At 48.0% G+C, this 118,359-nt stretch overlaps 35 protein-coding genes across 35 annotated transcripts; 19 read left to right on the top strand and 16 right to left on the bottom strand.

The window, feature by feature from the left end:
• Positions 1-1,858: 1,858 nt before the first annotated feature.
• H6S33_009292 (uncharacterized protein) lies at positions 1,859-4,016 on the top strand (the record flags this gene model as incomplete). Its single annotated transcript, XM_044840671.1, has 3 exons — positions 1,859-2,332; positions 2,403-3,363; positions 3,625-4,016. 3 exons carry the CDS (start codon positions 1,859-1,861, stop codon positions 4,014-4,016), a joined length of 1,827 nt encoding a protein of 608 aa, XP_044698107.1.
• A 1,203-nt stretch (positions 4,017-5,219) lies between these two features.
• H6S33_009291 (uncharacterized protein) lies at positions 5,220-6,280 on the top strand (the record flags this gene model as incomplete). The annotated part of the gene is made up of 3 exons (XM_044840670.1): positions 5,220-5,579; positions 5,704-5,814; positions 5,897-6,280. 3 exons carry the CDS (start codon positions 5,220-5,222, stop codon positions 6,278-6,280), a joined length of 855 nt encoding a protein of 284 aa, XP_044698106.1.
• A 1,269-nt stretch (positions 6,281-7,549) lies between these two features.
• On the bottom strand, positions 7,550-9,133 carry H6S33_009290 (uncharacterized protein; the record flags this gene model as incomplete). The annotated part of the gene is made up of 2 exons (XM_044840669.1): positions 7,550-8,354; positions 8,478-9,133. The coding sequence occupies 2 exons, from the start codon at positions 9,131-9,133 to the stop codon at positions 7,550-7,552; spliced, it is 1,461 nt and encodes a 486-aa protein (XP_044698105.1).
• A 2,679-nt stretch (positions 9,134-11,812) lies between these two features.
• On the bottom strand, positions 11,813-13,586 carry H6S33_009289 (uncharacterized protein; the record flags this gene model as incomplete). Its single annotated transcript, XM_044840668.1, has 6 exons — positions 11,813-12,863; positions 12,918-13,058; positions 13,114-13,199; positions 13,275-13,330; positions 13,412-13,442; positions 13,530-13,586. The coding sequence occupies 6 exons, from the start codon at positions 13,584-13,586 to the stop codon at positions 11,813-11,815; spliced, it is 1,422 nt and encodes a 473-aa protein (XP_044698104.1).
• A 1,102-nt stretch (positions 13,587-14,688) lies between these two features.
• On the bottom strand, positions 14,689-15,517 carry H6S33_009288 (uncharacterized protein; the record flags this gene model as incomplete). The annotated part of the gene is made up of 3 exons (XM_044840667.1): positions 14,689-14,998; positions 15,058-15,179; positions 15,266-15,517. The coding sequence occupies 3 exons, from the start codon at positions 15,515-15,517 to the stop codon at positions 14,689-14,691; spliced, it is 684 nt and encodes a 227-aa protein (XP_044698103.1).
• Positions 15,518-16,621: 1,104 nt separating this feature from the next.
• Positions 16,622-17,715, bottom strand: H6S33_009287 (uncharacterized protein; the record flags this gene model as incomplete). The annotated part of the gene is made up of 4 exons (XM_044840666.1): positions 16,622-16,702; positions 16,781-17,080; positions 17,143-17,567; positions 17,649-17,715. 4 exons carry the CDS (start codon positions 17,713-17,715, stop codon positions 16,622-16,624), a joined length of 873 nt encoding a protein of 290 aa, XP_044698102.1.
• Positions 17,716-18,355: 640 nt separating this feature from the next.
• On the bottom strand, positions 18,356-19,149 carry H6S33_009286 (uncharacterized protein; the record flags this gene model as incomplete). Its single annotated transcript, XM_044840665.1, has 3 exons — positions 18,356-18,546; positions 18,612-18,810; positions 18,895-19,149. The coding sequence occupies 3 exons, from the start codon at positions 19,147-19,149 to the stop codon at positions 18,356-18,358; spliced, it is 645 nt and encodes a 214-aa protein (XP_044698101.1).
• Positions 19,150-19,394: 245 nt separating this feature from the next.
• On the top strand, positions 19,395-20,172 carry H6S33_009285 (uncharacterized protein; the record flags this gene model as incomplete). Its single annotated transcript, XM_044840663.1, has 3 exons — positions 19,395-19,421; positions 19,479-19,713; positions 19,799-20,172. 3 exons carry the CDS (start codon positions 19,395-19,397, stop codon positions 20,170-20,172), a joined length of 636 nt encoding a protein of 211 aa, XP_044698100.1.
• A 2,430-nt stretch (positions 20,173-22,602) lies between these two features.
• H6S33_009284 (uncharacterized protein) lies at positions 22,603-23,655 on the bottom strand (the record flags this gene model as incomplete). Its single annotated transcript, XM_044840662.1, has 1 exon — positions 22,603-23,655. One exon carries the CDS (start codon positions 23,653-23,655, stop codon positions 22,603-22,605), a length of 1,053 nt encoding a protein of 350 aa, XP_044698099.1.
• Positions 23,656-25,446: 1,791 nt separating this feature from the next.
• On the bottom strand, positions 25,447-27,309 carry H6S33_009283 (uncharacterized protein; the record flags this gene model as incomplete). The annotated part of the gene is made up of 1 exon (XM_044840661.1): positions 25,447-27,309. One exon carries the CDS (start codon positions 27,307-27,309, stop codon positions 25,447-25,449), a length of 1,863 nt encoding a protein of 620 aa, XP_044698098.1.
• A 3,003-nt stretch (positions 27,310-30,312) lies between these two features.
• H6S33_009282 (uncharacterized protein) lies at positions 30,313-31,754 on the top strand (the record flags this gene model as incomplete). The annotated part of the gene is made up of 5 exons (XM_044840660.1): positions 30,313-30,903; positions 30,976-31,231; positions 31,306-31,402; positions 31,456-31,565; positions 31,627-31,754. 5 exons carry the CDS (start codon positions 30,313-30,315, stop codon positions 31,752-31,754), a joined length of 1,182 nt encoding a protein of 393 aa, XP_044698097.1.
• A 1,763-nt stretch (positions 31,755-33,517) lies between these two features.
• On the top strand, positions 33,518-34,620 carry H6S33_009281 (uncharacterized protein; the record flags this gene model as incomplete). Its single annotated transcript, XM_044840659.1, has 4 exons — positions 33,518-33,625; positions 33,686-33,775; positions 33,850-34,169; positions 34,230-34,620. The coding sequence occupies 4 exons, from the start codon at positions 33,518-33,520 to the stop codon at positions 34,618-34,620; spliced, it is 909 nt and encodes a 302-aa protein (XP_044698096.1).
• Positions 34,621-36,365: 1,745 nt separating this feature from the next.
• Positions 36,366-37,959, bottom strand: H6S33_009280 (uncharacterized protein; the record flags this gene model as incomplete). Its single annotated transcript, XM_044840658.1, has 3 exons — positions 36,366-36,942; positions 37,017-37,440; positions 37,527-37,959. The coding sequence occupies 3 exons, from the start codon at positions 37,957-37,959 to the stop codon at positions 36,366-36,368; spliced, it is 1,434 nt and encodes a 477-aa protein (XP_044698095.1).
• A 1,119-nt stretch (positions 37,960-39,078) lies between these two features.
• Positions 39,079-40,222, bottom strand: H6S33_009279 (uncharacterized protein; the record flags this gene model as incomplete). Its single annotated transcript, XM_044840657.1, has 4 exons — positions 39,079-39,329; positions 39,390-39,471; positions 39,535-39,704; positions 39,841-40,222. 4 exons carry the CDS (start codon positions 40,220-40,222, stop codon positions 39,079-39,081), a joined length of 885 nt encoding a protein of 294 aa, XP_044698094.1.
• Positions 40,223-40,428: 206 nt separating this feature from the next.
• On the top strand, positions 40,429-40,902 carry H6S33_009278 (uncharacterized protein; the record flags this gene model as incomplete). The annotated part of the gene is made up of 4 exons (XM_044840656.1): positions 40,429-40,482; positions 40,552-40,690; positions 40,766-40,778; positions 40,845-40,902. 4 exons carry the CDS (start codon positions 40,429-40,431, stop codon positions 40,900-40,902), a joined length of 264 nt encoding a protein of 87 aa, XP_044698093.1.
• Positions 40,903-42,717: 1,815 nt separating this feature from the next.
• Positions 42,718-45,147, top strand: H6S33_009277 (uncharacterized protein; the record flags this gene model as incomplete). Its single annotated transcript, XM_044840655.1, has 4 exons — positions 42,718-43,753; positions 43,823-44,210; positions 44,280-44,972; positions 45,042-45,147. 4 exons carry the CDS (start codon positions 42,718-42,720, stop codon positions 45,145-45,147), a joined length of 2,223 nt encoding a protein of 740 aa, XP_044698092.1.
• Positions 45,148-49,211: 4,064 nt separating this feature from the next.
• H6S33_009276 (uncharacterized protein) lies at positions 49,212-50,398 on the top strand (the record flags this gene model as incomplete). Its single annotated transcript, XM_044840654.1, has 3 exons — positions 49,212-49,489; positions 49,553-50,055; positions 50,115-50,398. 3 exons carry the CDS (start codon positions 49,212-49,214, stop codon positions 50,396-50,398), a joined length of 1,065 nt encoding a protein of 354 aa, XP_044698091.1.
• A 689-nt stretch (positions 50,399-51,087) lies between these two features.
• On the bottom strand, positions 51,088-51,593 carry H6S33_009275 (uncharacterized protein; the record flags this gene model as incomplete). The annotated part of the gene is made up of 2 exons (XM_044840652.1): positions 51,088-51,441; positions 51,495-51,593. The coding sequence occupies 2 exons, from the start codon at positions 51,591-51,593 to the stop codon at positions 51,088-51,090; spliced, it is 453 nt and encodes a 150-aa protein (XP_044698090.1).
• Positions 51,594-52,866: 1,273 nt separating this feature from the next.
• On the top strand, positions 52,867-56,829 carry H6S33_009274 (uncharacterized protein; the record flags this gene model as incomplete). Its single annotated transcript, XM_044840651.1, has 6 exons — positions 52,867-53,235; positions 53,306-55,621; positions 55,680-55,940; positions 56,016-56,221; positions 56,280-56,741; positions 56,799-56,829. 6 exons carry the CDS (start codon positions 52,867-52,869, stop codon positions 56,827-56,829), a joined length of 3,645 nt encoding a protein of 1,214 aa, XP_044698089.1.
• Positions 56,830-57,868: 1,039 nt separating this feature from the next.
• Positions 57,869-59,320, bottom strand: H6S33_009273 (uncharacterized protein; the record flags this gene model as incomplete). The annotated part of the gene is made up of 3 exons (XM_044840650.1): positions 57,869-58,531; positions 58,591-59,226; positions 59,282-59,320. The coding sequence occupies 3 exons, from the start codon at positions 59,318-59,320 to the stop codon at positions 57,869-57,871; spliced, it is 1,338 nt and encodes a 445-aa protein (XP_044698088.1).
• Positions 59,321-61,689: 2,369 nt separating this feature from the next.
• Positions 61,690-71,346, top strand: H6S33_009272 (uncharacterized protein; the record flags this gene model as incomplete). Its single annotated transcript, XM_044840649.1, has 7 exons — positions 61,690-62,019; positions 62,254-64,093; positions 64,152-64,901; positions 64,956-65,560; positions 65,637-70,831; positions 70,890-71,193; positions 71,272-71,346. 7 exons carry the CDS (start codon positions 61,690-61,692, stop codon positions 71,344-71,346), a joined length of 9,099 nt encoding a protein of 3,032 aa, XP_044698087.1.
• A 1,039-nt stretch (positions 71,347-72,385) lies between these two features.
• Positions 72,386-73,384, top strand: H6S33_009271 (uncharacterized protein; the record flags this gene model as incomplete). The annotated part of the gene is made up of 2 exons (XM_044840648.1): positions 72,386-72,450; positions 72,511-73,384. 2 exons carry the CDS (start codon positions 72,386-72,388, stop codon positions 73,382-73,384), a joined length of 939 nt encoding a protein of 312 aa, XP_044698086.1.
• A 981-nt stretch (positions 73,385-74,365) lies between these two features.
• H6S33_009270 (uncharacterized protein) lies at positions 74,366-75,280 on the bottom strand (the record flags this gene model as incomplete). The annotated part of the gene is made up of 1 exon (XM_044840647.1): positions 74,366-75,280. The coding sequence occupies one exon, from the start codon at positions 75,278-75,280 to the stop codon at positions 74,366-74,368; it is 915 nt and encodes a 304-aa protein (XP_044698085.1).
• A 415-nt stretch (positions 75,281-75,695) lies between these two features.
• Positions 75,696-76,025, top strand: H6S33_009269 (uncharacterized protein; the record flags this gene model as incomplete). The annotated part of the gene is made up of 2 exons (XM_044840646.1): positions 75,696-75,833; positions 75,927-76,025. 2 exons carry the CDS (start codon positions 75,696-75,698, stop codon positions 76,023-76,025), a joined length of 237 nt encoding a protein of 78 aa, XP_044698084.1.
• A 3,620-nt stretch (positions 76,026-79,645) lies between these two features.
• H6S33_009268 (uncharacterized protein) lies at positions 79,646-81,944 on the bottom strand (the record flags this gene model as incomplete). Its single annotated transcript, XM_044840645.1, has 5 exons — positions 79,646-80,355; positions 80,412-80,991; positions 81,075-81,402; positions 81,484-81,584; positions 81,639-81,944. The coding sequence occupies 5 exons, from the start codon at positions 81,942-81,944 to the stop codon at positions 79,646-79,648; spliced, it is 2,025 nt and encodes a 674-aa protein (XP_044698083.1).
• Positions 81,945-85,008: 3,064 nt separating this feature from the next.
• H6S33_009267 (uncharacterized protein) lies at positions 85,009-86,200 on the top strand (the record flags this gene model as incomplete). Its single annotated transcript, XM_044840644.1, has 4 exons — positions 85,009-85,106; positions 85,162-85,227; positions 85,299-86,024; positions 86,095-86,200. The coding sequence occupies 4 exons, from the start codon at positions 85,009-85,011 to the stop codon at positions 86,198-86,200; spliced, it is 996 nt and encodes a 331-aa protein (XP_044698082.1).
• A 3,339-nt stretch (positions 86,201-89,539) lies between these two features.
• Positions 89,540-89,949, top strand: H6S33_009266 (uncharacterized protein; the record flags this gene model as incomplete). The annotated part of the gene is made up of 3 exons (XM_044840643.1): positions 89,540-89,558; positions 89,632-89,647; positions 89,751-89,949. 3 exons carry the CDS (start codon positions 89,540-89,542, stop codon positions 89,947-89,949), a joined length of 234 nt encoding a protein of 77 aa, XP_044698081.1.
• A 918-nt stretch (positions 89,950-90,867) lies between these two features.
• H6S33_009265 (uncharacterized protein) lies at positions 90,868-91,553 on the bottom strand (the record flags this gene model as incomplete). The annotated part of the gene is made up of 2 exons (XM_044840641.1): positions 90,868-91,296; positions 91,371-91,553. 2 exons carry the CDS (start codon positions 91,551-91,553, stop codon positions 90,868-90,870), a joined length of 612 nt encoding a protein of 203 aa, XP_044698080.1.
• Positions 91,554-92,514: 961 nt separating this feature from the next.
• Positions 92,515-93,938, top strand: H6S33_009264 (uncharacterized protein; the record flags this gene model as incomplete). Its single annotated transcript, XM_044840640.1, has 2 exons — positions 92,515-92,650; positions 92,716-93,938. The coding sequence occupies 2 exons, from the start codon at positions 92,515-92,517 to the stop codon at positions 93,936-93,938; spliced, it is 1,359 nt and encodes a 452-aa protein (XP_044698079.1).
• Positions 93,939-96,185: 2,247 nt separating this feature from the next.
• H6S33_009263 (uncharacterized protein) lies at positions 96,186-97,445 on the top strand (the record flags this gene model as incomplete). The annotated part of the gene is made up of 4 exons (XM_044840639.1): positions 96,186-96,225; positions 96,378-96,495; positions 96,561-96,976; positions 97,030-97,445. 4 exons carry the CDS (start codon positions 96,186-96,188, stop codon positions 97,443-97,445), a joined length of 990 nt encoding a protein of 329 aa, XP_044698078.1.
• A 2,349-nt stretch (positions 97,446-99,794) lies between these two features.
• H6S33_009262 (uncharacterized protein) lies at positions 99,795-100,645 on the top strand (the record flags this gene model as incomplete). Its single annotated transcript, XM_044840638.1, has 2 exons — positions 99,795-100,412; positions 100,472-100,645. The coding sequence occupies 2 exons, from the start codon at positions 99,795-99,797 to the stop codon at positions 100,643-100,645; spliced, it is 792 nt and encodes a 263-aa protein (XP_044698077.1).
• Positions 100,646-102,018: 1,373 nt separating this feature from the next.
• Positions 102,019-102,991, top strand: H6S33_009261 (uncharacterized protein; the record flags this gene model as incomplete). Its single annotated transcript, XM_044840637.1, has 3 exons — positions 102,019-102,400; positions 102,489-102,757; positions 102,818-102,991. 3 exons carry the CDS (start codon positions 102,019-102,021, stop codon positions 102,989-102,991), a joined length of 825 nt encoding a protein of 274 aa, XP_044698076.1.
• Positions 102,992-105,401: 2,410 nt separating this feature from the next.
• H6S33_009260 (uncharacterized protein) lies at positions 105,402-107,020 on the bottom strand (the record flags this gene model as incomplete). Its single annotated transcript, XM_044840636.1, has 5 exons — positions 105,402-105,484; positions 105,578-105,652; positions 105,836-105,883; positions 106,579-106,817; positions 106,995-107,020. The coding sequence occupies 5 exons, from the start codon at positions 107,018-107,020 to the stop codon at positions 105,402-105,404; spliced, it is 471 nt and encodes a 156-aa protein (XP_044698075.1).
• Positions 107,021-111,030: 4,010 nt separating this feature from the next.
• H6S33_009259 (uncharacterized protein) lies at positions 111,031-111,852 on the bottom strand (the record flags this gene model as incomplete). The annotated part of the gene is made up of 1 exon (XM_044840635.1): positions 111,031-111,852. One exon carries the CDS (start codon positions 111,850-111,852, stop codon positions 111,031-111,033), a length of 822 nt encoding a protein of 273 aa, XP_044698074.1.
• A 1,650-nt stretch (positions 111,853-113,502) lies between these two features.
• H6S33_009258 (uncharacterized protein) lies at positions 113,503-114,573 on the top strand (the record flags this gene model as incomplete). Its single annotated transcript, XM_044840634.1, has 8 exons — positions 113,503-113,627; positions 113,681-113,786; positions 113,841-113,949; positions 114,031-114,040; positions 114,180-114,211; positions 114,309-114,315; positions 114,374-114,418; positions 114,474-114,573. The coding sequence occupies 8 exons, from the start codon at positions 113,503-113,505 to the stop codon at positions 114,571-114,573; spliced, it is 534 nt and encodes a 177-aa protein (XP_044698073.1).
• Positions 114,574-118,359: the final 3,786 nt, after the last annotated feature.

Genomic DNA, 118,359 nt, shown 5'->3' with positions numbered 1-118,359 from the left:
GCTAAAGCTCGAAGGAACTTGTCAACCGTTTATCTGCAGGGTACTCTATGAATTATCTCCCCGTGACGTTCATAGGATAGGCTTTTGTAGGGCGCGGTACGGTACACGGCAGTAGAGCCCAGTCAATGATTCAAGAGTCAACGCCGGCGGAGGCGGAGTAACATTTTTTTTTTCTTGCTCTCTACGCAAAGAACGCACACGACTGGTGCTCCCCACGGTTGAATCCGCACTTTTATGATAGACGGCTTATCGTAGTTTTACCACTGTTTTATCCACACGAGCCACACAGCTGGTAAAGAAAAGGCTTCGGCAGGTATGCGCCATCAGATATTGCGTTATTCCAATGCTTGCCTGCCTTTTTCCTGCCGGCCGGAAACTTTTGCAACCATCCACGCAATGTTGCAACACCATCCAAGCGGCAACTTCCTATCAAAACCAGAAACGACAACTCCAAGATGTGTCGCGGAAGAAATAAAGAGGGGGCGAGCTTTGATCGTCGTCGTCGCTTCAGAATGTAGAGACTTGCAGTCTAGACTCCAATAGGTAGTTAGCTGGGTTGGGTCAAGCCCAAGTCCCCAGCCTTCCTGGTAATGCGGTGTGCGGTCCACAGTGCAGACTGAGTTCAGAATCAGAAGAGCTTTATTAAGAACGAGGCGTCATATGGAATAGCTTGTTCACGCGGTGAATTACAAAGGAAGAACTACCGAAATAGTTCCTGTAATGCGGTTTAACATCAGGTAAGTTGTTGCCTTGGGGTGAATTATCCAAGGCGATTCTCGGGGAGCCAGGATAGTACCTTGTCGTAGGTAACTCCCCGAAGAAGGGGAGCATAAGAACTATCTTCTTACTCTAGAAGCTGTGCGTTGTTGTACGAAGCGTATTTAGAGTATGTACTCTTCTAGGCTGGTAAAGTTCTACAGCAGTGGGTAGGTGCTCTGACTAAAAAGGCCAGCTGCTGTTCGAAACCAAGCTGGAAGGAATGTGATAACTTTTTTTTGCCTTTTTCCACTTCTTTTCTTTTGTTTCCATTTCCACTTTTTTCCATCATATCATCTGAAGTCCAGGAGGATTCACTCAGCTATTGTGCAAGCCACACTATCTATTGAAACCAAGACTGCCGAGAAACCCCACAAGTTGAAGCGAAAGTGAGTAGAGCATTGAGCGGATGGAGGTCTATCTATATGGTGGTGTGAATTGACGGATGGTGTGGCGGGTTAACTCGCGGCAAAGTTGAAGGCTACAAAAACGCCCCAAAACTACACCCCCGATCGCCTGCGTAAGCCTTGTGATTGGTCAGGTCCCCTGATATTTGATTTAGTCCCCCCCACCCCTCCTGGTTTGTCGTCCCGGTCTCCCTCACTCTCCAGGCTCCTCAGCTTAAACTCCCACTTCCTCCCGCTCACACAGGTTGACAGGTAGAAGAACCACCTTGGTCCTCCCATCTGATGCATCGACGCGATCGTGGCCGTCGCTTGTAGTTGCTGTCAACACTGATATTCCTTTTTTCCCTCTCTCTTTCTCTGGGGAATATCTACTGGATCCAAGACTTTGAACAGATTGAACTTTTTTTTTTCAAGGAAAAAAAAAAAATATTGCATTTCCTAAAAAAAAAAAGTGAGCACAGCTTTGCTTTTTTTACTCTTACGCCTGCGGCCCACACGCGGGCTCTGCCTCCAAATACATACTCAAATTCACCTTGTCCGCCTCCAACTGTTACGCCCGTCCTCCTGCTCGCTATCGTTATCGTTGACTTCCAGTCGTTACCACGGCTTCTCGCAACATTATCACCTTTAGGACCAACAAACCTCGGTTAAATTTGAATAACATTTAATCCACATTAATATCCACTTGGCTCAATATGAGTTCCGAAGTTACTTCTCCATGGGCTCTCCATGATCCTACAGCCGTTCCAGGGGAAGATTTTTCAAACTTTTTCAACTTCAATGAGATACAGCTAGACATGCCTCCATCGGCATTTGATCCGACAGGCCGAGATGATGTTGATTGTGATGGGGATGAAGATGAAGACTCACACAGCCAGCACACTGCCATGGATACTGATTTCCACGACACGGGAGACTTTAGTGGAAAGGATCATCAACTCGAGGATATGCTGGGGATGCAATTTCACGATATAAACCCAATGGGTCAATCACGATCACAGCAGCAGCAGCAGCAGCAGCAGCATGGGCATCATCAAATGCATCATCATAATATGATACCACCTACACCATCTAGTATCGATCTTCAGACAGGGCTTCCTCATTCATATACCCACAGTATGGAGGCCGATATATTGATGGATAGATTCAATAATATGCGGGACGAACAGGTGATTTTTCAATACAAAACTATCCACAATTCTCGGCGGTCACTAATATAGCTTTTCTCTATCGCAAAAGATGCTATTTACACCACTCGTTTCGCCTGCAGTTACGCCTCTAGACACAAATTTCATCCACAACATGCCTTCATTTACGATGCCGGAATATTTTAGCCCTCTAACTTCTCCTGCTCTCGATGCTCACCCCCACCGCAGCCACATGCCAAATCCTCACATAGTCCAGTCACATCACTCTCAGTCAACCTCCCCCATCGACCCGAAGGATTCACCCAATATCAACAGAAAAGTCAATGCTGGGCGCCGAAAGTCAACCACATCTCGGAATCCATCGCGCGTGGTGCGTGAATCACCAAGCATGAAGCCACAGAGGAAGAAGGCACCGCCACCATTAGCTGCAACCTTAGAACTGGCTGGCGCGCTTATGCATCCCCAGACGCCGTTGCATCAGGCTACAAATATAAACGGAACTGGAATCAATTTTCCCCAGTTCTCAAGCCGTGACACCTCTTCGAACGAATCGGTATCTCCCGAGCCGCTGCCCGATGTGCTCATGCCTCCACCTCCCCGCGCGCTAAGCTCCCCAATGATCCTCCCGTCAAATGAGGGGAACGGCAGGGCTGCGGGGGCGCCGGCAACCCCGGCTTCGTTGATGAAGCTGCAAAAAAAGCCTAGCTTGTCGACGGAGGGTATCCCGCCTATATCAATGGACTCAACCGAGTTTTTGAATCGGAATGTTGCGTGGGCTAGGAAGGAGTCTGTCGATAACAGTTCCGGGGCTTCGTCGAATAGCGATGGACAGCCCACCCCTGTTCTTGGCCCTGTTAATGGCTCTTCAAATATGAATAAAATTTCAGAACAATTACAAAGTCCGATGTTGAGCGCTCAGACACCGGGTAGTTCATCGAGTCGGAAAAGCATGTCTAAGCCTACTGGTCGTGGCGGGAAGCGCGGGAGCGTTTGCTCAAGTCCTGCATTACAACCGAAAATTTCACCAAGTATAAAGCCCTTGTTACCTCAAGGTAGGATTCCTTTGTCCAGACAAGGTAAAGCGACGGATTTCGTGGTCAAATTCAAGATGAGTGAGGGACTATGATTGTTAAGATTAAGTTTTTAAGAGTGGCCTTTACGGTCACTCTGAATTTTACGAACACTCAGTCCCTCAGATTTTCGAGTTTAACCGCGAATCCTGTTACTTTCCGGCTTTTTTGCGAACCCCCCCCCCCCCCCCCCCCCCCCCCCGCGGGCGGGAGAATGATGAGTTAACATTTCTGGCATTGTAGGAATGAATCCTGAAGCTTCTGCTCTTCTGTTGAAGTCAAATTACCAGAACATCGTCGAGGGCAACCACAAGCAACTCGGACTATCATACCCTGCAGAGCTTTCGACAAATTTGACGTCAAAACGGACGAGTCACAAGATTGCGGAGCAGGGAAGGCGAAATAGGATCAACAATGCCTTGGCAGAGATCGCCGCTTTATTGCCGCATAATGGCGGGAATGGGTCCGATAATAGCAGCAGTGCGACTGCCAGTGCTGCTGCAGCGGCACAAGCCAGCAAAGCGAGCACTGTGGAGAGCGCAATCGAATACATCAAGGAGTTGCAGAAGGAACTGTCGGAAACAAAAAAGAGACTGGCAGAGACGGAGAAACAACTTTCTGAGACGAGCATTTGATGGGCTGGATAGCGAAAAATAAGGGGAAGACTTGACACCGGAGGAGAAAAGTTTTGAGTCGATCTGACATAATATTGAAAATGGGTGGCTATCTTTTTTTCCTTTCTTTTTTTACATTTTCAATTTCCATCTAGGGTGGGGGCAGTTCTGTTTTATGGAGCATGTTTTTTTTTTATTTTCTCGTTTATTTTCCTTGTACGTAAAGTTCTCCTATGTTTCCTTTCGCTTTTCCACGTTTTCGTTTCATTTGGTTTTTTTTCCCCCTCTTCCTTTTTTCATTTCCCCTTTCCTGGATATAATTTGGCGATGGTTATGACGACTTTCCGGATTTCTAGCGGAAAAAAGCAGGGCGGGTGGAACATAGATAGGTATTCACTCACAGTTCATGTACAAAAGACTTTATGCAAAACAAAAAAGGATGTTCAATCACCTAATTTTCAATAGCGGGGTTATGACGTCGAATAAGAGTAGATCATATCAGCGCGTAGAAAGCCGGCCCCTATACGCCGTGCTGCCTTTCCGTAGGACTATCCCTGAATATATATATTCATCTTGACACATGGATACATTATGGAGGCAGAACACCAAAGATGACTCGGTGGAGGATGGAAATGATTGATAGTACTAAAAAATCACCAGTGCGGCAATAGATGCCGAAAAGGTCATTTCCCATGCACAATAATCAAGATGTCAAGCCGCAGAACTAAGCTTTCTCTTCCCCCCCCCCCCCAAGTGTGGCGCCGTAAATCCCAAGCATCGTCAAGTGATCGTATGTGCGCAGAGGACGGTACATATGTAATGCCGTATAGTAATCGATCCCTCGTAAGCTGCAATTTACGTGCTTCCAAGCTGGCTGTAACCGCCAAGAAAATCCCCGCGGAGCCTCACAACGTCGGGGCCAACCCTCCACTTCAAAGTGCACACCTATCACAGAACTGCCGGGACCTTGACACGCAAGTAATATCAACGTCAACGTCAACTCCGACGAACGGCTCCCCCCCCCAAACGCTAAGGACACATCACAACCCATTGTGCCCAACCCCACCAACTCCCCTCCCCCAACCGCTTAGACAGCTAGCTATATCACCGGTAGAGCATAAACATCTCACGTTCCATAATTCCCCTCGCATCGTCGCCCCTTAACCCAAGCAAACAGCAGAAGCAGAAGCAGCAGCAGCCCTCACATCCATAGCAAACCCAGATATGGCCAGCTTCTTCAACTCGCCTCCGCCGCAGCAGCAGCAGCAGCCACAATACGGCAATCCGGGCAATCTTCAATTCTACCAAAGCTCCTACGCAGATGTAGGACGAACTCCTGGCCAAGCATCACCACCGCAGCAGCAGCCCCCCGGATATGGATTTGGTGGGATGGGCGCCATGGGTCAGATGGGGTCTATGGGGTCCATGGTGAGTGGCGGGTACGGGGGCAGCAGTGGAGGCGGGGCGTCGAGAGAGGGAGGCTTAGCACCTGGCTGGTTGGCCGCGTTTGGTACCGGAGGCTACGAGGACGAGCAACCGCTACTGGAGGAGCTAGGTGTCAATTTTGGACACATCAAGATGAAGGTGTGTAGTAACAAATGCCCCCCCCCCCCCCCCCCAAAACCCCTCTCTCTTCCCCTCGGGTTTACTCCGGACAGATGGAGTGGTTGGGAATTTCGGGCTAATGGAATTTTTTTCTTTGCGACAGACCTTGGCTGTGCTGAACCCTATGTCAAATGTCGATCAGCATATGATGGACGACAGTGACGTCGCTGGGCCAATTCTGTTTTGTCTGCTCTTTGGAGCTTTCCTGTTGCTTGTGGGTGATGCCTTGATTGATATTATGGGAGCGATCGTTCCGCGTGCTTGCTTACTGACTTTTCTCTGCTGCTCCGATTTAGTCCGGCAAGGTGCATTTCGGCTATATTTACGGTGTCGCCCTGCTTGGATCCATTTCACTACACCTTATTCTTAACCTTATGTCACCGCCATCACACTCGCTAAACTACATCCGGTCTGCCTCCGTGTTGGGATATTGCCTACTGCCACTCGTATTCACCTCATTCATTGGGGTACTGTACCCGATGAACGGGCCGATTGGATATTTCCACACCGCACTCACAATCTCTTGGTGTACGTACTCGGCGAGTAACGTGTTTGTAAGTGTGTTGAGGGTCAAGGACATGAGGCTACTCGTGGCATACCCTCTGGGGCTTTTCTATAGCGTGTTTGGCATCATGGCCATTTTTGGAGGCAAGGCAGTGGCTATCGGTGATGGCTTATAAGCCATGAGCATATGTTTTTCTCTCTTGGGGGGCGGGGCCGTGATGTAGTTAGGAATGTGGGTGGGTGTGTGTGTGGTAAGGTGTTGGGTACATGAAAGTTATCATGCACAGAAAAATTACATTGTTTGTATTTTTGTAGACATATATCCCTTTTGCATTTACGTTGTCGAGCGCGTCCTTTTTTTTCCATACCAGTTTTAATTGAAATGATGTCTCCCCGCGGTATGTAAGCATTATTGTTTTTGTTTTTTACTAATCAGATGGTTGTCCGAGTGATTTTGTATGACACAAGTCATGGATAAGCACTCTGGCATGTCGATAAGTGCACATTTAGGTGGCGAGCGCCGCAGTCACCGGGCATCACCCGTCTGAGACATAGATTCTTTCTGTCCAGCAATTGACTGGTTGATTAATTGATTGATTGATTGATGGATATATAGTTCGCTCGTGCATACATACATACATACATTCCGCTCAACAAGCCCCGTGGAGGCGCGCAGGCTGAGTTAGATGCGAAATAATCAAGGCTTAGATGCGAAGGTACATAATATATCCAATCCAATCCACTCTAGGGGTACGTAGCCGGTATGTACAGCTCAACAGAGATTTTTATCGAATAATACTAATGAATAAAAAAAAAAAACAGAGGTCAGAAACAAAGGGAAAATAAAATAAATGAGCGTGCTCTCTCCCCCTCTTTCTCTATCTAGCAGCTAGCTGGCTAGCTGGCTAGTAATATAAGAACCAAAAAACATGCAGTAAACATCAGAAACCCCCTAGCCTGTATGTATGTATGTAGTCAATACTGATCAAACGTCCTACAATATGTATAAGAAAAAGATGATATAAAAAAAAAAAAAATAAACTCCGAGATTCCTCCTGTACAGTGTGGGGAAGCAAATAAAAGAAATGAATAGGAAAGGAGGTGGGTGTATATGGTGGGCTTGCACGCATAATAGACAATACCTAGCGCTGAAGTAAAAGTAAAAATAAATAAGAAAATAGAGATGTAATAAAAAAAAAAAAAAAAAAAAACTCCGAAAGTCCTAATGTCCGATCCTGTCCGCTCCGCTCGCGCCGCCCGCCGTTGTTTCGTCCCGTCAATGATTTTTGATACCCCGCCAACCAGCCAACCAACCACATCGCCGATGCAAAAAAAGTGAAAAAAGCTAAAGGGAAAAGAAAAAAGTTCCCCCCCCCCCAAAAAAAAAAACGCCAAAGATAATGCAAAAACACGCAAAAAGGACGAAGAAGAAGAACCCGCACGCACTACACCACAATAGCAGGCCTCAAATCCTCCTCCTCCCCGTCCTCCTCCTCATCACCATCCTCCTCCGCCTCCTCCTCCTCCTCCTCCTCCTCCTCCTCCTCCTCCTCCTCCTCCTCCGCACCCCTCCTCATGATCATCTTCCCCCCCACAACCACACCCTTCCCCTTCCCTACCATCCCCACAGCGGCCACAACAAGCCCCTCATAAGCCGGCGGCAGCACCACCTCCTCCTCCGCGCCCCCTCCCGCGCCCGCACCCGCCTCAACAGGCTCCAGCATCTTCTTCTCATACACCAGTCTGTACCGCTTCCCGTCCTTAATCACGTAGTCGCTCTGCCTTGGCGCGTCGCCCACCAGCACCGCCATGCACCGCCGCGCATAGCGCATGTTCGCCTCCGCCGTCACGGCCTGCGCAGGCGCCCACTTGCCGGACGCAGACACGTCGTCGTCCGTCTGCTGCTGCTGCGGGAGGCGCGTCTGGGCGCGGGGGCGGGAGCGTGGGGGTGGGAGAGGGGGTAGGGAGGGCGTGTCGTTGCGCTCGGGGGCGGCGGGGGTCGTGGTGGTGGTGGTGGTGGTGGTGTTGGGGGTGGGGGAGGAGGAGGAGGAGGAGGCGTCTTGTTGGTCCCGACGACGGCGGCGGCGGCGTGGGAGCGTTTGGTAACGGGGCAGAGAGCGCTCCTCGAGTGAGGGCGAGAGGTCGACGGCCGCGCTGAGCGCCTCGAGCCATTCGAGGAAGACCTCGAGCGTGCGGCAGCTCAGCAGGAACTGCTCGGTTTGGGCGCGGATGCGGATCACGAAGTGGCGTCTGTGGCGGGGGGGGGGTTGGGTTGGTTAGCTATAGCTCAATGATCGTTTGCACATGTTTTTTCCCTCTCCTTCACAACCACCCACACACAACCATATACAGTGCAGGGGAATAAAGACTCACTTGCGATAATCCGCCGCAATCCCCACCTCCGCCAGCTGCAGCGTATACGAGCGCACCATCTCGCCCGGCACATGCCCCACGGGCCGCCCCTCCCTGCCCCGCGCCTTCTTCACCGCCGACGCAAAGAACGGGACCTTCCGGGGCCTATGCAGCGTTAGTAGCGTGCCGTAGAGCACGGCGTACGTCTTGCCCCAGCGGCGCTTCGGCGCGCGCTCAAACGGCGAGCTCATCTCGGGCTTGTGCTCGAAGAGGGCCTCCTTGTGCAGCGTGCACGTGTATGCGGGCAGCTGCTCGTTTCCTTCTTCCTCGCGCGGCGTGATGCGGAAGCGGGAGGGCGGGAGCTGGACGGTCTCGTCGTAGGTGGGCGGTGTGGCGGTGGTGGGGTGCGAGGTGGTAGGGGCGGCGGGGAGGGGGAGGGGGAGGGGGAGGGGGAGGGAGAGGGCGGGGTCGTCGGTGCTGCTGCGGTTGGAGTAGCCGGCGGTGGAGTAGTAGGAGGGGATTGTGCGGCGGAGGGGGCTGGCGGCGGGGAGGAAGCCGGCGATGCGGAGCCCGGATTCGCCGTCGGTGGTGGGGAGGCCGGCGGGTGTGTGCGTGGGGAGAGCTAGGCTCCGGAGGGTGGGCGTGGGCGTGGGCGTGGGCGTGGGCGTGGGCGACATGGCGCGCGGGTGGGCCGGGTGCGTCGGGCTGCGAGGTAGCGGCGGTGGTGGTACCGGTGTGCGGTGTGGTGGATATCCTTTCCTTTTCGGTGTGAATCAACGCTCGCTCTCCTGTAGTGAGGCTGAGGAACGAACAGCACAGAAAGAACGAAAATAAATGGTCAACAAGCAGAGCACAATAAAGGCTGTAATAAAGCTGTAATGCTGCTTGTCAATAAAGCGCAGTAATGCAGTAATCGAGAAAAAAAAAACCCCTTTCCTTTCTCCGGCGGTGATGGATTCTCGAAAATAGCAGCTCACAGCTTCCCTCCAAAAAGACCACCAGGGTGTTCGAAAACGGGTTTGAAGAAAAACAACAAAAACTTTAAATCCTGCTACACCCCACCCCCCCCGTTCCAAACGCTCCTTCTTATTCACCTTCACCTTCCCCCTGCCCCCTATTTGCTTTTTGGGGTGCTGGTGCAGTCAGTGGGTGGTGCTTGTTCGGCGGTCGTTCTGTTCTCGGTGTGAAACCAGGTGCAGCGAATGGGGAGGATGACGTGGGATACCTCAAACAGAGACAGTCTTGGTTCTTTCTTGGTTGGGTGAGTGGGCGAGCGAGCGAGCGAGCGAGCGAATGTGAGTGTGAGTGTGAGTGATCGGTGGGGCGAAACGAAAAAACAGAGGCAGATCCAACGTTCCCTCAGTTTACACTTATACAATTAAAATCAATTCCCGAGAGCGCGCGCGCCCCCATCCATCCCATGCAAATGCAAATGCAATGGCAGTCTGTGTTTCTGCCAGTGCAATGTCTGTGGAGGCTAACCCTATGGGATAATTGGATCGTAGACAGCAGGCAAAGTCCCGCAGCAAGCAAGCAGGCACTGGCAAGCAGGCAGGAGGCACTGGCAAGCAGGCAGGAGGCACTGGCAAGCAAGCAAGCAGGCAGGCACTGGCAAGCAACGCGAGCAAAAAAAAAAGAACAGAACACAGAGAGACAAAGAAGCAAGCCGCACTTTCAGCCAGATGTGGTGGTGTGGGTGGCCGTGGTGGAGGCTCAGTTCGTTCCTTCCTTCAGGGACCCTGCCTATCCTGGGTTTTTCTTCTTCTCTACTTTGCAGCAGCTGGCTCTGCTGCGCTGCACACTGCAGAGGTTCCCTTTCCCGTGGCTGATCATGTCTTGGAAAAAAAAAACCTACATACACCTCTCTCTACTCTACAGGCACACATACATAGATTCCCCCCCCCCCCCCCTTTCCAGCCCGGCATCGCTGATCCGACGGCATGGTGAGTGGGGGGGGGGGGGGGGAGATTCGATTGTGTATTTGTCGAGCGAGTGCTTGGGTTGGGGGCCCTGCGTGACAGCTGGTGCCAGCAAAGAACATCTTAAACACTTGCCCTGTCTTGGTATTTACTTAAGCTTGGGGGGCCAATGATACCCGGGAGGCGATGATTCAGCTTCCTTCTGTCTGCTCTGCTCTGCTCTGTTCGGGCTGGGTGCTACTTCTGGTCTGGCCTTTCCACTCTTCTATCCATCCTACAAGCTGTCTTGTCCTTGTTCTGTCTGTCCGTCCTGTCTTTTGTCCGAGTTTTCCCAGAAAGAGAAGAGGAGGACGTTTACCCACCCCGGAGCCAGCCCCGCACCCAACCCCGGTTCCCTGGTGCATCCATCCATCATCCATCCTCATCGGGAATATGTCCTCTGTGGGGGAAAGACAAGGGAAGGGATCGAAGGGGGGGAGGGGGGAGGGAACCCCGGAGTCCGGGATTTGTGCCCTGATGGAGGAGGTACGTCGGGCTAATTACAGTATCTGCCGATAGCCCGATAGATGGAGTAGATGGATGGATAGCCTATTTGGATAGATATGTAGATAGATAGCACCACCCCCCTCCACCGCTTTTTCAGATGCAGCAGCAGATGGGGTGGGGGGAGGAGGGCAGGTACGGATCAGCGTGTTCCGTCTGGGGTTGGGGTTGGCTGGCAGGGTTTGTGGATTACTGGGTGGATGGGGGGGGGGGGGGGGGGGTAATTGGGAGGGTTGATTGGGTTGGCGGGTTGCGGTGTTCCGGGGTGTGCGGATTGGCTGGCTGGGAGTGGGAGTGGGAGTGGGAGGATGGGGAAAAGGGTGGAAATGTCATTGACGCTCAATGATTTCTTGGGCGGTTCTTGGGGTGTGCCAGTAATGGGGTTGGGAAGTGCGGGCCTTGGAAGTATGTAGACCGACCACTCGGACCAAGTCCCTAATTAGAGTGCATGTCGCCCCGGATATATGTATGCGAGTCTGGAGCTTTGGATCTTCGCTTTGCGGCCTTGGAAGTGGGGATGTCATTCAATGGCTGGAGATCCTCAAGTCTTTGTTCCTTGGAAGTAGGAATGAGGATGAATGCGTGTTGTATTTCTAGCTAGCTATGATCCAAAGGCTTTCGGGCCTTGGAAATAAACTTTGCATGTTATTTCAAATAGAGTATACGTAGCGGAATCTAGAGCGTTGGATCTTCACTCCGAGACTTTGGGGCCTTGGAGGTAGATGGATATGTCATTCCAAATGGGGAATCTAGAGCATTGAAGCTTCACCTTGGACAGATGAGAGTGCACGACATTATTGCTAGCTGCGGACATGATATCCCCTCTAGGCTTTCAAGACTTGCAAAACGGGGGGTGAGAGCATCTTATTTCTATCTACTCTAGCTATCCCCCCATCAAACCTCCCCCCCAACCCTCCCCCCCACCCTCTCCAGCCACTCCCCCCCCACCAACCCCTCCTCAACGGCCTCCACCACAACCCCCCACACCGCCTCCCCCCCCTCCACAATCCCCCTCGCCGCCTCCTCCACGCCCTCCCCGCCGCTCTCCAAAACAACCATCCGCTCCTTCACCGCCGCCTCCCCCTCCACCCCACCACCCAACCTCCGCGCACCCCGATAATACACCCCCGCATTCCTCACCAACACCCCCCGACTCCTCACCGCCACATCCACCCCCAACCTCGCCCTCAACAACTCCACATCCCCGCGCGCAACATGGATCTCCCCCCTCCCCGGCTCCGCCGCCGCCGCACCCGCCAAATACTGCGCGGCAAACGAGTAGTGGCGCCACGCCACGGCGTCATCAGACACGCTGCCGGCGAGCTGGATGTGTGCGTCCGCGCGGTCACACAGCGCCTGCACGCCGTCCACGCCGTCGAAGGCCGCGGCGACGCCCGCTTCATAGTCTGCCAGGGGGCCGCCGGCGCGGTAGGACGCTTCCGCGGCGGCGGCCAGGAGGTTAGCGCGCGATAGGGCGGCTTCGGACTCGCGGGAGGTGGCGTGGGCGAGCGGGGGGATGGTGGTTGTGAGGAGGTGTTGGGCGGTGTGTAGGGTTGTGGAGAGCGGGGGGCAGTGTGGGAGGTTTGTGAGTGGGAGGAGGGTGGCGAGGGTGCTGAGGAGGGCGAGGGTGGTGTCGAGGAGGGTGCTGGGGGTGGTGGGGGGTTGGATTATGGCCCATTGCTCGGTGGTGTTGGGTTCTGAGGGTGTGGATGAGGATGAGGCGGGTTCGTCGCCCATGTCCATGGAGGTGTCGTCGCCCGCCTCTTGCGCCTGTGTCTGTGTCTGCTGCAGAGCGGCGTACTGTGCTTCTTGTAGTGCCAGACAGCGCTGTAGTGTCCCGACCGCCTCGACGAGGAGCTGGGCGGCCTCTGTCTTTGCCTCTACAGGTGCAGTGCGGTACTCAATCAGCACCTCAGCAAAGCTGCACAGCACCTGGCCCGTATTGCTGTCCTCCCAGTTAGTTCTACTTGCCGGGTTTCTAGTTGAAGTGGAAGCTTACAAGAGCGCATCTTCATTCGCCGGGTCCAGCGCCAGGCAGCGCCGGTGGCTGTCGACCGCGGTCTTGAGCAGGAGGCGCGAGCTGCGGTGCGTGCTGCCTGTGAGCTCGGGGTGCTGGGCGAGCTGGTATTGCAGGCGGGCGCTGTAGCAGTTAGTTGACTAGTATGACCCCACAGAGAGGAAGGAGGGGGAGGTACAGGTTGTAGGCGGCGTCGAAAGAGGTGGGGTTTAGCTGCAGGGCGGTATTATAGCTATCAATTGCTTTTTCGTAGAACCGGCCGGCCTGTAGATATAACGCCCTGTATTATTATGTATTCTTTTAATTTGCTTCTTGGGAGGTTGGTAGAGTTATAGATACCTTTAACTTATCACCTGGCCGCCAGCGATCACCGGATTCTTCGTGCTCGATGCCGACTATTGGTGGTCCATATATCAGCCATTGTGGCCCTTCCTTCTTTCCTTCCTTTTTCTCTGCAGGAAGGGAAGGGTGCTCACCATCCAGGAACTCGTCCGCTGTCTCAGGGACCTACTGCACCCCCGCACGTGTGAGCACTCCTAGCAATGACTAACTAACTAACTGCAGGAAGGGGGGGGGGGGAAGGGAGAGGCGTGCCTTCTTGTTTTTGCGCTTGTTGCTTTGCGGCTTGGGCGGGAAGCGGTGTTTGGGCATTTTTTTTTAATTTGTGTGTATCTGTATCTGTATCTGTGTAGTGGGAGGGTGTGTGTGGAATTGAGATTGAGATTGGTGGTGGAATTAGATACCAGTAGGAGATAGTGCGGTAGAGATAGTGAGATAGGCACAATCGATCATTGACCAAGTGAGTGGGCGAGTGAGAGTGAATTGAATGGGTGTGAATAGTGTGAGGGCTCCGCGGAAAAGACCGAGCAGAAAGAAGAAGAAAAAAGTTGTTCAGGATCGATCGAGGGCGGGGCAGACGAGATGCGGCTCTGCGGTAACTAACTAGAGCAGAGGGCGGCAGTGGCGTCTGTCTGGGCCAGAGGTGCGGTGCGGCTAGTGAGTTGTGAGTTGTGCGTTGAGCGTTGAGCGGTTTGCATGTGTTTTGCGTGGTGGGCCAAATAACCGGACATGCAATCATTGGTTCTCGACCCTTCTGTGTCAGCCTGTGTGAGGTTGGCTGGTTGGCTGGCTGGCTGGTGGGTAACAGGGGAACCCTAACCCAGCATCTCCGTTCTCAGTACACGGGCCCTTCGGGTGCTGGAAATGTCTCGTTGCAATGGACGCACAAGCAGCACCGTGCATTGATCATTCTGGTTGACGTCTGGCTCGAGCTGTAGCAATTGAAGGGGCCATACTTGGTGGCTCTCTCTCTCAAGGACAAGACAGCTTTTGTACATACCATGGTTTGGCCCGCGCTTCTACCGCTTGACACCTCGCACCACGCCGCCGGTAATGAGCTCTTTGTTGGAATTAGTTTCATTCCGTGGTGCCGCCGGTGGGGTTAGTTGGTTATATAACTCGCCACCACCAACTAGGTGCATGCTACCAACTGTTTCTACCTACTACTAATCTTTGTAAACAAAAAAAACCGCGCATCAAAAAGCGATCTATGCACACCAGACTTGTGACATTTTGCGGGAACCATACCCGGGTTTAGGAAATAACCTCCCAAGAAAAGAAAGAATACTGAAGAAAGGGAAAAGAAAAACTTCCAAAAGAGAAAAAAGAAAAAGAGAAAGAAATACAGAAAGCATACACCCATCCATTACCCAAGCTTAAGCCCGCAGCATCTCCGCCGCCGCCCCCCCCACTCCTACAGACCGCTTCCCCCCTCTCCTTCTCCTCTTACAAACCCTAACTCCCATCCAGTAACCCCCCCCTCCTTCACCAGCATCGCCTTCCCCTCATTCGCGGCCTGCACCGCGCCCTCCAGCCCAGCAAGGTTCCTCCCCAGCACCCCCAGCAGCTCCTCAATCTCCCGTCTCTGCGCCTCGATGCCCGAAATCAGGCCCGCGTTCTGTGCTTGCACGTCCGCTATCCGCGAATTGACCTTTTCCTGGGCGGCGGCGATGACGGGCGCGAGCTGCGCGGTCATGATCACGTCGGGCGGTAGTGTGGAGGGTCTGTTGTATCATTCAATCCATCAGTAGCTAGAGAAGTAGGGTGATAGAGGGAGACTCACGGAATCGGCACCTCCCCCGCCGGCGCAGCAGCCCGGCGCTCTTCGGCTTCGCGGATCAGCACGTCCAGCTGGTTCAGGCTCTCGATGACATTGCGCTCCTTCAATATCTTTTCCCACTCGATCTATCCCATTCACTCATTAGCCACCACTCCCTCTCTCTCCCTCTCCCTCTCTCTCCCCCCCAACAGAAAAAGACAGAGGAGCAAACCATCGACCGCCCCTCAAAATACGCGCACATCTCCTCCCACGCGCGCTTCAGGTTCTCCGGCGCATTCTGTGCGGGCGTCGGGAAGCACTTTGCAAAGTTGCTGTAGGAGCACGTCTTGATGGAGTGCTCGAGCGAGGTTGCGAACAGCGCGCGCAGGCGGGTTGCGCGTGGGCCGTCGGGTTCCGCTGCGGTGGCGGCGGTGGAGGTGGAGGTGGAGGTGGGTTCTGGGGGCGGGGGTGGGTTGGCCGACATTTAGAGGTGTGCGTGGGTGGTGGGAGGAAGGGCGGGGCGGAAGAGGGTGGACGCGTTGAGTGCTGTGCTGTGTGGTGGTGGGGGAAGGGTTGATATGGCGGGTGTGGGGTGGGATGTGCATGGTCGCATGGCCCAATGGCAAGGCGCTTGACTACGAAACTTCTCTGTGAGGTGGGGAATCAAGAGATTCCAGGTTCGACCCCTGGTGCGATCAGACAAGGGATGTGTTGTTCTTGGGCTGGTGTTTCGGCATTTAGTCAGTTGATGATGCTATTAACCTTTTTATTTTTGTAGTTTAGTTGTGGAAATAGTATTTGTGTTGATAAGGAAGGCGTCGCATATTTTTACTAGCAGCCACTCATGCAAAAGAAACTTCCATGTAGTCACTTTTTTCTGCTCAAATCGCTTCTTTTACAATAGGCAGCCCCGATTTATGATATTGTGCTTTAAGCCTCCGGCATTTGATTCTCTAAAAGATAACAGGCCATTGATAGCACTGCAGGGGTAATCTTACTTGCAGGGCATTTCATTGGGTAAAAAGTGCACTGTGTTATATAGCACAAATGATATAAGGGTCGCTGGTGGCACAGAATATCACTCGGCCTCGAATGACGGTGCATGACTGACCAAAGTGTCTTTTTTGTTCTTTCTGTGTTTGCAGCGAGTGGAGGGGTTCTTTTTTTTTACTATTTTTTGGTATATTCACACAGTACATAAGTGCCTGTCACCATTGATGCTTATTTAACCTCCCATCTTATCTAATAAGTATATAGATATACCGATATGCAATGTGTTATTTAAAGGTTTTGATTGGCCAGGTTTGAGGGGTTTTCTTTTTCTCTATCAAATATGTTTGCCAGTAAGTAGATATTCTATCAAATATGTTTGAGTCAGCCAGTAGATATTGGTTCCAACATACCTTGAGTCAACCAAATAGTATATCAGATATGTGCACAGGGCATCTTGGGGTTTCAGTGATCTTAAGCGTTGGTAAACTGATATTGTTTAAGCCATAACAGTTCCTACTCCGGCCAAAGGCCGGAAAATGCTTGTATATGGGAAAGCTATTTGGTATTGATTTGATTATCCACAGGGTTTAACTATCTATTTAAGCAGGAACTTTGCATGGTAGTTGACATGGTCCTCCGCAAACGTCGAGATGAAAAAGTAGCTGTGATCATAATCCTGTACCAAAAGAGCAAAGCTTAGTAACTTTCTCACAATCCACAACACAATCAGCGGTAGGGAATTCGTCGTGCTTACCTTCTGATACCTCACATTGACGCCCTTCTCAACGCCCTTCTCCTTCGCCGCAGCCTCAAAGTTCTCCGGCAGCAGCTGCCCGTTCTTGTAAAAGTTGTCGCCCGTACCAACATCAATCAGCGTCTCAAAGGGCCCCTCCCACTTCTTGAGAAGCTCTGTGGCATCGTGCTCGGCCCACTTGCTCTTGTTGCTGGCGCCGAAGTAGCCCGTGAAGGCCTTCTGTCCCCACGGGCAATTGATCGGGTTGGTGATTGGTGCCAGGGCGGAAACGGACCGGTATTTCCCCGGGTTCTTCAAGAACTGTCCTCATTCTCAGCTACGCACTTGGCTTGGGAACTTGGGGGGAAGACAGCTATCCTTACCAAAGTCAAGGCCCCATGCCCACCCATCGAGTGTCCCGTAATGCTAACCCGCCCCGCATCCAGCACCTCAAAGCTCTCAAACAGCGCCTTCGGCAGCTCCTCGGTGATGTACGTGTACATATTGTAGTTCTTCTTCCAGTCACCCTCGGTGGCATCCACGTAGAAGCCCGCGCCGGAGCCAAAGTCCCAGCTCTCGTCCTCGCCCTGGATGTTGGCCCCGCGCGGCGAGGTGTCCGGGTACACGACGGCGATGCCGTGCTTGGAGGCGTAGGCCTGGAAGAAGCCCTTCTCGGCGCAGTTGTCGCCCGTGCAGGTCAGGCCCGAGAGGTAGATCAGGACGGGCACCTTTGTGCTGGAGCCGGAGGCGGCGGCGGCGGTGGGCGGGAGGTAGAGGTTTAGGGCCATTTTGGTCTTGGTGGAGGTGCCTGGAGTTTTGGGATGGTTAGTTTAGTAGTCTGTTGGCTCATTGCATGTTAGGTGAATTTGGTTTGGGGAGGGAATTTTACTATCATGCTCCAGCTTGAGGAGTTTGCCGCCAAAATTGGCAATGGTCGCTTTTGTCTCGAAGCCCATTTTGAAAGTGTGCAGTGAGCGCTGTTGTTGCTGGAGGGTTGTTACCGGGTGTTGAATCCGTACTTGAGACGCAAGCAGAGTGAGTCTCTTGAGGGCCTGAATTTTGAAATATGAGGAGGGGTATCTTGTAGAAAATATGGGTGGGATGGCAGATATCGATATGAAAAAAGAGTCGATATCAAGGAGCGGGGATGACGTTATGTATCACGTCCTGCCAAGGATGCTCATTACTATCTTCGAGATATTTAGGGGAAACATCGGGATTAGGGCGGGGAGGAAGCAGAGCACCCTTGCAACCAACTTTTTTCGTACGGTTATGCGCGTGATGTAGGATGTGGGGAAGCTGGAGGACGATCTTCCGCTGCTTGCTCGTCTTTTTGGAATTACTCATATTTCTTAATAATTTGTTTCTCTTCTTTTTTTTCCCGGGTGATATTCTGTGAGGAATCGCGGATTACATGTATGTGCTACAGTTGCTGTACTTATTGCGACATGTCTTATGAAATCCGCATTATTTAACCAGTATCCAAAATAGTTTGAGAAGTCATTGAATCCAAATGAGCCAGCCCTCCTTAATGGATCTTTATACAATTACATGGTCGAACAGGGTTGGTATAGTCCACTCATAAGCTCGATGCCCTCAGCTATATCCATAATCCCGAGAAGATAGTGCTTTTCGGGGTTTTAAATCTGCTTTCTTCTGAGCTTTGTCTGGGAAAGTCTCTGGCTCTGGCTTTGTATTATTTTCCGAGGAAGGGGTTTCAGATAGGCCCTGCTTCTTGCGGGCCTTTGCCTGCCAGACTGCATCTTCTTCTTCGATTTCCCTCAGTACTGCAAAGGCGTTAGTAGTGCGAATATATGAACTTTTTTACAAAGATCAAATTCAGGTCGCATACCGTCTTCCCAGCTCTTCTCATCTTTCTCGTTCCCTACACCGAGCATTCCCTCCACGTCCACATCTTCTCCCCGTTGAAGTCGTTCTATAACCTCTTTGAGGACTGCAATCTTTACATTTGCCCGTCGCATGCGCTCATCGTGATTGAGCCTCAGCGCAATTATCTGGATCGCCTGTGACCCAATCAATAGGAAGATAGCCTGTGCCAGACGGGATATCAGCCTCGGAGCCACCCAGGTGCTGTCATGCCACAGAATTGCGGCAGGCAGGAGAGCTTGACGAACAATGTAAAACGTTGCCGGGTTCCATGGCTTCTTCCCCTGCGGTCCCTTTGCCTTCGAGTCGGATTTGGAAGACTGCCAGTAGATCCTAGGGTCAAGAAACCGAGGAAGATATCTAGTGGATGCGCTCGCTGGCGCTGGATGCTTCAATTGGTGCATGGAAATCGTTGAGAAACCCGAAACGCCGTTGAGCGCACGGGGCCGTTGAACCGCCGCATTCGCAAGACGTATGAACGGCCGTAATCGTAGAGCTGCCATAGGTTTATCTTCGCGGTGACGATGAGGGAGGGGTACGGGTTGACAGAGTGGGATGTGGATTTTCCACCAGAGCCGCCTGGTTGTCGTGGTAACGAACGGCAAGTTGCGTCTCACCCCCGGCGCACTGCATGTTTATGCATGTTTGCCCTCTCTCCATAGCTTCCTCGGCCTCCGTCGCAAGTACCTCCCAGCGACGTGTTCTTCAACCACTAATAACCTCCCCAACCCTTCTACTCAATCAACTGATGTTATTAGGAGGATTTGACATGATGGTACGATTCTTCTCCACCTTTAATGCGTGAATTTTTTTAATGCTAACAACATTCCAGGCAAGCACACGCACATCGAAACCATCCCCTCTCGGATATGCTTTGGAACCTTCAGGCTTCAATGGCACAAACGGATCTTCTTCCGCAAGGACCATGAAGCGATCGGCCTCTGGGGCGTTCACTCAGCTGTCGAGCACTCAGATCCAAGAGCTCAAGGAGAGTTTCCAAATGCTAGATAAGGATGGTGACGGTGTTATTGGAAATGACGATCTGGCGGCTATGTTGAGCAGTCTAGGTAAGGGACTCCTTTTACTTTATTTTTACACAACTACCCCCATCTATTCTATCTAAGCTCTTTGTTAACTGTTTTAAAACTATAGGCCAAGAGCCCACCTCTTCTACCCTCTCCGCGCACCTTTCTTCAGTCCCAGCTCCTTTTAACCTTGCGTCCTACCTGACGCATCTCTCTCAACATTTGTCACTCCTGACCCCCGGCCCTGACCTACTCAGCGCATTCGAAGCTTTCGATGATAACGACGATGGAACCATCGATGTTGCTGAGCTTAAGGAGGCTCTCACAGGCATGGGAGAGAGAATGAGTGACGAGGATGTGGATCGGGCGTTAAAGGGCTTTACTAAGCGGAGAGCGCTCGCTAGAGGGGCGGCTAACCACAGCAGCAACTATGGGGGCGAGGTCTTCAAGTACAGAGACTTCGTGGACGCCCTTTCGGGGAAGGAGGAAGAAAAGGAGTAACGATATTTGTAGCTGGGTCAATGGCTTTCATTCGGTCCTCTTTCTGGGTGGGCTTTATGGTTAATGGTGGATACATTATGCGGGATATCGATATCCAGGAGTTTGCTTGTTTGGTTTGTTGGAGGTTTTCCTTATATTCTTTCCTTAATTATCGGTGCCGGTCGCAACTATCATCCTGTAATCCTTCATTTGTATACTAGAGTTGGTCTAAACATTCATTGAAGTAATTACCACACTGGGCGAGTCTAGAGTCTTGTAATCAACTATCCTCGGTTACAACCATGGTCGCATGGCCCAATGGCAAGGCGCTTGACTACGAATCAAGAGATTCCAGGTTCGACCCCTGGTGCGATCAAAATAGCTGGTTGTTCTTTTGAAGGTGAAACATTTTTTGCCCTCACAAAAGAAACATGTTTCAATCACTCAGTCAGAGGTTGTTTCGGTGTTCACTTCACGTAATCACTGCTGGAAAGATACCGTATTCTATTAAAACTTAACTTGCAATGCAAAGTCTCTATAGGCGCAATTAACACTGGTTCATTACTTTATATTTTGGTCTGAGGGATTTGGGCGCCCAAGGTAACTGTGTCTTTTGGGTACATGTTCTTGTAGTCATAACATAGGGGACCAGACCAGTGAAGACATGAAAGATGTCTAGTCGGAGTAACGCATAGAGTTTCTCTTTTAGATAACTTGTACCCGAAATCTCCGTTCCGACCCTCAAACGATACATGGCCCCTTGGGCATCGTGGTTCATGGCCCATGACTGGGGCGAGTGATACCTTGTGATGATAAATTATCATTGACATTGCGTGGAGAACTTCGGGTTGCACACGCACCCATTCATTCATTAAATGATTGGTTGATTATTTCACCAAGCATACACAGTCTTCCTTCCTTCCGACCAGATATCCAATTGTATCCCACAAAATGATAGGCTGATCGTTCGTTGGTTGGTGATATGATACAGGAAAGTACTTGCTTACCAGCAAAAGAACCAGAAAATGCGGTTGCTCAGGGCAGGGATAATTTGTATGGAGTGACCCCGTTCTCTCATACAAATAATCCCTGTTTCCGTCACTTGCATTTTCTGGTTCTTTTGCTGGTAAGCAAGTAGAAAAGGAAAGAAGAAACGGACCGTTGAGTGAGCTGACAGTTAGAGTAGTTAATCTAGCCTAACTAGAGTAGATCAAAAACCCGAGATGATCTAGAATCATCCTGTGCATTGACCTGATGTAGACTTTCGTCCACATGTCAAACTGCCCCCCCGCCCCCCCGGGGGGAAGGGCTCCGTTACTTGTCGTTCACATGCAAAGGCTAGGGTACCGTTTACTCTATGCTTCAACGCTCAGATGTTAAGCTTGTATCTCTTGATCCCCGTTACCCCTCCTTTTTGCTGTCTTTCGTTTCGTATTTTGATTTTTTATGTTTAATTGGCACCGTGCGTAAGTGCCATCTTAACAAAAATCCTGCAAATCCTCCTATTGGCTATTAGAGCATGGCCGTAATATCCCACAACAAGGACGGCGAGGGAGTGATGGGTTTCAGCCAATCAAATTACCAGATACCAGCCTGAGCGCCACTGTCATGACTGTGTTTAGTGTTGTCCTTAGAGTTACTGTAATAAGGATGTCGAACCAAACAATAATTTGTTCCAAACAAAAACATTATGAGAACAACACAACCAACAAATAACCAGACCGATGATGCTTGACCCAAGTAAAAAAAAAAAAACTCCAACAAAAGAAATGATTTGTGTTGATCACACCAGGGGTCGAACCTGGAATCTCTTGATTCGTAGTCAAGCGCCTTGCCATTGGGCCATGTAACCATGTTTGTTTCATCAAGCTAGACATTTTTCGACCATTATGAAATTGACATTCTTCCAAGCCGAGGATCTCGGTAACAACTTTGAAGTTCATGCGAATGACAGTAAATCATACAAAACCAAAGTACGTACGTTCGCAAGTATTTAGATTCCAATATCACAATGATTGAGAGGCTTAGAAGGATACGTAATGGTGATTTCTGGCTGCTGGGAGGTTGTTTGTAAGCTGTTTGAATCATAGATAATCACTCAGCACAACGACGAAAGCAACTAGTTTCGCGCTTAATCATTGCACCCTCTGGAAAGAAGCATGTAAATTCGAACAAATGCATTGAACTGAGAGGCTAAACGTCACTAGTTAATGAGCGATAAATATAAAGGAAGAGATAAACAGTAGAAAAAAGAAAAAAAGATAACCTCCAAATCATTCGCCGCACACTCCGAGCATAAAACACTCCAAACATAAAACTCGACTTAGAATGTAAAACAAAAAAAACAAAAAGCTGATCCCAGGACTGGTATAAAAGAAAAAATAACAAGAAGATTCCGTGCCATTAATCCCAAATCATCATCATCATATTAAATCAAACCAAAGGCCAAGTTCAAACGAGCTCATCCTTCTCCTCGTAAACTACTGTCCACTGCCTATCAACGGGACCAGTGCTCAGCTCACTCCAGCGATCACAGTCCTCAATCTCGGACCTTGTCACATTCCCATACTCGGAATCGCTCATATCCTCCTCAGACTGTTTGGAAATGTTGATAATCGACTCGTCCATGAGCTTACAATCTAGTCCGGACCCCTCACCGCCCGTATTCGTAGTTGCATTGCTCCCATTAGTGCCCAAAGCCGTCGCAACCCTCGTCGGTGGTGGAGGATGTGGTGGGGGCATAAAATACCCCTCGACCTGCGAGCCCATCGAGGCTGCCAACCCCGCACTCGTAGTCCTTCTCGTTGGAGGCGGCGGCCCCGGGAAGTAGTCTTCCGGAGCGCCATCATCAATCGAGAACGCTCTTCTCCCAAATCCGCCAGGGGGGATGCCAACACCGCCGCCATTATCTTCATCGGCCACTAATTTAGCAGGAGGACTCGGCTGTTCGAGCGGGCATCCTCGGTCCGTAACATGGCGCAAGGTGATGAGCGCCCAGTCGGTATCAAAGCTGCGGTTCCACTCTTCTTGAGTGCGCTGGCCTTGCCAGCCCTTAGCTTCCCATTTAGCTTCGAGCCTTGTGAAGAGCTCTGGACTACGGCGCTCAATACGCTGGGCGTCCTCGATTGAATACCAGCCTGCAAACTCCCAGATAGCTTTTTGAGTTCCGCCAGGGGTGCTCGGAAGAGTGAGGTCCCATTGAACTTGGCGGAAAAGCGGGATGGGAACAGCTTGTAGGGTCTTGAGAGATGTACCGAAGACGAGGTGCAGGTTGGACTTTATGAAGATCTCTGGTGGGAATGAGGGCTGCTGGGTGTCAGATATGAGGATGCGGGATATGCGTTGCGGGTCGTCGATGCTGCCACTCAGGGTATCCTCGTTGGGGTTGCCAAAGTGCTGTTCGAGCTGGTCGCGTGTGTAAGTGTTGTTAGTGCGGGATGAACGGGCACGCCACTTCGGGGCGTGTGTAGAGGTTGGAGATAGGGGAGGAGATGCTGCAGCCATTGTTGAAATGTTTTGTGAGAGTAAGAGTGGATGTTTGGTATGTAGGAGACAGGGAGGTGTCAAGTGTCAAGTGTCAAGTTGGCGAGTTTTGATGCTTCCGGAGTTCCTTTACAGTGTCCTGGAGTGGATATCGTTGGCGATAAGATGATAAGATAAGATCTACAATTCGTCATAAATCTGGCGTGAGGGGGAAGGGGCAAGACTTGGGAGGGGAGGGGCCCCTGAGTGGAAGGGATTGACCAATAATCGTGTGGGGAAACAAAGGGTGGGCCAATGATTATCCCGAGAGTATCCCTGGCCCTACCCCAAATAAACACCCATTCGAACGTTCGCTGTTACTCTTAACCCGATAGGCAACAACCGCAACAGATCGATCGTCCTGCCATTGCGGGGCGGAACAGGAACGTCAACAGATATGATATATCGATAAAGCACTGATGTCAAGATCCACATGAACCGGCTCTTTGCTGTTACTGTTGCTGTTCTTGCGGGATATTCGCCATGGCTCATACAAACTCATGAAGAGTAATATTCCGGTCCTACCACAACGAATTTTCGATGTCCTGCGTGTACGCGAAGCAACTTTATCGCTCACAAAATACTGATGATTTCATGGCCCTTGGGGCCGAAGGTTTGTAGAGAATCTTCAAGCTCCAACCATAATTCAGCCTAACCAAAAATCGGTAGGATCTTCTCTAAACCAAGATCCAAAGATTTCAAGTACTCTATGCTATCAGACCTTCGTCACACCCTTCCTGTAAAACCTGGGTTTCGGGGGATCTGCTGGCTCCCATTACCACCCTTGTCATCACTGTGACTATAAAAACTTAGCAAAAGACCTCAGATTCTCAAGTCATCGCGTCAACGGTTTGATCAATGCTGTTGCCGAATCTGAGCTTTATATACGCCGGAGGTCCGAGATGCCTGGCGACGAATCCTGTCCCCAGAATTTCTTTTAATTTGGACTGACTTCAGTTTTTGTGGCTGGAAGAGGGCTCGTCTGGACTCAAGAGAACTGAAGAGTTGAGGCCCATTGCTAACGAGCAGTAGAGCTACACGCCAACAGGAAGAAAATTTGCACCTCACCCCACAGTAAAAGAACGAACTTGGAGCCAACTCGGTAGCTGCCGAAATTAAACCTCGATGTCGATGACGTTGCTAAGGTCAACACCAACAACTGCCCTCAACAAATAAACTAGCTTCTTACTAAAAACCCTGTCCGAAAACCATTTCGCCGGAGGAAACCCTCAAGATGGGATTTGCCGAAACAACTTTGTAACTCTATCACAACATCAACTCAATTAGCCCTGCACAGTGCAGACATTCAAACCGGGGTGGGGAACGACCCTTTTTATCTACCCCCCTGCGAGTATTTCGTGAAGAGGCAAGTGATAAGTGCCTTGCATATGGCTGTCAGATTCCTCAGGAGTCAACACGTGTTTGAAGCCTTGATTTCCCGGCAGTAATAATATATTTCGTCCCTCCCTACAGAAAAAAAAAATACTCGCTCTTTCACGAAATATCCATCATTATACCCACCCCAGCCATTATGAACTTATATTACACGACAAAAATATGTGTTCCCCACCGTTGATGGGTTGGGGGGAGGGAAATTTTCACAAAGGAGAAATGTGAGAGTGATAGTCCATGATCCTCCACTCATAGCTCTCCGCTGAAATGCTATGACAAAAAAAAAAGAGAAAAAAAGGGAAATAGTTAAAAATCGACAAACGACAAATAAAGTAAAACGCCAGACCCCCCTCCCCCCAATTGAAATCCCCATGAAGTCAACTACTGCACAATACACCCTGTGCAATTGATACTCCCTTTGAGCGGTGGCTTCTGCCCATTCGCCCGCAACTTCCCAGACCTGTCTACAACCCAATCCGTATCCACATCCTCAACCACATTCCGTCCAGGAGCCTCTTCAGTCCATAACCTCACGACAACAACTCTCTCTTCCATCACCACAATCAGACGCTTCGCATTTCCGGTGATGCCGACAATCTCCCCACCTTTGCCAATTGCAATCTCCCTTAAGTTTCGAGTGATCGACAGCCCTAATGCAAGATCTTGCTCTTCCGATGGGATCGCATTGATAGTACCCACGTGCATCGGGATCTGCCTCAGAGGTAAAATTTTGATGTATCCGGGGCGATGGTTGAACGCAATATAACCTCCTTCCTTGCCCCCTGGTATGACTGCGTACCCGCAGTGTTTCAACGGTTTATCTGCAGCTGTAGCCTCATCTGAGGTGGGTTTCTCCGAATCGGGATCAGAATTGTTATCGTGTTGACGATACAGCGCCATCTTACTGGTAAATGGGGCTACAGAGATAATTCTAATCAATCTGGTTTTCACTTCTGTCACGATGTAGAAGGAGTCGTAAAGGTGGATTGCAGACTCGACTGCCATCTGACCCCCTGTATTGAATGAGTGTGCATGCCAGCGGTGAGTTTGTCTATTTGCTGAGGAATCACTGATTTCTATCCCTGTTTCTTTATGCGTCGTCGTTCTTCTGGGGTTAAGTCTAGCCTTGTAGTAGCGCCAAAGTAGATCTGGGGAATGTGTGGCATTAAGAATATTCTCGCCGTCTTTAAGAGAGGATTCTTGACGACGTTTGAGCTGCACAGGGTCTTCATTGCTCCAGAGTGCACCGACATACCCCGAGCGTTGGAAGTCATGATCATAGTCCCCCCACGTTGATACAGAGACCTGCCGGCCACGCATAGCAAATGCTAATGGAAAGGAGGCACCAATGCTCGAGCCGCTTGTGACAAGGAGCCATGGGTTCTGTTTAGCAGCGGAGTTGGGATATGAAAGCGTTTCTTTCTCCTTCTCCTTCCCTTTACGTGAAGGATCTGCTACTATGTCTTCCTCTTGCTCTTCGATATGGCCACGGAAGAAACCGCCCCGTTTTTGGGTCAGTGCATACGAGGGATGTAACAGATATATCGAGGATGCCAATACAGACACTAGCGGCGTTGAATCAGTACCCGGCGTGATCGCGATGGCAGTTGGGTGCCGAATCTGTGGGATTTTGACGGAGTAGACGTGCACGACCATAAAGGACGGGGTGTTCCGAGCCAGCAGCGAATACATGCTAACACCGTCTTCGTCCAAGACTGCCAAATAAGCTTCTGATATCGCCAGCGCTATCGGCTGCTTTTTCACCGAAACTTTACACAACAGCACCATTGGCCTTTTGGTAAGCTCGAAAATGTGTATATGCTTGTTCTTTATGGAAATGGCTAGCAATGACCCGCAAGCAGCAAAGCGCCGCAGCTTCATTGGAACTGTGCATTTATCGTTCACTACACAGCATCCAGCAGTGTATGACTTGATACTGTAGATCTCCTTCGTGCACAATGTACCGGAGAGTTCCTGCTTCGCGTACCGGACGAGGAGTTTGCGGACTGCAGGTATAGGGAGGCGGTGTGGGACCTGCTGAAACCCAAAACGCTCACGCAGCACTGAGAGATGTGGGCGGAGCAGTGCATTCGAGAGGGGGCCGGATTGGAATATCAGTTTACGCCATTCCGTAGATACCAGCGACGCGGTAAATAGGGATGATGTGGGCAATCGAGAGAGGATGTTGCAGAGAACAGTTTGTGGAAGAGGCCGCGAGCTACTGTCCTGTTGTGGGATGGACATATCTGCGGGGTGGAAACCCAAGGGATTGATTGGGGGGTTGGTAAAGAGAATGAGGAACAGGAGGAAAGGTCACGGGTATTGGTGATGACGTTAATCTGGTATAATTGATGGTGGATAGATGCATCTAGGTATTATATGCTTTGACGGACTGTCAGCAAGAAGCTAGATACACAGGAGAATGGCAAGACCCTGGTGAGGGGGAAAGGGTACTAACTGGATGGAAATCAATTCACACGTTTCCCAAAGGCTTCTTGCATGTAATCAGTATTCTATCTATAATGCTGTAAGGATGAGGGATTGAGATTCGCGAAAAAAATACGAAATGTGTATTTCCGTGCAGAATAACAGTATGGACCCTGAAGCGGGAGGGGAGGCCTCGAGTGATACGGGGCAGATACTCCCAAATATCAAAACAGTCGGGTGTTCCTCAAAAAGGAACGTTAGCGACATGACCAAACTGGAAATCGAACACGGCGTTGAGTTATTGGTTAGGAGATCAGCAATGGCATGAGACAGCTATAGGAAATAGCTTGAAACAGTAATTGACTGGGAAGGGCAGTGGAATCTATCTGAGATCATTGTGCAGCAGCAGTAGCAGCATAGCTACATATAGAACTGGGGTGGGGGTGGAGTAGAACGCGAAGAGAGAAGGGGGGGCGAGTCTGGGGGATGTCATTCGGTAAGTTCCACGATGTTGTTAAAAGAGCTAATTCAACTCATACATGGTTGGCAATGGCGCCGTACCCTTCCCAAGGGTTCTCTCCCCTAATCCTGTTCGTCAATGGTACATACAAAAAACATTCCACGAAACAAAGTGCGCGAGTGCAGGCGTGATTTAAAAAGAGATCAAAAATAGCACCCGAAGAACTGGTGAGCGCGGTTCGATATTGGGGGGTGGGAAGAAACCGGGATTCAAGTTACTGGTTAGGTAATCCAGGAACACCCAACCAAAATGGAACAACATGCAACCGTCAGATAAAGTACCATGTTAATGTAGCTACATACACCTCAGAAGCGAGAAACTCGATCGGCCAGATGCGAGGGAGAAAGGCGACTGGATGGGAGAATAAAGTGAAAAAGAAGAAGAAAAAGAAGAAGTTTCTAAAGAGAAGCCTTTGTCAGGAACCAAAGGGGGCAAGTGCAATGGAGATCTCGTCATGTCACTTGAGCTCTCGACCAGTGAAGACGCAACATTAAGCTTCTTTCGCTCGGCCCACAAGCCTCGAGGATCTAGAGACAACTATGCACGGTGTTTTCGATCCCAAAGCTCTTTCCCTCTCTCTACATCTCTCCATAATCTCCGGAGTCTTGAAAACCTAGGTGTCTTTGGTATGATTTGACTCCAAATGGCTAGTGACAGTCCAGTGAGTACAACCGTTGCCGTAATTACTTGCGCTGATCGACACTGATCGGTTCCTTTAACAGAAGGAGGAACGGTTTCTCATGACTTTGAAAACTCTGCAAGACTACAAACAAGACAAAGAACTGAAGAGGAGAACCTGGAGAGGGGGGGACTTGGTAGAGAAGAAACGTCGGGACATCCTACCGCCAATTGCTTGCCCATGTGTAAGTAAAGTACGGACCATAAACCATGGACCATGGAGAGGCAGGCAGCACACCGCACAGATCTTCTGGAAGTGATGATCGGAGCGAGGGTTAGGGACCAGACCACCACCCTCCCCATCGCAGCTGTCGGAATCAGGCACAGAGGCAGTACCTGAACTAATCCCGAACGGGAGCTGCCCTGAACTATCTGGGGAAGCGCCGCGTGTCTGCCATTGGCCAGTCTCTCCAAGCGGTTAAGGCTGCACGCGCATTGGCACTCAACTCGTGCAGAAAGGGTACACACACACAAGGACGTGCAAATAATTAATTAGATAGCTGTTTATGTATCTGTTTGCTTATTCACTACATACTTTCACAGGCTACACTTCCCCCCTCTCTCAAACCCTCCCAAACCCTCCCAAACCCTCCCAAACCATAACCCCCCTCCAGGACCTCAATGGACTCATTGGGAGGTGTGCCGACCTGAGCCAGATGCATCACGCATGCAGTGGAGATGAAGTCGAGAGAGCAATTCCCGATATGGGGCAGGGAAGAATAATTCCACTTTCCTATGTGGAGCCACCCGTAGGCATCAAACGGCCGGCCTTTTGATGGCCCCCAAATCGTAAAGAGTAGGTAGACTCCTGGTAGAGAGTGCATGCTGTGTTTGACTCGCTTGACGGGTCTTGCGCAACAAATGCAAGCCAGCCAGCCCTACTAGATTGGGTACCGCTGTGGCACCTCTAGCTAGTTAGGGGGGGTTCTAGTGGATCGAGGTCTAGGAATCCGCGAGGGAGAACGCCCTCATAATGTGGCCCTCATCCTCTGTCTTTTGACATTGACGGTCCCCAAGAGTCGCGAGATCAAGATAGTGAGATCTATTTTGCTCCTCTTCCACCTTGTCGCTTACCCCGACATCGACACTCCTTCCCTGTCTACCTGCCTGTCTTTGTGCTTAAGTGTGCAACCACAGCTTTTAGACGTTCACTCATTTTTACCGTTTTACCAGCAGCAACTGCAAAAAAAGAAGGGAATTATTACCGCGCTTTGTCGAACGGTCGTCACTCATTTTCAGCCTTTTCGGTCATCCCCCTCACCCCCCACACACTCATTCACTCATATATTTCACCTGTCACTCCCAGCCTGGAGAAAAAAAGAGAACGTTACAAGCCTCCTTCTCGAATCAGAAAAAGAGACCAGGGCATCTTACAAACCCCCGTCCTTCGTAGAAATCCCATACCTATCTACTTTTACTACTTGGCAGCAAGTGTAAGTTTCAGGAAGGATCTGCTTTCTTTGTCCTGCTACAGCTCTTCCCAATCACCACAGCTCACTTGCAACGCTTCGAAACCAAACCGTGGGACTGGCACTTTTGTTATCCTGCTTCATTTTTAGAAATAACCTAGCCCTTAGTGACATGCAGTTGATATTATATATCGACCCACGACTATTACTATAATGTTGGCTATACGTCCTCGTCAGTCCTCTTCCTCATTCATGCGAATCAACGAACCCGACGTTACCGGTGCTACCACCACAACGCCAGAGCGCCGCGCCAAAGGTGGTAGCAAGAGATGGAGCATGAAGCTACGGTTAAAAGAGCGCATAGGAGAAGAAGTGGAGGAAGGCACGGAAGCAGAGGTAGAGGGAGCAAGGAGGAGGAGAAGGCACTCGGAGGTTAAGGGCAGCAAGAACTACTTTTCGTTTTTTAACAATTTCCGTCAATCCTATAACGCCAAATTTACTATTCTATCACTCGTTCTCATGGTCCTACTTATGACTAGCTCTGCCGTTGCTGCTCCCACCGACAGTGAAGCTACTACTACAGCAACCGCTACCACTACTGAAAGTGCAACTTCCACGAGCTCTGAGGAAGCGGCGGCTACAACTACAGTTGTGACATCGGTGGGCACAATCGAGACCCCAACGCTCTTCGACACAGTCAGCATCGCCTCCAACTCCACCACCACCACCTGCCCGGTCTTCTTCTCAAAGTTTCTCAGCGACCCGCAATTCCAGAAATGTCTTCCTCTATCAGGCCTCCTCCTAGTATGTGCGCCCATAAACCTCCCCTCCCTTCCTACGAGAGACAGCAAGCTTATAATGGGGCCACTATAACAGAGCTCGCAATCATACTTTGAAATCACCAAAGAGGGCGGCTTCGCAACCACCCAGGTCGTGGACCAGACCTGCAACGTAGACGTCCCCACCTGTCAGCTTGTTATGGAGAAGCTAGGGTGGCAGATTGGGCTCGAGGAGAACTGCGGCGCAGACCTGCAGCTAGGGAACCCGGTGGTACAGCAGGCACGTGCTGCCTTCATCGCATACAAGGCGGTGTATTTGGCAGGGTGCTTGAAGTCGGACTCGGGGTCTTACTGTTAGTACATATTTTGATGTTCTTCATGTGATCGCACTCGAATCACTTTTTGCTAACTCTTGGGTGGTATGTAGGCTATGTGGATGCCCTGATGAACGTCACCAGTCCAAGTGACTCGTACGTCTACTATCTCCCGCTGGGACAGAACTTCCCGGGAGGTGCGAGACCTACGTAAGCTGCCCATAGACCTGTGGATTTTCGGGTTATGCTAATTCTTCTAGTAGTTGCTCCGACTGCTTGTCCAACACCCTGAGGATATACTCGGCCTTTGCTGGGAATTCGAGCCAGCCGCTGTATGATACATACACCTCGGCGACCCAGCAGATCAATATGGGTATGTTTCCCTCTCATTGTACTTTCCCCTATCAATCATATGTACTAACAGATATGCTTAGGTTGTGGACCTGACTTCTCCAACACAACCGTCCAGTTCCAGATGTCGAACTCGGGCCGTAGCACGTTCTCTCCGGCGCCGCTGATGCTCCTGTCAACGCTCCTGGTGGTAATCGGTCTGATAGTCTAGTAAAAAAAAGTCATTTTTGTTGATCCTCCAGTCTCACGGCTTGATAATATACTTCGAAACGAGTTTATTGGAAATTTCAGTTTTTATTGTATTCTTCTATACATAAGGGCGGTCGCCATTTTTTTTTTGGACATTACTTCTCTAATTTTATTATATTCTTTTTAATATTCCCTGCTCCTCTTTCCTTCGTTCCATTTGGAGGCGACCCCTCCATTACCACCCCCCCACAATTTATTTTTACCATTTCTCCTTGAGGGTGGGTTTGTGATGCCTCTCTTTTGTTCCATATCCCCTTCTTTTCACGAGAGCGTTCATTTTTGGGTTTCTTTTTCTTTCTTTCTTTCCTTCTTTCTTTCCGGTTGGTCTTTTATTTCTGCACTTTATTTCTTTTTCTCAATTGGGTTAACCGGGTTTTTGGGTTTTGGTGGCTGGTGGGGTCAGGGTCTGCTGAATCCTGTTTTAAAGAGCTAGTTAAGGGAGGGGGTGTTTCTCCTGTGTATGTGTGTTTCGTTTTATTATACTTTTTCGGGTGCGATGTAACATATTATTAAGGTGTAAAGGGGGGGGGTTGTGTTTTTGTCGGAGTGCAGAGGAAGAGGAGAATCGAGAGGATCGAGAGGAGGGGGGGGGGGGGGAGTGGATAGAGAGAGGAGCATGAGGCTGGCTGAAGGGGAGATTAAACGAACTGTAAACCGGCGGATAGATAGTAGGTACTCTATGTGCCTACATTTGAAATACCTAGGCAGCTGCGCAGATAGATAGACAGACAGGTAGACGCATACAGCTAGTTAGCGCGGCGCCCATTTCCAAGCGGCGACCCTATCAATCTCTATAGATTGGGTGCGCGCGCGTGTTCTGTCTTGCTGTAATCTACAATCTGCAAATCTGCAATCTACATACAATACCAATACTCTCTACTCTACTCTACTCGCTGCTTGATCGGGCCGGGATTGGGGGCGCGGGAAATCCTGTCATTTCCTCGCTGTGCACGAGCTGAAGGTATTTATTAGCGAACAGCCAGCTAGGTAGGTGGCTCGCTCGCTCGCGTATATCTGGAACCAGATACACCCCTGGGAACGCACCCCCTGGTTCATGGAGGGAGGCGACATAGTCTACCAGGTACTCTGCTCCAGTGCGAGTGGTCTGGACTGGACCTTGGATGGGCCGGGGGGATTCACGGTTTCGTGTTGAGTAAACCTGTGCAACTCATGCAAGGGCCCAGGAGGGGGTGATTCCGTGGTTTTGGGAGAGCTGGTGGCACTATAAATACTGGTTTCTACTGTTTATCGGTTTCGTTTTGTTTTTGCTGTGAGGATGATGCTTGATGCCGTGCTAGCTTTGGATTGGATTGGATTGGATTGGATACATGTACCTACATGTAGGGTGCTAGGCTCTAGCTAGTGAGTGGGCAGCTGCATTGGAAACAATTGTAGCACCAGTCGCCAGTGGAGCAGAGCAGCTAGCTAGCTGGGGATAACGTCGTTATCTGATAAGATTGTTGGTTTGGGTGGAGGCTATTGATCAACGTCTACTCTAGCTAAAGACCGATGCAGATTGGAGAGGAATGAAGGAAGGAAGGAAGGGATCTACGAGAGACAGAGAGATATGCAGAACGATGATCTAATAGCTACATGTATCTAAGATGTACTGTATGAGAGCATGTAGCAACAACGAACGTCATATCGTGAGGAACCTCAACACCAAAGCTTAAGCTAGCTATTCTACAGGTCAAGACAGAATTAACTAAACTCCACCCGCGCGCAATGCTGCGACGGTACCTGCGTCGAATGTCCACCTCCGCAGGCTCGCCCGCCTACCGCTCCCACGCCGAGCGCACGGCCGCGCAGCCACGGGATAATGCACGACATCCCGTTCTTTCTTTTCTTCTTCGCTGCCTCAAGTGCTGATCGATCATCGGATGAGATGTACAGACACTGCACACGGCCCGAATCACACACATTGCCCGCTCCACGCCCACGCTGCGTCTATTTACACTAACACTCACCACCCCGCACTTCACCGTTAGTCCCCGTCTCACCTACCCACCGCCCCCCCCCCCCCCTTTTTTCTCACCAATCATTGACTCACCTCACAGTTCAAACCCGGCCAATGGCTCGACGTCCACGTCCCCACCCCCGCCGCCCCCTCCCCAGGCGGCTTCACAATCATCTCGCCCCCCTCTCTCCTCCCCGACCTACAACTCGCCATCCAAGCCGCACCCCACAACCCGCCCGCCGCCTGGCTATGGCAGCACGAGCCCCTCATCGAGGGTAAAGAGGTGAAAGTTAGGGCTGGCGGCAGCTTTACGTTCCCGCCTCCGGAGGACAGCGGCGTTGCTGGGGGCATCGGGCATGTGGTGTTTGTGGCGGCGGGGGTGGGCGTAAAGTGTGTCATTCCCCCCTCTACCCCGTTTTGGTTCGTTGTAGCATTGGGTATTGTTGTAGGAGAAGAAGTTGACGTGACGTGACGGGAAAGTCCGCTGTTGTCGATGCTGCGCTATATACAGGAGAGCGAAAAGGACCTCGAGGTCTCGTTCCTGTGGAGCACGAAAGCGCCCGTGCCCGAGGCATACATGGGCGTTTTATCAGCGCTTGATGAGCAGAGCTTTAAACTCTTTCTCACCGGCGACAATGATGAGGCGGCCGGTACGGATGAAGCCGTGCCCGCGGCGGAGGAGGTCAAGTGGCCGCATGAGGCGCGCAGGATGACGGTAGACGATGTAAAGGCGGTGGTGGAGCTTGGCCCCGGGGAGGAGACGGTGGTGTATGTGTGCGGGCCGCCGCCGTTTACAGAGACGTTTGTGGAGGGGGTGGTGGCGCGGACGGGGCTGGGGAGGGAGAGGGTGTTTATGGAGAGATGGTGGTGAGGCTGGTGAGGTATTATGGGGATAATTGATTTTTCATCCTTTTTTTTATTCTCGTTTTTTTTGTTGTTTCGCGGTGGATCATAGGATGTCACTCGGTGGTTTAGTTATATAGCGCAGGCTGCCTGCACTAACGGAACAATAACCTCGGCCCTCGCACGCACGCGCACAGCGGGAATTAAAAACAAGCGTGCAGATAAGATTGAGATCGAGAAAGCACCCTCCTCCAAAAATAAGCAAAAAAGCTACGCCGCAATTTCCTACGCAATGTGCAGCGTCACGTAATGTGCTCGCGTGGGTAGGGTAGGGGTAGGAAATATGTACATGCAGCTGTTTATCTATTATACGTATACGAATAATCCTGCAACGTGAAATTACCCCCCCCCCCCCCCTCCCCCAATTGCACGCAAAATAGCATAGCCGTTTCTTCTGCTGCGCGGGGTAGAGCTGGATGTGAACATGCATCCGTATCTCCAAGTAGGTTTATACCGTACCGTGTGAAATTAGAGGACTGTATTCAATGCTGCTGCTCAGTGGGACGGTACTTGTTCTCTGCACCTGTCTGGCTTGCCTTGCTATATACATGTAGTAACCGTCCTATGTATGGTGTGAGTGTCACGGCGCTGCTCTCGTGGACGCGTCATTTCGTGGCAGCGATAGCGAGTAGAGATATAGATATTGGTCGTACACGTTCATATAGCTGGGGAGAATGGGTCTTGCCGAGTTCCGGCTTTTGCCTGTGAGGGAAGGGGGCAAGAATTGGGGTGTTGGTTATGGACCAGGGAAGGGAGAGAGTTTTGGTTCTGATATGGGAGGACTGATGCGATATCCCGTTACAGTGAGGAGCTAGAGCTGGAACTGGGTGTGGTGATTGGCGGTCATGGGTTGTCACTCGACTTGGCATTCACCACCCCACTCCACAACTTATAACCTATAACCCATAACTTCCCTCCCCCAACACTCCCTCGGTACGTGCCGGTGTTGTAAGACTGTTGTTGGCCGTTCTTGTCAGACATATCTCAAAACCTTAATTCTTAAGACGGTATCTTCCCCCCGCATGTCAGCTTGCCCCTCATCAAAGTGAGGTTGCAAGTGTCATACCAGCTAGCAACAGCTAGCAGCGATCACCAGTATTTGTGCATGATCGACGACAGCGTAGTTCTGTAACACTGCATTGTCACATGGAGATGCGGCTATTGTAGCATTTCCTCAGCGGGCGTTGGCAATATCACTGACATGGAACAATCCGGGTAATATTTGATCCTCGCCTTCAATTGGCTGAGCTCTCGACACTGCGATAATTACATGTAACTGTCGGGATTGTGCTGGAGCTTGCCCTGTGACACATCTAGACGAGCGTTTTCGCAATTGCATAGATTAATCGAAACCAATCTCCTCTCAAACATCACCCAATCCAATAGCGGTACTGCCAGGGAGATATGTAAAAGCACAAAAAAACGCCCTTTCCTTCCCTTTGCAATTGAGGTAAAAGACACAAGAAAAAAAAACCTAGCCTTTCCGATCCGGTGAAACAAGACAAATGGAGAAAACGAAAATGATGCCGACGCCAGTACCACCGGGAATAGAGAAGAAAAAAAAGAGAAAGAAAGAAAAACAATGCATTTGTGACGTCCTTTTCCTCGACACATTCATGCTCTCAGCCATCAATATACGAAACAAATAATGAATTAAGAAACGAGGTATCCGATAAACTCAGAAATAGTAGTCCCTATTGCCATGGGATTACCTTACGGGTTGTGGACAACTTTACCCCCCTCCACAATGATTTGCTCATCAATCCTCTTTTCCGTATTCCCATACTCAACCCTCTTCCACGTCGTGATTCTATCTGCTGGTGAATCGATCTCAAACAGTCTAACCCTGCGGTGGTATCCACCCCATCCGCCATATCCTCCAAAGCCACTACCCCCCGCATAGCACATCCACAAATTAAGCTGTTCGCCATTCCTGTCCAGCATGCAATATTCATTTGCATGGTCGTGCCCAGCGCTAACAACACTAATACCAGCATTGACGAGCACATCTTTAAATCCGCTGTTGAATCCCGGAGCTGTGGGAGGCTCGCGGTATTCACCGACATAGGGCGCTCCAGCGGTACGGTATTCGGGTAATGGGATGTGGATGAAAGCCATATCGAGATGTACAAAAGAGTAGCCGTTAGAGTGATCCTTGATAGATGCATGTGTCTTCTTGAACCACTCAATCTGGGTGTCCTTGATCCAGTCATAACCCCTATGGTTCTTCTCGTCGGGGCTGTAGGAGTGGGTATCGAGGAAATATATGGTGAGAGCAGAGTGGTCGCCCCTAGTAGCCAAAGTGTCAGTACCTAATCACATAACGATTTTTCCAACTATATAAATGGCAATGGGTGGTTATACTTCTGCGTTTTAACCTCGACGTAGTAGTTACCGACTCCACCTTCTCTACCCTCACGCCCTTGCCTATCCTTCACAATCCCTCCCAATTCCGGGCCCACCTCACTAAGTGAGTATGGTAGTGTTGAGGTAAGTTTCATAATCTGTTCCCTATTGAGATTGCCCTCGTCGTCATGATTTCCCAAGATGGTAGCATAGGGTATTTTCCGTTTCACGAATGGCTCAGCAAACTTGAAAATTGCGGATTGAGCATCGGGAGCTGTATCGCCATTGACCTGATCACCTGACAATACGGCAAAATCTGGCTTCTCTTCATCCAAGATTCTAGTAATGAAGTCAAGAGTTCGGGGGTCAGCTTCGCAGCCAGCTGCAGTTGAAGGAGGCTCTGCGTCACGACATGCACCGACACCAGTAGAAAGATGGAGATCTATTTTTTGAAAGGAATTAGAAATCCCAAGCGTGTACCCGATAATTTTCGGACAGGAACAGCATAGCGACAGAAGAGTGGCTCACCCGAAATCTGAATGATTTTGAACTTATGGTCCTTCAGCCTTAAAACCGGTTTCTTAAACTCTAGAGGTGGCCCTTTCCTTATTGTGATTCTAGCGTTTTCACCTGAAGTTAAGCTCCCTTCCCGCATCACCCACCCAGGTCTAACTTCCACCGCATCGGCTCCAAATAGCACATCCACCGCCGTAACTGCATCGTCAACGATCTTCGTCTGGCGTCTAATCCAAATGCCTCCAGGCCTTGATTCCCATTTAATTCCATCCTCCGCAGGGGGTTCCAATCTTCCAACCCTGATATCGACAACCAGTTTTTCCCCTGCAACTTTGTCGAGTTCCTCCTCCTTCTTACGCTTGATGTGGATGAAGCCCTGGCTGATCCAAGTTTCTCCCAAGTAGACGTCCTTGTTTATCCGGGTCCATCCCTCCTTCGTATCCATTATACATTCCGAGAAGAAATTGGTACACGAGAGGAAGGTGATGTCTGTAACTACGGTGCCTGCATGGTGTTCAGGAAGAAAGTGATGGAGTCGAGGGGGTAGCACACGATAACGGAGGTCTAGGAAGAACACAGCTGCTGCGAGGACAATTGACAGGCAAACCACCTGTATAATGGTGCGAACTATTCGACGGGCCATGGTAAACTGCTGCAATCGATGACCAAGAGAGTGGAATAGCGTTCAAAGGGGGGTCGAGGTCGATGGAGAGGTAGTGGTGTTGCATGCGGGAATGGCCTGTGATCATGATCCTTGCTGCCGAGCCACACGAGCTTTTGTGTCCTTAGCTACAGATATATTACTGGCTGCACATGCTCCTCCAAGCCTGAACTTATCAAATGTAGATATAATATTTACTTATACTATGAGTATAATTACCAGCTCAGTGACTGTTCCACAAGGAATCAGGAGACTTTGATATTGATATGTTACTAGTAGTGGAGTGGCATTTAATTTGCTGGGAGGGGTGTCACGTTCTGTTATAGGTAATTTTTCAGTATCGAAGCTCAATATTCCAATTGCATGATATTGCTGGGCGATGTACCTTCTTAAACTCAATTAATTACTAATCCTTGGCGCCTTGTCCAACGGAACAATAACAGGCTCAAGCTCACTGCTAGTACTCTATAGTAAGCATTTCTAATTTATGTCCGTGTGCTTAGCCCTGAAGCATTTTAGACAAAGCTCTCACTCGGTACCGCGGTACGCATTCCATGCATTGTCTCAAATCGCGAATAATCGTTATCGATTTGGTTTGAGACATAGATAACTGCCTTCACTACAGCCATAATTTCCCATGGCTGGCTTAAGCTTCCAAGTACGAAAATACCCGATAATTACATGCATGCAACGAAGATTTCCAACCCCGTGTGGTCGTAGAATATGGACACGAGGCCATAGAACATGGACATCCGCATACATGGCATAAAAAGAGAAACGTGTATATATATGTGGTATAGCAAACTTCGGTTGATCCCAATTAATCGGCCTCAAGCCTACCTCACAAGTATCTACAGGGATTGGGGGTTGGGGAGGGGGAGGGGAAGCGGTACCATGACCTAATTAAGTCATCTCTTGCCTACCTAAAACCCTCATCTCTAGCCCCTCAACTCTCTTACTTATATCCCTTATATTCTCCAATGCATCTTCCTTGGCCTCCTTCTGCAATCTCAAAGTTTCGTCAAACTGTGCTTCCATAAAATCCGGTATATGTGCCTTTCCAGGTAATTGAGTCTTGTCCGCGGGCTGGTAGTTGTATACAACAATGTCTTCGTGGCATCTTGCGGCGGGACGTTGATGCTTCTCGGATAGTACTAATTGCTCGATGGTTAAATACTAAGGATAAAGAACGATATTAATGGCGAGTGACTCACTAATAACATCAAGGGTAAATGAAGTCGTTGAGACATCCCCGAGCTTGTGATAGACTGTGACTTTGTCCGGCCACTCCACTGGCTAATGAGTTCAAAGTAGACATCAGCTTTCTGAAATTTGCCCATGCAAAAGAATATCACGCACAAACTTATAGTCCACCCTGATGCTCTTTAGAATTAGACCCAAACCCTTCGGAGTCCACAATTGTGACCAAGGCTTCAGGTTTTGTGGATCATGATGCTTTGCAATATTCCAGGCCCAGTTAATCCGTGAGGCTTCAGCCCAGCGAGCATAGGTAACATTGTTCACATGTGCTGGAATAATAGGAAAGGCTCTAAGTTAGTTTTGGAAAACTCTTTTGTAGTTGATTATTGAGGTAAAGTATAAGATACCCTAAGATAGATCAGCCATCTGTATGTTTGTTATATTCTAGTCGAGCGATGGTATTACCATTGAGTCCTGATTCATATAATATGAACATTAGCCTCGAGCTTCCTTCAAAAGGTTTCCAGAAGATTCGCAGTACCATATCGCCCCAAACGACGTTGTGTCTGTAAAGTCCTCTCCTTGTTTCTCCCGTCAAAAACCCTTCGCTGGCAGCGACGTAGTCCCTCCAGTTCTTGGTTAAATCCTTCAGGATATCGCTTGCTTCTCTCGTCTCTTCGGCGGTTGTCCCATGTAGAAAAAGCTTACCAAGTCGTCTCTTGGTGTCGGAGAGCCAGCGCCCATGGTTTTCTGAAGGTGCTCGAGAGGCGGTTGCAAGAGTACGAATACTAATCTGTGTTTTCACCGCTGGAGACAGACGGTGGGAGAGGAGCCCTGGACAAAGCATATTTGAACGGTATGGCACATAAAAGAACGTACGTTCATCCCTGGGTAGATAACTGTTCGGCTCCGTGAACCCGGGATCCCACCATGCCTCGGTAGACCACGCTTACCCCACAATATGTACGCCAAACAACGTCATGGTGCTTCAAATCACATTCACACCATAGCCGCAGGTCCTGAACACTCGTTCACGAACAAACCACTGCAACTATGGCCTCTACAAACGCCCTACGCTATGAAGTGAGGCAGATATACAAAAACCTCGTATGTTCGTCGTCTAAAGCCGATTCTCAGAAGAATCCTACTTGATCTGACGCAAAGAAACATTCCCAGCTCTATCTTGGCCGGGAGTACCCTCTGGGCTACGATTACTTCCGACCACGCTGCCATAACGCCTTTATGAGTAATGCTGGTTTAACAGACCCAGAGAAAATTAAGGAAGGGATCAAAAGAGCTGAATACGTCAAAAAAGGTTTGTTTTGAGCCTTTGGACCGATTGGCTAGCTTTGTGGTAAACATTCGACGTTAACACGAATGCGGCGCTTAGAGATCGAAGCTCTGTATGAATTTTAGGCTGAACTCCTCTTGTGAAACCCGGAAACTGACCGCTACATTCGTGCCTACAGGTACTATGTGAAGAAATATAGAGCAATGAACCAGGCATACGGCGCCGCTACTCAATAGGAGTTCTCAACCTCACCATGCTGATAGGCTACGTTTCTCTGGAGTATCTGGATATGATACCGGACAGTAGGTACATCAAGTTTTCGTATTATTGCATTGGGGCTTCGGAGTTATAGCTAGAAATCCTCATAAAATAATAAATTTGGGAATGCTCGCCGTGCTGTGCATGTAGTCGACTTAAGAAATCAATATTTGAACCTTTTAAGCTCAGCCATTCCACCCATACCCAGAATAAAGCTTGTCCAAAATTCACATTTGGGCCTTTCGGTTATACTCTTCATCCCACGAACATAGATTGGCCTTACAGAGTATCTGCATGTATTCGAAAAATTGTAGATCTAAGGAGTTTATTTCAAGGTCTAGCCAGGGCCATTATATTGAAGTCGAAATAAACTTTAAAATTTAGGTTCACGATCTGAATCTCGGGAGAATCGACGACGCATCGCACTTAGTAGAAACAAATGCGCTTCCTTGACAATTGCATGTTTCACAAACCCAGAAAACCGGAGTCGGCCCTTATTGAGTGCATGTATGTAGACGGAGTACTCTACCTCTAGCGTACCTATGTGCCTGCATTATCCGTATGTCTACTCACCTACTACTTAATTACCTATGTAGGCCCGGAAGTGTACTTTGGAGCATCGGGAAATCAACAAATCAGTCACTCACATATTGTTATGCACCCAGAGATCGACAGATCATGCAATACCACGCGCTACAGGTAGTTTTAACTGAAAACACAGCTTGAAAGATAGACTTTTATTGGGTTTTCTTTATGCGCAGGTGCTGGCAATTATTTAGGTCCCCCCCCCTCATAGAATGTGTCCAGGATCTTGTGCTTTGAGTCAAACACTACATATAATGGATTGGCCAGTATGCACGAAGTACTGTAAGCAGAGTATAAAATGAGATGGAGAAGTTGTAAAGCTTGGTGGATGAGCCTTGTGTAGAATACTTGTGTGTTGCGGGGCATCTTCTGGACCGGCAAGGGTTTTGTAGCTGAGACACTGAAGAGACGCTTAGAACCCCCAAAGGACAACAACAAGCCTATTGTCTAAATCAACACCTACATACTCTCTTTTCACCACCAAGATTCATTACCTACCAACGCCCCACTGACTGCTACAACACCTTCTGCATCTCGAGAATCCTGAGCTTGTCTTATTACCGAGTTATTTCGATATCCTCGTGACGGTTTCCCATTGCTTTCCGGTATTTTGTCATTGTCCCCTCCCTTCCCATCATATACTCATCACCCCTCCACAACACCCCCTGTGGCACATAGCATTCACCACTGTCGCCCTAGACCTTTGTCAATAGGAGTTGTTTTATCTTCCCATGATACCAATACTACCTTTTCTAGCATCTTAAATATTCATACCAGCTTGTCAGAGATCATTTTTTCTGATTTTACCTCCATTAGTTGACAACGAAGAGTCAAGCCCTTGAACAAGTCACCCCTCCATAGATCTCTACCAAGTTCCATCTACCTATAATTACTACGGCGACCTTCACCAAAATAAACCTGAAAGATTTCAAATTCCTCTTTAGGCTTGCTCATAAATAAACCCCACGTCTATTGATATCTCTTAGCCTAGGACTCTCTAGACGTTAGTCAGGTTCTAGCGAAGGTCGCTCCGGGAGTGTAGGAGGTACCACCTCTAAATGTCCCTACGACGGTTACGATTACAAACAAAACCACAGACCCTGAACGTGAACGGGAGATCTACCAGGCACCTCGATCGCCTAAGACAAACAGAACCACGCCTGCGCGATTGCTAGCTCTGACTGCTTACGCTGTCGACCGCTACCCGAATGGCAGATGGTTATACTCAATACCAGCAGCAAGGGCCTTACACCTATACACAACAACGACTTCGACGAGGAACGCCCCCTCAAACGCCCTCCCCTACACGATCCCCCGCCCCTCAGTCTCCAGGGGGGTATATTTACCACTCTAGCCAGCAAACTCATCCCCACGCAGCCCACACAATGCTAAACGCACAGACCCAGCGTAATTACATGCCACAACAACAGAACATGGCCAAATTCTTCCCAATGGGCCATAACCAACAGGTGGACCACTCAGTAAACCATGTACAGAACAATGCGGGTAACAACTCCATGGCAGGGGGACACTCGCATTCATACTCTTCCGGAGGGATGGGGAACCCAGCATACTCCTCTCCCCAACATGTTTCGAATGGTACACAAAACAACCTTCCAAACACTTCCCAACATTGGCAGGAACAGCAAAACCTCGTTTCGGTTTCTCGCGCATCCAGTGCTCCCCATCACCACGCCCGCCAGGTTGCTCTCTTGAATAAGGTTTCAAGTGCTCAAGTGACCGGTGGTGTGAATCCAAGTTCCTACCAACCCGTAAACGGACAGCATCGAAAGGACGGGCCCCCTGCGGATATCTTAGAAAATAGAAAAGGTGAAAATGGTGAGATTGAACGGCAAGATTGGAAGGCATTAGATTTAGGTGGACAGGGTTTACGCGCACTCTCAAATGCGCTCTTTCAGTACACCTTTTTGGACAAGCTTTATATCAACCATAATAAGCTTACTGAACTACCATCTGCGATTGGGCGCTTAAAACTATTGCAGCTTTTGGATGCTTCAGGAAACCAATTGACCGAGCTGCCACCTGAGCTTGGCATGCTTACCAACTTGAAAAGCTTGTTCGTTTTCGACAATCAACTCACCAACTTGCCTTATGAGCTTGGATCATTATATCAGCTGGATGTACTAGGTATCGAGGGGAATCCGATGTCAGAGGCGATCAAGCAAACGATGATCAAAGACGGAACCCGAGCAGTAATTATAAATCTTAGAGAATCAATGCCAAGTATGAAAAATACCTTTGGAGTAATCTCTAAGCCTCTTGAAGTTGATCCCTCTTACTAATTATTCCTAGTTTCTATGCCTCCCGCCGAGCGAGATTGGATTGTACTTGATGATACTGGCAAAAACGATGCAAAGGCGCAAGCAGACAAGTTCCAGGTTCTGTGTTACAATATTCTCTGTGAGAAATATGCGACTCCACAAATGTACGGCTACGCACCGTCATGGGTGGTGGCTTGGGATTACCGCAAGGGAATGATTAAAGATCAACTGTTAGACTCAAAGGCAGATATAATCTGTCTACAAGAGGTTGACTGGGAGAATTACTCCGAGTACTTTATGCCTGAGTTGGCCATAGCGGAATACAAGGGCGTTTTCTATCCCAAGAGTCGAGCAAAGACCATGAACGAGCATGAGAAGAAGTCAGTAGATGGGTGTGCGACGTTCTTTAAGAGCACCAAGTCCGTATTACCCAGAGCTCGTAAAGATATGTGCGTGGGCAATTGCTGATAATTTTTTTGCTGTGGTAGATTTATGCTACTAGACAAACAGGTTATTGACTTTAGCTCCTCGGCAATTCAGCGCGAAGACATGAAGAAAACTGCCGACATTTACAATCGTGTAATGCCTAAGGACAATATCGCCGTTATTTCATTCCTTGAAAACAAGCAAACTGGCTCTCGGATGATAGTTGCAAACGTGCACATATTCTGGGACCCCCAGTTTCGCGACGTCAAGCTCGTCCAAGTTGCAATGCTTATGGAAGAGCTCAGTAAATACGCCGATAAATGGGCCAAAATGCCGCGCTCCTCCAACAAAACAGGGATTAACAAAAGTGAATTGGCTGATGATGTGCCGGCGCCCACTTATGCAACCGGCGCTGCGATACCATTGATAATCTGTGGTGATTTCAATTCGATTGCTGATTCTGGCGTTTACGAGCTGTTGTCCCGGGGTGTTGTGGCGAGCGACCACGATGACTTGAAGGATAGAGTTTATGGAAACTTTACGCGGGACGGAATGAGCCATCCGTTCTCGTTGAAGAGCAGTTACTCAAACATTGGAGAGTTGAAGTTTACAAATTATACGCCAGGTTTTACGGGGGTTATTGATTACATCTGGTATACAATGAACAATCTAAATGTGTCCGGGTTGATGGGGGATGTAGATATAGAGTATTTGGCGAGGGTACCAGGGTTCCCGAATGTTCACTTCCCTAGCGAGTAAGTATATTCCTCCGGTTGGATTGATACAATGGTCCGCGGATTGCTAATAGGAGTATCAAAATTTAGTCATATTCTTTTGCAAGCCGAATTTACAGTAAAGCCCCCAAGAAAAGAAATAGTTAAACCACCACCGCCAGATTTCGGACAACAGTCATCATCACGAAAGCCATGAGCACGTTTAGAATAAGGGAGGAACGACAATCCCATGTGTAACGGAAGGTGGGTAAACTTACGTGGAAAAAACGGCAGTAAAACAAAAAAAAAAAGAAGGAATTGGTTTTCCATGAGGGTATAACTGAAGTCACTTTGGGGGGCGTCGTTTTTATGTATTCTCTTCTGTTCTGTTTCTCGTTTCTCGTTTCTTTTTCTGTATGGTTTTTCGCGATTCCTTCTCTTTCTCGGCAGTAAACAACGCACTACCTATTCTTTTCGTTTATTCATTTTTATCCACAATCCGCGCGCACCCATCATCATCTCATTCCTGTTGCTTTATTTTCTGCCTTTCAGTTTACTACCACAAATTCTGGCAAACTTCCCGCGTCTGCGTAACATTGGCAGACGTAGAAAGAGAGGAAATCGACCGCTTTTATTGCATTGTTGGACTTGCAGTTTCATTTGTTGTTATCGGTTCGTCTGTATTTGGGAAACGGCTAAGGGGGGGGGGGTCACATTTTTCTGTATCTTTTTTTACTTATTATCGGATTTCCATTCTCAGTTCATGTTTCTGTATCTGTGAGGCTTCAGACTCCTTTTCTTCGTTCTTAGCACCCGCCGTTATCCCACGGAATTTAGGACCTCGAATTTCATTGAGATTCCCTTTTAACTTCTTTGTGGATTCTTTTGTATTGAATTTTATTCTCTTCCTTCCTTGTTTTAGTAGGGACACATTTTTGATCGTTGTATGAGTATGGCGGCGTCTGGTTCTTATTGCGCGTGTAGAAACACTTTGATGCAGAATCCCAGGACAGGTTAGTTCTTGGAGATGCCTGTCCTTTCAACAGGTACCACACTGTAGGGTGAGTATTTAGTTGCCCCAGTATTGACTGCTGAACGCTAGGATTTTGTTAGCTTTGAAACTCCGCGTTCAAAAGCCTCCAACACGATTAATTGTAGACTTTCATCGGTGCTTGGCTAGGTAAAAGACATCATGCCTTGAACCCCGGATGGAAAATGGGTGTAAATATTTCTGCCGTGCTTTGTGCTCGCTGTAGGGGACCCTTTGACGGGGAGATGTCGACACCTGGATATCGATTTGAAGATTCAGTTGGTAATGCGGAGGAGAATCCTGTGCGATGCTCTTCTGATCATAGCAGTAGAGATTGTCCCTACGGTCACGGTGTCTTCCTAAATGTGCTATGTAGCTGCGTAGTGCTGCGATGGTAACGAAAACAGTGGTCGTTGGGACCACTGTGTGTGGTCCACGAGGCCGAGGTGCTATGTCTAAAGGGCTTGCGTCGCCTCGAAACCAAGCGTATTCGCGGCGGGACTTCCCCAGGAGTGTTGAACCATCTTCTAGTCATGATCCAGAGCAACTGTTAGTACTCAGTCCATTCATACACCTAGAAATGCTTATTTGGTTATGGCTAGGGGAATTGGTTCGCTTCAGATGTAGAGCGTATTCTGTGGCCCAAGCCTCCGGCCAGGCATACAAGAACGCTACGTATATGCCCCCTCTCTGTGAATACACGCGTACGGATGAACCCGTATTTTCCAAGAAGTTCCCGGAAGAGTCCCCACAAGCGGTTCTTTTTATTTTTCCTCCACTTTTTTCTCTTTCTAATTCCTGGATCTTGTGGAAAGCCTTGAATCACGGATTATTCTGCGGTGTACGTGGCTAACTAACGGCACGTATATGCATCTACATATTAATTGAATCTAACTATAGTCGCCATCAATCTTCACTTCGCTTCCGGCCATCACCGTCTGTTGGCAGTAGTACTACTGAGCCCAGAATCTTGCTAATATTATCATTACCCTCTCGATTGATAGACCCAGGGGTGCAGATAGTCATAAAGCTTTGTTCGAAGTTCAACTTTTCGCTGAAAACGTACATATCTATTCATCAACCTTGCGATATTTGACTGTCCTATTAGGACCATGAGAATAGGAGGCAATACCCGCCCATATAGTAGATCAGTAAACAAAATCGGTACTAAATGAACCTCACATGGAGATACATAGCGTTGCATTATGCGTGTAACTAACGCCTCACCTTGTGGGTCATAATCATGAAGCACAGGGCAACCCACCCCCCCACCCCACTGCCACAGAAAGTTCTCTCTTTCGGCCAGGGTTTTCACACGGCCTCCTGTCGGCTGTGAAGCCCTACATGTAGTTACATGTGGAAAGAATCACATGCGAGGTTCAGGACCCAGGATGGATCTAACTCGTAGGGAATCACCTGTATCACTATGCTCAAACACGGCAACGCAGCAGATACTCGGGTGAGGCTATAGCGCTACGTACGTATACTTTATGCAAGAAGGTCCGCCTCGTATACCATGACACGCCTCCGACGAAGCCTTATAGATCGTATCGACTCTTACATCATCAGGAATGCGTTCATTTTTAAATTACGATATGTGCGAAGAAAGAATCCCGGGATAAGCTTCAGATGGTTCCATTAAATTGATATAATATAACTTCTAGTCCCTAGTTATTATCCATTTATAAAATTTAAAAGGTATTGAACCTAATTAAGACCCCCTATGTTTCAACTTGAAATCTCAAGGTGACTACATTCACCTAATAGGTCTCTACGGGATCAGTTCCTATGGCACGGGCCTAGCGACTTGAGCTCATGCCTGAGTGGCCCTATGGACCGTGGTACGTAGTATAGTATTTATTCTCAATTTACAACAGCTTTCAGCTATGCCATCGCTTTTGTAATGTGGTGGTCCCTTGTAGTTCGCATAGCTGCGCAATCCCGAAAACGATGCGTGAATCGAATGACCCTCTGGTATAATAAGATCCGTAAACCCGGAGATCTCTCATTTGAAGGTAGCTAACCTCGCCGTAACTACTGTTCGTTGTGGTGGTGAATATTTTGGCTTATCAGATGAGTCGAATCTGGATTATGTGATTGATAACCGGAGATAAGTTTATACCCGGCAGTCTTCAGTGAGCAATCCTTATCCGGCTATTGTTGAAGCCCAATATGGACGCACGGTGGTTAAGCTGAACGAACCCCAGATTTATGATAAATAGCTTAACATCAGAGTCCGGGGTGATAAATGCCTAGAGCACCCGTTATCCACAAATTTCCAACCGGATTCGACTAGTCCCAGTAGAGATTTTAATAGTTATCGAGTGATCATGTATGATTGCATTAGCTGTGGTGAAGCTGCTGGGTAACAATTTTGGGAGTCGTCGCTTGACGGGAATTGCCGCGTAACCTAGCGCGATAGAAGCGCCACTGACGATCAAAAGAAGAAGAACCTTTCCCGGCACAAAACGTTCCAGAATCTTTGACCAAAGCTTTTTTTCTCACACACACCATGTTGGGCGTGCGTTCTTATTCGTGTTCGCAGCGAATGGGGTCTGTCGTGTGTAAGGCAGGGCCATTCCTCCATGGGTCCCGGCATTGGAGTGATCCGAAGGTGGAGATAATGGTGTGATAGAACATCCGCCAAGAGCCACCAAGGGCCCTGAAACCCTGAAAAGCCTTCAGGGGTCTGGTCTGAGATCGTTTTTTGTTTTTGCTCTTTCTGGCGGGTGATTTTCTGTGTTGGGGACATTCAGCGTTGGGAATTATGCACAATTTCGGTGTATGGGTCGAGTTGGCGGGAAAGCTTCATCCGGTCATGTTAGATTTTCCCCTTTTGCCATTTTACCAGAGCTTTCTGTGACGCCAGACAGCAGGATAGATACGTACAGTGGCTGGTTTTGTTCCCCCATCTGTGCACTGTTCATCTTATCAATCAATCTCAATCTGAATGTCTTTTTTTTCCCTCACCCCCCCCCTGCACGTGTAAAGTGATTGGTCAATTGGCTAGTTGGTATCCAGTTCTCCCTCCTTTTCTCGTTTCTATTAAAGATCTGGTGCTGCCGCGTTGGGTGCTTGATTCTCCTCTACCTGCACATTCGTTCGTTGCAACTTCAACAGTTACTACACCATTACTTGTAGTCTGTCGCTATCTGCTCGACACCACCCCAACACTCCTTGGTTGGTTGGTCACTTCATACGAAGAGACGACAATACACACTCTTTAGTTTGGCCGGATCAATACAGTCGCCATGGATATCGTCCTGAGTGTTTTCGATAACCTGTTCTTTGACAGGTTCTATGCCACACTTCTTCCATTAGCTTCCGGGATTTCACTGGATACATTGAAGAACAATGCCACAAATCTCGCTGGCGCTGCTGCCATCGCTGCCACCAGGCTCAACACCCCGATAGAGAATGATATCGTATCTGAATACTTTGGGTTCGAACCCACGAAATACGCGTTGCTTTCACAATGGCAACGGAGTGATTGGGAAAGACAGGCACTGTCTTTGGGGTTGATTACATGGTATTTACACCCTTTATCAACGGAAACATCAACGGCGTAACATATCGCTAATCAAATATGCAGGATTTTTGGACTTTTCATCTACTTCGTATTTGCGACAATGTCATATGTGTTTATTTTCGATAAGGACACATTCAAGCACCCGAAATTTCTCAAGAACCAGATACGCCAGGAAATCAACCAAACAATGTGGTCTATCCCTATCATGGCCATCTTTACTGCGCCATTTTTCACCTTTGAGGTTAGGGGTTATTCATACCTTTACCAGAACGTTGAGGATTATGGGAAAGCCTACATGTGGCTTCAGTTCCCGTTGTTTTTGATGTTTACCGATTTCTGGATCTACCTCATCCATCGCGGTCTCCATCACCCCCGCATTTACAAGACTCTCCACAAGCCGCATCACAAATGGATTATGCCTACCCCATACGCTAGTCATGCTTTCCACCCTCTTGATGGATTTCTCCAGAGTGTTCCATACCACATTTTCCCATTCATCTTCCCACTTCAGAAGTTCGCATACATCGGACTTTTCATGTTCATCAACGTCTGGACTATCATGATCCGTATGTTACCTTTGATTCCTTAGACTTTCCTTGAATATAGTCCGCTAATCGGAGGATAGACGATGGAGAATATGTTGCCAATTCCCCGATCATTAACGGAGCTGCCTGCCACACCATGCACCATCTGTATTTCAACTACAACTACGGCCAGTACACCACCCTTTGGGACCGTCTTCTTGGCTCCTACAGGAAGCCAAACATGGAGCTCTTCTACAAGGAGACAAAGATGGCGACCAAGGAGTGGGAGAAGCAGGTTGCTGAGATGGAGAAGGTTGTCAAGGACGTTGAGGGAGATGATAGCTTCAGGGAATACGCCTCGGCTGAGACAAAGAAAGCTAAATAGATTGATTTCCAAAGACAATGATTGGGATTTCTTTGGCCAAAGGGGTGAATAATTAGAGCGTGGTTGATGCGATGGGAGTGGAAAAACAATTCAACAGGATGAACTACGGCGCTCTCCGTCGTAGTACATATCAATAGGGCAGGGAAGGGTCGCGGTTGGTTAGAAGGAGTATTATTTTATTCAGGCCATGTTTTTTGTCATCCACGGCGTTTTGCTTATGTTTGACTTATCACGCTTTTAATGTTGTTGAATCTCGCGGCAGGGGCGGATTGTGAGGACTGGGGATACCGGTTTGGTTTGATGGTAGCGTTATTAGTACCATAGACCTTATTACTCCTTTCTTCTATTTTATATTTTCCATATATTTCCTTTTCTTGTATACTGTAATTAGGGTTTTGATGTCGGTGGGTGGAAGGAATATTACAAAATAAAAAAAAAAAAAAAGGAGAAAAAAGAATGAGTGGTGCTGCGTTGGATGATTGATCATGTGGAATTGTGAGCTCATACCTCATGCTCAATCGAAAGATTACCCCAAATCTCCCTGCCTTACCCGCGCACACTGTGCACTGAGGGTAGATTCAATGCAGGTACAGTCCATTAAACACCTGACATATCGCACGAGCGAGCAATCCAATCAAAGAGATAATCTAAAAAGAAAGATTAAAAGCCTAACAGCACAGCACATCAACTCATTTCCCCTCGCTTGCCCCTCCTACTCCTTCCATGCTCTCAATGCTCTTCAGTAGAACGCTCGCGTTTCTCCACAGTTCTGCTTCCATCTCTCGTCCTACCACATCGTTCCTACTGTTGAACGCGCCCACATCAATACCCCCACCCTGCTTTCCACTCTCGTCTGTTCCGTCGGCTGGAGCTGGGATATCGGCTTGCTCCAGCAAGAGGATCTGCCGACGGAGGCGCACAACAATGGAGGAAAGAAGGGAGTGGTAGCGGGCGCTGTGGGTTGTGAAGTTTGGGAGGGATGGAGGGATAGTTGTGAGTGTGCGCAGGGACTGTGAGGCGGCTAAGAGAAGCTGTGATATGTCCTGGTAAAGGCATTAGCTAGTTGTGAGATGCGGGGAGGCATCGGGCGTGGTACATGGTCTATAGCGTTCAGCTCTTTGATATGGATACTGGCCGGTGAAGCTGTCGTAGTAGCTGGAGGCGCATCGGTAAGTATTATATCTTGGGATGACATTTTTGCTTTCTTTCCCTTGGTGTTTATTTTGTATCGTGATAATATCGAAGATTATGATTGAGGTTTGTCGCGGTTATCAAGCCACACACCACAAGCTGTCGCAATGCAGCAGAGCCGCAACAAACTTCAGCTAGCGTTCGGCAGATAGAGTAACACCTCCTTACCTGTCATAGCTCCCAGACAGGGATTCATCACCCCTACCTTATGCGCTCGTTTCCCTCGGGGCGGCGGGTTAATTAGATCATTGGTTGTCTGATTCGATTAATTAAATGTTCAGTGATCAACACTTGGTCTCAGCGGTTGGTAGAGAATTCGAAGGCGCAACCAATGAGGCAATTACATATTTCTCCATCTTAGTATGAAGCGCTACAAAGCTCGTTAACATGTGCACAAAGACAAAGAGCACAGAAAATACATGTAATAACACCAGCTGTAGTACATCAATCGAAGTTTTGATGTCTAAAGCAGCATTTGTAGGAAGGTATACGTACTGAATCAAATTGCAAACATAGACCATGAACGAACAACTAAACCTACAAATGAATGGACAAGCATACTGCAGCTCAAAAGTACGAACCTCTAATGTTTCAAACCAACCTCCGCAGCTTATATCCCCCCCACTAGCTCGTTAGCTCAGTCGTATTGAGATCATTGACCTTAGCTGTAGTGGTTTTAGGACCACGTGACTTCATTGAGCGCTCGCTGCCGGGTAACCATGCTCAGCGCTATTGAAACGCTGCGGGCGCGTCAGATCAAAACCAAATCAATCACTCGGAACGCGTTCAACGACCATTTCCACCGCTAACGCCACTCCTTCATCTTGTCGCAAAAACCACGTACGTGTCTACGATACATTAGAAAAATAACTTGGAATTTAAGAAAGTGAAACCAAGGGGTTGAAATCATCATGGGGTATGCGATATGAATTTTGATTTTATTAGAGCTCTGTTAGAAGGAGACAATTTGCTGACAAAGTGCTTTGGGGATTGCTAGGAAGCTCATGAGGTTGGAGTTGTTCAGTTCGTTTATCTCCCCCAGGGACGAAATTATTTGATTTTTTTGTTGCGGGGCAGCGCAAATTAACTGTAGAATAAACTAGACTTCAAGTCTTACAAGGGCCATCAGAGTATTCACCTCGGAGACTCGTACTTTACATCTATCATCGGCCCCAATGGCTCAGGCAAATCCAATTGGTTGCGCCCCCTCCCTTTCTACACCCTCCGTTTAGACGCTGAGAGTGGGACGCTAATGTGGGGTTTTGTGGGGGGATAGTATGGACGCGATCTCGTTCGTTCTCGGAATCAAGTCATCCCATCTTCGTTCTGCCCATCTCAAGGATCTAATTTACCGCGGTCGCGTCCTCCGCACCTCAACAATAGGCGCTAAGAATGGGAATGGTGTAGAGGGTCAGGAAGAGGATGATGATGAGGGAACCCAGGGAACTCAGGACCCGAAAACTGCCTGGGTGATGGCTGTCTATGAGGACATTAATGGCGACGAGCAGCAGTGGAAGCGGTCAATCACTAGTCAGGGCGCTAGTGAATACAGGATCAACGGAAAGCAGGTCACCGCGGCGCAATACAATACGGCGTTAGAGGAGGAAAACATTCTCATCAAGGCGAGGAACTTTTTGGTCTTTCAGGTGAGTGGGGCTTTTTATAAGTGGTACTTCAGATTGATTGCGGGGGAATACTTATATGTGGTATAATCAGGGTGATGTCGAAGCAATTGCCAGTCAGTCGCCCAAGGATCTCACACGGCTAATCGAACAGATAAGCGGCTCGCTTGAGTATAAAGCTGAGTATGAAAAGCTCAAAATTGAGCAAGAAAAGGCAGCTGAAACGTCCAACTTCAATTTAAACCGAAGACGTGGGATAAATGCCGAGATTAAGCAGTATCAAGAGCAAAAGAAAGAGGCAGAGAACTACCAAGCCAAGCAAGATGAGAAACATGAGGCCATTGTGACGCACATTCTCTGGAAATTGTTCCATTTTCAACAAACCATGGAAGCCAATAAGCAAGAGATTGAGAAACATCAAGAGGAACTGAAAGAGTTCAGGCGTTCTCATGAGAAGTACGCCCTCAGGTTGGATGAAGCCAAGGCTCAACAGGCACAAGCTGCAAGAAGCGTCAGTAAGCAGGAGAGGGCTATCAAGAGAAAAGAGAAGGAGATTGAAGAGAAACAATCTTCACTTGTACCAATCGATGAAAAGATTAGTATTGCCGGAAAAAACCTGAAAAAGTACGAAGCCAGGATAAGGGATATCAGGAGGGATGAAGATAGTCAGTCTGCGACAGTCGATAGCTTAAAAAAGGAACTAGGTATTGTGCAAAAGGCACAAAACAAGTTTGAGGACGAGCAAAAGAAACTGGCTGAAGAGACAGGGATGGTACTATCTGAAGCAGATTTGGCAGAGTATAATAAGCTTCGCGAACGTGTCAATACCAAGATCGCTGGGGAACAGATCAAAATCGACAATTTCAATCGTCAGCAAAAGACCGATGTTGAAACGGTCAATAGCTTGAAAAGCAAGGTTGAATCCGCTCAATGGCAATTAGGAAAGCTGGAGGGGGAAGTTGCAGATTTGGAAGAGCGAAAAAGTCAGTCGGCGGCTGTTGTGGAGCAAATTGTACAGGATATCGATGGAAAAAAGAAAGAATACAACGCCATGACATCTCAACGTCTCCGAAATGCACAAAAGCACACAGAACTCGACGAGAAGCTGCAAGACTGCCTCACCAAGCTTCTCGAAGCCGACGATGGTAGACGGCAATCGGAGAGAGAGGTACGCATGAAGGAAACGATTTCAGCCCTTAAGCGGATTTTCCCTGGCGTCAAGGGGCGGGTATCTGAACTCTGTAAGCCGAAGATGAAAAAGTACCAGGAAGCTGTCAGCACAGTTCTTGGAAGACATTTTGATGCGGTGGTGGTTGACAATGAAAAGACCGCAAAAGACTGTATTGAGTATCTTCGTGATCAGAGGGCGGGACAGGCCACATTCCTTCCGCTCGACACAATTCAGGTTAAGCCATTGAACTCGAATCTGAAGGGTATGCACCGAGGCATGAGAATGGCAATTGATACAATCGAGTTTGAGGGTGCAGTAGAGAGGGCGATGCAATACGCCTGTGGAAATGCTGTAGTCTGCGATGATCTAGAGGTCGCAAAGTATATATGCTATGATAAAGGATTAGAGGTCAAAGCAGTCACATTGGATGGCACAGTCATTCACAAGGGTGGATTGATGACTGGTGGACGCGGTGGAGGACCCGGCGGACGTCGATGGGAAGATCAAGAGGTTGAGAATTTGCGACGACTAAAAGACAACTTGGTCGCGCAGATCAACGCACTCCCGAAGAACCGTCGTGGTGCCCAGGAGGAAACGCTTCAGGGTGAATTGACGGGGCTTGAGCAGCGCCTGGCTTATAGCCGGGAAGAGCTGAATCATATTGAGAGGAACCTGAGTAGTAAGAAGCAGGAGGTGGCACACACTCGGCGGCAGCTTAAAGAGCTCCAGCCAAAGCTTGATGAAGCGACCAAATCTCTTGACGAACTTCGTGCAAGAGTTGGAGAGCTCGAATCAGTGGTCTCAGAAGCTGAGGATGAGATCTTCGCAGATTTCTGCAGGAGACTCAATTACGAGGATATCCGATCGTACGAGAAGCGCCAAGGTTCACTACAGCAAGAGGCGGCCCAAAAGAGACTAGAATTCAGAACTCAGATCTCAAAGCTGGAAAATCAGCTCACTTTCGAGGCACAGAGGCTTCGACAGACGACTGAACGTATAGCCAATCTAGAGAAGAATTCGCAGAGAGATCAAGAGCTCGTCTCCGAGCTGGAAAATGAAAAGACCCAGATCGAGGAACAAATGGACGTACTTTCTGCAGAGATGGAGGTGTTAAAGAGTGAGTTGGAAGGAAGGAAAGTGGCGCTAGAAGGCAAGGCCGAGAGGGTAAATGAGCTAAGGAGAGAGGTTGGGAAGAGATCAAAAGATCTGGATGAGACAACGAAGACTATTGCTGCGTTGGTTAGTTTATATTTTTTTCTTTCTTTCTTAATGATATCGTTACTGACCAATGATTTAGGAAGGGGAAATCGAACGGAATGCCGCTGGAAGATATGCAGTACTCAGGAGATGTAAATTGGAGGAAATCGAGATCCCCTTGACAGAGGGATCCGTTTCTCTCGACGACTTGCCAATTGATGATACCCTTCAACAGAACGATCCTGACGCAATGGATGTGGATGAAGACGAAGATCCAAGCGCCAGCGCAGTTCAAAAAGTCGAGGTGCAAGATTACGGAATAGACGTTGACTTTGAGGATTTGGATGATGACCTGAAGGAGGTACGCTTCACACACGAGTTATCACTCAATTTTTATCGTTAGTCTTTTGTGATCACGTGCTAATGAAGTAAATAGAATGGGGAAGAGCAAGTTGAGGAGCAGTTACTGGAGAAGATCAAAACTCTTGGCGGCGAGTTAGATCGCATGGCACCGAACATGAAGGCTATTGAGAGATTAGAAGGTGTAGAAAATAGGCTCCATGATACAGAGAAAGATTTCGAGAATTCAAGAAAAGAGGCAAAGAAAGCCAAAGACAGATTCCAGGCCGTCAAAGACAAAAGGTATCTTAATACCTTCTCTTCTGATTCCCGGATATGTTGGGTACTAACTTGGAAAAAGGTACGAGCTTTTTAACAAGGCCTTCGCACACATCTCAGAGCAGATTGGCGGTGTTTATAAAGACCTTACCAAGAGCAGTACCTTTCCTTTGGGCGGAACTGCGTATCTTGATATGGAAGATAGCGACGAACCATACCTGGATGGTATCAAATACCACGCCATGCCCCCTATGAAACGATTCCGCGACATGGAACATCTCTCTGGAGGAGAAAAGACAATGGCTGCATTGGCCCTATTGTTCGCTGTCCACTCTTACCAACCCAGCCCTTTCTTTGTCCTTGATGAGGTCGATGCAGCATTGGACAACGCAAATGTCCAAAAGATTTCTAATTATATCAGAAGCCACGCTGGTCCGGGATTTCAGTTTATTGTTATTAGTTTGAAAACTGGTTTGTTCCAGCAGAGCGAGGCACTTGTTGGCATTTTTAGGGATCAAGTCGAGTGTAGTTCTAAGAGTCTTACGTAAGTTCTCTCTTATAACTGGTCTTATGTAGAGCTTGTGGCTAACTGTAACTATAGACTTGATTTGCGCAAATATGTGGATGCTTAATTAACAAAGGTAACGATGTATAGAGTTATGGGAATGATGATAACGGTTTAGCAGGGAAGGAGGGGTATTTCGTGTAATTTTCTTTTTTTAGTTTTTACTATGTCTTTGTTTTAGTACTAAAGGCGCCGTGTACTATAGCTCTGGGTGCCTCGATGCCCAGATTCCTAGCTTAACTTCTGATTTTCTATTATTGACTTTTTGGGGGCGGTTTTGTATCGGTTGGAACATTGAATTTCAGGTTGAGTCACTCACGGAGATAAAAATTAATCCTAGATTTCCGCAAATTCTGAATTTAAGCTCTACTAGCTTAGTAGTATGCAGTTGGGGTGTGATGCCAAGCCTTTATTACTATTCTAAGACAGTGCTTTGAGTGACAAGCTTTTGCTCGTTTACCTACCTTCATAACCAGAACATGCAAGTGATGGAGACAGGGATAATTTCTATGGGAGAACGGCCCCACTCCATAGCTCATCGAGGTTAGAGCGTTTTGGCTACAGCTAATTTCTAAATTTCGAGCTCAGAGGTGCAAATCATAACCCAAACGCTGTGCCAAGGCTTCCGAAAAAACCTCATGAAGTCTGACTCGGGACTAGGGTTAGGGGACAATACTAAATCTCTATTAAGGTAATAATTTCATGATCGGATGAGCCCCTCTGTCTCCGTTTGGAGCGGTGTAGGTCTACAGATACACGCATCGTCCACATAGAGGGACCTGTAAGAGATCTCTCTACTGTGAAGCGTTCTTAGGCAGAAATTGTCCAAAACATTCATGTGCTGAACAGGTTTTTTCAAAGAAAGATTCACACCCAGCCACCCACCAAAACTAAAACAAAATCAAATCAAAGACAAAACTCGAGATACAAAAAAGGAAACCCAGGCAGGCAGGGGTGTAAGTAGATAGTTGTACATATCTGTGTCCTGTATATGTACTGATAATCTGATGTAAAAAGGGAAACACAAAAAGAAATTCTCAAATGAATGCTTAACTCCAAACAACAACGATTAGAGGACTATAAGAACCACTAGACTAACTAATATCTTACTCTGGCCTTCCCCAAATATTTCTTTCCTCGTTCAAGCTCCCATAGCTGGTTTCACGCTCAATTGTTCCGCTCCGTCCATGCGAATCTTCCCAAACTCCCGAATCGCCGTTGATGTGCACTCCGCCATTTCTACCTTCATCTTCCGTCTCGGTCTCATCATCCCCTACTTCAAATTGGCCATCGACACTAGCGTGTCTCTCTGGAGTAATTCTGCCTCGTTCGGATTCTTCACCCTTCGCGATCCCAGCCATGCTCGTATCTGCTGAAGGATCAAACCCTTGTCGTGTTTCTTCGCCGTAATGCTCATCCGGATACGTCCTAACGAATCTCTTCGTCTCAGCCTCATTCCATCCCGGGCCACCCTCTTTGCGTGCGCGGACACGTTCAATTTCTTCTGCTTCAGTGTCTTCAACGATAAGGTCGACAAGGTCACTGCGGGATGAGACAGCTGATGAAGATGAGGATTTGTTGCGGTGCAAAAGTGGCTTTTTATCCTCCTCGTTCTCTTTAGCTTTGCCCTTGCCTTTGATAGCGGACTTGGTCTTTTTAGTCAGCTTGGGGCGGAGGAGGGCCTGGTTAGTGGCAGTTGTGGGCATTGTCGGCCCGTTATGGCTGCAACGATGGTTTCTCCAGGGCTCATGCGCGGTGATAACAGGATACTAAAACGTCCATTAGTGATAATTTCGATAATTTTTGCAAAAACATAACATAAACCCACGTTATAATCTCCATATTCCAACGCCCTCGCGTGGCTGTAAAGTTTCTCATCATCCTCATCAATTTCAACCTCTTCCATTGCCCCATAATCAGCGCCTCTCCATCTATTCGGCCCCCGTTCTGCTTCTCCAGGACTCATTGGACTTTCTCTCCCACTTGGACCAGGGCTATTTAACAGCCCAGTCCTGGAAGTTGGTTTGGGGATCCAGTATTTGCCCTTGCCCCCTCTTTCGTATCTCAACCCGTCCATCATTCTTGCGACTCTGGCACCAGATTCCGGGTGCGCAATGACATTATCACTAGGGTCGAATAATCGATATTCGTAGCCTTTGCCAGCAAATGTCTGCTTTGTGTCTTCGATAAGATCACGAATACCGAAGGCATCGCGGAATGCATAATAAACAGGTAGTCGGGCAGCTGAAATGGAGCGGTCTGCATAATCCTTCCATGAAAAAGCATACCAATGTGCTATGGCAAATCCAGGAAGCTCAAAGCAAATAAGGACATCTTGGATTGCACGTGCGATATTGTCCGGGGTATAATAGCCAACATCATGGATCACACCCAGCCAAACTAAGATAGAGAGAAAGAACCCTTGCCAATAAGAAGCAAAGATGATGAGTTTAACACAGAGAAACTGATTACTTCGTATGTTAAAAAAAGGCACTCATACCAAAAAGGATATGACTAACCTTAGGTACTGGCCTGAAAGGCTGAAGATCTTGCGACATGCACACCCAAAACATGCCCAAGGAGTAAAGACTTAAAGTGACTGATATGTTATATATGATTCCACTCCAGAAATATCCGCTTTTCAATCCTACATAACCTTCTTGATAAGTTCCGGTGGCCTTCATTATAATGGCAGCTATAGCCAGTACCGGCTTCATCCATGCATATTGTAAAATCCCCCTCTTGATAGCTAAAAATGTATGTGGGTCACTAATATCAACCTTAGGTAGTATATAGTCCATAGGCCACACATGATCTTTCGGCGCCCGGCCGTGCATCATGATTATGAGCGAGCGCTCGCCACCGAGAAAGTTGATAAGGAGCTGGAAAAACGTATAAATTGTGAAGGCCTCGTAAATATCGCGAATCGGATCGACAAAGAATGCAGCTGTCAGTGAAATAAGGGAAACCCATGATGATATGGCATATATTGGGACCATGAGGAGAATTCGAACGACATATCGTTGGAGGAGGGGTTTGCGGTAGTTTTTACTAGATTTTACCGGTTAATTGAACGGGCTGGAAAAAAGCGCAAGTTAGGGTCTATATTACAGTTGAAGCCATATCGAGCTATGAAAAAAACATATCAGTATATAATCCGTCACAGACGGTCATTAAAGCTGTCAAGTTCGGAAGAAGAGCTTACAAACAAGCTAGCACTGTCGCTACCAGAGATGCGATACCAGCGACGATTATGGCAGCGTTGCCTGTCCACCAGGAACTTTCTGTTAGCACCTCCTGTCGAGGTATATTCTGGATCCCTATTTTGGACCCAAGATCAAGAAACATCATACTAAGTTTGGAAGTCCCGCTACCACCAGGAACCAACCCAGTCGTCTTACTGTCCATTCTCTGATATGTTCTCTCCAAGAGCGTCCAGGGATAGCCTTACGACGGAGTTTCAGCAGACGTTAGTAAAGCGGTGAGGAGGGGGTATTTGGGAATTATGTGGAGGTGGGGAAGGACATGATAGGGTGATCTCGTGCTCGCACCAGTGCACTTGGTGTTTATCTACTAGGGATCAATTACAAGCTGTCGCGTCCAATTCTACATCCTAGTGCCTAGTTACTCTACTAATCGGCGTAGCATTGAGCACTATGGAAAGAGCCTCCAACGTCAATCCAAAGCCAAGTTTAATGCATGCAAGCAGGATTAATAGCGAATGTGAGTGATATGCATGAACTGTTATCCCAACGACCCATACTACTATGCTGTTTTCTTGAGAGAGGCGGACAGCTACACTTCATACAGAAGACATTGGGCGGGCTACTAGATGTCCTTTTGTGAAAAGGCATGTAGAGTACATATGGTGTAGGTACATGGTAGAAGGTAAATTAATACTTACCACGTATTCAACGATTTGTCCCATTTTTATCCGAAGATATGAGTATCATTCCTTTAGAAGCTGGAGCTGGAGCTGGATGGATGCGCTAAAATCGAGCTGTATGTAAATACCAGAATATGGAAAAAAGTTAGGGGCCACGTGATTAGAGCCGTTCTGACGCACGGGCCATGTGAATCTACATTGCTGGGTCTGCGTTAGAGACAGTTTACAGTATCTAATATTGTTAACCGCCTGACAGCTACATGTTAGGATATGTCGCGCGCCCAGTTAACATGGGTTATCGATATCTCCAGTGCCGAATACCAACTTTCCGCCGCAACGCGGTAACTCCTGACTTCGCGGATCCTCTAGAGCCTCACACACCAAGCTGTCCTGCAACGCCAATATCATACGGTGGTTCATTCGCAGCTTCAAATATGGCTACAGATGACCTGCCTGCCCAAGCGCTCGATCCTGACGCCAGATTCAATTGGTTTACTCCCCGGATCTGCTTGAGATTTGCTCACAACTGTAACTAACTTGATACCATAGGGTATTCCTCGTGGAACTTTTGGTTTGCGGACTAGTGTAAGGCCCTTTTCTACCCATAAAGCTCTAATGTATAAAATCTAACTATATTACAGCGCTCTATTCTTTCTTTTTTACTTTAATCGCGTTTTCTCCAAAGCTCTTTCACTTCTTATTCGATTATGGCTACGGTGGAAAGGATTACCAAACTACGTCGATATTCAGTCACTTCAAATTTCATTACTGGCAGGAAGAATATTCTTTGGAAGAGTCACATATCACGGTGTTAACGAGACTATAACGATAGTCAGCGGGCATATTACCTGGCGATACTGGTTACGGAGGGTCCGACACGCTTCTGTTGGCACCGCCAATGATGGACGAGATGGCGGTATCGAGGGGGCAGGCGGAGACATGAGAAGTGATGATCTCCCTTGCAGGATACTCGCAGAGCTAAAGGGAGTTGAGTGGTTTATTTACAACCGGAGTCCAGCATACGATTATATTATTGATCAGATGGCGCCGAGTCAACAAAACGAAGATGCTGCCAGTGAAGGAAGGAAAGAGACTGGCTATTCTGGGCACTCTGGGGCCGATGATTCCAAGGCAGAAACGATCTCAGCAAGGATGAAGAGTTCAATAGGGTCATTAATGAGAGACCACGAAGGGTCAGTGGGGGAAAGCTCAAATGCCGACACGAATGCAGACTCTGATTCGGCATATCTCAGCATGCTGCCAATTAAGATTCTTGTCAATCGTGGTGCTGTGGTTATGGGGAATAACAATACACCTAGCGTACTAGTTGCCCATTTTGAAAAAGCTGATGCCAGTATTGATGCTACAAGGGTATGTAGCTTTTTCTTTCAATACAAAACCACATGCTCTCCTGAGCGCCCATATGTTTCGTTGTTTCAACATGCTGCCCGGTATTGCCGAATTCGTTCTTAGATGTCTTCAATGACCTGCACATACTTCTTGTAAACATTCATATTCTGGGCCTTATATTTCTATTGCCTCCGGAATTCGACTAGGCCTCTCATCAACTACAATAATAAAATGCTAACATATACCGCTGCGCAGTCAGTTGCATCTGTCGACAAATACAAACAAGTATTCAGTGTAGACTTCACCCATCCTGTGGTTCAATTTAAAACAAATATGGAATACAAGGAACCTCTCGTATCCCGCGGTGACCGCCTTCTCTCCTCAGAAGAAGAGACGAACCTCCACCAAAAGTCTCACCAACTACGAAACCGTCGTCAAAAGCTTAAAGACCTCCTGCCAATTTTCTCGGAGTCTATTGAATCTCTAACACCCTCCGATGTTACGAATAATGATTTTCCTCTACAATCACGAGTAACAGGTCAAGATAGGTGGGTTGGACTTAGGATGTATCTTGACGAGGGCCAAGATGAAGGTTGGAAGTTTGAGCCTGCAGAATATGCAAAAGTTTCAACAGTGTTGGATTGTCCGAAGGGGAAAATGAACTTTTTTTGGGACATTCCAGGGACTGTCGGTCGACCACGATCGTCAAGTACCCAAACCAGTGGGGTAGCTGACCCACCTGATGAAGATATCAATGGCTCTGAGCACACACCTCCAGAATGGGGAATTGATTTGTCGTTTGAAGGGGGAACTATTCAGTACGGGCCTTGGACCGACCGGCAGCGCGTCCATCTACAAAATATGTTTGCTCCTCGAATCTACAAAACTGCTACTCCACGCAACAAGCTACAAGAGGGAGAGAGTAGAATCGCAACTAAGTTCAAGCTTTTTGTTGAACTCTCTAGCTCCACTATTCTTAGAATCCCGGTCAGAGAAGAAAGCAAAGACTGGAAATTTCGTCGCCGACTTGACGATGGTGAGGTACGTCCTTTTGGATGGTTGGAAATCAAGGTTGCCGCCGAGTCTACAATCTCCTATGAAATGTCCATGGTTCCTTCGCCAACAGGCTGGAAGAACGGGTTGAAATTGGATTTAAAAAGCCCTGAGGTGCGATCATCGGTTAATCATGGCCTTCTCTGGAAGGCAACACAACAGGCCATAGATGCCGACCTTAGCGGTCCATTGCAGTGGAACGGGAAACATAAATGGACTTTCGATGTCCTTAGTCGGGGTATTGAGATATTTATTCTTAGAGAGCATGTCACACTGATAACAGACTTGGTAACAGACTGGGCAACGGGGCCGCCATCAGAATACTGGAGTTTTACACCGTTTTTATATGACATCATACTCAGATTTGAAGACCGATTTGAGGTGTGCATGAATGTTAATGACCAGAATATCATCAACAACCCAAGTGATATTGAGGACAATACACTCTTAGTTCTTCACGGAGATGGCGGCTTGAAGGCTAAGGTTGGCCTGGATATGACACGCTTTAGGCCAGATGAAAGCACGGTAAGCTTCGATATATGGATCGACGGTGAAGAAACCAACCTTCAGCTCGGTGTCAGACAGCCAGTATGGAATACATGGCATTCATTTTTGAGCCCAGAAACTGGAATGAAGCTAGCGACAGTCAAAGAGATCATGGTAAAGGGGTCCTATAACTATTACGCCACCGCTGGACCAGGGTTAATCGACACATTATTACTGGATATCTCAGGGAGTGGGCTAAAACTAAAGCTGTTTGGGTTCCTGATACGTTACTTCCTTGTGATTAGGGAGAATTACTTCGGCGAGAACTTGCATTTTAAGACATTAGAAGAGTGGCAGAAGCAGGGAGGAAGAAGCGGAGCTACAACGATTGAAGGGAATAATAAGAAGGCCAATGATCTAGATGTCATGTTGACTGTGGAAGCGAAGAACAGCTGTGTCATCATGCCAAAACATCTTTATGGGGGAACCGGGAAGAATCTGAAGCTGAACTTTGCATCGCTGGGGATAGATATGAGATTCACTAATTATTACATGGGTAGGTTCCTCACCCCGTTCTCATTAAGTGCCCAATTAACAATTATATATGGGGATAGATCTTCAGGTCAATGTCAGTCCTATAACAGCATACATTAGCTCCACGCCAGATAATCCACAAATCTTCATTGATGGCCTCACTATATATGGACACCGTCTTTTTGGGCTCCCGCCAACCGAGCCAACATATGTTTGTAATTGGGACCTCGATATTGGCGCTATAACCGGAGAATGCACTCCTGACTTTCTGCCAACTGCTATATGCGCATTGAAAGGTTTCATTTTCAGCTTCGAAGATAAAGAAAATGCCCTTCCGGTCCCCGAATCTGAGGTCCTAGTAGTCCACGACGTAACGTTCATCCGGGTCAGCTTAAAATCTCTCAAACTCTGGCTCCGCGTAGACAGTCCTTCAGCTATTCGAGTCACAAGTGGAGAGATACTCTTTATCCTTAACGATCTTGCGGATGAGAAACATTCTGAGCGTATTTCGTTATCAATGCCAGATTTGACCATGTCATGCGTTGATGTTAATTATGGAAGTGGCGACTTGGTTCAAAATACGGAGACTAGCGGCCATCTCGGCACGTCACTTAAGGTTACAGTATTTGGACGGAAGAAAAATTTCTCCAAGGATAGAGCACTACAAATGAAACATGTTCGTGAAAGTGATTTTAGGACAGGCAGAGCAAAGTTTTTAATTAGAGAAGATTTTGAGGAGGGTGGAAGTAGGGCAAGCAGCATGTATAATGAAAATCTAGATGCTGAACCACCGAGTCTACCGCTGCCCAGCCTACCTAAGCCACTATATGGTAGGTTTCTGCCTATGCTCCGATAATTAAATGCTGATTTGAAAATATGGTTAGGCGGGGATAGTTACCATGGGTTTCTAGGGTCCTCCAAAGGCTCTGTTGCGTCCGGCCATACAGGAAGCACTGGTATTAGAAGAAAGAGCTCTTTCCTCGCAGCCTCTAGTATTTCAAGTGCAGTACCGAGTATCCTGCGCGCTGCAAGTTCCCATGCACCATCATTCCATTCAGCAGTCGAGACATTGTCATCAGAAATACCTATAGCAGCCACCCTTGGGGAAAGCCTAAGAGTACCTCTGAGTCCAGCCTCGACAACGCCCGGATCACAGTCGCCGCGGCGGTCTATGCGTGCCAGAAGTCGCCAAGAAAGTTCTGATGGGCAATCATTTGCTGCTACGAAATCAAGATCAAAGGTTCTTCTATCGAGTTCATTTGCAAAACCACTTTTTCCGCTTGGTTCAGTCGAGCCAGACTTGAAGAATGTCCCATGGCTAGCATCGGGCACTGGAAGCGGACATAGTGAAGAAGATGCAGAAGACTCATTCACTCCCGAAAGTGCTTTTATAGATGAAAGTACCTCACAGACCAGTATTGTCATTGATTTTGTGTCTGGAATCAGGGGGTATTGCACGGCAGTTGGAGTGAAGGCTGTGTTACAATTGGTGGAATGCATGCAACCAAAAGTTGTCCTTTCCCAATGCACCAGTCATAGTTATTTAGAGCTGACTTTGTAATCAGAGCCCTGAGGATATCCTCGATTCTATTCAGATAAGTGTAGTCGATAGACTTGTGAAACTTATGACCAACAAGTCCCAAGACTCGGCGATCACTGAGGTTTATTTAAAAATACCGCAATTCAAATTCTGCTTCACAAACCCCGTGCCCAAGACTCTGACCCATAACTATTATAGTATCGACGGTGAAAGGGCAGACGAAGATACTTATAACCTAGAGCTGAGTAACCTTTTAGTTTCTGCAAGATCAAAAACGGGTTTTCCCCCTCAACGCAAAAATCAAGAAGAATTAGGAGGGAAAGAAGTGTTCTCTTGTCATATACTCCTAGGAACGCTAGAAGTTATAATGAGCCAACGACAAGCTGGATATCAAGATTCGCTTCTAAAGCCAGCCTTGTGTTTATTGGTACAAGGCCTTCTATTCTGGGCTTCTACGAATGAGACATCCACTGCTTCTCTCAGGATAGAAACGATCGCGTCATCACTTCAAAGTAATCAGGCAATGTTTCTTTACGACGCTGCAACTCGGACGGAAGCGCTCATTGCAGATTTACAACAGACGTTTAAGGTCCTATCGAATAATGAAAAGCAACGCGTACAGGCACTTGCCTATTCTCTAGCAGTTGCAGGAGAAGAATTTGGCATTACTGGTGATCCTTCGTCTCTCACGCGACCATCATATGTACTTCGCTCAGCGCTAGATCATGTCCGTGTCAACGATTCTTGGAAGGTCATGTCTCGTATGCGACACATCTACCAATCTGTACCGGTTGCTCCTCGAGAAAATCTGCAAATCCGTTGTATCTCCAATTTGAACCAGTGTCCAGCAGATGGAAAAAGACGGGTCGTTTCTGCATTTGAGAGATGGCGCAGCTGGGAATTAGCAGATCTGCATAGCAGCTATATTGTCGATGCTATATTCGGTCCTGAGGATAAAAATGAAGGCCCCATAAGACCAGCTGGTCTCATGGAAGCTCAAATAGGGATAACCGGTGTGAAGATGCTCGTTGACCCTGGTCCTATGCAATGCGAATTTGTACTTGGTCACATTGCAGCAAAGACTTCTTTGGGGAACCCAGAAATCTCGAACAGTTCTATGGTATCGACAGTTGGTGGACCAAACTTGTCTGTTTCAACCATCGTGCAAGCCCACTGCGGAAGCATCCAACTAGGCCTAACTTGGGAGATTCTAGAAATCTTCGAGGGACTTGCAAAAGCATTCGCAAAAAGACATTCGGGCTCGGAAACTTCGAAAGCAACCTCTGTCGCGTCCATTGAGTCTAGCAAAAAACAAAGCTTTCACGTACTGCTGACCACAGATACTGGATCACTTATACTTGATACGATTAACCTGAAAAGCATCAGCAGGGCTCATAATTTTCAGGCTTCACTTTTTATTTCGAGCAAAAACTCGGACCTTCAAGAAGCTTTGCTAGGAAGCGTATTATTACGCTCTGATCTAGTAACCTCTGAGTTAAAATGCGGAAACAAGACCCTCAGTATGACAAAGCTTAGAAATCCTAGTATATATGGACATTTCGACGAGCATTGTTTGGCAGATACAAAGTTCAACATCTGGAAAGTCGCGGGGTCATGTGAAGACCTATCTTTCGATATTAGGGAGGAGGTTTTGGGTCTGATGGAGGTTATCGATTTTGTGGTGAACGATGAAGTCTCACGAATCTGGCGGTTAGTGGAGGACTTGAAAGGATCTTCACTGTCACGACCTCCTCCTCAACCAACAGCTCCCAATTCACCGGCTTTTCCATTTTTTCCCCGGCGTAATGTGCATGTCCTTCATTTGACATTATCTCTAGAGAACTTTACTATTGAGGCAACCCTGCTGCCTTCTTTGGCCTATGTCATGCGCGGGAATGGGGTCAGGGGCTCCACCAGACCAAAACATGCCACAGAAGAAATCATCCTAGATTTCGACGTTCTTTACCACGAGCATGAGATTAGAACAGGTTATGATAAAGCGCAAACCAGGAGTATCTCGGTTTTGCAGATGCCATCGATCAATGGAAGAGTCAGACACCAAGATTCAGCGGAAGAACAATTGATAGAGGTCTTTATCTCCGTGGAAACGATTAAACTAGACGCATCCTCTATTCAAAGTTTACTTAACGTCCTTACCAAACCTGAAGTTGGGAACGTCATCGAAAGTGCGAGGGTTGAATGGATAGGTACTCAGGCGAGATTGGACGAAATCTTTGATACACCAGATAAACCTCCTGTACCCTCCGTCAAAACAGGAACGCCTCTTGTATACCGTGCTCATGTAGGGGTCTCTGGGTTGACGATTCAAAGTTCTGCTCCATCGGCAACTCTAAATATTGACCTAGGCTGCATTCGAGTCCATGCTTCAAACAAGCCTAACGCCGACATACTCTTACTTCCTGAGGTTCATGTGGAGTTCCGAGAAATCACAGTTGAGCTAACAAAGGTTACAACTGATGGCTCACTTGAAACTTGTGGATACGTAGAGCTACATGCATCTATCTTATGCTCTTCGACAGAATCTGCTGGTGGAAAGATCGTTCGCGCATTTTACGTCACCAGCCACTCTCTCCAAATAGACCTCTTTGCAGAGACTGCCTCCACAATTGTTGATGTTGCGGGCCATCTTCAAGATAAGTTACGAGACTTGGATCTGTCAAGAGAAGTCAAATATCTTCGAAAGCTCCGCAGTTCTAAACCGCTTGTCCCCATTGAATCAGTAGGATCTGAAAAGGGCAGAAACTCTATGCAGCTGTTCACCTCGGTCATTTCAGTGGAAATGAAAGGAATCCAGATCTCTTGGATCACGGGCGCCTCAACTCAGCCCATCTCACTGAACCACACGAGACAGAACCTAGTACTCTCTTTCAAGAGAATCAACTTTGCAACTGCTACAAAGAAAGCAAATGAAGCGCGTCTAACAATCGAAGAGTTCTTGGTCCAGATGGTTGACCAAGACAGCAAGGTAACCAGCCGTTCTGAGAACTCTGCAATTATGCCTGAGGTCGTCTTCAACGTCGCATACTTTTTGAACGATGCGGACAGACGTCTTGCCTTCCAAGCTAAGGGAACCTCGTTGGACCTACGTCTTACTTCTTCATGTGTGGTTGGGATAAACCAGTTGGAAACCTCCATTGCTACTGCGAGCGAAAAGTTTCGCGATGCTTCAGCAACCTGGAAATCGACACCCACAGAAAGTGGTGCGGAGAGAGAAAACATGTTTGGTACAAAAAGGCTTAGATCTGTCCTTGTGGACGCCGATTTTGCTGGTGCCGTCGTCCATATTAGTAAAGCGTCAGAGTCAACAGAGTTGGAAAAATTGGCATCCCGAGCATCATCATCACAAGGCCGTTATGGGCAATTCGCTCACGGGGATTCAAATGGTATAACAATACTCAAATCCCCAGGTCTGGCCTTCAAGGCAGAATATGTTGCGCCGATAGACGAGGACCCATCACTTAACGCTGAAATCAAGATCAGCGCATCAAGCAATATACTTTATCCTTCAGTCGTACCCCTGATCTTGGAGATGTCCTCAAATATCAAAGAGGTTATGCGGGAACCCACCGAAACGAAACCAGAAGAAACCCCAGACATTAGTCCGACAGAACCCAAAGAAACTTCTCCTGGCCCGGCAGCTATCCTTGGCAAGTGCCGACTCAATATCGGCTTGCGAATCTGCAAACAGGAATTCACGTTGAGCTGTCAACCCATCGCGCGTGTAGCCGCTTCTGCAGGCTATGACGAGATCTATGTTACTCTCAGTACTTGTGAGGAAGCTGTGGGTGGTCGATTCTATGCCTTATCGGTCATTGCTTCTGGGTTTGAAGCGTCATTGAAGCACGTTTATTCACGGGATTCTACCGGTCAGTTGCAAGTTCGGGAAGTTGTTGCGTCTTTGATGAACAGCAAACACCTGAACGGCTCCGATGGCCTCTCATGTATTATGAAGATGAGCCCCATCAAGTCGCAACTCAATATCAAGCAATTCCAGGATTTCCTACTGTTCCGTGAGATCTGGCTACCCGAAGAGATACGTAAAAGCTCGCCGGCTCCGATTATCCGGTCCCCTGAGCCCTCCCCGATGTTGGTACAAAGATACCACAGAGTTGCTGCTACAAAGGCTTTTCCATGGAATACAGCTGTGTCGATTTCTGAGATTGATCTTCAGCTCGATCTGGGCCAGTCGCTTGGCAAGAATTCCTTGCTAATATCAAACCTCTGGATGGACTCGCGAAAGAGCTCCGACTGGGAACAGACCATGTCGCTTGGGTTTGATGCCATCAAAGTGACATCTGTTGGACGCCTTAGCGGTTTTATCCACCTCAAGAACATGAAGGTCAGGACATCGATTCATTGGCTATCTGGTGCTGATGAGGTCGTCCAAACCCCTCTTATCCAAGCTTCTTTGGGCTTCGAGCAACTTCAAGTCAAGGCGTCTTTTGATTACCAAGCCTTCCTATTAGCCGACATCACTAGCTTCCATTTCTTGATGTACAACCTGCAGAAAGCAGGCGGGAAAGCGGGTGATCGACTAGTAGGGGTTCTCGACGGAGACAAGATCCAGATCTACTGCACGACATTGAGCGCGTCTCAAGGTCTCGCACTTTACCAGGCGTTCTTGAGACTCCGGCAGGAAAAGATCGATGCTTTCAACATCTCACTAAAGGACGTAGAAAGGTACCTCAACAGACGCTCTCAATCCAATTTCACAGCATCATATCCTGCTCCTATCCAGTTGAACCGAGAAAGCCCCCAGCCTCCAGCATTCCTGTCGCTCTACACAGACGTGGTGGTGATGTTGAAGGAAGTCAGCATTGGCATCTTCCCCAGCACTTTCTATGACACACAGGTCTTCAAGCTTGACGCACTAAACGCTTCCGCCCAATTTGGCGTTGGAATGGAGGTTGAGAAACTCCATAGTAAGCTAGAGATGACGCTTGGCGAGTTAAGAATAGCCCTGGCAACCATCAAACGACCGGAGATGGGCAGCTCCCTAGGCGATGTGAGCGTGGAGGATATCGTGTACCATGCTCGTGGTGCACGCGGTGGAACGATCCTAAAAGTTCCTCAGGTGACGGCCTTTATGCATACATGGCACAAGGCCGGCTCTAATGAGATTGAATACATCTTCAAGAGCGCCTTTAAGGGTAAAGTGGACGTAGGATGGAATTATTCCAGAGTGAGCTTCATCAAAGGGTCTGCAATCACCTCCTTGAAATCACATACAGCGATTCACTTACTGACAAAACATTAGAATGTGGGCCAACCATGTTAAGGAAATGTCCCAGCGCCAGGGCAAGATAATCACCAACAGTCACATTTCAATCAGTACCAATTCTCCACCTCCATCCGAAGCCGCAGAAGACAATGACAGCGCAGAAGGCGGTGAGCAGCGTAAGATCACTGCGGTTGTCAATGTTCCTCAGTCAAAATACGAGTACACCGCGCTCGAACCACCCATTATCGAAACTCCGCAGTTGCGAGACATGGGTGAAGCCACACCGCCGTTGGAGTGGATTGGGTTGCATAGAGATAGACTTCCGAATTTGACGCATCAGGTAACTTAATAACCTCACCCATTTTATTCTATCCCCCGGATCATATCCAAAGTGACGTTTTTCTGACAATACGCATAGATTGTAATTGTTTCGTTATTGGAGATTGCCAGAGAGGTCGAGGATGCTTATTCCAAAATCCTTGGCACTAGTTAAGGGGTGTTTTGTTTGCTTATGCTGAAAAGGACCTATGGAAATGGTAGATAAGGCGTTCTATGGGTTGATAAGATCCTCTCTCTGGTTTTGTTTTAATTCCCTTTTTTTTCGAGATATAATTCTGTTTAATGACCCTTATTTCTTCTCGGACAACTGGACATAAATACCCCGTAGTCTTTCGCTTTCTGCTTTTTGTGTTATATGATTGGGGTATGCGATGTTACTTAGTGGTTATAACGCATACGGATATAAATAGCCGCTGTTCTAAATTCGTTTAGTAAATACGTTATTTGTCTAAATCTAAATAGTATAATCTTCCTCCTTGTGGTCAGGAAGCATTATGATTGGTTGATTTTCTTCTACCAGGACTGCTATGCAGTGTAGATAGTGGACAAAGAGCCACTCCCGAGTTCGGAAGGGATGCGACATCCACTTTCATAGGTAGGTAGTTTGTACTGACTATTAATATAGATCTATAGATATCATGGATGACTGGCTTCGTGGATAGAATGGACATTACAATATCCACTCAGAGGTCGTACATAGATTGGACAGTATATTTCTCTCTCTTAGGCTTAAGCTTTAGCGAATTTACGACCGAAGGCTGCATTCCACTTGTAACATATATACAACAGAGCAAGAGCCGACAGTATCCTTTTCTCCCTTCTTACTGAGCGAGTAAAGGCAGGGATAGGAAAGAATCCAAAACCTTGTAGTCGAGAAAACTCGAGTAGGTTTGTTTTCTTTCTTTATATGCCCTCTTGTACTGCTTTACTAGGTATATATTGGACTGAATCATCCATAATATCTAAAAAGTTCTGGATAGATTAGAATACCACTAATGCTGATCTGGTAACGCTCAATATTTGCCTTCTCCGGCGACTACTACTAAAGTCTCCGGTACTTACGATATCATGAATATTGACATCATGAGGATACGTCCTCAGTATAAACACGCATTTCAGCATAATTCCTTAAATGTCTCCTCTCTTCTCAAGTATTGCGATCCCATAACCCAGCCCCCTCAATATACTTGAAAATGCGTTTCGAAATCTTCCTCGCTGGTATCATTGCTTCTGCATCGGCTCAAATCCTCGAAACAGGGTATGACCAAAAAAGAAGTCCGGAGCGTATCTCACTCTACTAAACCTCTTTCTATCATAGACAAGACGAACCCAGCGCTGAGGTTTCTAATCTGGCCACCTCCCTGATTCCCGCTCCTCCTGTCGAAGCACAGGTGACCGACCTCGCTGCCCCAGAAATTTACGAAGAACTCCTTGGTCCAGTTGGTGGTATCCTATCAGCAATCGCACATAGTGTCGAGACTTCGGTCCTGGGAAAGGTGACCGATGTTCCGGCCAGTGAGCTGAATAAGCTTTCGAGCAGCATCGCCGCGAAGGAGTCTGATGTTCTGGGAGGAGCGATTTCGGCGGCGGCGGAGGCGAGTGCAACGAAGAAGCAAGATGCGGACAGGAAGGAGGAGGCATTGCCGGTTAACACGGGGGTGAGGATTAGTGATAACGATGGGGTAGGTAATAGGGACGATGATAAGGATCATGATGAAGATCGTGAGGACCATGACGATGATCATAATGACCATGACGATGATCATAATTACCATGAAGATGATCATAAGGACCATGATAAGGACCATGATAAGGATGATGATAGGGGTGATGATAAGGATGATGATAATGATAGAAGGCAGCAGAAGCAAGTTGATGAGGGTGAGGATGATGCAACTGGAGCTGATGCAGCCGCTACTGGTGACGCAGCTGAAGACGATGCTGCTACTGCTGGTGACAACGTGGACGCTGGCGACATCGTCGATGAAGCAAACGGCCGAGTTGGCGCAGAAACCGACGATAAAGTCGTGGATGATGCTGAAGCGCAGAGCGGAGCCGACGAAGACAACATTACCAGCCCTGAGAGTTTGAGGAAGAGGTACAGCAAATTAAGTGAGAACGCCGCAGAGACCCTTGTGGCTTGGTCTCCAGTCATTTGTATTTTGTTTGGAGCGGTGGTTTTGCTTTTGTAGAGGGATCACGTTTAATCATGGGACAGTGAAAGAAGAAATTGAGTGCGTTTTGTTTTTATAATCACATGCATTATTGTTATTATTGAAATTGAAATTTGTACAGGGAAGCACAACCAATCATTGCATCTTGTCGTCGAGTGAGATCTTATGATCCACTGATCGGCCCACTAGTGCCCCTATTAAGCCATGATCCAGGGGTATGCATTATTTGTCTTAGATACAAAAGATCTAAGTCCATGACCTTGATGCAGATTAAAACCCCAAATTCTGGAGAACTTCATGTGTAGTTCCAGCCAACCCCCTATTATCTGATCTTGACTGTCACGCCTCTTGTGTCCCAACAAGTTGAAATGCGTCCCCCCAAAACAGTAACGGGGAAGTAGAATGTGGTGCTCTGACCGTATTTTTAATTCACCCCTGCTTCTACTTCGCATAGAGATAGCTTTTTAGTGCACGCTGTAACTACTTGAAGTGGTAGTGTCTTTTTTAAATGAGGGAGAAAAAATCATCTCGTGATCTCCTGATAGGTCACCTTGAATAATCTTTTGTGCCGAAAATAAAACAAATTGATCCCAATTCCCAATTCTCCGAGTGAAAATGAAGAAGAAAAACACCAATCCCTAGAAAAGATTTAGATCAAAGATCGTTGCAATCTTAAAGATCCCCCCTGTGCAAAAATCAGATGAGAACTCAAAATCAATAAACCCATAAAAACGAAGAAAGAAAGAAGAAAAGAAAAGCGCAAGGAGTAGAGTGAAAGTAAGACAAGAGAGCAAAAACAAATCGAACCCAAACCGAAGCTCCGCGACAATGTCAGAATAAAAACCCGGTATCCCAAAACACTTGTAGTCTTTGTCATGCTGATAATTTGCCCAAATTTCATATCGATACAAGCCTTTTTCCCGCCGTTTAAAAATTGTAATGATAAAAGTAGAAAGAAGAAAGAAATTCAGGCGGCGTTGAATCGCGCACCAAGTCTAATTAGTTGTCGTCACCGCTGACAGAGCTTCCGACCTCGGTCCAGCTGCCGACGCTCTCAACATCCGATCCGAAATCGCTTAGGATATCGTCAGCGGGTTGCTCAATCTCCTCCGGGGCACTGCCAGCAAGACTGGGAGCAGAAGAGGGTGTGTGAGCTGCACTGGCCCATTCATGAATGCTCCAGTATGGTTGAGAGCTTTCAAATGGGTTAGAAACATCCTCTTGATCTTCACCAGAAGAAACTGTTCGGGACGAAGCTGCCTTTTGCTGTTCGATGGGCTCGGTAGCCTCCTGGACTTCTGCGACATCGACAAAGGGATCACTGATCACAGATAGCTCGAGAGACGGCTGGACCGCAAGTGATTGGGGCTTGGGTGGCAAAGCAGGAGGCTCGGCAGGCATTTGGGGAAGTGGCTTCTCGAGTTGAAGGGTCTCGGTTGAACCGCGGCGAGATACAGGATCGAGGTGGGGAGTGGACATTCTAGACGATTCTGTTGCTGCGTCAAAAACTACCAGATTTTCAGGCATGGTACCGAATTGTTGACCACGATGTCTGACGTGAGCTGAGGGAGTATGATATCCATTGTGATATTGCTCCCTGCTGGAAGAAGAGGCAAAACCATAGGCCTCATCTCCCTTGGTAAACGACTTTTCTCCTCCCTCGGATCTTTCCTCGTTATACGGTCTTTCTTTCTCGCCCTCATTTTCCCTGTAGGATTCGGAAAATGGCCCACGGCTTGTCATGGGAATAGGTTCTCTTTGTGGGTTGATCTCTTGTGCTAGAGCATGTAGCGAATTTTTGACCTTTCGACGGGTCCGGTCGACGAACTCGTAAACATGTTCGCGATTGTCGTATACTACGATTCCGGCAACCACAATGACCGTGGCCGCAATAAAGATAATTTTGGCAGGCATTCTACTCTTTTTTTTTTGTTGCTGGTGGCGAGTCCGATTTCTGACACGTCCGTGAAGAATGATGTCAGGGAGAGTGGTGGTGAGTTGCAGGCAAGCAACTGGTTACTGGACAAGCCTCGACTATTCTCGGTTGGTAGCAGCAGCAGCAGCAGCAGCAACAGTAACAGCAGCAGCGGGAGTAATGAGATGAGGAAGGGAAGAGAGGAGACGAGAAGAGCGGAGGGTAGGAGTGAAAATAAAAGCAACGAGGAGGATATGGGAGAGGGAGGAGGAAAAGCAAGGGAGGAGGAGCCAAGAGACTTTGAGACTTTAAGTCGACGGACAAACACTCAAGGCGTAGTAGCGCATACCGTGGAGAGCTCCGCTAACGTAAAGTACTGTTGTCGGCGGGGTAACGAAGCCCACCAGCTCAACAATGCGATCACGTCTTGATATAGGGATAGGCAAGTACCGCGGCCTGATTCCGGAACCTGATTTCTTTTATCCTGCTTCCTTTGTTTTTGTATTTTGCCATATTATTTACAATAGGTACTTCCTTACGTGTGTCAGAGGCGTAAGTAAAAGGAGTTTCCCACCTGCTCATGTGCCCCAAGCTATGTGCTACGGTGTAACCTGGGGTACCTAACTATTCGTTCTTTACTGGCAGCGAACAGCTAGACACACTGACGTTTTGCTATCGATACGCCGCCACCTTCTCGACAAGGCGCTATCGCCCAGCTTGGCTAATCTCCGTGTCCCCCACTGATTCAGTGATGTGGCTGTGGAGTCAACGACGACGCGTCCACGCCACTACCTGCTCAGAGGAGAAGGAGGCAACTCAGGCAAGCAATTTGATGCCTAATTAGAGAAGCCGTTAAGCGATGGCTTAGATGAGGACCACTGGTCTTTTCCAACGCAGCTCTATCCTTCTTTATTGGTTCGCGCCGGAATAGTCCTCAATTTCTATGTACCTAAGTACCTTTTCCTGTCTGCTTGGATGCAGAATCATGTATGGAGTTGATATTCCTTGTTGCACAGTACCTACTCTGGAAGCGACTGCATTTCTTCCGGAGATCGGAAAGCTCGGGTATGCATACCCCAGGTATAATCATGTGGGGCGGTCTTGCATTCTTGGCGCATCGTGCATCACTCGGTGTCCGAGATTTTTTGTTTAATTCATTAATACGGTACGGTGTCCGAGATAGTAGCACTTCTTATGGGTTGTGTTTATTATCCGCCTTGATTTGCGTTACCCAGGACTGCTTCTGTGGTGCACGGTGCAGTGAAACCCTATTCATCGACTTTTTTCTACCCGTCGAATCAGTATGACGGGTTCAAGATGCTGAAGATTGCACCGTGTTCTGAAGATTATGAATCAGCGCGTGCTACCCAGAGAGAAGAGAATGGGAATATGTATGTATATTGAATTCGGAGTCAAGAGAAAGCAACACGTATCCATGATCACATGCGGTCTATGCGCGTGCACTCTAACTATTGGTCCATATGTGTCGTCTTGCCAGCTGCCTGACGTCTCCAGCACGTCACATTATACAAAAGCCTAATCTTCGTGACAAGCCAGGTGTATGTACTCAAAGGTTTAAAGTAAGCCCTAGAAGAGCCGAATCATAGGAAAACACCTCGGACAACGAAATTTGTAGATAGAATATGTCAAGGCAAAAAATATACATACGTCGTTGCTTAATTGACTACAAGTACATGTACATATGTGTGGATAAAGGGCCTTATATTTATATAACCCTTATAATAACAGACTGGAATATGTACCCAGTCACTTACAACAGTTATTACTTACACTATAGTGACTGATAGTCACGATCAGATATATCTTCCTGGGCTCTAAGCCATAAATCGGCAAACGAAACTCCCAAGTGACCGAGTGATAATCCATGAAGAAAAATCGACGATGTCACCCAGATTGAATATCAAGCTTTTCCTCTGATGGAGAGTAGTTTGGGGTTATCTTTGCACACGAAATCGTCTATCTAGGGATTTTTCCTCTAGTAACGATACAAATTTCCTTGATTGAACAATACTACCAGCGCCAGATTCAATATTTATTCCTTTTTATCCTACCAACTAGATGATCTTGCGAGGAGCTTTCTCCTGTGATCGAAGAATACATTCTCCTTTCCTATTCAAACCAAGGTCTTTCTTCAGCGAAGAGACTGGGTTATGAATTTAGTTGGATTCTATTTAATGGCGAGAACACTAGGAGCTCTCGGAATTAAGGTCGGGCTCCTAAGATTTGCCCCGAGTTTAGCCCATCCGCCTCCGTTGCATATATAATGTCCTGTATTCCTTATACTAGTGTATTGGTATGAGTAGTAGACGATCCAAAAGATCACTCTTTTTAACCATTTTTTGCGGGAGGCGCGGGGGGCATGAGTTAAGTACAAAAACACCGAGTGTTTGACCGAATCACGAGATATCACTCGTGACAAGGAGGTTGCGGGATACTCTCGCTGTAGATCTATATGAATTCGTAATTTGATGTCGCTCAAGGGCCTTCCAGCTAAGTAATTAATCCTTTAGCTGTTCATAGTCTTGAGTTGAAAATCTTAAACTTTGTATGAAATTTTAAGCTTTGCCTGGTGAAACCTTCTCCGCTATCCCTTCGTGGGTCACAATTTTAGTGAGAGATCAATCAGTTGATAGGGGGGATAAAGAGATCTGTGAGCAAGAGCCACTCTCTTAGCACCAACTTTAGGGTGCGCAGCGTATGTCCCACCCCACTTACCATCACACCTCACCTCACCCCTCCACTTCCGCATCTCACCAACACAACCACCAAACTACTGAACATCATCAGCCATCAAAGTCATCGTAATATCCATCATGATAGGGACATAAGTCCTAGGCTTATTTTTACCATCAACCCACTATCCACGTCACCAGAACCCATATCGCTAATTCCCACCATATTTACCAACACGAATTGATTATAGGTACATATACTTAGCCATCGTCATTGTCACCAGCATCGGCAGCAACATATAATGGCGGGTTCTGGAGAGACCATCCTTTCTATTCTACTCAGCATATGGTTTATATAAACCAAGCCAAACATACCTAAAGAAAGCAAAGACTTGCTTAAATTCTCTAAGATCGCCAGAAGCTAAAATAAAAGTCCCAGATATACCTACAGAGAGGGTGAGAGGGGACAGGCGTTCCGCTTACTTCATAAAAATGTCCTGGACTCAATCGAAACCCATAAAGCCATAATACTTGCAAAATTTAGGGTGGTTCATCAGGACTTTTGAGGTAAATGAGGCAACTGCCTCGAGATGATTCTACTCCATCGAAGCCCTGCCATTCCCTATTCAAGGATGCCTCATGGGCTCGATGGGTTCGAAGCAATTCGGACAGATTCAATACCTACCGGGAAAGGGTCCCTGTTCTATATAAAATCCCCTGCACAAAAAGGAACTGTGCACATAGATAAGCAGGAGATATATATCTTTGATGGGTATTTCAACTTGGACTTTTTAGGTCGCCTCACAGGTGACGATGTATGGGAATGTTTGTCTACCACGGATCTTCAAATAAACGAGCACAAGTGTAATTCTGGCCAGGGATTATGGTATCATTGTAAAATGATCCTCGATGTATCATGGGTTTTTTCTTTCTGTCTAGGACATATTCAGCTTACAGAACGACCTCTATCAACCTTACCATCTTGTCTCAAGATATAGGACTTGGATTCTTACTGTTGCAATCTCATTCACTATCAAGCCGTCAAAATATTCACTTAATGTGTCACAACATTAACAGTCCTCTCTTCGAGGGTATGGAACACTGGGCTCAAATCCCATCATGAAGCTCTCTTCCCCCCCTTCTTGATTTTCGGGTCTTACAAGTAGGTGAGGAGATCTTATACATTGGAAAGTCATTTACTCCGCAACTAAGAAAAAGTACCGGCACCCACAACAGTCGAACCTAATAGGCCGAACTCGAATAAAAATAGGCTTGGGTCAGAAAGGAAAGCCAGATATCCCCAAGGAAAGCTTTCCCAAGCCCTTGGTATAGAATAGACAGTCCATAAGGTCTAGTACAATGAATAAACAAAAAAAAAATAATCTCTGTGAGCCGAGTGATAATTCATGAATATACCACGCAGCCAAGCCAAGAACGTGCACATGCATGTAAGCAACAAAAAGAAACTTGTATTCAGAATTGAATAAAGAACACTTCAAAGCAGCGGTCACAGGCCTAAGTACATCTATCTACTAATTTTAATACTATAATACAATATATGTGCAAAAAACCCACATGTTTTTCGGCCCCGCCGGTACCACACCACATCTCTAATTATCATTATTACCTGTAAATCAATACAGACACGCACATATACACATGCATACTTTCTCATGAGTCCATATACAATCTTCCCTTCACCAATGGCTTCACCCCGTCCTTCAACGAGGACAACGCAATATGGCCAACCTCCTCACTTGGCCTTACATCAACCACCCTGACCTCCAACCCCGCTAACAACCTTGTCCTTTCTACTCCCTCCAGAATACACCCACCCCCAGGTAATGGAATATACGGGTTATCCCTCGTCAAACTCGACACACTCCCCAGAATATCTGGCGCAACACTCATGCACTTGAAGTACGTGCCCAGATGTGCCGCTATAACCAGCACAGCCGTCGTTGCTACCAGAATCCACAGCCACGTCTTATCGCAGACATACTTCTCTTCCTGAAACACAAATTTTGTGGACGTCTCGCGCGCAAAAAACATGTGGTTGCTCGGCAGCCTCATTGCCAGAGGCCCCGTGAGTGTGTCGTCATACAATCTCTTTTCTGCTAAGGAGGGCTGGGTAAGGTAGGTCGAATTCGAACTGTTGAAGGCGGGCAACTCATCGAATGGCGGTGGTGTACCGGCGATGTAGCTGGGTGCTAGGGTCCCGGTGTAGTAGGAGTTGAAGGCAAGGCCAAACCTGGTTTCGAAGGTCTCCTTCGAGAGGGAAGAGATACTGGCTAGAAGGCCGTCAGAAACAGTGGCGAGCTCAATGTCGTAGTTTGAAATGCGCGTGACAGTGTCGGGGTCCTGGATGAAGCGCTCGGTGGCTGTTGCGAAGATCGTATAGCGCACGGCGTTGGTTGGCGGTTGGTTTCGGAGAAGCCGGTAATGACTGAATCATCAGTTCCGTCGAGGGCCATATGGGTGGCGGGGCGCTGGGCAATAGTAACGTAGGGACGCAGTCTGGTGACGGAGCAGTTCTTAGGAGCACAGCTGATCTCGGCCTCGACATGGGCCTCTGTAACGTTGCAAACCGAGGTCGTGACCCACCTCCAGATGTTGGAGATACCTGGGTAGTCTACGGAGTCCCCCTCGTTGATTCTTGATACGTAGAGGAATCTCGCGGGATCTAGGTACGTTAATCCTACCCTCCTCCTGACTGTTGGCATTCTCACAAACATGGACGATCGGTATGGCTGCACCTTGAGGTTAAGTGTGTTGGTGACGTTAATTCCGATTTCGGCAAACCAGGGGTCAGAGATGGTCAGATTGTCGGGCTTTGTGCAGTCCCAGTTGAAGTAGGTGTACTGGATCGTGAAGTTTGAGGAAGTTTGTTTGACGAGCTCTGTTCCGGCCATGGAGACCCCGATTAGAGAGATATAGGATAGATTCTGGTTCTTGGGCACTTGTACCCAGCCGTCGATATCCGAAGTTGATTGGTTGAGAGACTCAAGCTTGGGTATCTATATCCACCAAATATATAGTTAATACATGCACTTGTACTATATCGGACTGCACCACGAGTACAAGAGGATTAAGAACTAACCTTAACATTTCCCCAAACATCCATACTCGACTGCTGGGACTCGGTGTGCGTCACCAGAATAGCCTGATACACGGAGTCATAGACATAAATCGGAAAGGTCTGCCACTGGATCCTCGTTGACTGCCAATATGTATCCAAATACCTTATCGCACCATCCACCTCAATCCCAGAAGTACTGAGCAAGCGCAGCGAAGCCTGGCCTCCCAGAGGCGAAAGAAGCCAAATCAAAAGCATGAACAGACTCAATGGAATCGTTTTTATGGTGCGGATTATCGTGAAATGGGACTGGAGTGCGCCGCCAAGACTTTGGCTGCCCATTAGTAGCTCGCTACATTAGTTACAGTACCATAGTTAGTACCAGTCGAGTGATAGTTGGAGGAGCAGCATCTAGCAGCAGCGGGTAACTTACAGCATACGGATTGTTGTTCCCCGTTCGACGAGCCATCCGGCGGCGGACTTGAAGGTTTTTCCTAGGACTGCTGCAAATACAATTGGGTATACCGTGGTTCCCTATCAATACAGAATTAGCAACCACCAATACAGCATTCAACCAAAACAACATACAATCTGTGCTGCCTTCATCACCTGCTCTCCAAACTTTGAAACCGGCATCCCATCCAGCTTATACGCAAAACCGGCCAGTACCAAAAACAGTATCGGCGTCAGCGATATCAGCACACTGGTCACCTTTCCGAGCCAGTCGCTCGGGATCGTGTCGGGCGCCGAGGGCCATCTCTCAATTACGGGCACCGGGATCGTCGACCAGCGATGGATGTCAACTGTACGGGTACGCGGCAGAGGGAGTGGCTTGTTTTGTGCTTCAAGGTCGTTGCCAGAATCGGCCCCGAAGGAGGTGTTGGAGGAATTCATGGTTTGCTTTTTTCTGTACCGGCACAGTCAGTGAGTCTCGAATTACCTGGCATTGGGCGGGTAGGAGCTAATATGCCAGAGACAGGAAACAATAGTTTCACTCATCGTTTTGAGGGAACAGCAATATATACTGCGATTATGGCGGCTAACAATAGGATCCCCCTTAGTGTTAATTCCATGGATTGTTGAACGGGCCCAGCGAGTCAGTAGGCGCTGCTACTATTTTGGGAACAACGCTGGCCAAATATTAAGATCTGCAAAGTTTCAGAGCCAATTGCAACATATCAACACCTTAACACAACCCAACCCCCACCAGACATACATTAGACTGTAATTGTATCCTATTCCGAAGGTGGACTACGGAATACTCTAAAAAATAGGATGATCGCTTGAATCTGTACTCCTGACTAATCTCGCAGAAACCTTAGTCCAGCTAGCTACACGCGCTTTTCGCAATCTGGTTCGAGAGGGCTTATTATATTGCAAAGATCCTCTTGGGTTTTGAAGAACGGAGCTACTATATCGGCAGATATATAGACGTAGCCAAGTCTTATCCGCTAAGGTGGGTCTCCCGAGTCAACAGACGCCCACTTCGCCTCTTTCATTTACATTACCTTTCCTTGCAATTGGCGAGGAGGTGGAACGACCACAAGGCGGACCATGCAGGTAAAGAAGCCCTACGGTACCCACATGTACTTTAAAGCACGTCCTTGTAGCTTCGAATGTTTAAGCCTCTGTGCATACACGTGTTTGTAAGGGTTCTTAGCATGAAGTTATGTGGCTGTTAGCTTGAGAGTGTCGCAGACTGCGACCCATGAGCAGCTCTCTGGTGGCTATGGATACTGTAGTAAAGGCTTCAACCAGAAGAGTCTCCATAGTATCATGACTTGGTAGACGCGGCGTCTGTGGCCGGGGGAGAGGGTCCCGGAATTCAGACTTTGTTGGTAGCTCGAATTAAGGGTCAAGTCCTGGTATGCTTTCCCGGCTTTTCTTTCTCTTTCTTTGGTTTTAGGAAGGTCAAGCACTAGATGCATAAGACTATTTGAAGGTTTGCGATAAAAACACCTTGGTAGTTACAAAGGCACGAGAAAAAGTGGGGGGTGAGAATTTAAGGCTGGGCGTTGTGTTTTTCTCCGTTTGAGATTCGGTTACTGATCAAGGTTGTGATCTAGCGGGTGAGTGATTTTCCATGACGTGACCAAGCAAGTCATTGAATCACGACTCCCAAACCTATTCAAGAAACAACCCACCAGTGATCATAACTCATCGACGGCAATTTTTGGTATTCTGTGTATATTTATATTATAAGGCCAAGCGCTTTTGTTTGTACATGTGTGGTATCCCATTCCATAACCAGGGCTAGAAATTAATTTACATGTAGTTTTGACAACTCACAATATTTGACCCGGATTCAAAAAGACAACAAAGTTTTCTTGACAACGACAAATGCCCAAGCTCTGGTAACTAAATGTATCCAAAGACACTCTCTAGCATATTCACACCACCTCAGCCAAGCCCAACCCAATTAGCCAGGTGTGCTCAGAGCTGTTACCCAGTTCTACAGTCGGCGAAAAATTAGCCTTGGCGTCCTTCCCCAATTAGCCAGGTGTGCTCAGAGCTGTTACCCAGTTCTACAGTCGGCGAAAAATTAGCCTTGGCGTCCTTCCCCATCAGTATATAATGCTGTGGTTCCCCATTCCCCTTCTTCTCCCTCTTGTTGCACTGTGTTCATCCCCGGGTGACCCCATTTGAAATTCGTTTCTTGTGGGGAGCAGTTATCATTATGGTTTTGCCCATAGCCCTAAAATTAGGGTTAGGGTTATTTATAGAAATGAGATAAAGTTTAACTGATTCTCTTCTTCTCTCTCCTTCTCTCGTATGCGTGACTTTTAGGTTTTTTGTAGCATTTTTCTTCTTCTTCTCTTAAGTAATTATAAATAAGATATTTTTATATAATTTTAATAAACTCTTTCGACTAATTGATTCTCTCTTTCTCGCGTTAGCTTTAGGTATTCCCTTTCAGCCAACTCACGCTCGTGTGACTTTAACATTTTTCTTTCTAAATACATGTAGTAATTTACAGGTATTGTAGTGATTGTTTGTGAACAGTATGTATTTGTAGCTCTACGCTAACGGAAAAGAGACGTGGCTTAACAGCCCAAAATGCAGTTAGTCCAGCTCGCGGCTGCAGAGTTTCAACATCTCTCGATCCTCAGCTTCCTTCTCTTGGAAATTGGAATTATCAAGCTGCCTTTCTGTCTCGTCTCTAACTTGGAGTCGAGATCAAAGCCTCCAACTCTTATATGCAGCTACGCGATCCTTGTCCGCTCGTAAACGAGGCCAAACGATCATTTCCAACCCCCACATGCACAATCACACCCAAAAAAACGTCATCATAGATAAGGCCCAGAAGAAATAAGAAAAATAAGAATGCATTCAGCCTCAACACCGACACCCCCGGTACGGCACCAGCCCTTCGTCCACGCGCGGGGAAGCCTCGGGCCGAAGCTACCGCGGGGGCGGGCTGGTAGGACGAGTAGTACATTGATTGCTGTGCTGTGACATGACATGACATGGGAATTGGAAGCAGCAGATATAATATGGGGAACTCCAGCAACGATACCGGTGAGTACTGTTGTCTACAGATCTGAAACAGCGATTACCTATTGACAAGCTTCCCCCCCCCCGCCACGACGCGCCGCCACACCGATAGTTAGTTGGGCGTCACGTCACGTACCCTATCGGCATCCCAGGTGGGCGGCGCCACAGATAGCAGTGTATCACCGAAAACAACCGAGGCATCACGCACAAGCCAGGACAGTGCAAAAGTCTTGGGGATAGCTCGGGAACAAGGAACGGTTCTGGTGTCTACATCCTACTTGAACTTGGTGTTGCATGTCAGAGTCAGTTCTGTTCCGTTCCTCTTGCTCACTTGCGCATTCCCTTCCTCTTATTCCTCTGTTCTGTCTTCTGTTCCCTGTGCTGTGTGTTTCCTCTTGCTTGATTGTCTACCTGCCTTTCCCAGTCGCTTTCGTTCGTGTAGAAGGACCAATATAGAGCCAGAATGTCGCTCTCCAAGGAATCACTGCCCTCGTGGGGTTATGCCATCGCAGGTGCTACTGGTGCTGTGCTCGCGAATGCCGCTGTCTACCCATTGGACATGTAGGTCGTTGTATCCCCAATTGCCTCGACAGAATCACTGACAAAACCATCACAGCGTCAAGACCAAGCTCCAGGTCCAAGTCAAACGCCAGCCCACCGACGAGAAGACCGAACCCCTCCAGTTTGTTCCCCCAAACTAACCTCCGCCCCAGAGTATAACAGCCCAGTTTCTAACACCAAGTCCCAAAACAGCCCCGATGAAGAAATCTACAGCTCGACGCTCGACGCAATCACAAAGATCGCCGCCAAATCCGGCGTGAAGGGCCTCTACACGGGCATGACCGGCGCGCTGCTCGGCGTCGCTTCAACAAACTTTGCATACTTCTACTGGTACACGCTCGTCCGCACCTTCTACCTCAAGCGGAGCGGCACCGCACACCCGTCTACCGCGATCGAGCTCTCGCTCGGCGCCGTCGCCGGCGCACTCGCACAGCTGTTCACCATCCCCGTGGCCGTCATCACCACCCGGCAGCAGACGCGGCCCTCCTCCGAGGAGCCGTTGGGACTCTTGGCGACTGGGCGGGAGGTCGTGGCGGAGGATGGGATGAGCGGGCTGTGGAGGGGACTCAAGGCGTCGTTGGTGCTCGTCGTCAACCCGGCAATCACCTACGGGTGCTACCAGAGGCTCAAGGAGGTCATGTTTAAGGGCCGGGACCGCTTGTCGCCCGGTGAGGCGTTCCTGCTCGGTGCGATGAGTAAGTCGTTGGCGACGCTGGCGACACAGCCGTTGATTGTTGCCAAGGTTGGGCTGCAGAGTAGGCCGCCGCCTGCTGCGAACAGGAAGCGCTTTAGAAGCTTTGGGGAGGTGATGAAGTTTATCATTGAGAAGGAAGGGCCGATGGGGCTGTTCAAGGGGATTGGACCACAGTTGATGAAGGGGTTGATTGTGCAGGGTTTACTAATGATGACGAAGGAGAGGTATGTTTGCTCTTTTTTCCCTGGGTTAGTTTTTTTGTGTATGAAATGCTAACTTTGATGGTGGGGATAGGATGGAACTGATGTTCATACTGCTCTTCAGGTGGATCAAGAAGATGCATGCGGAGCGGCTTGCGAAGAACGCGGGCGCTTTAGTAGTTAGGGTGGGGAAGGTATAGAGAGTGATAGAGATAGATAGTAATGATTTTTTTTCCCTTCCCTTTCCTGCTTCTTGTTTTTTTTGGGCCGGTGCTTCATGATTTCCCTTTTGTTGTTCCTTTACCTCCTGTCTGTTCTGAGCCAGTGTACGATAGCTATAACATAGAAATACGTATAAAGCACTAGTTCAAAGAACGGCTTACTCCAAATAATCGCCGCTATGTATGAAAGTGAAAATTCGAGAAGTCTCATTGGTGGGGTCGGCGGTTGAGGGTGGGGGCTAGCTGAGTTTGTGATACTGGGTCATGGAAAATCACTCACCCATCGAGTGAGAAATTCTGTATCTGCGAAAATCATGTACATAGGTACCCGAAGTCAATTTTCCAACTTGACTGGAAACAACCCCATCGTAAATCTGGCTAGCAACACATAACACGCACGCATGCGCGCTGCTGACCTGTTAATGTCTACATCTCCTAACCTTGAGGGGAACACCGTTGAAGAAGACAACATAGCTGAGGAAGAGCCAGAGTACAGACACGATAAATTGGCTAGCTGTGTATAAAGAAACCAGGTCGACCGCTATCACTCACCGAATACCTTTGAAGAAAGCGACTGCATATTGATTGTGTCTTGGCAAAAAGAGGGTGACTCGGACAGTATCTACATGTACTTACATCTACTATACTATAAAAGGATATGGTCTGAAGAAGTTTCGCTATGTAATTATAAACCGGCCTAATCCTACTACATCCAGCCCTGACCATGGATGGGGGAGACCAATTGGCCAAATAATGAGCGAGAAGCTAAGATATTTCAATTTACGATTGTAGGCCGGCCAGAGAGAGCTCTGATCGATATCACTAGGCCCTCAGGCCACCCAATAAGCTCCAAAACAACAAAAAAAAAAAGGGCAATAAATTTACAAAAAGTGATGCTGTGGCCATATACCCTTCGCGGGGCTATCTACCCAATACAGTACTGCAATATAATGGGCTACATTTCCCGGTATATGATATACACCCCACAGATACTCCCACCCCCGGGATTGAACCCATGACCTACTTACTGATGGTCATGGGGACTCAACCCACTCGGTGTTCATGCAAGACGAGCTGTCTACCTTAGACTACACCCGCCCACACAACTGTCAAAGGCCGGGAAGTAATACTTAAGGGAGTGAGGGCAACGTGAGCTAGCTAGGGGAATACCTAACCCTACGATCACAATCCACCACGACCCACTGGCCACCCTCTTGTGTGTACATATATGTATATACCTACTCCGCGAGCAGCAGTGGTTGGGTCTTTGATTCTCTCTAGAATCCTACTAAATAAGTACCGCACTATGTTCAGGAGTTCGCCTGTGCTAGGGGGATAGAAGCCACCGTGGAGGGGGCCAATGGAAGAGGGTGTTCTAGTCCAGCCGTCCAGAATCATTCACCAGATAGGTGCGTTCATTTAATAAGCTCGAACAACTACAATTCCATAATAATCACAGGCTCTTTCCCAAGGAGCTCTATCAGAAGCCTTGGTCCACATGACGGGCCTATGAAGTCTTTTATTGGCCTCATTAGCTCCGCTGCCCGGGAATGGGCGGGCGAGCCATTACCACGGTCATCCGGTGGACTGACCGGTTTAGTCATAGATGGCCCAGTCTATCCAGGAAAATTTATGTGTAGACCAAACCAACGATGTGACTAGAACAGAAGACATACATGTAGTCGGGTCCGGTTCATTTGGTGTGTTGTGCACTTAGCCGTTCTTGCGCTAGGGGGTGTCTATGACGCCGAGGCTTTGCGAATCATGATTAAAGTCTAGCGAGGTTAATGTTCTCGGCGAGGCCGTTTGAGAAGGGGAGAAGACCTAGTCGGACTCGTCTCGAGAGGTTGCATGCAATTAATGAATTAAACAGAAAAAGAAAAAAAGAAAAAAAAAAAACACTCGTCTCGAGACATGCTAAAATGTATCGAGTGAGTAGCCATGATCCAACAACCACCACCACCCCTCCCAGTATTCCTGTTCTGTTGTGGCCGGTCTGGGGCTGTTGAGGCGTGCTACTTGTACTTAAACTTCAAACGGGTTTCGAGACTTCCTTCCTGTTAAGAACATTGAACGCAGTCCATAAGCTCGCTTGCGAGGCGAGGCAAGAAAGTCGCCTCGAGATGTCTCGAAGCATCATACTCAATCGGCAATATAGATTTGTCAACCAACAATCACAAATCCATAAACACACAAAGCTCCGTCCGAAATAGAAATTTCTACGCAATCGCCCTTCCTACCTGGTCAGAAGGGGGGGGAAAAAACACCAACAAGCTCCAATAATTTCTGTGGGGCCTGAAAGATACTTGCATATCCGAGGGCTACTAAATCTTGAAGTCCGTTTGAGGCCAAGAATACTTCATGTATCTATATCCTAAATAAGCATGCTTTCTCTCGTGAGCCACATTAATTGCCATTACACATTCAGGTCCTGAGCATTGTTACAGTATCAGGGAACTATCGGCAAAAAATTTATCACTCACATAGTTGTATCTCCTTAAGAGTCGGACTTCACCTCACAGCGTCTCTTTTACTCCACAAGAACACTCTGCCGCACCTGTATTAATCAAGCACTATCTTGGTGCAACAGTGGTTAACATTAACAGGCTTAGGTCTTTCCGGTACGTCTTGGCGCCGGCCTTTCAAATATCAATTCAAACCTGGATTAATATTTAGTCCAACAACCTAGTTCGAGCCTAAGATCCTGAATCAAGACAAAAGTCTTGAGCCATCTTGGGTGAGGCTTGTTTTCAATGGGCCAGAAGCTCGAGCCTAAACTTCGAGCTGGCTCGCGTGGCTCGTAGACTACACTGCGGATCTGGGTTGTGTTGGGGTTTTATATACCCTGTGGCCCGCGGCCGGCCGAATTTGATAGAACTTACAGTTGACATATTCTTTCGCCTCAATACATTCCATTATATCACGAGATCTGCTTATGCAGCAATGATCTGGTACCTTGCAGTCAGTGATCGATGCGGCAACAAACCCAGATCGGCCAGTTGCACCGGTTGGTACACCCCCCCCCCCTCATAATTCTCAGATCTTGACCCATTTAGGGCGGTGGCCGGGATCACCTAGAATCACTCGGCAGTCTAATAGTCGAGGCTAAATATAGCAACACACTACACACACACACATACATGCTTCCTTACCCAATTTCACCTCCGACGACGACGACGACGACGGTCACGAACTTCAGTCAAGGTAAAGAGTAACGCCACTGCCAAAGAAAAAAACACTCTAGTTCTAGATAAAACACTCTTGACGCGTTGCGACCGCCAAGAATCGCGTCCCACAATTTCATACATCGCGACCAAAATGCCGCGCGCGGTCAAAGGTATGTGTATTCTCTGATGAAGCTTAATTGATCGCACCTCATATAGCTAACACACTCTCTCTCTCCACCACAGGTGTCCTGGTCGAATGGTCTATACTATACCCCACCCCACCCCACCCCACCCCACCCCACCCCACCCCACTCTCTACCCCTTCCATCCTCGCAGATCTGACTAACAAACCACCATCACAGCGACCCCTCAATCAAAGCCATTATCCTCAAGATCGATGAGGACCACCACCACGCCTTCATCGTGGAGGATCTCGACGAGGACCACCTGGTCGTGAAGGAGGCGAAGCTCGCCGAGCTGAAGGAGCGGCTGGAGAAGATTCTGGAGAAGACGCAGATGATGGAGAAGGATGATGATAGTGATCCTGACCAGCCGGGCTAATAATGTGGGCTGGGTTTTTCGTGGTGTGTCTGTCTTTGGGTTGTGAGGTGTAGTGTGGGCCGTGAAATAAAAAGGGAAAGGTCTGGCTGGGTAGGTAATGCGTCTCCCGGTTCTGGAAATGATGTACGAAGCTCCATTTGTTATGTATTAAATTGCTATTGATCTCCAAATAAGTGACGTCACGGTCACTATCAAAAGAATAAAATAAAAAAAATTACAGGTGAAGGTTAAAGAGGTTATAAACGAAAAAAAAAGGGCCACTATTGGTTTTTGTTGACGGTATACTAGTATATACCGAAAATAAACCTATACAAGTACCCACCCACATGTAGGTACATACTTGTAGTATCCAGTAGAGCCTATATCTATCACAAAAAAGGAAACAATCAAAAAAGCACCGTCTGGTATGTTTCCTTTTCTTTTTCAATATATAAACATCCACAAACAAGCAAAAAAAAAAGCAAGCCCGCAGAACAGAAGAAGGGGAAAACAAAAGGTTGTTGAAAACTCCCAAACTCAAGCTTAAGATCAAGTCAAACCAAGTATCCAGGGTCACCGCCTTCTCACTTCGAATCCCGGACCGAATCTGCTAGAGAGCTACTAGAACCCACGCACGTACGGGGAGAGATAGAGAAAAGCAAAAGCAGAAGCAGAAGCAGAAGCAGATGAAAAAAATACTAATAATAAAACAAGACAAACTCCTACAAAAAACACCCTGTAACGCCCCTAACGAAACTTTGACACAATAACCGCCATAATCAGCAACACAAGCACCGTTATGATCGCAATCGTAATTATCCGATTTGTAGCCATCCTATCCCACACACACACACACAGCGTATTAGCCCTCTCTCCCCAATCCCACTCTGCTCCACACACAAAGCCCGCCCCCCCCCCCCCAAAAAAAAGGATAGAATCTCACCTACGCGCCATCCCCCTCAGCGTCTTAATACTCCTATCCAAGTAGCGCTCACTATCATTCAGCGTATTATGCGTATTCTCAATCTGGCTCCTCTGCGCATACAGATCGCCCAGTATGCTCGCGCCAATGCCCTCCGTCTCATTCGCCAGCCTCTGGCTGTCCCTCAGCCTCTGCGAGGACCTCTCCATGCGGTCCGTCCCGCTCAGCAGCTGCTGCCGCTGGTCGACGACGGCGTCGCCGCCGCTGCCCCCCGCGCCGCTGCCGCCGCGGCCGTTGAAGAGCGTGGCGCGGTCGCTGTTCTGCGACAGCTTGAGCAGCGTGGAGCGCGAGACGTCGAGGTCGTGCGTGTAGTTGCGGAGCCGCGGCTTGATCTTGTTGCGGAGCGTGGAGGGGATGTTGGAGAGCTCGAGGGTCATTTGGCCAATCTGCAATTTACTAGGTTAGTTTTTTTTTTTTTTTCTTTCTTTCCACTTTTATGTGTGGGAGTGGGCGGACATACGATCTCGTCGGCCTCGTCGACGGCACGCTCGGCGGCGCGGATGGCGGCCTTGCGGGGCTCGCCCTGTAGGTCGGGGATCTGGTCGAGCTTTTGGGAGATGTCGGCTTGGGTGAGCTTGAAGTCGGCCTCGTAGGAGGCGAGCAGCTCGGAGCCCGGGTCGGTGTCGAGGGGGTGGTTGGACATGGTGGCTGTTTGTGGTGGGTGAGTGAGTTGTGGTGATGGGATGTATACGGACTGAGTGACGGGCTGTGGGGCGGGTAGGTTAGCTTGGTGTTTACTACTATGGAGATGGGCGGGTTGTGGGTGAGGGCGAGGGCGAGGGCGGGGCGAGGGCGAGGGCGGGGCGAGGGCGAGGGCGAGGGCGAGGGCGAGGGCGAGGGCGAGGGCGAGTGACGCAAGCTGGCTGTTTGCTCGCTTGCCTTGCTTGTGGACTTGTGCTGTGGTGGGGGACGGGCAGAGCGGAAGGACAGAGAAGCCGAGGGCTCGCTCAGGAGAACAGAACGTGGGGAGCAGGAGGAGGAGGGGGGCGGCAAACCTGGCGAGACAGACACGACCTGGGCCTGGAGATGCTGATACGCGGGGTGTTGGACGATTGTATTGTATTCAGCAGCAGCAGCAGTAGCAGCAGAGGAAGACGTCGAGCAGAACAAACACCGTGATGTAAGAAAAGCTGGAGACGGCAGCAGCAGAAGCAAGAAAGAGACAGCCAGGCCTTGCAGAGACGAGGACGGCTGCTTGGCATCGGCGCTGTGTGGCTGAGCACGTGTATGCACTCTGCCACACATGTGAAACACACGCCCCAAGGGCACAGCTCTGCCCTTTGCTACGATTGCATGTGGATTTCTCTGCCATGCGCAGAGTCTATTTCTAGAACAGTGTAGAATGCAAACAAGCATCGCAAGCAGGCTGCCATGACCGCTATGCACACTCAACTGCCATACCAGATTCTCTGCTCTCCCCGAGAAGCTCCCAGTCCTGCCCGCTTGCGGTTAGGCAGCCAAGCCCCGCAACCCGCAGCTCTGCAGCAGAGCCGCACTTGCACTTGCACCTCTCAAATTTTTACCTCGAGATGAAAAAAAAATACTATCATTGACCTGTCTCACGCAATTCTGCACGCAACTCCCACAGCAGCAGAATACACAAAATGGCCGACTCCACAAAAACACCCGAGAGCTTCGCCGACCTCGGCATCGACAGATGGCTCGTCGACTCCCTCGGCGCCATGGCAATCCGCAAACCCACGGCCATTCAGGCAGCCTGCATCCAGCCCATCCTCGAAGGTATTCCCTCAACACCTATCTCCAGAGCACTCTCCATGGACTACAGCTAACACCGCACCCTACAGGCAAAGACTGCATCGGCGGCTCCCGCACGGGCTCCGGCAAAACCATCGCCTTCGCCGCCCCGATCCTCCACCGCTGGTCCGAAGACCCCACCGGCATCTTCGCCCTCATCCTGACGCCCACGCGCGAGCTCGCCCTCCAGATCGCCGAGCAGCTTACGGCCCTCGGCGCGCCCCAGAACCTCAAGATCTGCCTGCTCATCGGCGGCACCGACATGCGCGCGCAGGCCATCGCCCTCGCGACCCGCCCGCACATCGTCATTGCCACGCCCGGCCGCCTAGCGGACCACATACGCAGCTCGGGCGAGGACACCGTCTGCGGGCTGCGGCGGGTGCGGTTTGTGGTCCTTGACGAGGCCGACCGCCTGCTGAGTGAGACGTTTGCGAGCGACCTTGAGGAGTGTCTTGGTGCGGTGCCGCCGGCGGGCGTGGGTGCGGGGCGGCAGACGCTGCTGTTTACGGCGACGGTCACGGAGGAGGTGCGTGCGCTGAAGGAGATGGAGCGGCGCGAGGGAAGGAGGGAGGTGTTTGTGTGTGAGGTGGATACGGAGAAGTTGGCCATTCCCGCGACGCTCACGCAGCGGTATATGTTGCTTGTGCCGTACACGCGGGAAGCGTATCTGCACACGCTGCTGAGCACGCCCGGGAACGAGGGCAAGTCGGCCATCATCTTCACGAACCGCACGGCGACGGCGAACCTTCTGACGCATACGCTGAAGCTGCTGGGGCACCGGGTGACGCCGCTGCATTCGGAGCTGCCGCAGCGCGAGCGCACGGATTCGTTGGGGCGGTTTCGGGCGGAGGCGGCGAGGATCTTGGTGGCGACGGATGTGGCGTCGAGAGGGCTTGATATTCCCGTTGTGGAGCTGGTGGTGAACTTTGATGTGCCCAGGGACCCGGACGACTATATCCATAGGGTCGGGCGTACGGCGCGTGCGGGGAAGAAGGGCGAGGCGATCACGTTTGTGACGCAGTATGATATCAAGCTGGTGGAGGCGATTGAGCAGCGGACGGGGAAGAAGATGGAGGAGTATGTGGATGAGCCGGGCGTGTCGCTTGAGGGGCGGGTGGTGCGGGAGACGCTGCAGGAGGTGTCGGAGAAGAGGAGGATGGCCAAGATGGACATTGAGGAGGGCAGGAACGAGAATGGGAAGAGGAAGAGGAAGTTGATGGATAGTGCCAATGGCATGGGCAGGAGCAAGAAGAAGATTACCGTAGAGAAATAGTTGGCAGTAATGTGGGGCATCTTGTATGATAATTTCCTATTGGCGTTCAAAAGTCGGTTCTTTTTTTTTTTTTTTTTTTTTTTTCTTTTTTCTTTTGATATGTAGCTCTGTGCAATGATTGATCGTCCATAAAAATGTGGTGGTGGTGATGAGACATACCTGGGATGGGCATTTACGTAGCTAAGCCAATTAAGAGCATCTTAAAATCTTTTAAGCTTAAGCTTAAGCGAGAATTGCGGGGGAATCCCAAAACCGTGGTACGGTAGATGGATTCATCCTGTCAGGGCCCGCTCTAATGAGGTATGTACATATCGCATGATGGGGGCGGGCGGGAGGATCCTTAATCGTTTTGTGGTGAACAGCGGGTGCCTGTCGACTTTTCCCACTCCACACAGAAGTCCATCCTGCCAAGATTCGAGCTTTTGCTTCATCCCAATATTCTTATGGGGAAATGCTTTTAATTTGCATGACCTCGTAGGTCTGCGCTCTAGTTGGCCGTTTCTTGAGTCTGGGACTCTGGACGTTCAGGTCCTGGACATCAGTCCCGGGTACCTGAAGTGCTATATCAGGTTGGCCCTTTCTTAATTCTAGGACTTTGAACTTTTAGGTCCTGGACACCAGTCCCAGATACCAGAAGTGCTGTATCAGGTTGGCCCTTTCTTAATTCTGCGACTTTAAACGTTTAGGTCCTGGACACCAGTCCCGGGTACCAGAAGTGCTGTATCAGAAGTGCCGGGTTGACCTTAATTCACAACCTGACCTGACGTGACTGTCTGACGTATGCATCAGAAAATCTGTAACAGTCGATAAGGCTGCCATTTCTGCTCGAATAAACAAACTCGAGCTCCCGGGGCCAATCATCTCACGAAATGCTGCTGGCAAGATCGATAAGAAACTTTTCTCATATCCCGATTTACACTACGCATGAGCTCCTCCTAGATGAGCGTGTTTGATCGTCATCAGCAAGGCTAACTAAGCCTTGTTGAATAGACGAAACACTAGTCAGAGCTATACTGTAGACTCACCCGCTATCACTCGTCATGTGCGAAGGGGTGGGGTGCGGTTTGAACTCCGGGGGTTGGAGGGTGGATTGTCAAGTGGACGACTGAACGTGTGTTCGTTCCTGTCTCGGTCCAAATCTCAATCGTCAAAAACGATTGGACTGATCTTCAGGAACGCCCACGGGTGTACCTGTTTGTTGCTGTACCCTATCGTATCTCATATGCCTTGTGTACCTGGGAGATTCTAGACTAAGCCTTATTAGTCAGGCTAACGTGGCAGCTTTTGGAGTTTCAAGAGGTTGGGTGCTGTTTGGGTTTTGATGGTTTGATGGGGATGATCTGATGTTGGCATCGGCGTTATCGATAAAACCAAGCGGATTTTAGAAATGCCGTTCTTCCTGCTGGTTGTTTGCCCCCCCACCCATCTTTCGATTCCCCAGGAGATTTGGAGACAGGTGGGGCGGCTTCCAAGCAATGTATTTACACATCTTGCAGCGGATATCGCAAACAGGGGCAAACATAGGAAACCTAAAGAAAAACCCCTTTATCCTCATCTAGTCGGAGAAATCGCAAGGCATTCTATCTGTATTCATGCCAATAGAATGTGATATCGTTCCCAGGCTCGAAATGGCGAGATTGTTTCCTTGACAACGTGGGTGTCAACCAGAGAGAAAGGCCCTCTACCAAAAGGGAACAGCACCTCCAGCGAGACAGACGATAGGGAATTAAGGTTTTTGATATCGGGCAGCAGATAGCAGATTGCCCCACATGATTGCTTGCCTTAAGCTCAAGTGTTTCTAGAAAAACATGAGCATTTATTCTACTGCACTTTCTATTGGAGTCAGCAATGCATTCGTTCCGTAGGGCGCAACCCTGCCAAAATGAAAGAAGGGTGGTTGTGCTGCTGGCCTGGCCGTGGTGGCTAGGCAGGCGAACGCGGATGTATCGTATCCCTTTCTTTGCCACCTGCTCATCTCCCATCGCTCCTTCCCTCGCCGCCTCCCTTCTTCTTCTTCTCCCCCTTCCTTCCCTTCCTTCCTAGCATTCCTCTCTCATTCTTCCATCATCTCTCTCTCCCTTCTGTTCTCATCCTTGGGGCAGACCATCCTTTTTTCTTTCTTCATCACCTCCACCGCCCTCTATACCCCATCAGACAACCCGATTTTTTTCTCATTTTTTTTTACTTCGCCCGCAACAACCCCTTTGTACAACGCAAACAGAAAAATAAGCTCCCCTAAACTGTTTGATGACTATGGATTACGAAAACGAAAGCCGTGGATACGATGGTATGTTATGATTATTGCTTTCTTTTCTTTCTTTCGGCTTCTTTGCAATATGCAGACACGTACTTGTTGTTTGTTGTCGTTCAGCCTTGTTTTTCTAAACCCGCATACAAAAAACTATTTAAATGTGGACGCGTAAAGCTAACCAAAAACAGAGGACAGAGAGCAGTACCAGCGCGACGAGCGTTCTGTTTCTCCTAGAGGCAGACGCGGAGATTCGGCTCCCAGGCGTGATCGCGTTAGAAGCGCGTCCCCTGGGGGTAGGGGCGAACGGTACATCATCTTTTTCTTAGCTTTATATCATCATTATTCATCATGCTGACTGGTTTGTTACATAGCTCCGTTCCACCAGAGTCAAGACCTGATGACCGCCGTGCTCTTGACACAGCGTCAAACACGTCTGAACGCGGTGGTCACCGTGGCGGAAATGGCGGCTCACCAGTTGATGGTGCCACCAACACTGGTACCAACCTTTTCGTGACTGGAATCCATCCTCGTCTTACTGAAGATGACGTAACCCGTCTCTTCGCCAAGTATGGTGAGGTTGAGAAGTGCCAGATCATGTTGGATCCTCACACCAAGGAGTCCCGTGGATTCGGATTCGTCAAGATGGCCACTCTTGAGCAGGCCGACGGCGCTAAGGAGGGCTTGCAAGGCGAGGTCTTCGAGGGTAGAACCTTGAGCATCGAGAAGGCCAGGAGAAGCCGTCCCAGAACGCCAACTCCAGGGAAATACTTTGGACCACCCAAGAGAGGTAAACTTTCACCCTTCTGTAAACACTTTGAACATCGAATTGATTTTTTATAGATGATTTCCGCCGTGGACCCCCACCTCCACGTTATGATGACCGTGGCGGCGGGCGTTACCCTCCTCGTGGTGGACGCTACGATGAGTATGACCGTGGCTACTCTTCACGCTACGATGATCGTGATGGTCGTGGTGGCGACCGCTACTACCGCTCTCGTGAGCCCCGTGATGACTACCCCCCTCCCCGTGGCGTGGATCGTTATGCATCAAGCCGTGGCGATGATCGCTACACTCGTGAGGACCGCCGCGCTCCAAGGGAGCCGGGATACACCAGCTATGCCGAGCGTGAGCCTGGTTACTCCCGAACTGCCGCTGCTGAGCCTGCCGTTCCCCCTGCTGGCAGCGAGAGCGGTGGCAGAGGAGGTTATGGTGGGTATCGTGATGATCCCCGCGATGACCGCAGCTACAGGAGGTAAATCTATGTGCTGTGGTTAACAGAATCTGCCCGTGAATGTGTGACAACTTCTCTTTTCGTTCGTACTCCAAAAATTAATACGACGTGTACTGCTGTCTGTGTTGATGTTTCCCCCTGATAACTTGTTATTTCTTCATTTTTACGCTGTATTTCTTAATTACTTGTTTCCTCTTGTCATTGCTTGGTATCTTGTAGTTTTTGTTCTTGGTGGCTTAAAATGTGGTGGATGTTCATGAGGGAGGGGGGGGTTTTAGCTTTCGGCACAACCGCACAGCTGGATCAATTCGACTCGATCTGTGTTTTGGGAACAACGAGGCGACTATCTGCACTGCGGCGGCCGTCTTCAAAAAAAAATTCAATCTATCAATCAACGCGAGGTTTCGGCGGCATCGGTCCACTCGAAGAACAAATTTTCGTATCACAATCATAAACCATAAACAAAAAAAACAAAAACAAAAACATGATATCCTTGCCGGGAATCAGGCCGACTTCTCAAATTGGAGGCTCGGCTTATACCCGCCAGGTAATCGCCATTCCCTTAATCGACCCGTCCTGTATTCGTCTTCGCCGTATCCAATTGGTCAACTTCGTGATTCAACATCTTGTTCCGCATCGTTCGCTTGAACTCGCCCACAGTAACTCAATCGTATACACGTCCATATAAAGGATCGATTCTCTTTGTCGCCGAGTCTGGAAACTCTTTTATTATTTTGGACCCAGTATTTTAAGCGCTATTCTGTGGCCGTCAAGGAAACATTCAATAATCCTCGGTGTTTGGTCAAAATTAGTACAAAGGATACGGCAGATATTTCTTTTAGCAACATTCAACGTTATGTGGTCACAGCGAATTGCAGTCAATGGTCAACTCATTAGATAGCTCAGAATCTTCTCTCTTGTTCCAGAGTCATCATCGTCGTCGCCCATCATCAAAAAGGTACCCACTCTCGCAAAATCGAGAGCTGATGATACAACTCGCATTGAGCCACCCGTAGACAAAGAGCGACAGCACGTCGTTGCTCAATCAGTATTATCAACAAGCGATGTCTTCCTTTGTTCAATTTCTGCACAATTTTCGGTCATTAGCACAGACCGAGACAACACAATAATTCGATGGCGTTCGTTGTTCAAAAAATATAAATATCAATATATATCAATCAGGCCTAAAAACGTATCAATATCAACGAGATTATAGCGAGGCCAAAGCGCAGGCTAAAATGGCTAAAGCATCATGATCACAAATACAAAATGATGGTCCTACGAAAATAATAAAGCCAAACACTTGCGGTTTTACATTCCGCGTCTTACCTATTATTAATATTAAAAATATACTTACAAGGATGAGGAAATGTTATGCTACCTTTTTTTATGCAGGTCGGTCTCACGACTACAAGCATCTGTACAATGCAACCCCCTCAGCTATATCTCTTGTTTCATAATCTACTTTAATATATACCCCGACAATCGAAACATGACGACGCGCGGATGTGCATCCTGGAATGGGATTTATATATCCCTATCTTCACTGGCATATAAACTAAAGAATGGTTTTGGAGGGCAGTAACGACGCGTCTTTCTATATTAACATTGTTTGGTGGGCAGTGAAAGTCTGGTTCGCGTTCTTTTTCGGTCATTTGTTTGTTTCAATTGGCGTTTAAGCCTGCATTACTTGTATTTTATTAGTTACCAATACGAATTCTATCTTATATTATTTTCCAAAGCCTATATAGCTACTGTGATTATACCTTTTAGCTCTGCCGCTACATACTTGACACGTCGAACGTCGACGATTTTCCGCGAAGAGCTCATCCCAGCATTTCTCGCTTAGTAATTCATACCCCAAGTTGTTGAGATCATCACTCGAGTGATATTTCATGATTACGAGTGATAGAGCACTTCATGAAGATTGGGGACCCTCCAAGCTATCCATACACCTCTGTGAGCGTTCCCGATGACTCTTCGTGGTCAATCTGTTTGTGTCAATCCAAATATTTGCTGTTTGTGATGTCACTTTGGAATCCAATTCAGAGAAATCTACATACAGAGTGTTTGATGTATCCCCAACAACAATCAATAACGCTGAACGTTCTTGCTTTTTTCGTCTTCTTGTCTAGATCCTCTAGACCCAGCCATCTCAATATCATTGAACCTCTAGAGAGCTGGAGAGCTAGATTCCCTTTGCATATGAATCTATATGCACCCATATACGCCCATATGTGCCCATATATACACTCATATGCGCGATCTCATATGATGTTATATAACCAACATGCCGCATCCCATCAATCAGATAAACCCCCACGCACACATCACTTGTAACTAGATTCTGACTATAGTTAAACGCCCAAAACCGATGTTTCAAACCAACTATGACGCACCAAACTGGTCTGCTGTCAATGATCAGTTTCCGCTCTTCCCGCTGGCGCTTGAGAATAACAGGCCAACTGATGTTGCGGGCGGATCGAAAAGGACTGCTTTGACCTTTGATGAGATTGACGATTCCGATGACGTGCCGGCTCGGAGGCAGCACAAGAGGCGGGGCGGGGTGGGGTTTGGGGGTATCACCGGCGGTGGCGGGAATAGTAGAACGGTGTGTACGTATGTTGGTGAAAGGCTCTATGCTGAATGTGAGTATGACGATGATGACGAGGAGGAGGAAGAGGAGGAGGAGGAGGAGGATGATGATGATGATGATGATGTGATTGAGACGGGGTTTTCTGTCGTGAAGGACGAGCCTGTGGAGATTGAGAGTGATACTGAAGATGGTAATATGGGCGATGAAAGTTACAAGAGATGGACAGACGGTGAAATGAGGGTACTTCGTGATCTGCTGAAGGAGAGTAAGAATGTCCAGAAAGTCTCTGTGGATTTTGCTAGGATTTTGGGTACTAGGAGGACTGAGGTGGCGATATACAATAAGGTTTCAAAGGTGATATTGAGGGAGTTGGATTTTACCTGGACAGGTGCAGACGTATGTGTCTTCTTCCTATTAAGACGCAAGTTGGAACTAACTTATGGGGGGAATCTTAGGCCGCAATTCTTGTGCAGGCGGTTGATAGCATTGATTTGAATAGGGAGACGGCCATTATGAATGATTTTTTTAGACGGTCAAAGTCAGGAAAACGGTTTAGTAGACACCTTATTCGAACGAAGATCAAGACTTTCGATATACAGAGAAAGAGGGGGGCCGTGGAGAAAGTTTGATGAGGATGTTTGTCGTCGTTTCGATAACCTTCCACATACGAAACACGTATAACTTATCTACATGTAGTGATATTATCTTCATCATATTGGTCATTTGGGAATTATAAAAATTATATCAAGAATAATAAAATTATTTCACGACAATTCTTATCAATTGATAAAGCCATGTTATATTACATGTAGTGTCTCTTTTTGAGTCACATCAACTTTGCCTTTCTCACTAAGGAATAATCATATGATTAGATGATCTACCTAAGTAGTTTCTCTACCCTCTTTCTCTGTCGAGTGACTACATGTAGTTCCCTATGCATTAATCGAGCACAACATCCAGCCCACATAAAAACACTTCTTGGCTGCAGATTTGGCGGCCTGTCTGCGTGATGTGAAACGCCTCTACTTTCTGTAATGATTATATAAGGCACCTGAGATAACCCCCTAAAACTCGGAAGTGACAATAGCTATGTGCAATACCACGTTTTGATACGTTGTTTCCTGTTATTGGTCATTTTACATATCTTGTGACACATTCATTGATTATCACTCGGCATTCGGTGGCCACGCTATTGGGACTATGTCCTTACTCAACGCAATGAAACATGTGCTCTTGTCTGCGGATACGGTATCCTTGCACACGCGCAGCTTTTCTCTGGACTATTGGCTTACCAAATTACTGACATGTGACACATAATTTTGTGTTGTGGGTGAAAAACAAAGAAGCCAACCAGTGAACTGAAACCCCAGCCCGCAAATCCAGTTTTCTCAATTTACACTAGCTAGCGCTCTAGCAGATCGTTCATCAATGTCGGATTGACAAACAAATGGTTCTGCACACACTTGTAATATTGCTGAAGCTTTACGTACAGCATATCACCAGATGCGCACGATCCTCGATCTACCCATGCGCAACGGGATCACACAAGCTATTCCCGAATACGAGTGTTTATTAGGTGGGAAAAGTGGTTTCGCGTAAAGCTAAAAAATGACTGTTCGTGAAGCTAGTGGACCAACATATATGAAAACTTTATTTTGGACTGCGTAGTATTCTGCAACCCTCCCCCCCCCCCCCCCCCCTTTTTTTTTTATACCCATGTATAGAGTATAGTCATTACTGCATCACCAACAACTCTCCAGAGTTTGTTACGGGGTAGATTGTTGGTATTTACCAATGACTGGAATATTCTGTAGCTGAATATCCATGTTACGAAGAATGGGAGATGCTTGTAGCCCCCTTTGTTGGGTCTGCAGAGCTGATCTGGAGATCTATAAGGATGGCAAGGCTGCACTGCAATGCACTGTCTACTGCTGCTTGGACCGGCAATATTAGGATATTCAGACGTCGATCATTTTAATCGAAACTTAAGCATACCAAAAAGATGAACGCCGAAGAAGAAAATCAAGTATCCGTCCATCCCATTGACGAATCTGGCAACTCTGCCAATGTCAAGCCCGAACCCGACAATACGGGCATCGAAGAGGAGGAGGAGGATGAAAAAGACCAAGGGCCAGCCCCTTCCCCTCCTCCTCCTAGTGCCTCTCCTGCAGGAGCCAAACAGGAGAGAAAGCCTCTGAAAACTCGTCCCGTGTCAAAAAAAGTTGAAGCCCGCAAGAAGCGTGCCGCCAGCGAAGCGTTGGATCAGACAGATGATACTTCAGCAGGGAATCCTGGCCAGAGCGGTGGTAATGAAAAGTCAACGCGGCCCAAGAAAAGAACTGTGAAGACTGAAGTAGCTGAGCCTGAGAGTGGTGAGCCAGGAGGTAAGTTGAATACATGTATTTCCTGTAGTTGGGTGGTACTTGATTAGGATCACCCATGCATTCAAACTAAATGCGTAAAATCGCGCAGATGCCGAGGACGAAGAAGCCGTTTCTTCTACTCCAGCAACGAAAAAAAGGCGCAAGGCACCCAAATCGACTATCGGGCAAAAAGGCAATTGGACGACCGAGGAAGATAATCTCATCATTCATTTGAAGAAAGAAGGAAAAGGTTGGCAAGACATCACCAATCTTGTTAATGTAGCAGGTGGTCCGGGAAACGAGAGGACCTTGACCGCTGTGCGGTTGCGCTATCAGAAGGTGCTCAAGGATCGTGATACGGAACTCACTGATGAAGAAGTACTTCCTTGACATCTTCATTATCTATGAACACTATTAATTTTGGTGATACTCGCGCAGTTTCTTTTCCTAAAGCAAGCTGAAGCCGAAGTTACCAACATGGACAAATATAGCCTTATCGTCAAGAGATACAAGGAGTTGTCTGGGAAGGATCTTACGAAATTGGGATGTCAGAAATTCCTGGCCTTGGCTAAGAAGAATGAACACAGTGTGACGAAACATGGAGAGGAATAAGGAGTTGGATATAGTCCCCGGTATTTTTCACTGAAAAGTGTCATGTCATTACTTGCTGCAACGTTACTTATTAGTGGAGGGTGTGTCTGGAAGTTAATTATACGGTTAGAGCAGATAATTCATGCATATGAAAGTCTGATGGAGAGTGAAAATGCATGATGCGGAAGAGTAATAATGAAGTAATGTATGCATGTCTGGTGAAGCCGTGTAAAGCTTACTCTATTCCATTAGCCCACTCCTGGGCCTTGCTCTCCATCGGTAGTTGATGCATACTGCTTCTGGCTACACCGAGTATCCCTCGTCCTTGTGAATGATGTGAATGATGTGGGATATACTTATTGTGAATCACAACACCGTTAGTGGGAAGGAAACGGTGGGGCGGATAAGGTGAACTCAGCTGCCAAATGTGCCTCCACAATACTTAACTGCGCATGGTTTCATGAGATGTGATATCATTTGATAGTCTGTAGACCCTCATCTGCCGTTTTCAAACTAGGTTTCCTAAGACCCAGACATTTGGTGTCCCTCCAACGGCGGATTTGATATTAGGCAGGCGATCAGTCCAATCGTTGGCATATCAAGCAATACAGGGGTCCATATTCTGACCCTCTTTGACCTAAGTCATGAGGACAGTGAGCCAAACGGTCTTGAAACCTGTTGCACACTTTCTCGCAGTAGCGGTGACCTAGAATGCGGACTTATTTGATATAGGAAGATACTTTTCGATGAGTGGTACGAAGGACTCTCCTCGGAATCTGCCGGCACATCCGCAACATAAAATATCACTCGACGGAGCGCCAAGAGGGAGCTTCAGTATTGTGTAACCCATAAACGCCACCTTATATGACCACTACATACGAGTATTCCAAATACAGTTCCATTTTCGACTATGGTTATCAACCCTTACAGAACGGTGACGATCAGATATCAAGGGATATCAAGAATGCAAAGCTCAGGCGAAATTCTTCACGGAACCAATCACCCTCTTGAATTGTGTCGCTACCCCCAGCCTTTCCTGAGTCAATGGGGTCTGAGCCCGAGTCAAAAACACTATATGGAGGCCTGCTGGCAATTGTGTAGGCTCAGTCTAGTACATGATAGGCGTCAAGTTTTAAATTGCCAGACATTCACGTCCTTTGAAGCCCCCACGCAATTGATCATTTTAGGATCTCGACCTATCCATGATTGCCGCTTTTCAGGAGAACAAGGGAGACTAAAAAAATCCTTCATATGTGAGACTCGTGGATCGTGTCAAAGCACGCCCTTTAAGCAAGCCATTGGCTATAGAGCTCTTGGGACTGGGAATACTCTGAAGGTAGACGTGGACGTGGTTGTCAATTGTCTAGGTAGTTCCATTGTGTAAGCACGAGTACTCATAACACATGGGCTGCAGCCTAGCTAGTATTAATCAAAATTTACATTTGAAAGGTTGTTAGATATCAGACATTTCAGTATCAGCTCTATCCGGTAACGCTTTTTGGAAAATTGTTGGCAAAAAATTCCCAAAATTGTTCCTGGAGCTGAAGTCGTCGTCGCCTTTCCCCCTGTAGCCATGGTAACACAAGACACAAGGAGAACCTCAGCTCCCACATATTATGCTGTGAAGATATTTGCCACCACACATAACACATCTTTGAACTTCGTTCAGGAGGGCAAAACAGGAATCCATAATGCCTTTTACCGATAATGATTTTTAATTCGCGTAAGCCTATCGCAAGGGGGATTGGTGAATTTAATTTACACCCCTGTTTTCGCGTTCTTAGTATCTACCTAACTAGCTTTCTGGAGCACTTATCACCGTGGTTACATCCGCGACAGCTTCGGGCATCAAATCATTCCAATTTTTGCTGCCGCACTCTAGCTTGTGGCGTCTGGGGAGAAAAATGCAGGGCGCGATGGGAGGTTCTACAGCGCGCAGCCGCCAAGCTTGTAGGTCGGGGGTCTGCTGATTGGATAAGCAATTATTGACAGGCCGATTTTGATTGGTTTTCTATTGCATGGCAACAAGAAAAGCGCGAGCTACTAGAGCATGCCTCCCATGGCAGTAGTGCATCCGTAGTCACGGGAGCCAATAATATTCAAATCCAAACTTGATAGTGAAATCTCTCCATTCACAGCTACGTGGGGATCATGACTAGTTCAAAATATGATTTCGGATAAAATCAAGCACTCTACTTTGCTGAGCGACCTATTATGTCTATCTGGACACTTTTAAAGCCGTGATTCCGTACAAAAAAAAAAAAAAAAAAACAAGAACACCGGGACAGGAAGCGCCATAAGCAAAGCTAAAATTAATTATTTCCGTTGTAAATGGGCATCTAAGGGCCCAGACTTCTTTTTCCAAAACTCCACAAAGTACAGAACACCCCGATTGCCTTTCATTTCCAAATTTTATCGCGATATCTGGTAATTAATCCCTTGGGGTGTTCTGCAAAGCTGCTTGGCTCTTTTTGAGCTGAGTCAAAAAGTTGCCGCCGGAAGCCATCGCATTGGCTGCTAGAGAGTCAGTGCAGTACAATTAACGGTGCCCAATGACAAATATCAATGCAATTTTCGTCAGATAACCAAGAGGGGTATAAAGCAAACCTCGAGTTCCCCAAGCATTCTTTGGTGTCGACCAGCCTTTGTCCTTGTCAGACTTATAAATCATAGGTTTTTGGCCTTAACACGTTAGCCACAGGTGTCAGAACAACTATGTGTTACAAAATTCAACTGAAACCTGGGAGATATCCCAAATGTTCTCAAGAGGCATCAGCCATGGGAATGAAGCCGTTGACATCCCGGCGATTCCTTGCACGTTTCATGGAAGAACCGTAAGCTTGGAAGGGGAAGGGCTAGACTTACTTTGATCAACACCCGTATTCTTTGCCGCCTGCATTTCCTTCTCATAAGCTACAAACCTCAGAAATGTTATTAGCCGAATACTTCCTATAATGGCAGTTTAAGATCTGGGCAATGCATATTGGATGTTGTAAAAAAGAGAAAATAATCCCGGTCAATAAAGGAATGCGCAAAATAATTGTCCCGAGCTCCAAAAACCTCCCTGCCGCAATAACGCCTTGCAGGCAACAGCAGGAAGGCATGTAGCAGGGAGAGATAGCCGCCGCCGCAATGCTACATGCAAGAGCGTAACAAAATCCAAAAAAGAGCGCTCTAGCGTGGTTTCGGTGAATATGACACAAAACTACCGCTTTCATCGCAACGTTGCACGAAAAGAGAGAAAAAACATATAAAGGTGCAGGGTTGTACAGAAACGTTCGTAAGCATGATCGACAATATGTGAAGGATAAGCGGATCCAAGGCATCCCAGATTTCCCAAAGGGAATAATCCAGGACTTGTGTGGTGTGGGGTAGAAAGGTAAATAAAATGTGCCGAAATTCGCGATGAGTCGGGACCCAATGTAGCGAGAAAAAAACAAGACGGAATAAATCAATTGAGGAAAAAAGAAAAAAAAGAAAAAAAGTTAAGGAAATAAACAAAATATCTCGGAGGCAAGGCTCTAGGTATACTATCCCAGTTATGGTGATACCTTTTCGTCATCTCCGGTATGCCGAAACACGATTAAGAATAACGGTTTTGCACGTACCACGAAACAGAAAATCCTCCACTTCCTTCCCATTGAACCCTCTAACGGGCACGTGAGCATCAATGTAAGCTTGTGCTGCCTGTTGCTGTTGTTGCTGCTGATGTTGGTGCTGCTGCTGCTGCTGATTTGGGCCCTGCCAGACATTCCCGTTGCTGTTTGGGTTCCCCCCGGGATTGTTGTTCCTTCGCTGCCCACCGCCCTGCGATCGTTGCGCCGGTTGTTGGCCCCGCTGACGCCAACTATTTAGAGCCAAGGAACACATATATCAGCGTAATGTTCATGTGTAAACATTCAAGGAATCCTTTGACACAGCAGGTGCGGTTGCAAACCCGACGAACAAGCAACGTGTCCGTGTCCCACCATGGGGCGTAAGGGAAACATGACAACAAAAATAAGTCCAATAATCTCCCACTTACCGTTGTTCGTCTCCTCCAGCGTTCATGATGAAGCCTTATTGAGTGGGTAGGGGAGTATATCCTGAGGTACCTTTCGTACAGGGAAGCAAATGACAAAAGTGGGGAACGAGAGAATTGAGGGAAAAGGTTCCAAAAACAGAAAAGATAAAGCTCACAGCACCGACGAGGTACAGAAAACTGTATGTAATTTTGATAGAGGAGGGGTGGATGAGGTGGAACAGGGAGGGGGTGTGAGAGAAGAGCTCTCGCATGTGAGTGAAGTTGAGGTTGTGAAGTCTCAACCAGCCATAACTTGCAGTTACGTTATGTAAGCGAATCAGGGTCTTGCGGCCGGGTAAACTTGGTAGAATGCCATGCGTCTGTAAGGTCTAGAACGTAGTCTTTGCTACTACCAGAGCGCCGGTACTCCCAACTCTACCCTCTTCCGGCGCATATATTAATATTAACAAGAGTCTATTCCATCCCCATACATACCCTGCCCTCCCTCTACCCCATCTCCAGGTCGCCGTTTCAATACTCGGATGGCTCAATTAAATATAATAAGCGGCATATATCAATCCCAGATAAACACTCTCATCCACTCATTTCCATTATGCGCCCGGAAACTTCCAAATACGCAGATCAAGTGCACAACACAATAAATAAATAATACGCACTGGTCCAGAATCTTGGTACACATTAGCACAGCTAAGATCCCTATCAAGAAGTTCTTCGGGACGTACACGGACCACCAGTCATGATAGGGAGACTGTTCCGAGGAAAGGCTTGAACTTTAGAAAGAAAATAGGAATAGGGAAAAAAGGCCGAAAAATACACTATTAACTGTGGCTGTTGTCTGAGGTTGATAATGGGGGTTAAAAATAGTCCAATATTTCACGGTCGCACATCATCCAGATTAGTGAGGGTGATCATCCATGATCCATGCTCGGGCCGGGCGCAGAGCCAATCCTGGAGACCACACGGCTCGAATCCGTGGATCGATTTGGCGCGATATGTTAGATGATGCTACGAGCGCAGCGCGTTCCCAGGAAAGCAAGAAGGAAAAAGCCCCCCCCCCAGGACGGCGAACAGAACCATTATATAGCACAGGGGTGGTTATATGGTACCAATATGTGCAGAGCCTAGAACGGATATATGTACATAGAGTACACATACATTATCCACCAGGTTACGCGCAAGTAATTTGAACCAAAGAGACCCAGAGATCTCTTATCCACGACCAGGTTTCTCGGCATCTGGGCCCCCAAGATCGCACTCCTAAGAAGTAGAGTGGGTTCGATCCATGCCCCCCAATACCACCGGTATCAGTATCAACAACCATCAACAGGAGTAATGGGAACAGCAGCCGTCGTCACCACAACCACAACCATCACCATTTTTTTTTTTGATTAATTATAAAATATAAAAAAAATATTATCTACCTTGGCATTTTGTCTACCATAATTCCCTTGTCGTCATGATAAGCGTCATAGTGGTCAATGCTGTGCGTTAATCCTTCGGAGACGGAGGCGGACGACGGAGACGAGAACCATCTTGAGATAATCAATGGTCCCAGGCTAACCGCTTTGGTGGGTTGTTTCCAACGTAAACTGATTCGGTGCACTTCAAGACACGGACAATTCAGACGTTCAGCTGGGTTTTGTCACTGACATCGGACCAAGCTCGGAGCACAGTTCTTACGTAGACGCAAAGTGCGACGCTAAGGAACTTGACATCAAGCCTTCCTTCCGATCCGCTGAACACGTCCATCATGGTTATGGTGGGGTCAGGGCTAGAGCACTCGCCGTTCAAAGACTGTTTCTTCTGCCCATCAACGACCAAGGAGATGGAGGGGTGTGGCAGGGCCTGGAGGGAGAAGAGAAGTAGGGCGAGGCAGGCAAGGTTGGTGGTGCGTTGGCTATTGCATCAGAATCGCTGGTTTCTGTTTGACAAGACTCCCGCTAATCGATGTACAATCCATCCTCATGTGGATCAACAAGTTGGAAGGGAAATCAAGAGAAATGCATACCATCGGCATAGGAATGGAATGGAAAAATAAAAGAGCAGAGGGTGGTCATTTCCCATTGTCCTGTGTGTCCCCATCTTTCCAACGAACATTGTGACTCTTTTGTTTTTCCCCCTCCTCTTCCTCCTCCTCTGACCTACTGGAGCAAAAAAAAAGTAAGACCACCAGTGAAGGGCCAAACTCCATGTCATATCTGGACGGTTTTTATTTATTTGCTTTTTAACTAATCAATAGTATGGCCACTTGGTAACGAGAGCCGATGCGCGGAGAGAGAGAGACGGACTCCTGCAGCCTGGTTCCCCAATCGGCGACGATTCCAGGGCTAGGTTTGGGAACCTGGACACACAAGGTGGGAGGGTTGAGAATGAGGGTGGGGAAGAAGATCATGATCACACTACCCGCATATATCATACAGTGGTATGTACGCACGCCGGTGAAGAGTGTGGGATACAACGAGAAAAGAGACAGGTTTGTTGAGACACAGTTCTCTTCATATTTCTCCCTACGAGGAGTGGTTCGGTGAAAAACAACTACCTAGTCCCGAAATGCACAAGCTGCCAGCGTGTCTCGGGTTTCATCTGGCCTTGCCATCATCATATCGCAGAACTGTGTTGAGAGATATCCATAGAACTTAGACCCCTCCCTCCTGCTCACAAAAACGATGAGAATTAATAATCTAGACACTGTTTGGGCTGTTTGGAAAGTCTCAAAAGAGAGAACCAAGGAGAAAAAGAAAAGGGAAAACGGCAATAATCATGCCATTCTTTTGATGCCGGCCTCTTAGAGTTCTAACTTCCCCGTGTTCCAAATCCACAAGAATAATAATTGGAAATCCCCCTATGGTAAGTATTGATAGAATCAACCTATTACCCCCCCCCCCCCCCCTTTTCGTATTCTTTTTCTCCTTTCTAACTGGCGGCAGCAGGATAAAGCCAAATATCTCAAAATAGGAAGCGAGACAAAGGGGGTGGATAAATAATTATACCCATGGGGTCTGGTAGTCACATTGAGAGCTTGGTTGCTAACCAAAACTACCAAATGGTAGAATGATCGACAACAAATCTTACTGGTAACTGGCTCTTTCTAACTTCGTTGGTCGTCGAGTTCTCGATCGATGCCTTGCTAGCTCTCTAGAAGGAAAAAAGAAAAAGAAAGTGCTTACCTGGCTTGGGCCTGGTCAGTGGAGTGCCCCATGCTTCTTTGATTTTTTTTTCGGAATACTTAGCTCGATCGCCAACTTATCTTGACGAAACGGGCAAGCGAAAGGAAACATGAAAGATTCAAAGTGGCCGTTTTTTCTCTCCCGTGATCTGCAGTTCATTCCTAAAAAAGCCATGACAAAACATAATCAATCAGAGAATAAGGAATAATAATAGTTTAATCCCTAAACTAACTCTTTCGGCTTCAGAAACCAGAACCAAGGCAATTCCACAAGATATCTCTCCCACCCATCCAAGCCCAAAGTGTAGTTTCCCCAAATGACAAAGAGAAGTTGTAAACGCCGTTCCCTCCAAGTGCAAGTCCTATTTTCAAAATGAAGGAAAAAAAAGTAAAAAATAAAGTTCAACGGTGGTGAGTGATGATATAATAAGATAAAGTAGTCAAGAAAAGGAAATTATGACGGTAGTAGTAGTGGTGTCGATGAAGACAAATAAAAAAGACCCCCCCAAAAGAAATGCCCATAAAAACAGAGAGAAATCCCCGCCCATGCCTACCCTAAGAATAATCCCATGAAGTAAAACTATAACCCCCAAGAAACCCAGCCATGGTACAAAAGAAATAATAAAAACAAGTACAAAAGAGATCCCGAAACGAGCTATATGACAATGGTCGGCCGTAAGGACATCCTATAAAATATTCCACAGAATAAAAAAAAAAAAATGAAAAAACCGAAATGAATAGAAAATCCCAAAGAAAAATATCCCTTATTTCCCAAGTAAATTTCCAATCGATTATAAAAAGTAAGGTTAGAATGAAAAATGTAATGATTGTGTTTTTGTGTTCTTTTTTCTTCTTTTGAGTGAACCAAACTCATGAACACAAGTTGGAGAGCTTCATGCGGAAATCCGAAGAGGGAACTTCGTAGTGCTGCTGGTATTGTGTGTGGTAATCCTGAGACCTCCGGCTGTCCGTGTTGGACACCCACCGGCGGGTATCGTCCTGAGTGTAGGCTGAATGCTCCTGGATATGGAGTGATGCAGCGCTCTTGAGAATAGGCATCGAGGCCCGTCGTTCCCCGTGGTAAAGATCCTTGAGCGGGGGAAGTATGATGGCGTTCTCGGCGGTAAGAGGTGTCTCAGGCAGTCTCGGTGAGGTTGAAAAGTTGGAATTGGCGTCCGAGATGAGAGATGGAGTCTGGCCGCGAGAACCATCAGAGAAAGCAGGAGAAGACAACGGCTCGTCAAGAGTCCTCCTGCTGACATCGATAGTAAGACCGGGGGGGTGGAAATGAGTATTTGGCGAATATGGAGACATTGGCTCGTGGGAGCGGCGGTCCGGGTTGTGAGACTCGGATCTCTGGCGGATGCACAGGCGTCTTCGTCTATTCATTCCACCGTTCCACCAGTTCTTGACCGCATTGTCACTTCGGCCATGAAGACGCCTAGCAATTTCGGCCCATCTCTTGCCCATGTCTCCGACGAGACGTTCAATAAGTTCACCTTCTTCGGGTGTGATGGGCTCGTGGTTGAGCGTAGGCTTGAGATTCTGGTGGTAGCGTTCCCGGCATTGCTTTGGTGACCGTGAAGTTACCATCTGGGATATTCTAACCCAGTTGTGAGGTCCATGAATTTGAACAAGGTTGAGTAATTGAGAGTCCTCGTGTGCGGACCATGGCCCACGTCTGTGCTGCATGATGGATGAAGTTATTGTTCTTGTTGAAGGTAGTGAGGATATGTGTTGTTAGAGTGCTTAGGTGTTCAGGTGCTCAGGTGTGTTCAGGTGTTCAGGCGTTCAGGTGTTGGTTGACGTTGAGGGGAAAATGTGTCGAGAAAAGTGTTGGTGGTGGGGGAAGTTGGGCTTATATTCTTTCAGCGTATGCTTTAGCGGAAAGATTCAGGGGAAAGACTTACAACGGGGGAGCCGGGAAAGTTTATGTAACCTTAATAGGCGGGATTTTGACTTGACTTCGGGGGGATGGCTGAGCGAGGAAGTAAAGAAGCAAACCACCGTAGTCTTGGCGTGTGTCCGAGCCCGAGAAAAAGGTCAAACTCTTATGAAGCTAATAGGCAGCTGTTGTCCTGTGCTCCACCTCTTACCAACACAAAATTGAGTGCTTAAGTGCCGAAACTCTAACTGAACAACGGCCAGGTATTTCTCCTGTCTTGAGCAGCTGCTGCGTGATACGTGGGTCTACGACTAGCTGTGACGTGATATGCAGAGTGTGTGATGGGCAGTGACAATTATGTGTGTCTCACAGATCTTAGTTGTGACCCAGATTCAGACTGAACCGCTAGCGTTTGGTGAGGTGTTACTCGGTGGAGGTGGTAGTACGTCAAGTGAGCCTTGTTAGAAAGGAACTTGCAGAGTTAACACACAACGGTGCGCAATAAAAAACCCTGTAGGGTAGATATGGGAAAAGTGTGGGTGGAAAAATGGTCTCTGCAGACAGATTCGGAGTGATGATGCTGGCTGGATACCTATGTATGTGTTCACCCAGATACAAATAGCTGAAGCAGCAAGTAGGATGATAAAACAGCGCAGAGGTGAACCCAGAAACTCGGCCACCGAAACGGAGGGCGGGAGTGTCCAAGCTTATATGCAGACATCAAGTGTCAGGTTAACACTACCCAAGAATGAAATCCAAAAATCTAGATGTGTAATAAAGTTGTGCTATTTTGGAGGGGGTTGCCAAACCCCCGGGACGTTGATGTACGACAGGGGACGCTTTCAGTTGCGGGATGTATGTGTTAATGATCAAGCGGCTATTATCAAGGTGTCGAACAGGGTAGTCTGGTCATAGGCGCTATCCCGGGTGGTCAATTACAATTGCAACAACCAACCCCCCTCCCTCCTCGTCCAAATAATATGTTTTCGCTATTTTTGAGTCCAGGGAGAATCCTTCTGCCGCAATGTTTGAGTGTACTGGTCAATGCAGAGGATTTAAACATGGACATGATAATAATGTACGGTGGCTCTAGCCCTTTAGGGGTCAATCATTTTTTTTCCACTAAGTGCTAGTGTCGCCTGCAGAGCTGGATGACAGAAAACGATCAAAAAGCTTTCTTTCTGGCTCTCGCTTGACCCCGTTGAGTGACAAGTCACCCGCTGTCCGGTATGTCTCTGGCGTACCCTATGATATTTTTCCTTTTATTCCTTTTGCTTTAGACCCTTTTTTTTTGGGACTGGGAGTTGCTTTTTTCTTCCCTCTAAATTTGCAAACCGTTTTCCTACCTTTGGCACTGGCAAGTGGTCAGAGTGTCGAGATCTCAACTGCCGATGACGGATCCGTCACCCCCGATGACCGCGAGCTAGAGTATATCTAGTCAAGCCCCCTTACCGTCAATGCGCTGCCTGTCGATTGTCCGACTCCAATCTGTTGGGTATCAACTCCTGATCTGGCCAACCAAGACAAGGACTGCAGCCAAAACATTGTTCTGGGCTAAAAGAAAACCAGGTTGCCCTTGGAGGTTTGACGACTGACCTACAGTGCAGAGATTGCGTTGGTGTTACACCTCTCAAGAAAAAAAGATTTACAGGTTAAACCAGAGGGGAGACACCCCAAGGTGGGCTGCACGACCCTCTCGGTGCTAGGGTCGGACAGACGTCGATTGTTGTCTCTCCGTACGGTGGGTTTCTTCTTCTTCTTGGAATTCGGCCAATCATGGAAATGATATTCATAGGGGCTCCGAATCGCCGACGTTGTTGAGGTCCACCCAACACAGGTCTCAGATGTCTCTCCGCGATTTGCAACAGATACCAGTGGCGCTGTAAGGCGACGGCAGCTGGGAGGTTAGTTTCGGAAAGCGAGCAGCATGTTGCAGCACGGACAGGACGTAATTGATGGGAAACCTCCTAACGGAACGCGCGCAGGAATCGTAGAGTACGGAAATGATACAGCTCGATCTCGCCGCAGTTAACCCAAGATAGAGGATGGATACCCCAGTACCAACCCAGCAACACGGCTCAGCGTCTCGTCTAGGGTGTGTGCGAGGAGCTGGTTGGTGCGCTCCTGTAGGCAGGTCATTATTTTTGGTGTGGGAGGCAGCAGCCTGTAAGCAGTAGAACATACATTACTTTTCTGCATTACTTCTGTATATGGGAAAGACAGACAGAAAAACTGAAAAGAGGGAACTGACGGACGGTAACAGCAATAGAGTACACGGCCATGGTCCACGCTCACCCACATTTAGGGTTGGATGAATGATGAAAATAGAATTCCATTCCATCCATCCATCGAGAATTTTATTGAGATTGATATGTATGTAATGTAGTACTCGGTTCTCGAGTGTTCACATGTAGCTTACCGTTGAAAGATTTCGTACGAGTGTTACCTTCCAGTTCATCATCCCAAGGGAAGATGGGGATCGGGATGGGAGATGGGGAAGGGGAAGGGGAAGGGAAGATGAAGGATGATGTGAGAGAGAGTGTGTGTGTGTGTGAGTGTGTGTGTGTGTGTGTGGGAGTGGAAGGGTAAGGTATCGCTGTCGACAGAAAGCACCGACTGAGGTTGCTGGCTGCTGTCACCTGGGTCAAAGGAGGTCATGCAAGTCGAGTGGTCAAAGAAGCGAACGAGAAACTCGCTACTCTTCTCCGCAAACGGTCAAAGCTAGAGTAGATGCGAATCACGATACCCGGCCCTCTCTGTCGGGTGCAGCCTACGTGATCCGGCCCTCCCATACCATACCCCTACTCTAAAATTCCTGATCCTCCGGGACTTATGGTTTGGTAGGCCCGCCTCGGGTGGGGCAGGCAGGCAGAGTGATGGAGCAGGCAGGAGCAGCAGCAGCAGGAAAGTGATGATGATGGGACGGTGTCTGCTGCTGCAGAAGACGAACTGTATGGTATGGACGGCTCCTGCTTTGGAGCAGCAGCAAGTCATGCTTGAGCCCGTATGCATCATAATCTCGGTGGTGCAACCAACCGTTGAGCCTTGGAACCTCCATCGACGAAAGGGGGAGGATCTCTACGACTCCCCGCGTGGGGTGCGCTTCCTGACCTGGTCATGCCAAGCGTTGAATGGTCGCCGTCCACTACTTTGGGAACAGCTCACTTGCAGAGCCAAAAGAGCAGCGATCACGTACTTCTGTTTGATAGAGAAAATACGTCCCTAACAAAATATGTCGAGGTCTCCGCCGCAAATGCCCAGGTAAAGTCCGGAAATTGTCCGTAAATCATGATGGTGGTGAGAAAGGCCGACTGTCGACAAGGGTATCGGATGGATCCACGAGAAGAGAAAAAATTTCAAATAAAAGCAACAAAAATCAATTGGAGTCCACGTTTTTTTTTTCTTCTTTCCTTTTATCAGGAAGTAAATTGGATCGCGAAAATAACAATCTTGGCTACGCCTTTTGCGTTAATGTGAGACCAATTCAGCTCGAGGAGGATATGTCAATCATGTTCCAAGTTGATGGGCAACGTTCGCTGCATGGACATGTAACTGCGGTTCGCTGAGAAAGGTTGGGGGAACGAGCAATGTCTCAGTTTACCAAACCACCATCCTCATTCGTGCCAGTCAACTGAAACACAATTATAACCGTGCATCAACCCAATCGCCAGAGCATCGTGACTCTCAGCACACGCAATAATCCAGCTAAAGCCACCCCCTTGTTCCGCTAGAACAAGAAGGAAGTGATAAATATCAATCTATCCATTCAGCGGCCCTGAGCGGTGAGAACAAATCCCAATATGCCCGCCACGAGTGTCCTATGAGTGGCCCCTGGTTCCTTTTTTAAGTTCATATCTGCCTGTATTCCCGTATCCAGGCATGAATGACTGTGAAGTGACAAGTATTGAGGAGTAATGATGTACCTCAAGTATGGTACGTAGGGGGGGGAATCCATGTACAATGTACGTACGTACTATCAAAACTCTGCGCACTGGGACTGACAACTGGACGACAAGGCGCAATCTGTGCCAGCAATATGATCAGTATCTAGATCTACAAATGATGGGAATCGAAGAGAGAGAGAGAGAGTCATGAAGGGTCCACTATGATTGAGCTCGGCCGAGATGCAGTTCCAACGTTTTTTTTTTTTTTTTCCTTTACCGATGAGGCAAAGTTTCCCCCACTCTTGATAGAGTATGGTTACGATGATGTAGATGGGTGGTGATGACTGTTTGTAACTACTTACCGTTTTACTGGAGTTGCGCAGGAGGGACATGATGACACGACGCGCTCTCTCTCTCTCCGCCTCCCACTCTACCACTCTACATACTTTGAAAGACGCTAGACGGAGCACTATTGAATTCTGAACACACTGTGGGGGGTAGTGGTTGTGGTGGTGAGAAAGAACCTGGGGGAGGTTCGTGGAAGGGGGAGGGGGATGGGAAGGATCGGCATTAGCTTAATTGACCATGGGGTTCTATTGGTTGATTTGGCGAGTCTAGCTCAAGGTGCACTCACACTTCTTTTGACATCCGGCGGGCCCGTTGTCTGCTAAAAATGTCACTTGAGAAATGTGTGTGGTTAGGATGTCTTTAGGTCCTGGAAGCCTTCCGCCTCTAGCCCCGTATGGGCGAGGAAAGTCCCCCTTTCCGTATTAGCTCGAGCCCACAGTTCCCTTCTCGTTTCTAGCTCTTCCTGAGATGAGCAAGAACGGTGAGTTTAGAAACCGAAACGAGTGAGGTGAGCGAACAGGGTGAGGTACAGCGAGGGGGTGAGGGTGAGGATGATGAGTGACAGACCTTAGTGAGAGCCTCAGGGACAATCCTGCGCGGAGGAGGTTAGTTGAGTTGGTGTCGGTATCCCGCCTTTGCCATCATCTGTTACACAGGGGACGCCGACCCCGGCATAGCTTCGTCTGTTGAGGGCCTCTGATTGGCCATGTTCCAGATTTGAGGCTCTTGATATGCGGGCACAGCCCCCCATTCCACGGAGTGCGCGAGCGAACTTAAACTGGAGAGTCGGCGACTTCAACGGTTTTTTTATGGTCTAGGGACTGTTTCAAAATTCACAGATCTCCCACCCTACATAACATACATGTACATACGGCACTCTCTAGGCACTCTACCCAATCTTCAGCCCACAGCCGCTCGAATCACACCTACCCCGAGTCAAAGGCAGACAGACAAGCAGGCCAGACCTAGCTTGACCCAATTAATTTATCCAGAGGAGCGAGCGAGCGAGGGAGTGAGCGAGTGATGGAGTATGTTATGTACGATGTAGTTATGTAGGGGTTGCAACGAAAATCATCTCTAATTGATCATCTCCCTGTTCCCTACCTGCTACTCTACCCACGGTACTTTTTCAACAGTCTGGACCCTACTCACGGCCGGAAACAGTTTCTTTGGGAAGGACAGGGCGGTCGTTCTCTCTCTGTCTCCCTCTTCTCGATCTTTGTAGAGCATGTACAATAGCACGCATTCGTATCTCTGACTCTCACGTCACACAGTCACACAGAAAGAGAGCGTTCGCTTGGAATTCTTTTCTAAACCTGTCTCAGTGGGTTAGCACAGACGTCCATTGCTATTTCTCACATTTGTATTTTATTTTTCTTCCTTTAGGGACGGGGCCTTTTTTCCAGCGCCAGCCAGCCCTGATGTGCAGCACATCCCATCAATAAACCCATCCCAATTCCACTATCCCCATCCCGATCCCCGTCCCCCATAGAGTAAGTTCATAGAGGAAAGCAGAAGGAGGACCTCCTCCCCCCCACGTGGTAAGATTTCCCACGTTTTTTTTTCTTCTTCGGTTTTTTTTTGGTTTGGCTTATATCTGGGGCCCTGGGGCGGTAGGACCCGAGAAAGTTAGAAAGAGCGAGCGACGTCCGTCCGTACACAGGGGCAACAAGTACAAGCAAGACAGAGACAGTTACGGTACAGGCCCTGCACACACAGCACAACTCAAAGGGTCGGAACAACCGTTTCGATATTGATTATATATTTTGCTTTCGGAAGGTAACCCAGCCTCTCGCTAATCGTGGTACATACATGCACCGTGAAGGACAAAACACTTCGATTCTTGGGATGGGGACGCGAACGGGAGACGTACGGGGGTGGAATTGGGAGGAGGGGGGTGTGATGGTTGTTGCTTCTGCTGCGCCGGCGCGCTGGTGGTTGGAGAGAAATAGATCATGGATTGGGGGAATAAAAATAATAATAATAAATTCAACGAACGAAAAGAACGGACGGACGGACTCAAACTCCTTTTCGGAGTCGCCGACTGAGATTACGGTCGAGATTATAACTAATTAAATCTTT

Source organism: Morchella sextelata (assembly GCF_020137385.1).
Source record: "Morchella sextelata strain SCLS chromosome Unknown scls_3, whole genome shotgun sequence".
Taxonomy (NCBI): Eukaryota; Fungi; Ascomycota; class Pezizomycetes; order Pezizales; family Morchellaceae; genus Morchella; species Morchella sextelata.
This window is presented reverse-complemented; position numbering and strand designations above follow the sequence as displayed.